The following is a 144,179-nucleotide window of genomic DNA, read 5'->3' on the forward strand; positions in this document are numbered from 1 at the left end:
ATTCTCTGCAAATCTGGATGGGTCTTTACTTAATGTCTTTTGCCATCAATTGAAAAGTTGATTTATTTATTAAAAATAAAATTATTTTTTATTTTAAAAACTATGGATTACATCTGTTTAAATCACATTGGTTTTCAGTTCAGCAGTGAAAGATAAGACAATCTAAAGAGTACAATTCCATAAATGTTTAGCAATAATGATTTAGATGAATGTTTTTAACATTCTACAGCACTGTATTTTGGCAGATTTTGACTGAGAAACCACAAATTGTCGGAATAACAATGGACTATTTGCTGTAGAATCATCAGAATTTAGCCTTTTGTATTAATATTTGAGCATGAAAGCTAATATTAAATATAGGTAGTTATATGGAAATCTGAAGAAACTGTTGTGATTTTTAAAACTTTTTCTTCCAAATTTGAGGCAATCCATAAGTAAATAATAAAACACTGTTTGGGGCTTGTTGGGGTTTTTTCTGTTTATATTTGGAGAATAGTGTATCACAGGTAAATATCATATATGAGGTTGAGTAGAGATAATATGTTACAAAGGGTTAGATTATACTTCTCTGGATATAGAAAAAAAAATCCTGGAAAAAGTGTTTGAAGTGCTACAGTAATTTAATGAAGTTATTCACAGCACCTGCAATCTACATGTCTGAGTGGTTCTCATTTAGCATAACACAAACCACATCCTACAACAATTGCTGAAGCATGTGTCCCTCATGGAATCCTATGTCACTTTAAATTTTGCTGATAGACGATCCTGCGCTTTTATATTGCTCCCAAAAAAATAAAGTTGTGGAACTGCAACCTTAAATGAAATATGCTATCCAGTAGATGAAGCCCTAAATTTAGTGTTTTACCTGAGACCAAATGAGATGGTAGGACAAGAAAAGATCCATGCAGCTTTTGTAACCCCTAAAGAGAATAATTCCTTGTCCTTGAGGATAAACACTGCTTCTGTGCTAATACAACAGGCATGGAGATTGTTGAAGCTTCAGACAAAAAGAAGCACAGAGCATTCTGGCAGATGCCTCATTACTTAGGGGTCTACTTGGGGGAGAGATGGAATCAATAAAATCCTTTCTCCCATGTGAGAGAGAGCACAAGGCTCAGGACTGCTGCTGTGTCCCCTCTGTTTAGTTCCGCCTAAACAGTCACTCTGCCAGCTGCTTTTCAAATCTCATCAGATCAACATACCCCACACTAAGGCAGGTATTTGGAAGAGTATTTTACTCTTAAAAATGGTGACAGCAGACAAAATCAGCCATCTGCATTCTGTAGGACTAGTACACCAGAAGAAGCCTAGAAAAGGAGGAAACAGATGGTTCAGAAAAATATATACAGGGTGGGAAAAAAAAGATGAAAGAACTATAATAGGAGGATGAGTGAAGAAATAGTGTCAGCTAGATATTGAGGTAATCAATTTTGATAGCAATGATGGAACTGAGGAATGGTACCATAAAGTGAATAAGCAAGGTAATGATACTTTAGAGTTGACTGACATCCTTCATGAACAATGAATAAGAAGGATAAGACAAAAAGGGTAGCACTAGAAAACAATAATTTAGCAAATCAGTTAATTAACCACATATTTTTGAGATAAGATTATTGTTTCTATTTTACTTACAATGAAGGAAAACAATTACAAAAAAAAAAGTTAAGTCACTTGGTCTTAAAAGTGTGGGAAAAGTGTTTGATAATGACTGAAGGGCAGCTCCCCATCCCATGACAACTTGTGAGCTATAATTTTTCCCCTTACATGATATTAAGGAATTAGCTTTTGAAAAAAAGTGTATGTAAGATGGAAAATTCTCTTTTATATTACTGGATCCAATTGATAACATCAACACAATTTTTTCTAAAAAAATTTCCAGAAAGAAAGAAATAGCTGTTTGTTTCAAAAAAGTGACCAACAATTTCAGATTTTGGTTGAGGAATTAATTATTTCTTATAGTAATAAAAGTGAATATAGAATAGATATGTTAAGAAGTCTTGTAATGGTAGTGATATAACAGTCTAGATGTGATATATCTAATATAACAGGCATAAAAGATTAAAGTGGAGCAATCTCAAATTCTATATGAAGATTTGTAAGAAAATAAGTATCACAATTACTGAACACCAGTAGCAGTGATCTAAACCTTGAACTTAAAAAAAATTGAATGGAATAATGTATGCCTTAGTATTCAGAATATACTAAATATGACAAAACATGTTGCATTTTTAACCCTGAAAACAGCTGATATTAATATTAGAGAAAAATTTTTTTAAATTATAGAAGTTAATACAGCAAAGATACTAAATATTAATAACAGGAAAGGCATAGCGGTAATTCAGAATGTTAAAAGTGATCATTAAGACACATCAAGAAGGCGTATTGCAAGGAGAAGGCAACTATTTTTTAAGGTAGAACTTTGCTAATACAGATTTTAATTTAAGTGTGTGTATCAGAATTATTATGCAATGTTTCAGTGAAGAAACAAAGGTTTAGCTAAGTCCAAGTATCTTTTCATGCTGCTATCCTATGCAGCTGGCAGTCAAGACTAGTTCAAATGCCAAGAGCTTGCCATAAATAAGGTAAAGATTTTCAAAGTTCAGATTTGGATTCACTTTCCCGTGTTTAATCAGGCAGGTAGTGCACATATGAGTTGACTTGGAGGGAACAGGCAAAAAATGTATTTTGTGAGGGGGTTCTAAGTTAGGAGAAACACTGCATGGGATGTAATTATCATGGAAACTGGGGGCAAACCCAGTAGTTTCACTTGAGGCAGTAGGTTAGAAATATTTGAATTTGGCATAGATATAAATTACATCTTTCAGTTACCAGGTTGGATGGTACTAACTTCCGACCTGGAAACTCAACCCACACTAACTGTTAGGGGAAATTGCTGAGTCTTCACACCACCTTGTTTTTCAGGATATTCTATTTCTGCACAAACTTTACTGAGTGAGTGAAGTTAAAGCTACCCTATGTTCTGTCACCAGAGATTTAATTTAGGTTAAGATTTATTGTTATCTTCTAGATGTGATCTAAGTGATCAAATGTAGTCACATTCGATGTGACTATTAACCTTGTCTCCGTATAGTTTCACATTTAAATATTGAAAAAAAGTCTTAATATTTTCACCCAAAAAAGAGAAATAAAGTATGTATTTAAGGTAGATACAAAACTCATGCTAATCCTATTCCTTCATTTCCCCCTGTGCTTTTTTCTGAGGACACCTTCATGAGAAGAAAAATGTGTTTGTGGATAAAATGGCAAAATTGCTAAACAGGCTTTTAGTTCATGACTCATGCAAAAGGATGAGGTTAAATGACTGCACAGTATTATTTTTCCTAATGGTTAATACAGCACCCCTTGGGATATGGTTTACCATGAATTAGGTTTTGATAAGGGAATTTTTATATTGTCTGAAGCAGGTTTTCAAGAGAAGCTGTGGATGTCCCATAGTTGGAAGTATTCAATGTGAGGTTAGATGGGTTTTAAGCAACCTGATCTGGTGCAAGAGGCCCCTGGCCATGGCAGGGGGGTTGGACTAGATGGTCTCTGAAAGTCTCTTCAATGATGTATGAGCTTACAACATCACACACTGGAAATATCCTGCTAGGTATAGCATTGAGGTGAACTGTTATTTTAGCAGATACCAGTATGGTTTCCTATGCAATTATAGATAATGAAATTACTGGCATTTTTACAGGCATCTCCAGTTAGCAGTGTTTTCTAAAACAAAAAATAAGTAGCTACATTTCAGAGTGTTTTTACAAGGGTTAGTACTATGGTTTTCATTAGTAAGTAGAACATCTGCCATGAAATTTGTTTTGTTATATTGAAATAAACAAAATATTTTATTTTAAGCCAGTGTGAAGTTACTAGATAGTCTCAGTTCAAGAGTTATGAGCTGAAGTTTGGTTATTATTTAAGAAATGTGCTTTTATTCAGAATAAATGGAACAAGTGGACCCTGTCTATGGAACAGATGTGTTCCATAGACACACAGAATTCATGACAAATAATCCAAGAAAACTACTTAAATTCATATGATACATCCTAAATGCAATGTTTGGCACAGAAGGAGAAAAAAATATCATTAAGACCTGAGAACATCTCGGAATAAAATTTTGTTCACTTCCTTGAAGTCTGTGTTAGTCTAAAGAAGGCATGATTCTTCCAATAACTATATATGTGTATATCACTTTGGACTTTCATTACATCATCTGGGGCATCTTTCATCTATGCAATAAAAATAAGATTACAGCATCATTAGAAATTTGGACATTAGCTTTCTTTGTGTTTAAGTCGAGAGAAATAGTGTGAAACCCTGAAAACATGTTTAAAGTTCCTATCTGTGTTTCTATACGTGCATATATAAGCCCAGAAAAATAGCCCTTTGTAAAAAACCTCTGTTTCTGTGACTCAGTTATGCACTACTGTATTTGTAGACATTATTCTGGGTTTGATGTTATAATCTTTTTTTTCCTCTGTTTAATGTTAGAAGAACCAGAAATCTTTGTCTCATATAAAGTATGATTTCCTATAGAGCAGTTTTATTGGGCAGCTAAAAAAAACCAGATCCATAAACATTAAACAACACGAGTAAGAAATGAATTATTTTTACTTAAGAATTGCTTTTATTCACATAGTTTACATGGTGGAATAATAGAGTTAATATTTCACTTTTAGTAACAGCTTTTCTTCAAAACTACTTGGGACCTTTCAGGCTTAAAAAGTGAATTTAACATATAGAAAATATTTGATCAAAATTCCATTAGAATTGCTAAAATAATATAGTCAGAATTATCTTGTAAAATTCTTGCTGTTATTTTGGTACAACTAGAGAAAAAAACTGCTTTGCAAAATCAAAATTTTATTTGGCTAAATGTCAAGAAGGATTGCATTCCTTATTGAATAAACCCAACATAGCCTATTGATTAATAAACTATTCAGTAGATGCTTAATCTGTAAATAGATGAGTAATAGTGTTTTAAATGAAGAATGATTTTGATATATGGAGTTTTTTTCCTTTGCAGAAGATGAAAAAAATATAATATAAATGAAAAAATCATCAAGGCCTCTGTAGTACAGGGTCTTCTCCAAAACAGAAGTAACGAAATTTAACACTGAGGAAATTTGTTCAGTTTAACTATATTTCACTCTAAATGAAATAAAATGTATTTGAAAGGTGTGGAATGGAGAGAATGTTAGCAGGAAGTGATAAATTTCATAATTTCCAGGTGAAAAAGTACTGCTGCTAATATAAGTCTCTGTGGAACAAAAAGAAATTAAGAGGTAGTGAAGAGGGAAAGAAAAAATATGGAGACTGTATTGTATCATCACATTTGTTTGGAATAGTAAAGGTTTAGAGAGTTACAAGTAGAATTTTAGAATAAATTTGTAAAATAAATAATCTATTCTATTTCCTTTATTTTAAAAATGTTCAAAAATTTATTTAAACACTCTCAAGGAAAATGATTCTATTTTTTTCACAATAAAAAACCTGAAAGCAAACTGAAAATCTTGTACTGCTCAGTTTTAATACCTACTAAATGAGTTAACAAGGTGTATACAAGCTTAGTACTGTTTCTGAAGTACTCTTCTATCTGATAGTATTCACTATGTGCTTTCATTTTACTCACTCTGAGATAGTCTTTGGCTGTTGGATTACTGCCGTTGGTCGTTGTGGCCTATTTTCTGGCTGTAGTAAATTCTAGAAGTAATTGCTGTTCTGTATGGAGCATTGGCTCGTAATTTTGCCAAAAACAGTTTTCAGCAATGTGTTCCAGAAAATCTTAAATTTATCTTGAGTAAAAAAACCCCAAAAAACAAACCCAGTGTTGTATGAACACTGAAGAAGGAAAATTAGATATTTCTCCTGAAAACTATGTATTTTTTTTTAAAATCAATGACAAACTAATGATCTTCTGGGAAAACAAACTAACAGAACTTGTTTCTGCATACCTCATATACATCATACATACACACAGATAGGAGGATCTTCAGCAGTAAAAAAAACCCCAGGGTCTGAATGACATTTCAAAAAAAAAATAGGGGCAGTCTACACACAGAAAGTGGGCGGACCTCTTCTATTTGAGCTTCACTTCAGCTTTATTGTTGAAAAAAATGTAATATTAGATGTACACAGGGGATGTTGAGACAGAGCCATTATTGTGTTCCAAATTTCAAATACCTATTTAGTGCAATTTAACCACAGAAGTAATCTGCAATAAGGATGCATATTTGTTATCTAACTGAAAGTAGTCCATCCAATCTTACTCCAAACTTTCTATATTGGAATTAAGGTTTATTTATTTGACTGCTAGTAAATTACTTAGTAAAGTAGGACACCACAACCCCTTGTTACATTTGTGTAGGTTTTGATATTGCTTTGCAAACAGACTAGTACATATTTTTTGGGGACAAAATAAAGGAGAACATTCTAAAATATTTCTGAAGTACCTGAATATTTTCTTACTGATAGAAAGTCCTTATTCCTTTAGAAAATTTTTGTGATAAATTTTAATCTTTAGATCAGAGGACTGAGACATGTACTTTGCATTGGCATTATATTGTTGGTATATAAGAAATAAATCTTAATTTGAACCTGAAATTCAAGCTTGGGAGAGAACAATACATTTTAATTGTCCACTCTTTTTCCCTTTCAGCTTTAATCAATTAGAGTGCATACAAATAAAAATAGTGGAAGTAATCCTAAATGTTTGGGGTTCATGGCATGTCAGAGGTTTGCTCAATACAAATCAGAACAGTATCTGACGTTTATGTGTTTGCTGTTCCATTTGCTTCAGATTCATTACTTCATTAGATTTAACAGAAAAGTAAACATCATACACAGGAAGTACTATGAAAGTAGAAGTTTACAGAATCACAGAATCTCTGATTTAGAAGGCACCCACAAGGATTACTGAGTCCATCTCTTAAGTGAATGGCCTGTGGAGGGGTTAAGCCCACAACTTTATTAGCACCCTGCTCTAACCAACTGAGCTATGAGATATTGTTAATAGGTACTCCTAATACCCTCTTAGATCAATGCTTAAAACATCTGTTCTGAAGTATTCACAAGGGCTGCAGCAAGCTACACTCACCCTGGAGCTAAGGATGAGATCACTTCTGTAATTCCTGTGATTCACTGCAAGGCTTATCCTCATTACACCAGCAAGGGGGAAAGCTTGTGGGAGCCATCATTATGGGATTAAAATGAGCCGTTTCTTAATGGTGTACATCAGTATTCAGGCAAACACTGGAACTTAGGGGAAGGGAAAAACCCTTTCCAAAACACCATTCTTCCACACTACAGCCCTCCCTTCGTCAAAACAAAGGAGCAGCATAGGCCTCATTTCAATAATAGAGTACTTAAAGTATCTGAAGCTATATTGGCAAAAAGAATTATACATCATCTTTTTCTCTTCCAGCTATTGCTAATAAGCAGAGGCTGGCTGAACAGCAGAAATCTTAGAATACACTCAGAAATCTTCTACATGTTTTCAAAGGAGTATAGCTTATGGTTAAATACCAAACCAATATATTCCTTCTCAAAAGATGAGTTTTTAGTTATATCTTTCCATATTAAGAACACAAAAATCTGCTAAAAACTCTACAGGATGGGATGTAGTGATCCAGATAAATAGTGTCACTCTTTTATGCCCTTACAACTCTCAAAATATGATCATTCTCGGTTTGAAATGAATTACTCAATAATTGGAGAAGTAAACAACAAAGGAATTATACAGGACATATTTCTTGCTACTTGTGATACCATGTCTGAAAATTTACTACTGCAAAAGAATTAATGCAAAGATGTTTCTATGAGACCAGCCCTACTCTTTTGACCCAGGGACCAGAAACTCAGGCATCATGCCTTTTATACAGACTACATAGGTAAAGGTAGTTCATCAGAAGACCTTCATGGGAGGACAGCACATCTGATGCCAGTCATTTCTCCTTCTTTGGAGATTTCTCTTCCATAACTATTCCGCTTTACCAGCTAATCTCATGGTGTTTTTCCCCTCTGGCTCCATCTCACTGAACTTGATGAATACCTTTTCATTAAGAACAGCTTAGTGTCTAAAATCTCCAAGAACTAGTGAGCAGGGGAGATTATCAAGAACTGGAAATTCAGCTGCAACAAGATTGAAAGTTACATGTTTTCGTCTAGATCAACCATATAAGTATTATTCCTGACCATATATCATTCCTTAAAATTCTGGTTTATGGCAAAATTTTTGCTGCTTTTTCATTTTATCTTTCTCTTGTTCCTTTATTTCTGATTTCCTCCTATGTTATTGACAGTAAACATAGTAAATGATGTTTTTCTTTTGATGGTTAGTTGGGTTTTTTTTTTTCTCTGAACAACTGGACAACTTATATTTTATGCTTGTAATTGTAGCTGGAGTAGAACACATTCTACCAGAAACTTTCATTTCTACAAAATGATTGAAGACTGTAACCATTTCCAAGTAAAAAGCAATTAGCCTTTGAGAGATTTATCGAAAGGTATGTACACAACTCACTGCAGAAATGAGAAAGTGGCACACACATACCTAGCAGATCAATGTCTGTTATCTTACATGAAGTATTGGGCTGCACTATTCCTTACCACGTTTGTTCTGAAAGTCAGTAAAATGTCTTAAAAGAAGGTATAAGTACTCCTCTCCTGCTTCTTAACTTTCTTGTGCCTCACATTATTAGCAACAGCTGCACTGGAATAGATGATATTATTTATGCCCTTCACACTAGACAGAAGAATGAGAACCAACTGCTTCCCCAAATGTAAAGGTAAAATCTGTTTTAATATGCACCAAGAAGCGGGTTTAACATCCAAAAAACTATGGTAAAATATATGCTTTTCCTACAAAGGTGGAGTTTTTCCTCTGAGTAAAAATATTGACATTTTTCATAACAGAATGTGCCATTAAAAAGTTACATTTAATCTTTAATTGTAGCTATAATCTATGAGGATGTAAAAATTATTTTCAAATATGCCTGGAAAACAATTTTCTGCTATTTCTGCATTATTCAGTAAAATGGGAAGATTGGTAGTCCTTACTCTAAGGAGACTATCAGTCTTTATATGCATGGAGTTGTAAAAGATATATATATATATATATATATATACCAACTGAGGAACAAAATGAGGTTTATTTTAATATCACCTGAATAACTGTAGAGCTCAAGGATAAGTTTAGGCTTTGCTACAAACAGAAATGTCATAATCGACTGATTTCTCTAGAGGGAATTAAAAATTATGCCAAAACAAGAAAATTATCTTCAAAAATAAATTCAAGGAAAGGTCAGCCCAGTAAACCAGAATTCAGTTTAATGACTGCTATACTTAGAAAAGCATCTGTTCTCCAATAGCACATATGGTGGAATGAAGGAGAGAAAATCTTTGCTTTTGCTTAGTGTTTTTAGTTATATAGGTGTGGTATGTTTATTCTCTTCTCCAGTCTAGACCTGTAAAGCATGTAAACTATTCTTGTTTCCAAGTTGAAATCTATAACAGGCTATGCTGGGAGATGAAGGTTACCTTTCTTGTTTTCCAGATGAAATAATTTAGCCACCACACTCTAGAGGCAATAATATCTGCTTTGCAACAGATACTGAGTTGCCAGATCACCTGAAAACATTACTTTATTGTAAGAAGCATCACAATTCAGAAGCAAACTTCTCAGGAAGCCTTCATGCCAAATAACATGAGATGGACTTTGAAGCTGTGTTTCTGTGATACCTGTTTTCAAAGAATGTGTATCCTTTTAAAAACAGCATGAAATTGTTCCTCTTCCATTAGATGTGTAGATTTCTTGGTGAAAAAATGCATTCTTTCTAAACACTAAACCATCAAAGGTTGAATTTGGTGACTCTAAATCAGATTTTGTTTTAATTGACACAGAAAACATAGAAACAAACAAATAGATGAACTACCAAGTAATTTGAGATAAAACTAAAAAAAAAAAAAGTGAATAAAACAAAACCATTGGTAAAATAAACAGGAAACAGGCACAGCTGGTACTTTTTCCCATATCACATGGTCATCATGGTCACACATGCTCAAGCCACCATATGCCCTCTCAAGCACCTACATAACCCCAAAGCATCACAGATTCACAGTCCCTGATTACAGGGTTACCTCTTCTCCCATGGGAGCCGCAATTACCCAGCAGTAAATGCTGACATTGTGTACTTGCCACAGCAAAGGGTACAAGGAAAGGCTGTTGACACTCAGCACAGTGAGTGTCTCTTCTGCATGACCTAAATTTCTCTTCTGGAAGAGCCTCAGAAGAGTGAGAAACGGAGCAGTTCTTTGTCACCCTCTACAATCCTTCCTTATCTGTCTAAATACACAGAAGTAGGCTGCAAAGAAAAAAAAAATAACCTCTTCAGCATTGCTTTAAATAAACATATTGACTGTTTGACTTGGTACTGATGTAGGTCCCATAGTTAGAAATGGAATTTTTTCTCATTCTAGTTTAAAGTATTCTAATCTGAAAATTATACTGTATGTAAAAGACATATGTAAAGCCTCTTTTCTTCACACTTTTCTGATGAAATTCTCAGTCACAGCAGGCATTTTAGAAATTAAGGACCTTCTGCAAGAAGAAAGACCTTTTTTTTTCTCTAGAAGAGCCTCATAATTTTCCATAATTCATTGATGATTTCACAATGGATGTGTCTTGCAGTGCCTGTTCTAAAGCCTATTGTAGTTATTGAGAGTTTCATAGATATAATTGTCTTGTATTTCAATGAGAGATATTTTCTCAGTTTAAGGCATTTAAATTAACTGAAATTTCCAAGGTCTTTATGAACAGGTTTTATACACTTGTCTCACAAGATCATGATACTACTGCCACTCCAATTCTCTGAAAAAAAACCCCAAACCATGTTGATGCTTTGGTGGTCATTTTCACAAGAACATTTGTGACTTTATTTTTCGATACCACTTTTCTAACCACTATTCATTTGATTTCTTCAGACCATTAGTCAAATATTTACTGATTCCTCAGTCTGTAAGTATAGTTCTGACATCTTATTGAATTCTAAATTGCAGGATCACCAGACTGTCATTCTTCCTTAAGTATTCCATATTTGGGCTTCTTCTGGTACAGAATTTTCCTTGAATTCAATAAACAAAAAAGCTGTCTGTCCAAATCAGGTATGTAGGAAGGAAAGTAATCTTTTTTGTACAGGCATTGAAAGCCAGACTTTTAGCACAGTTCAAGAGCTTTGATGTTCCTTGTCATAAGTCATTTGTATTTGTTCTTTTCCTCCAATACGCTTCCTCTTCATAGTTCAAACTTATTCCATGAAGCTGATGATTTAGGTAAAGTGAGAGTTGCAAAAAAAATAAAAAGTGAGCAACAGAACTTTAGACATTTGAATGAAGAAACAGTCGCATTAAATAAAACTCAAATTTTCTAAATATTTTCAAGGGTATTTAATGTGCTTGGTTTTTGACAATATTTTTTCAGACTTTTATAAAGGTTTGTGTCTACTCCTTGCACATCCTTAGCTTAGTCAGTATCTTCTTTCTTGAAGAAGGTTTGAGTCTTGAAACCAGTAATCTATCCAGAGAAACAGCAGTTTAAGGGACTACAGAGATCAGTTCTTTGCTGCTGTGTTTAATCCCCTTGTGAGCTGGCATGCATAGAAAACACCTTCATAGGAAACATCAATATCCCTTGGTAACCATGTGAGTATATACTGTGGGAACAGGACCTGCATCTTCTCACTCAGCTCTTCACCTTCAGAGTATCTTTTGTCCATGTATCTTAGTCTGTCGTAGTCTAAAGATAAATCATACACCCACCAGGATTTACACAGACACAAGCCCTCAGACTTTTCATAATCCCTCATGCATTCAGCCACATCTGCTCAGCTATTGTAGCTCCTGCATCTTCTGGGGTAGATTTTTACTAGCTCAAGGTGCAAGTTCTTCTGTGTACCGAAGGTACATCACGCAACTTTTTCTCTCCTTTTATAACTAGCTAGGGAATCAACCAAGCAAGCTGTTTCATTGTTAATTTGTTACAATATTTATCTGGTTCTAAGAACACTCTAATTTCACCTGGTCATCGTTTTTTTTCACATTGCTATTTTCAGGTGAAGAGCTGGAGTGCTGCTAGTGAAACCTGATTGATCTCCCTCTTTCCTTTATATCCATTGCTTGTAGCCAGAAGCAAATGTGAAGAACCAAAAAGTCCATCACATCGGCAGTTATAGTGTATTTGCATTCTAACATTTGGGAATAAAATATATCAAGCTAGGTACATTTAGAAGGAGGAAAAAAAATGATAGATTTTTAAAAAAAGTTGACTGGAAAATGTGATCATATTTTGATAATATTTGAAAAAATTAATTTTTTGTGTGCTCAACATGCAAATTCAGATGGAAATTAAATATTTCTCTTGTATTGTAAAATGACAATAGTTCACCACTAATTGTAGTTTAGATATTATTTGACAGCTCTTCTTTCATTGGAAATATGAGAGTGTTTTTTAATCACCAGGTGTTTTTAATTCCAGTCTAAATTAGTTGCTAATTTTATGTCTGTAAAGATATTATGCTAAGTAAATGTGTCATCATCATGTCTATTCTGTTTCCTGGATTGCTGGAAACAATCAAAGGGCATACACAGATTTTGAACAGTGAAAATTGTGTTACTGTTACTCAACATGAAATAAGGCAGATGCTTTCAGAAAAGACTGCATTTGAGAGATTTAAGTATTTTCTCCACTCATTTTGCTTCTACCCAAATCCAGGCTTCCATGAATGCATTTTTAACATTTGTCAAATTAATTTCTACATGTCTAATAGTGTTTCTCCTATTACACAAATTGAAGTTATTGCTTTCAGAAGCACAATCTGTCTTCCTCAGTGGCTGTTTTCTTTATGATTGTCTTTGGGCAATATTAGAAAAGGGCCCCCATCTTTATGAAGTGTCTTTGGAGGATGAGGATGACAATTAAGGGAAGTCTGGTGCAGGAGTTTCTACAGTGAATTTCAAGAGCTCCCAGAGAACCATTTTTTATGAATCAGCCTTTTATGCCTTGCTCCAAGTTGGCAAGAATCCTTCATTTTTCTTTTCACCCTAACGCTTCTTACATACATGGATGAAGTATTTCTTGCAGAGAAATGTTGTATTATATTTGGAAATACTATTTTTCTTTCAGGAAACCCTGGATTTAGTCAGGCTTAGGTGATGACTTTTTCCTTGTTAAACCAAATACTTTTGCAGCTTTTGAAGAGGGGATGGCAAAGAAATGAGATTATATTACACCTTTCGAGAAGGATAACTAGGAGTATTTGTAAGGCTTAGGTTCATAGTGTTGCTTTGAGATATAAAGTATATACTCTTTAAAATAAATCACTAATTTAGAAGGTTCCTATTTACAATTCCACATTTTTCCTGCTAATGCAAACAGAAACCTTCTGGTTTAAAACTGATTTCTCAAATTATTTCTAGAGAAGAGAATTTTATCTTGCAAATTCCTCATAATGAAAACTTCAAGGGGTTTTGACAATTACTAGGAATAGGGAAATAATTTATTCTTTGTTTAAATGGAATTTCTTTGTATTTTTATTAAATACAGGCAACAAAGAAATTCAAATGTCAAAATGCTACTTACTACTGCTACTTACAAAATAAACAGTGCTAAATGAAAAATACTGAAGAACTTGCTATAATTTATCCTTTAAAGTGCATAGTAGATATTTAATCTATATGGAATTTGTTTGACACACAGCAATTCAAATCTAATAAAAATCAGGCTCTTCTCTAAAATAGAAGAGGTTCCACCAGTGGTCACTGTATGGAACGAGCTTTGTGGAACTAAGTTACAGCTATTTCAGGACATAAAAGTGTTAAGTACTATTTTTTTGTGAATGTGCAAATCGTGAGTGAAAGTGATTTAGAACTAGGCACTTGGCAAAATACTTCCTTAATGAATATCAAATCTAGCTGATGTGTTTTGAGGTTTGAAACTGGTGTGATTTATCAGTCTTTAAACACAATATATAGAGCTATAAATATTTGTTTGCTGTGCTATATAAGAATTTATTCAACAGATGGATTTACAGCTGTAAAGAACAGCTTGGTTTCCAAAGTCCACTGTCAGGGCATAGTGCAGATGGTTCTCTCCTGGCAATGCTTGGACAGCAGAAGGACCTCACCAGCCATGGCCCATTCCACCTCATCCGCCATAAACCACAAGCTGCCACACCATTTGCTAAGATTTAACAAAAATAGATAAAAAATATGATAGAGAAATTGACACTGAAAAATAGGATATGTGACAGGAAACCAGAGTGTGGGGAAAAGGACATAATATTTAAGGCCAATTTGTGTCAGGGAATCTGCATGATTGAGCATCTGGGTCATGTCAAATAAAGCCTGTCCTACAAAGGGATGGGAAAAATTACACAAAGGGATCACTCTGTTACCTGTGGAAAAGGCATTTTTCCTTACTACAAACCCAGTAGGAGGCTTATTTGGTGTGTAAAAACATTTGAACAGTTCTAGTATTTCAGAACTCTCCCCTTTCAAGTACCAAGAAACTTGAATTTGAGAACAGGAAGTTGGAATATATTTGACTTCTTTTTTGTTTGCTTAAGGGTTTTAGAAATCAGTAAAAGTTACTATGGTGACTGATAGTATGAGAGAGTGAACATCCAGACCTTATAAGCTCACAGAAACACAGGTGCAGACATAGCTATTAGCATATACTTAGGGAAAACAGAATTTTCCTTAAGGCACTGGAATTATTCCTGTACTTAGCAAAATGTTTTGAGTTTTCATTAATTCTCAGTTTCTAACTTCTCTCATTTATGAGCTTGTGACTCTCTTGCAAACAGTATAATTTAGTTTCTAAGGCAATTGTATGCTCAAGCAAAATAAAATTGATATGATTTTTTTCAAAACCATGCTCTGCAGTAATTTTTAAGAATATATGTATATGATAGAATTTTTATCTTAAGAAAGTGTTTGCTTTGATCAAGCAATAACTTAAAAAATTCCCCCCAACTTATGTAGAACTAAAGCCAATAAACGTCCTAGATTATTAGTGCAAATCAAATAAAGTACACAACAATGAAGTAATTTATCACTTAAGCCATATAAAACCCCGTGGTTATAACTCAGATTATTTTTAAAGGTTGGTGGATTGGGTTAGATTCATTTGGTTTTCGCATGAGAACCAGCACTGCCCGCACATTAGAGTGCTCAGTGAAAGTGGCTCTTAAATTTTTTGAGTTACTGCTAACACAGATTGGTTTAATTGAGAGAGAGGCTATACAGGATTTTCAAAATCCTTATTTTGGGGCTGACTTTCCTGGAGAAAGCTTACTGAATCCTACTACCAGTAAGTAAATGAAGTATTTTTTCATAGCTCTTAACAAATCCACAATTTTCAACAAATTCTCTCAAAAATTTTTAATTTCCTGATTTTTGAATGTCACATATATTCCATTAAGAAACAACCCAGACTATTGTAAAAGTATGAACTACACTATTATATATTTTTGGAACAAAAAATTGATTTATACTAAGAAAATGGTAAATGTGTATGATCTGGGTTTTCCTGTCAAAAGCAGCATGGCCAACAGGTCAAGGGAGGTGATTCTGCCCCTCTGCCCTCCTCTGGTGAGAACACACTCAGAGTGTCCAGCTCTGGGGTCCCTGGGACAGAAAGGACATGGGCCTGTTAGAGGCCAAACGAAGGCTTTGAAGACAATCAGGTGGCACCTCTGCTATGATGACAGGCTGAGAGAGCTGGAGTTAGTCAGCCTGGAGAAGAGAAGGATCCATGGAGGCTTTGTAGCACCTTCCAGTACCCAAAGGGGGCCTGCAAGAAAGCTGCAGAGGGACTTTCTGCAAGAGTATGTAGTGATGAAACACACTCCCATTCCAAGGAGGAATGGCTTTAACCCGAGAGAGGTTAGGTTTAGACTGGATATTAGGAAAAAGTTTTTTCACTGGGAGGGTGGTGAGGCATTGGAACATGTTTTCCAGAGAAGTTGTGGATGCCCTGTCCCTGGAACTGAGCAACTTGGTCTGGTGGAAGGTGTCCCTGCCCATGGCAAGGGGAAAGGAATTAGACGGTTTTTAAGTCCCTTCTAACCCAAACCATTCTGTTATTCTGGGATTTCAAGTATTTTTATACATACATACATACATACATACATATATACATACATATATATATGTCTATATATATATATATATATATATATATATATGAGTATATGATTCTATAGAACTTCCTGAATTTTACGTTCCAAAAACGCAATGATTTTGAATTATGGTTTTGAAAAATAATGAGATTGGAGATGAGGGTCTCAGAAGTTAGAAAACACTTAGTGGTCTAGTAGTTGTAACAGTGTAAGTGTAATTTACTTCCCAAGGAATCCTATTTTATTGAGTGCCTGGAATAAATTAATCTAATTATGTTTTCTCTTTCTGCCTGTGTGTTTTCTCCTTTTCATTTTGGGTTATATTTTGCATGCTATCCAAACTATAGTTTGGATAGCAAATATTTATTTCGGCATAAGTATTTTAATATCTTCAAAGTAGTAACTCAGTTTCTTACAGATTTTAATAGTTGTTTTTCTTAGTACTTCCACACAAGTGAAGCATAGTCTTCATAACTCTCTGGTGGAGCAATGACATCCTACATTAGGGCATTGGTGGCAAATTTAGAAAATTGTTGAATTTTAATAAACCAAAAATATTATTTTTTCATGGTGTACTAGTTTTTACAGCATTAAGTATGGTCAAAGGTGTCTTCACTAAATCTCATTTGCAGTTGTGAATATTTCTATTTTTTTGAAAATATGGATGTCAAGCTTTTTAAGAGATCAGGAATGTCTCGATAGCTCTGAAGAGAGTTCTGGTTTCATCTTGTCCCACACTTCTTCCTTCTTGTCTGCCATTAACCCAGATGTCTGGAAAAAAGTTTTGGATTTTCTGGCCAACTGAATTACCAGGATCTAAGAGTACTCTGATGTTACAACCCCTAGAAGATGATACTTTTCTCAGGCAGAAACCTAGGACCTGTATGCACGCGACAACAATTGCAGAGATAATTTTCCTTTTATGATCTGGGTCTGACATGTAACTCTCTTTAGCACACCTCCTCTGGGAGCAACTAAGTGTGAGTAGCATGGTTATTAAATGAATCACTGAGGTTTCACCTTCCCAAGCTTCAAGAAAAATGAAACACAACCTAAACTATGCTCATTTTGATAGGTTCTAAGAGATGTAAGATTTTTGATGGATGATTCAAATATGTGTCTTTAGAAAATAATAAAAAATTAGATATTTATTTTAAAAAATTATTTAACAATAATTGGTATCATCTGATATTTACCACAGAATACATGAAGCGGGTGTTATTTATTTGGAAGCTTGTATCAGAGCTAATATTGACTTCTAGAAACTCTTCTAGGAAAGATAAAATCAAGTCATGAAAGGTCTTTTTTCATGTAACATGCAAAGCTATGCCTGCCCTTGCTGATAGGCATATGTCAAAAAAGTAAGGTATCATCAACTGGAAGGCTTTCCACTTTATTATATAGCCATATAAATATAGAGTTTAAAAAAGCCCAAACAAAACACTTTCTTGCCTAAGGCAACAAGGACATCGGAGACTAGTAGGTACATTGGAGATACAGTAGTTATGTGATTTGGACATTCTGCATGGACACCAGTAAGGACTTGAACTTGAAAACAAGTTTTATAAGTTTTTACACCGAAGTTCAACTCACTTTTCGCTGAGAAAACTCACATCTGTAAACCCAAATCTAACACATAAACAGACCAATGAGCTACAGGAAATTTTTCTAATTCCATTTTGGATAACTCCTTGACATTTTGTAGACTAAATTCAACAATAAAATTTTCTTTATTTTTCTTAACCTAATTTTTATGTGAGGAAAAGATAGTCACTAAACTTATGTGTAAAACTGCATAATATTGAGCATGTTTAAAGTCCAGATTCACCTGCCCCCAAGACATGTTCATGTGCATTCTCCATGTGAGGAAATTTCACCCAAAATGATAGCAGCTTTTCAGGCAGATTACAGCAATGTCACTAGAGTAGCTATAGTATATTTAAGGTTAAGAATGGGTGAACAGCAGCAACAGAACAGAAACTTTGAAGGTCAGAGATATAATTTAAAGGGCACTATAAGGCTGAGGGGAAAAAAGGAAAGAAAACTTCAGCACGTTTATAAATGAATATATTGGGAGAAGGGTTTGAAAAATAGCAGTCATATGACTAGTCTCATTCATTATACAGTTTACAAATTCTGACACAGTCAAACTGTGACTCCTAAAAGGGAAGTTTTCTTAGTAATATTGCTTGCACAGAAGACCATTCATTTTTGTGAACTGAAGTAGGGAAGTTAGGAAACATAAATTTTATGCTCATGTCTGTTTCACGGGCAGTAAACCTTCTGTGTACTACAACAGCATATCAACTATCTACTATGTTCTGTAGCTTGGTCTTCTCTGGGGAGATGGGATCTGGCTAAGATAATTCATTGTGTTTGTGACAAAGGCAGAAGGCAATACTTTTTGTCTGGATGACATGAAGGTAATAGGGCAGGTTGTTCAAAGATGCACAGTTTATATGCATTAGTTTAAATTAATATACATTTCTGCAGAATAATTTTATTTAATCATTGATTTCCTGTGCTGTACAACAGTAGTCAAAATTTTTTAATGCCTGGGAAAAACTGAGAATTCTTCAGTACAAACATTTTGTTAAGCTAACCTCACACTTGAAAATGACTCTGAATAAAGCACCACCATTATCTAGCCTTCCTTGAATCTGTGATATTTCAGTCGCTCAAAGGAATGTCAAAATCACTAACAGTATGAAGGCAGCAGTTGTTCTGACAGCTGAAGCATGAACTGAATCTGTCTAGTGAAATTAGCCTAATATGGTCAAATTGCTTTTGCTTTTTAACTGTATATGGGCAATAGAAAAGACACTTGTGTGGCTTCCACATAAATTAAGAAATGTATAATGGAATTACATAACAAATTGCTATGGTCATTAATAAACAAAAGGAAAAAAATACCTTTTATATCAAAGCTGGTTTTTATTTTAATCAAAGCTATCACTGAAAGCCTTCACAGTTTTTATTTTTCCTTTCACCAAGAGTAATTAACTTCTGCATGAAATTTTATTCCTTTAGTGATGTATAGGTTAAAAAAAATGCTATTATGCTTTGGTTTTGCTTATTGCACTATGGTAGTCTCAGGATTTAGCTTTGCTGGAAACCCCTCTGGTTGAGGAAATGAGTAATTTTTCTTTATTTAGCATGACACGGATCCATCTTGCACTTGTAAATGGAACAAGTAAATAACCAAAACATTTAGGAACTTGAACTAAATTCTTTCAGCTAGATTTAGACTCTTCAAAAAATCATGGAAATGTAAGAATTGGTTAATTTTTAATGCATATATGGCTCTCAATATCTTCAAATGCATTTTGCACAACAGGATTCTCTCAGTAATTTCCTTTTTTTTTCTGCTATGTGTGTTCTTCAGGTTTTTTTACCTTTTTTTTTTTTTTTTTTTTTTTTTTTTTTTTTTTTTTTTTCCAGAGAAAATCCAGGTCTTCATGCATAAATTTAAACATAAGAGAAAACTAAAAGAAAAGTAATTTGACAACACAGCTAAATTCCTAGATTTCAAATAAGGTTGTTGCATTAGGAATTGTAAACCTATCCTTTTTCATCATCTCAACATCCATGGAAGGATTTTCAACTATGTTTCTGATTATGGAATCATAGAATAGAACCACAGAATGGCTTGGATTGGAAGCAACCTTAAGGATCTCGTTTCAATCTCTCTTGCATGGGCAGGGACATATGCCACTAGACTAGGTTTCTCAGACTCCCATCTAGCCATCTAGTTGAAGGCATCTGCAGTGAGCAGTCATCTTCAGCAAGACCAGATTGATCAGGGATCCATTTAATCTGACCTTGAATGTTTGAAGGGATTGAGCATCTACCACCTCTCTGGGCAACCTGTTCCTGTGGTTTGATATCCACAATGGAAAATACTTCTTCCTTTTATCTAGTCTCTATCTATCTATCTATCTATCTATCTATCTAATGTGTCAACTACACCACTCACCTTGGTGTTACCTACAAAGCTGCTGAGGGTGCACTCAATCCCACTGCCCATGCAATTGATTAAAACATTAAATAATACCAGCCCCAGTACAGACCCCCAAGGGGCACCACCCATCACTGATCTCTGTTTGCACATTGAGTTGCTGACCATTACATCCCAGATGCAACCAGCCAGTCAATTCATTATCCACCAAATGATCGATAAATCATCAACTCCACACCTCTCCAATTTAGTTAGAAGGATGTTCTCACCACCTGTAAAGGCCTTACAGATGTGCAAGCACATCACATCTGTAGCTCTTTCTTTGTCCACAGATGTAGTCACCCATCATAGAAAGCTACTAAGTTGGTAAGGCAGGACTTGCCCTTGGTGAAGTCAGTGGTAGATACATTTCCAATTAGTCCAAAAAAGGATGTGTACTGAGTGTTTTAGCCCAGAAAATTGATTTTGTATGGCATATTTCCTGCAAATCAGCAGTCTATATCTTCATGGTTCTATTTTAACTGAGCTGTTTCCAGAGATCAATTACAGTAAAAAGGAAAGCACTTAAAATCAAGTGACACTGTACATGAGAAGTGAACTGCTTCTTTCAAAAGATTCATGTGAGTGCCCACATTTATCTAGGAGTTGACTGACCTTGGTTCTGAAGATCTCAGCATTCTTAAATGTGATCAATAGTTATTCCCCATTGACAAATGGCATAGAAATTTCAATTTAGCATTTAGTATACATCAGTGATGATGATTCCAAAATGAGTGATAAAATATAGCAGCCATGACCAAGACCAAGATGGTCATAATGCAGATGTATTAATTCTAGACTACTGAATTCTGTTAAATTTTGTAGGTAGCTGCCATTATGTCCTGTGAACCTGAGTAAATACTCAGGCCGTTAGGTTTGATTAATATTCATGATGTCATTATTACAGTGATGTCAACACATGACCCATTTAGTGCCAGTACATCTATTTACACTTTATCCTCTGTGGTGTAGACTCACTGAAAGAACACCATGCTGACTAAAGAACACTATCTTCAGCAACTGTCATAAAATCTCCAAGTATATTTTCTGTCCATAATGTTCAGAGATTAGAAGTCTCTGTCTATTTGCAAATATGAACTTATGTCAACTAAGTAATGGGACTAGATAATGGATTATAATTCATCATGACAAGCCCCAAAGTTCAGCAATTTTTTATCCTTTTTTCTTTTTTGAACACTTTCATTGCATATCAGGAGCACAGATGACATGTTCTACTTTTTCCAGATTTGATTATGTTTGACATAGATCAATAGGTAATTAATTTTCCTTCTAAAAGTGAAGAATTATCAGAGTAAAGAATTTTGAGTGGAGTAATCCCATGTCAACACTGTTGACACCCTAGACTTTTTAAAATTTGCAAGGCAGTGAGTATTCTCTTTAGTTACTCCAGATAAATAACACCTTGTATATGAGAGTCATGATAGCAAAAAAAAAATGTTTTTCAGAAGCATAATGCTTCAGAAAGAAAACTTAGATGAGAAATATGTATAGTCATGAACACCACAGAGAGGAAACAAAGCTGCAGTGAGAGTGACTGGACTGTGGGCTCAACAACCTTCGAATAGAAAATTGTCACTGTTTCCTTTGATTTCAGTTGCTTAATATCCCCAAATTTTACTTTTCCATAGTAGAGAAATATAATGAAGATTGCTGTTGATGAAGATGGCACTGTAATGATAATGTGACTTAAGCTGTGTTTATTAGACATCAAGAACTGGCAGCAGAAAATGCAAATGTTAGAAGCGCAAATGTTACTGTGGACTGCCAAGATGCTGTGAAAATTGGCAGATCAGTTGTGAGAATCTGCATCTTTGGAGATTTGCTGAGTAAGAAATACTTTACTATGCAACCAGCCTTCTGTTTTCTACTCCTGCATAAAGACCATGTAATTCTCATATGTTTTTATCTATATTGTCCCTTGGGGTTTTTATCACTCAGATGGTGAGAAGTACTCCAAGAAAAAAGTTGTCTGTCATTCCTTTAAGAATAAATTCCTGTCACTGCAACAAATTTCAGGGTATCTGTATGAAGAAGGTTTAATATTTCTATTAATATTTCTTTCTACCTAGAATCTTTGCTCCTACTGACTTGTCTGCTACAGCAATTTGTCAAGAGTACATCTACTAATGGGAATAAAAGACGTGTATAATAGCACATAAAGTCAATATTGAGCAAGCTAACCTAGACCATCAAAATCCTCATAGTTTTCTAGCTTTTCAGAGAAATTAAGCCACATTTTCTCCCTCTTTACTTCTTGACCAAATAAAGCAAGAATGTTGACTATGTAAAACATATATATATGGATGTGAGGAAAAACTATTTGTGATAGCTGAGACACAGCTTTTTATTATATCTCTTCTGGGCATTTGTTGAATGAAAATAAAGTTATCTTTTCCTATGCTTTTTATCAACATGAAATTATCATATACTGGACAAAACTTTTTTTATAGGGTTTACTTTGAAATTTCTTACTTAGGAATAGATGTTGAGGTAACAAAACAACTGCAGAAAAACAACTGGAAAATGTAGTAATGCAGCCCAGTACATTGTCATATTTGCTCACTTGGCTTATTAATTTCAAAAGTTGTGCTAAAAAAATGAATTATAAGTTTGTGAGCAAGGGCAAAGTTTTGTAATCTCTAGCAATAACTGTGTTTCTCACATTATCCATGAGCTGTGCTTTCAATGATTTACATTATTTCAGTTATCACATAGTGAAAGGCAACACCATAGTCTGTGGATGAGATCAGAATTTATAAAAACCTTTGTTGAAGCAGCTCTATTTATACGCTTCACATAAATCTGAGCAGTTTTAGATATAGTAACAATATGCCTCATTTTACACAATTTTCTTGTCACATTAATTTTGGAATTGTGCTTGCAGATAAAGATGATTATAGCATCAGTAGCATCAGTATCTCCCACGAGTAAAACTACTTACATAGGCTAGGTGTGATTTAAAGGTTAAGAAGACCTTCATTGTGTCTCCCCCTTTTACTTCTTTTTATTCTTCTAACTGACACAAATAATGGCTTCTGAAAGGAGAAGGAAAATAGGTTAACAATAAGCTCCCAGGCAGAAATTCTAATGAGATTCAAAATTGTCCCAGTCTCATCTTCATTTCCTTTCCTGGCAGGTCTGATTGCTTATATGTTTGATGTCTTTCATGAAATGTTTCTTCAGAAATTATTTTTTATAGGGCATGACGCACACAAAAGAAAGGAGAGAGGGAAACCTTAATAAAAATTTCTGTAGTTGTGTTCAGTTTGTGTTTTATACAGCTCAAGACTGATTTCTTCATGAGAATATCCTGGATAATTTTAATATTTTTGTTTCAAGGCTACTAGACTTAAAATCTGAAAATCTGCATTTTGGAATAATTTATTTTCTTTATAATGTCTCAGCTACCTTTTATACATTTAGTGGTCAAGTGTTCTGCATTACATCAATTACCTTGTATAGATTTATTCCTTTCTAGCTTCATTGCATTGAGTATACAATATCCTGTTACCTACTCATGCTGCACAGATGGAAGACTGAAAACAAACTCCACATTTGTAACCAGCTCTTGTAGCTGAAAAATCTGAAGTAAATGCTATTAAGAATAAAGAATTTCTTTTCCTAGACCAGGTTTTCATTTATTGCTGTCACTTTCTCTTTTTTTTTTTTTTTTTTTTTTTTTTTCTGAGTGAAGGTATTATCACAAGTAACTTTAATGATTAGTGGTATTCTTCATGTACTTGCTGGTTCTGACAAACATAGTCTAGGGCTGTAATAATATTATGCCTCAGTCAAATATAAGACAGAAGATATGACAGGTGATCTTTAAAAAGGTGACTGTTAAGTAATCAAAAATGTGCACTCAGAGGTTTTTTTCCCCTGCTTTTATTTCTGGCTTGTAGTCCACATCATAACAGGAGGCATTTGCTACCAAAGAACAACGCATTCTCACAACAAATTGAGACTGGTGACAAAACAAAGCCTCAGTTCTGAGGCCTCTAAATTTCACACAAAAACTGTGTCATCTCACTGGCAATGACAATAGTGGACTTGCTGCTCAATAGGGCTACAACTTTAGCCAAGAGAGAATTTGGAGTTCCCATCCCTGGAGGTGCTCAAGGCCATGCTGGATGGGTCTCTGAGCAATCTGGTCTAATGGAAAGTGTCTCTACCCACAGCAGAGGGGTTGGAACCAGATGATCTTTAAGGTCCTTTCCAACCCAAGCCATAATAGGATTCTAGGATTAGGAGCCACCTTCATTGTCCCACGGTATTAGCATTTCATATATCCTGTGCATTTCAGAAACATGGAATACATTCTGTATTTCTCCTGCCTGTCAACAAATTTCTTACTATCTCCTTGCCTCTGGCCTTCTGTTGAATAGGTTTGATTAATGGGCAGTCAAAATGCTTAAGGAACCATATATAATTCATATACATTTTTTAGATTTTTCTCAACAGAGATGAACTTTTTGCTCACAATTAACTCAAAGTAATAAGTTTTCTCATATTTCTCATCTGATACAAAATAGAATTTATATATCATAATTGATTAGATGATGACATAAGATATATAATATCCTACAAATTTATAGTAAATGAACCTGGGGAGTATCAATAGCTAGTCCTTGCAACTCCTTTCCTTGCTTTTTTAGTATTCTTATGGGAAAAAAGAATTTTTTTCTCTGAAAGGAGAACTGTTTCCTCCAAATGTTCAGAAACACATATTACAAGAAGAGATATCTGGCATTACTCTTATTTTCTTATAGTAGGATATGTCCATTCCTGTAGCTAGGAAGCAATCAATGCCCCACAGCTCTAAAACCAAAATCTCAAAACATTGTAATTGCTGTAAGCTTAGCCTGTTTACAAGCCTTCTTCAAATATCGTAAGTTTGAAATAGGAAAATTTAGAAGCTCAATACTTTTTTCTGAATAAATGTAGAGCTTTTCTAAAGCTCAGCCATTTTCTTCCATACCATGAAGAAGGAAGAGTTCATTGAATACGGATGTCTCAGTTCAGATAGGAAGAATTGGAGGCAATGACTGTTCTAAAAAGGCAGTGTATCTGAAAATAGTGGCTCAAGTGTACAAGTGTGTAATAGTGGTGTGAGTGACTTCAAGAAAACAAATAACAGAAGTAGTATTCTTCCTCACTTTGAATTTTTTCCTGGATCTTTACTAGTAAGTCGTTTTGTATCTGAGGAGATACTCCACCTCTTACAAAAAGTTCAAGTAGTGATTCTAATTTTTTTCCCCAGTCTGAAGAATTGCAAAATGCTTTTGATTTGCAGGAAAAGCCTTTAGTGTCTTATGACAGATAAGGTATCAGATAGACATGAATATCTGTAAATTACTAAGGTAGAGTCACACACATGTAATTTTTGGTGTATACCACAGGTAGCACAGACATTTGGCATGAGATTGAAAGACTCTCTTAACAGCTGGAGAAAATAAGAGGAATTAATAGGTATTCATTCCTCCTCCATGTACATACCCCCTCTCCTCTTGTCCTACTGCCTATTTTCCCTACGGGTACCACACAGCATGGGTCTGAAGCCAGTGGCTCACTTGGGAAGTCTTGTTACTCAAGAGTTTTATTAGGGAGATTATTTAATTTTTTGATAAAGACTTAGTTAATAAAGTATTGATTTTATTTGTAAGTGTGTGGAGAACTTATAACAAAGTTATAACTTATAACAAACTTATAACATTTATAACAAAATGACTTTAGGATACAGGCTGAAACAGCAGTCAACAGTAGAGACTTCATCAATCAAATTTTAACTTGCTCTTTTTATTTAAAAGATACGAGGAGTCTTTCTGTATGTTAGGCATCATGTTTTCCAATATTTGTGTCTCACAGAATTAAGCATGCTGGAATTGAATTTGTAGTTCTTAAGTGGACCACATATATGTCATACAGAGTGTTCAGCTCAGGAGCAGAAGGACACCATTGTGATCTAGGACTATTTAGGTGTCCTGGTGTGGAACTGTGAGTGATGGGGCCAGATCCCTGGGTCAGAACTTAAGACTAGAAAGGTTCCTGTAGTGGGGTGATGTAGCTGAGGAGTCACCATTTTCTCCAGTCATTCCTGGGAGTGGTTAGAATCCTCATAACCCCACACTGTAAATTCATGCCGTGATCAACTTTTCAAACAGCTCAGATGCTTTTGAAGAAAGTACAACTTTCAAGTATTTTGCCTTATGTATCTGTTGATTGTGGAAAGATTCCATCCATGGTTTTGCTAACATCTGTGTGATTTGACTGAGAGATCTGAAGAAAACACAGACTTTTTTGTTCCTTCTTGCTTGACAACTACTTGCACAGATGAGCACAGATCTATTATATAAATACAAGCATTGCAGTTCTATCCAATGGTATTATAGCCATGCCAAGCAAAAGGAGAATTTCCCTAGCTTCTTAGAAGAAGACACTGATAATTAATTCCATCCATAGCCCTTGTCTCCATACTTCTTCTCCACTTGAACTTTGCTAATTTTAATTTGTAACTGTTTCTATTCAAAAGTACATAAAATCAGCACTTAAGATCAGTTCATTCTAGTAAAAATATCTTTACTGCACTGCTGTCACTACTATATTTTTGGGGATACAATGCTGCCCTTCTCTTAACCGTGACAGGACAACTAATGACTCACTCAGAAACTGACTGTCTCTCAACACAGTAACATTCTCCCTCACAAATACTTACCAGCTGAAAATTTTGAAAAGAACTTTTCTTAAAAACAGCATTGTAGTGATATATATTGCTAAATGGAATATTTTCAGAAATATTTTATGCTAATCCATGAAGCTGTTTGCTTCCTATAAACAGTTAGAAGTCTTTCACATTTACAACAAATGAATGAAGAAAGTGATACTGATCTGACTAAATTAGAACCTCTTTCTCCTTGGGAGACATCCAAAGAATTCTGGGAAAAGCATAAAAATCTTTCAAGGGAAGCTTGAATTTATTTTTTTTCTTCATCATCACTTGCTAAAAGTTGGATTGACAGTAGAAGTGGTTAGAGTAACACAGAAGAGTGAGTCTAACTTAGACAAGTTGCAGCTTGTAGTTGGGTCCTGTCCATACATGAACCAGCACACATCCCAACTCTATATCAGATTAACAATTTTTACCTTGTGATATTCTCATATGCTTGGCTCTTTCTTGAAAGCATCTCTAAGCACATGCAAGGAGCAGAAGACCTAGCACACTCCAATAGGCTGATCAAGGATTTAGAATCATGGGTTGCAACATGAATACTTGTATACTCTTTTAAGTAGACACAGATCAGTTCATCCAGGTTTGCAGATCATCAGGTACATGCCTGAACAGGCATTTTTCTTCCTCTTGTTGGCAATGACAAAGTTTGAACACAGACTCCAGTCTTTCCCCATCTCCTCTTTAGATTTAGAAGAGGTAGAATTTCAGATGTACAAGGCACTGAAAAACTGTGTTGGGAATAATGGCCAATGTAACCCACGGAACGGGATAATGCTCTCTGTGTTATGGAAAGGTCATGTCAGAGTCCAGAGATCACAAAAAAATATGGAACACGTCATAGGTAAATGGCTTCTAAATAGGTCTGAGAATGGAGATAGAGTTAACAAATGTCACAGAAAGTGCTATAATTCTTTCACTGCTGGATTTCCAATGGAAAATTCTCAAACTCAAGAAGATTAAGTACATCATGTGAAAAGCTCTCATGCCAGGCAAGATCATGGGTTTAGTTTAACACAGAAATGAACTATTTAATAGAAACTCACTGCTTTGTGAGAGATAGCACAAGGAAACATGCTGTGATGAAACAGACACAGTGATTGCAATGGGAAAAATAAATGTTACAAATTTAGTATGCAGTAAGCAATTCTATCTTATCTAACTGCCTTGTAAATGCTAAGAACTTTTTCTTCAGTTTTTAATTTCACTATCCATGTGTGATAAACCAGCCTGTGAAAACAGCTATGGCTGCAAATTGATCACATGAGCTTTTGAAAACTAGAAAAATTATGTTGATTCCCTGTCTTTTTTATACAATTTTATGCCCTCAAACCTGACTGTATGAGTCAACCCAAGGGCAGCAGCACTAGCAGTCTTGTAAGAGTTTTGGCTTCAGAAGGTTTTTTTTTTTTGATAAGTGGCTTTTCCCAGCAATATAAATACTGAAGCATCAGTTTTATATAATTTACAAGTGTCTTTATATAATTTACAAGGTTTTGCTACAAGTAAGCTGATTGTAAGACTTACAAATCTTGTAAGACTTACAGATCTTACAATGCCTTGTTGAAAGTTCTGGTCCTGAGGAGGTGGCAATGTTTGCTCACTTCACTCATAGCTTTTAGCAAGTCCTGAAATGAAGGTTTGTGGGAACCAAATTTGGTATGTGGAAGATCTCCTCAATGTCTCCCTTGTTTTCAGTTTTGTATCCACCATCTTACTATACGCAGAAAAAACCCTCAGTTATATATAAATGTTAATTATGATTTTTCTCTTAATGGAATTATTTATTAATTTAGTTATCAGACAGATGTATTCACATGATCTCTAATGTGCCACTGGGACACTGCTCGCCACAATAAAATATCAAGTTAGGCTTTATTGAAAAATTGTCACCCTATTTTTCCTTTTGTGTTCTCTCTTTTAGTGTGTTTGCATGTATTTTTTTTAATTTGTAGCTGCATGCACATTCCCTAGCTATATAATTTTTAGTCTGGCCAATTCTGTTCTGAGAATTTGTTTTTCTTCTCCTACTCATCCACTACTAATAAAAAAATGAGCAAACATGTCATGTTCTTTTGCCTACAAAAAAAAAAGATATGAAATTGTCAAAGGAGTAAGCTGCTCTAGTCCAGCAAAATGTGATCATACTTTTTACTTGTAACTACAAAACAAAACCAAAAAACCAACCAAAAAAAAAAAGAGAGAGAGAGAGAGAGAGAAGAAAATCCACATGTATTTCTCTTTGTAATCTCATTTTACTGAGGCACAAGAGGGCAGTGTTTCATAAATGCTAACCTGTCACTTGCTCACCATTGCAACAAAGATGGGACTGACGTTCATCTAGTGTTGGAATAACATCTAAAAGATTGGTGTTTAGTACAAATATCTCACTGGCAAAGAATCCTAGTTATAAGAATTAGAAAGGCATCAAGACAGTACATTAATCTATACCAAACTGGAATTTTCTTAAAGACTGGTGATGTTACAAAGAAATAATAACAGTGAAAAATTAAATGAAAAATTAAATGAAAAATTATCTTCACAGAGAAAAGTAAGTATGATTAAATTTCTTTTGGTAAGAGAATATGAAAGGCTACACTAAGAAAGAGCCAGACAAAGGAAAAGACCAATGTGAGCTTTATAAAAAAAATTTTTTTAAAAAATCTGTATGTCTGTGTATGTGAGTTCTTGTGCATATGTTCTTCTGTGTACACCTACACTCAGGAAGAAATAGAGAGAATGGTATACATATAAGAACTGAAGAACATACAAATATACAAAAAGTAATGGCAGAGAAAATTTGGAGCTGTGCATTGCCCCCTACTTTAGTAATCTAATCTAAATCTTTCCTTTCTTTGGTCTCTCAGCTAGTTTATACAATTCCTTACTCAACTGTTTTTTGAAGACTTCTTTCATAATTGCCAGATGTTCCTCTGCATCTTACTGGAGTCTGTGATTTTGTAATCTGATCTGATTTCAGGCATTGACATCCACAAGAGGTAGTTTCAGATGTATTTCAGACATCCAGATCCTGCTTACAGAACTAAGTCCCCTGCTCAACACTCACTCTGATAAATGGTTTACTGAGCCATATTTTGACCTTGGAATCAGCAGCAACTGTCTCAGTTTGTCCTAAGGGCACTTCCTTGGCTTGAAACCATGCATTTATTCTGCCCAAAAATAGATATTGGTCAACTTCTTCTACTAGTCCATTTAACACCATAAAAGCAGCTTGTGTACTGCCCTTGAAGTATTCATTTTTTAAATTGGACATGTACGTCTTTTTTAATAATCCATTAGTGTCTTTGTTTTGGCATAGATAGGATGTAATATATTTCCTAGACCAAAAAAAAACATCTTCAGCTATGTCTTAATAGTCAACTATCTTGAAATAAAATTAGTTCAGTATTATAAATCATAGCTGAAAAAAGTGATAGTTTTTATAGTACAATAAAGTTAGCAATAGATTCTTCTTGTGCTGACCAGTTCTCTTTGCTCTAGCATAGCTAAAGGCTGAGGTAATATTTATCTGTATATGGTGTGAGTTGCCCAGCAAACCTTAGACCCTGGAATGTGACACGGCCCTAGACTTTGTCATGCAAAAACATAGTCTTGAGGCTATTTATGTACACTGGAGATAGAAAGGTCAGATATGTGTTCAATTTCTAAGTATCTGTAAAAGCTGCAAAGTGCATCCAAGTGCTTCTATCTCTGCAACTCACAGTTGTCAGTCTGTACTTCTTTCCAATGTCCACCTGCAAATTAAGAGTACTCTGAGGAAGCAAGGAAAATTTCTTGGCCAATCTCTCTATTTGCTATAAACTCTTTGATATCTTTTATTCCCCAAGACAATGAGAAAGACATTCTTTTCTATTTTGAATTACTGACATTGTACAAATCTTGTGAGTGTTCCCCCTCTGCATACAGACTGCCTCTGACAAGCAGTGTGTTTCCAAGCTGGACAGAACTACTTGGAGAAAGGAAAAGTACACAGTCCTACGTAAAGTAAACTAAGCAATTTTTGTCTAAGGTTGTCAAGCCTAAGCCAGGAAAGCATCCATATTTCCATACATTAATGGAAATTAATTGTCCATATGATTTTTGTCTACCATAGAAAAATGGATGATTGACTGAAGCTGCCCACACCTGACACTATGTATGCTCAGTTTCAAAGCACTGAGTTATAATGGTAACTCCTATAACTCCTTTACATTTTGTGGACAGGCTGCAAATGGTCAAAGGAAGAACCACAAAGATGATAAAAGAACTGGGAAACCTGCTATCCAAGGGATATAGGGTTGGGTTTTTTTTGTCCTGGTGAAGAGAAGTCTTAGGGAAGACCTTATAATTATGTTCCTGTATGTAAAGGGTGGCTGTAGAGAAGATGGAGACTTCATTTTTCCAAGGAGTGAAGACAAGGGGTAATGTGTACTAGCTCATCCTCGGGAAATGCCAATTGGACACAAGACAAAAATTTTCACAATGAGAACAATCAGCCACTGAAAAAATCTCCCAAGGGAAGTGGTGGGTTTTCCAGCATTGGACTTTTTTAAGATCCAGCTGTACAGAGTGTTGGGCCACCTTGTCTAGACCTGTTTTTGCCAAGCAAAGTTGGACCAGATGATCCTTGAAGTCCCCGCCAACCTGGTATTCTGTAATTATCTATATACTCACATAGTTCTCGTATCTCAGGGATTATTTTAGTAAATATTTCTAATACACTGAACCTAGTGAATTTTTTATTTTACCTCTTCTTTAAAAAGAAATGCTCATTTTGAAATCTACAGGTGGCTAAATTATTGCAAAAGATGCAGTAACAATATTTCCTTTCCTGTACTTCAGCATTTTTCATTTCATGGTTTCCTACCTTTGCCTGAGAGGAGAATGATCTACATTAGCTTTCTTTTCTGCCTAGTTTAAGATTTGGTATTATGAATCCATGAATACCAAAAACTGTATAGTTCAACAGAAGAACCTCTGAGATCTCAAAATGGAAAACTGACACAACTTTATTTTCAAGGTATTTCAGCCTCACTCTTGGTTCATAGAATCGTTTGGGCCAGCTAATTATTTTTTAGCATTGGACACTACACAATTTAAGAACATTTTAAATCAAATTAACTGCATCAGACCATTCAACTGTTCTTGTACTAGTCACTATGAAAATATGTCTAGACAGGTAATTGGTGACTCCTACCGCATTGTCAAGCACCTGATCTGCCTGTAAGCTACACCTTATCACACAATCCCCTTTGGTGGCAGAGAATCAGGTCAGAAAATATTTAAACAAATTGGGCTTATAAGCGCTGACAGAACTGGCAGGTGTCAATAATCAATAATCATGCCACTCTTGACTATCTCAAAAAAATCATGGCAATTGAAGGGGGTGACTGAGGGCTGGAGTAAAGAAAATGTCAGTCCTATTGTCTAAAAGGTCAAGAAGAAGAATCCAGAAAACTACAGACTTGTTAGTGTCACCTTGATTCCTGGTAGAGGAGGGAGCACCTAAACCCAGGAACAATTTCCAGGCACATGAAGACAAAGAAGCCATTGTGAGAAGTCAGCAGCAATTCACCAAAAGGAACAACTGGCAGAGCTGGGGCTGTCTGGCCTTGAGAACACTCAGGGGAGATCTCCATAAAGTGTGTAAATAGCTGGAGAAAGAGTGTAAAAGTTTTGAAGCCAGGCCCTTTCCAGTGGAGCTCAATAAAATAACTGGTAGCAATGAGCACAAACAGAAACACAGGAGTTTCTCTCTAAAAAAAAAAAAAAATCTTCTGTTGTGATGATAGCAAGTTGTTGTGCCCAGAGGACATGGACTTTCCATCCTTGGAGAAAATTGAAAGCCACCTAGACATGGGAAGTGACTGTTGGTGACCCTTGGACAGGGTATTTGGACCAGATAATCTTCAGAAGCACCTGCCAACCTCAACCGTTCTCTTATTCTGTGATTTAGTAAGACTATCACTGCATTTTATAAACCACAGATTTAAAGCAGATAAAAATTACCCTTTTTTTTTTTTTTTTGCCTATCATTGTACAGCTTTACCCTAACACTAATAATAATGAAAGACTATATTATTTGTTTATGCATAGAAGCAGTAGTTCGCTAGTTTCTGCGGTTCACCTTTCAGGCTGGTGCCACAGAGAATGATTGGCATAAGAGCATCATGACTCATAGAAGTAGCTGAATGCTTGTCTCATGCTGTGTTATGCTTCTGTATGAGTTTACTTACTGGCTGTAACGTCAGGGTGCCTCCTTTGATAGAATAATTCCAAATAACAGTATTTACCTAAATGTTATTTCAAAGAAATTGTGGTTCTCAGTAATTCAATCTGGTCTGCTACACAGAAAAATTTTAACATTTACAGAAAAAATTGTATGCAATCCCATGTGCTATCTTTAAATTATTATTTTTCTTTCTTATTGCAAAGAATTTGATTTTTAAAACTGGCTCACATATTTTAAAAGCTTGTTTTAAAAAATAGCTATATAATATACAAAATTAGGAGAGAAAAAGTTTGTTGGATTCTAAAACCCTTTTCATCCTGTGACTATGTTCCAAGACTACATCCTGCTCTGTAGTTAATATATTGTGATCACTAGTGGCACAGAACTACTGAGTCTATTTTTAATTAATCACTCATTCATTAATCAGTGCAACAATCTGAAAATTCAAATTTGGTTCAAATTCAATCCTAGACAATGAGAACAGACAAAATTATTTCCAGAGGAAATAATTTTTATTATATAGTTGTTATTATTCTACAGGCAGAACATAAAAAGATGTATCACTCACCCCTTCCTTTGATTACAGAAGGAAACTAAGAGTCCAGTTTCTTCCCTATACATAATTTTCAGACAGCTTATAAGTAGAAATTAATCCATCTCAAAATTTTTTGCAATATTTTAAAGGGTTAATTCGGTGAGCTTGTAGGAGGTGCAATCTCATGAGCTAATTTCCAGAACACAGGGTAAGAAAAAACCCATCTTAGAACAGCAAAAATCTCAGTAAGAACTAATTACCTGCTCAATAATTTAGTAGTAATTTTTTGCAACCTGCTCTGGACTCCTTGGTTAAAATGGCTACAGGCTGTAAAGGTAAAGGCAATTCACCCTGTGCTCTGTGTCTAGCAGCAGGACTATCTATCATATTCAGCATATGTCCCAAATATCTTCTACTGGCCAGCTCTGAAGTACTTTACTTTTTCATTGCTTCTGTTATTGTCCAGTTTATTTGACATATTTACCATAAATGCACAATAAAACCTTTCTTATCATTAGTTGCTTTTTTATTGTAAAGTGAGAATAAATTAGTATTCCACATATGTTTGTGGGGAGACATATTTTGCTTTGGGAAGGGATTCTTACTAGAGATGAGAAGACTGAAGAAACGCAGTGGCTCAACTAAAACCTAAGCATTTATTGGCAGACACTTAAGTGCAAAACTTTTCACATATATAAATGATTAGTATGAATAGTGCCCATTTCAAAAGTACGTGTTGTCCTTCAAGGTAAGGTGACTTCTGTGTGTCAGCAGTTTTTACCTATAGGAAAGTGATGTACTTCTGACGTGAATTCTCATTAGGCTACTTGTTTTGGTGTTCACAGTGTGTCTTGACCAAAGTTTGCTTGCTTTTTCTGTATGCAACATACATATTTTTTACAAGACTTAAGAAACAGAAGTAATCATGAAGATTAATTTTATTTGGAGGAGAGAAATTTCTTAAATATACATTTGAGACAATCTATATTGCTTTCTGATCTATGATTTTTTAGAATCATAGAATATGCTGACTTGGAAGGGAGCCATGAGGCTCTGTATTTCTCTTCCATAGAGTCCCATTCCTGGCCTTGCACAGGACATTGCAAGGATCACACTCTGTGCTTGAAAGCATTGTCCAAACACTTCTTGAATTCTATCAGGCTGGTGTTTTGATCACTTCCCTGGGAAGCCTGTCCCAGTGCCCAGCCACCCTCTAGGTGAAAAACCTTTTCCTGATATCTAACCTAACCTCCCTCAACACAGCCTCATGCCATCTCCTAGAGTCCTGTCATTGATCATAAGAGTGAATAGATCAGTTCCTGTGTCCAAGGCATTAAAGAAAATGCTGAAGAGAACTGGGCTGAGGATGGAGCCCTGCAGAACCCCAATAGTGACAGTTGCTAGACTGACATCAACGCATTCACTACAACTCTTTGTGCCTGACCTGTGAGCCAGTTACTCACTGATCAGGTAAGGTGATTATCCAGCTGTGTGCTGGATATTTTGTTACAGAAGGACTCAGTGTGAGACTATCCAAAGCTTTGCTGAAGTATACAACTATTACATCTACATGCTTTCCAACATCAAGTAGATGGGTTGATAACAGAAGTAAATCGATTCAACAAGAAGGAGGCTGCTCATGAAGCTGTGCTGACTGTGATCAGTGACTGTGTTGTCCTCCAGGTGTTTTTCAATTACCTTTTCCATGATTTTAGCAAGCCTGTAGCTTCCAGGGTCCTCCTTCTTACTGCTTTTAAAATGCAGACAACATTAGCCAACTCTGGGCTGCTGTGTCCTGACAGTTAACTGAGCAATGGATGAGTTTCTAAAGTATTCAAAGAAGAAGGAGAGAGGGAGTGATGGAAAGAAAGAACAAAACCAAAACAAGAGAGGAGAGGAGAGGAGAGGAGAGGAGAGGAGAGGAGAGGAGAGGAGAGGAGAGGAGAGGAGAGGAGAGGAGAGGAGAGGAGAGGAGAGGAGAGGAGAGGAGAGGAGAGGAGAGGAGAGGAGAGGAGAGGAGAGGAGAGGAGAGGAGAGGAGAGGAGAGGAGAGGAGAGGAGAGGAGAGGAGAGGAGAGGAGAGGAGAAGAGAAGAGAAGAGAAGAGAAGAGAAGAGAAGAGAAGAGAAGAGAAGAGAAGAGAAGAGAAGAGAAGAGAAGAGAAGAGAAGAGAAGAGAAGAGAAGAGAAGAGAAGAGAAGAGAAGAGAAGAGAAGAGAAGAGAAGAGAAGGAGTAACAGGCAGAAATTTAGTGACAAAAACATCATTAAACCAATGAGGACTTATTTGATGCCAGAACATTCAAGATTTCAGTATGAACCTTATACTGGCCGTAACTCAGTGACTGTTCCTAATTCCAACAGTCATGAAAAATAACTGAACAGTATTGTGAGAAGTATATTCATGGTTGTGAGCAGAGAGCCTTTCAGTCACATTGCCTTTCAGTAATCCTGTGGTGAGCTATGCAGTGCTAAGTACTAAATTCTGGACCAAAAGTTTTGAAATTATAATGAAATGGTAACAAATGGATATACTACACACTGTTGGCAGACATGACTAAGGGCTTATGGGATAATCATACCCTTCTGAGGGCCAGCTGTAGGCTTAGGATGTTTCAAATGCCACTGCATACCATATGTGTTTTGGAACTGCACTAAGCACTTAATGCCTCTGTTAAACAACGAACACAAATAAAATCTTTAATAGGCTATAGCTATAAAAAATGGAAATGAGGGTACAGTTAGTGTCTTTGAATTTCAGCACCTCAGGAGAAAAGTATTCATTTTCATTGTATGTAACAATAAATCTCATTTTAACACCTTTTTTTCAGTGCTCCAATGAAACTGTTTGTTTTCCAGCTGGTCTGGCACATAATACCACATCCTAGATGACTTTGAACAGTAAATGACACTGATTTTTCATGTCCTTTTAATCTGCTGGGAATTAGACACACCATATCCCCAGCTGAGGCCTATTTACTGTTTGTATTTCTCTTCAAGTACAGAGCAAAATTTTCAAACTAGACAATGGGTACCACTAGAAAAAAAAATTAAGTTGCCTGGGTTTTTTTCCCTTTTTTAAAATAACCTATGGCCTAAAGGAAATTACATGAGCACCTCTGAAAAACTGATGACAATATTGAACAAAAGCTGAAGATTGCTTATTCAACTCCTATGCTTTAAAAAGGTAGTGAGCAATAATTGGGAAGTTATAAATCATTTAGTGTGAGCTCAAAGCTGAATATCTAATGGGGTGTTTAACTTAAGATTCAAAATGTAAGATTAATTTGCACTAGTCATTAGAGGTTATTTGGAATTTCATCTCCTTAAACAAACTCCATGATGTTTTTAGACACTAGCTGTAAGTGATGATAGTTATGATTAAAGACACCGGGATTTCTTCAGAACTTTTGATATGCATTTTGATTAAAAAAACATACATAGGTGGAACTCATAAAATGACTGGATTAGAAATGCGATCATTGATAAATTTTGAATGTGACATATAGAAATAAATAAATTTATTAAAGTATAATTTTTAGACACTAATTCTTTATTTGTCCCTGCTTCGTTTCTTCATCAACTGTTGGGATGAGGTCATCAAAAATATCCTGGAGAAGTTTGTAGATGTCATACAGACTAGGAATTATGTTATATTTTACAGTCATATATGTATATATGATAAGTATATTTGATATGTATATCATGTATATTACATTATAGAGTCATGGAATAATTCAAATCTCTTAATTAAAAGATCACCAATGTATTTGCATACTACCAAGAGAAAAGAAAACAAATGTAACAGACTGAAGTTACTGAAATTCAAGTACAGAGAATTGTCTTAGTTCTCAGATTATTGTTTGTAGCCAAAATGTTATTATATTAATAAAAAGAAGAACATCACAGAGCAGAGGAAAACTGATGTTTGTATTTGCATGTTACACTGATGAATCAACTGCTAAAGATTGTTGTATCTCCTCCCGGGATCCATACATGGAGAAGTGTTGAAATAATGAAGACTTTTCAAAGTAGTACTCCAAAAGTTATATATAGCTAAAAAAAAAGTCCTTAATATGTTCATTTGATCAAGGAATTGTGTGAAATATTTATAAATCCCTATAGAAATCTGTCTATACAGGGGGAAAAAAAATCAGATAATGGAATGCTTTTCAATTTTGCTGATCAAAGTGTAACAGGATCTAATAGTTGGAAGTTGATGTTAGACAAAATCAGCCTTGAATTAGAAGCAATTTCCTGGATGTAAGAGCAACTGAAAAGTTTCCAGGAAAAATGGTAGACTAACCATTTCTTAGTGTGTTTTGGATGAGACCCATTTTTTTTCCCCTAAATATTATAGTTTGATATCATTTCTGGGAAAAATTCTAGGACCATATGAGTATTTGTGTTAGTTCACTAGGATTATTATTTTAAAGTAAAAAAAATTGTGAATTTACATGTTATTTATTGATTTCCTTCCTTGATAAACTGCAAGAAAATAATATTGCCCTGTGGCTTCATCTGCTCACCCACAGGGATTAGGAAGAACTGTATCCCTAAAGTCACAACTGATCAAATGTGGTTATGGTTGCAGTTGTTCCCTGAAACACCGAGTAGCCCTGACTTAATGTAAAAATAGGAAGACTCTTTTCCCAAAAAATGGGGGGTAAAGGGGGAGAGAGAGAAGGAGGAATAGGTCACTTGCTTTCAAACGTGGATACACACTTGACAATTCCATCTCCTTGTCTCATGCATAGGCATGCTTGTGGCAGCCGCCGAGTGCCCTGCCCTTGCAGAGACACGCTGATCTCTGCTCTCCCCTCTTTGTACAGAACGTGGCTCGGTGCTGCACTGAACCAGAGTCTGCATAGGTAACACAGGCATATTTGGAATGCTTATGTGGCTGCATATGGCTGCATTATACCAGAGATCTGAGCAGATGCTATAATGAGCCATTTTGCAGTAATTAATTTTATCTTGTTTGGTTTTCACCTCATAATTTGTCAGTTTACCAGTACGTGAAGAATACAGTCATGGTAATCATCTGATCTGTGCCACACTTAGAACCTAACTTTGCTTAGTTAGGATAGTTAACCACCGTTGCTTTATACTGCCTTTACTGCTGCAATTTTGCATTAACACTGAAACTGTGTCAAGAGCTGACCTTTGTACCAGTTTTGAAGTAATTAACTCACTGTTTTGCTTAAAAGTCTGGGCATAGTTTTGATGAAGTTCGCTCGTGAGTGAAGACCTAAGAACTCTAAAAAAGTGTGAGAAGCAGATCAACAAGAGAAGAACCAAGTGCCATACATTGTCTGCAATTTCTGCTTTGAGCATTCCACTCCTCAAGGCCATTACCAAAAGTAACAGCTTTTCATTTTATGACCTCACAGTCATTATAATTCACAGGAATAATTTATGACAACAGTGGGTTTTTGTTTTAGAAATACAAATTTTTGTTTGAAGCCATAATTTTCACTTCTAAGCTGGAGAAATATTCATTATGATTAGATTGTAGTTTAAAAATATGCTAAAACATAGCAAACAGACTTCAGAAAAACTATGTAAAATATGGTAAATGTATTTACATAAATTATTGCCTCTAAATAAATGTGAAAGTTTAAAAATTGACCACTGGAATACAAATTATGTTAGGAATACATTGTAATTTTTGACTGTTCATGAAAGACAATAATAACAGTCAAAAACTGTATCAGAAATAGTCAAAGGATTCAGATCACCACAAAGAAATTACTAAGAGCCAGTAAACCATAAGCATCTATATCTATAGACATGTATCTCTTAGCAAAGAAAAAGGAATCTCCTAGAAAGGGAGTTTCATTTTCTGCCACTTCAGCCCTTTCTATTCCTTTGTAGCTTTTTGATGTTTTCAAACATAGCCAGTACCATCCCTCATAGCATCTAATTTGCCTTTCTTTTCTCAAGGTTTTTTCCATCTTTGAGATAAGGCTGAAGGGAGCTAGCTAACCCCTGAAATGGAAAAAAAAAAGGTCTATAATAGAGGAACTAATTGCTAAACAAATGTAATGGACTGAAACTGAGATGGTGTACCAGCAAAGAGACAACGTGGGCAAATTGTTTCATGAAGGATTGTCAGCATGCACCAGAGCACTCATCTGAAGTGCTGTACTAGACAATACCTTCAGGAATAACACAAGAGATGCTTTCCCCCCTGAGATGTTGAACACTCGTAAAATCCATTGACCTGGTACAAAGCAGAAATAATCCCTCTGTGATCTGACTGGATGGTCCCGAGCATCTTTCAGGCAGCAGAAGAAAATTATGGGCTCAGAAAAATTTGATAGTAAAATTGCCTTTTTACTAAGATGGAATGATCTTTCTTAGCACAAATGCTTATTTCAAACTGTATCATAAACAATATCTTTTTTACTTAAGGTATTTTATGTATCTCCAGGCTACAATCCATGTTTTTGTCCACGTGATTGTTACCAGGGCAAGATCTTGAAGAGATTCACTGACTCTAAGGTTTCACAGGCTAGTCTGGCCATGTGTTGTTACTGAAGACTGTCAATTACAGATATAAGTTTTTTTTTTTAGGGACTTCTTTTCATAGTGAAATGGCAATTTTAAGATTTTTCTTTCTTCTGGAGACTACTAACTGAAGATGAAATTATACATGCTCCAAATACTTATCCTTTTCTTCTCCAAATAAAAACAATAACTGAGGGTTTCTAAATAAAACATAAACACTTGTAACTGCTTAAATAACTGCCAAACAGTAAAATCTGCTTTGCCCTTCAGGCCGAGTAAAAACTGCAACTTAACACACTTTAGCATCCACTAATCCCCACGAAAACATGTTATGTAAAATGGACTCTGCTATCATAATAAATGAAACAGAATTATTTTAAACTAAAATAATTGCTATCAACTTTGTTTTGCCACTTCTCTGTGTATTAAAGTTTTGGACTTTTTTTAAAATCTTGAGGGAAGGATAGAAGATGCATTGCATAAAACTAAATGCAATTTTTTTCAGCAGCTGCCAAGAGTTCAGTATTACCTTGAGCACACACTCTGCAGCTAGCATGAAAGGATCTGTGGCTGCATTTTTTTATGGGACTGAAAGATTTTATTGGATTATTTGCATTCTTCTTAATTCATTCTCTTTGAATATACCCAGAATTTTTCAGTTGTCCTCTACTTCCAGGTATCATAAGACAAAATAAGCAATTATCTGACCCTACTTCCTCAAATCACGCTAAATGTTAAGCTGTCTTGTTTTGAAGTTCTGCACACTCTCTAAGGAAAAAGTACTCAAGTTCTCTATTCAGTTTCCTCTAGACTTTGCACACTACAGTTTGCAGCAATCAGTCCTTTGAGTTAATAGAGATTCTACAGAATCATGCAGTGCAAGTGTATCCCAAGTCCCCAAGATAAATCAGTTGATACCTTGTTTCTAGAGGTCCTCCTTATCAAAAGTTCTGAGAGAGAAAAAAAAATTGGAATTCATTTTCAGCCAAAATTTGGGTAGCTCCTACATTTCTCAAGGAATTGTTTGCCAAGCACCAGACTTATAGGAGCTTAAGTTCCTATGCCTTCACTTCTTTGCTCAGAGAAATCTGATAGTGCATGAGGAAAAGAAAAAAAGTTCAAGGAACATTGAGCTGAGGAGCAATAATTTCACATGTCTAATGCAGTATCTCAAGAATGTGAATTTATATCACATCTGCTTCAAAGCAGAGAGCTTTGATTGTGTGACAAAACATACAAAATTCTTCTGGACCAATGAATTTTGGGAGGGATGGGGGATGCATAGAGAATTTTTGTAGTCATGTGGAAATAGATACCTTTTAAAATATAGAATTGCATTCAGTTGAATTAATGTAAATTTTGCTACAAGGTTTATAGTAAAACAATGTAATATCAAATCACATACTTAGGATGAAGGATGATGTTGTGTTTACTCAATTACAGATTCAACATGCCATGCTGTTCAGCGTGTGGGAGAGGTTGCAGGTACATCTCTGATGGGTGTGCTCAGTGACTGTGAGATATCTGAGCAGTTTCACCCAAAGTGCCTTCCATGCTGCTTTTCACAAGCAGGCCATCATGGCATCGTGAAAATTACATGCCTGGGAAAAGAGGTAATGAAACGCTGATGGAAACTTTCTCTGAACTCAGAATTGAGTCTCCATTCTGCAAATTAATTCCTTTTTAAGATTTCTAACTTGAAGATTTGCAACCTTTCCAATTAATATCTATGCAAATGCAGAACAAAAATATGTAATCACTCCTGGAAACAGAACCCTCAGTCTAGGTGGCCTTAAAAGAAAACTCCCATAAAAAACATAATAACCCTCCATCAAAATCTTTGACTTCAAGAAAAACATCCTAATGGCAATGTTTTGGTCAAAGGTGTTTATTTAATATTATAAAAATTATTTATGACCAGGGGCATTTAAAAAAAATAAATTTCACTTATGTGTATAATTATTAGATTTCATTTAGTGAACTGATGATAATGGAGTCAGTCATTCTAACTCTTCCAATGTTTCTAACACTTCATCTGTAAATATGCATAGCCCACTTCTGTGCATATATGTTAAGTATTTAAGAGTATGAAGTTGAGGTTGCTCATGGGTTAGTGAGTCCAGTCTCTCAGAATTACAGGAGAATCTAATCCCCTTGTAAATTATAAGATGTGTTTTCCTGTACAATTCCCCAGAGAAGAAGGAATGGCATTAAGAAGATTATTTTATATAACAATTTTAATTGTAATATTAATGAGCTTTTTCTGTATTCACCAGATAATTTGGACTATTAATTCTTTTAAAAATTCTCTAAATTAACACTAAATTACCAGTATAAATGGTGTAATAATCTTTGGATACAGGAACATTTTGACTGTTACTCTTGGAGATCTCCTCCTCTATAATTTGAAAGTTATTCTACACCTTTCCTAAAGCTTTCTTACTGTCATGGCTGAAAGTCTTCTCAAGAGTTCAAAGTATTATCATTGTTAGTTTATTTCCAGTTTTTCTGATGGTAGCATTACTCCATGGCTTTTATAATGTTTTGTCCCATGTTTCATTTATTTTTGCTGTCTTAAATTATCTTCCATTTAAAATCTATTCCTAATCTTGCAGGGTGCCAGCTGTGTGATATCAATCTGTATAAGGTCTGCTAAGAAAGAAAAGCAAGAAGAATCAGCAGTGGATGTCATCTCATGCAGAGCCATCCTTAAATGAATTTTCTTGTTATTGTGTTTGTTTTTTTTTAAATCAGTACTAGGGATAAATCTAACAGCACCTACTGGTGGATTTAAAACATTAGCAGAAAGTTCATACCAGAGGCAAATTATTATTCTTTTCCATTGTTCCTTGACATGTTACATAATGCCAATATTAAGCAATCAAAAGTTTCACGATTAATGTCAGAGATATTCAGTTGTGGGCCTCATACCATGAGGCAAGTGATTAAGATAATGTGAAGGCAAGTGAATAAGATAAATGCTAGTAACTTAACAAAACTTTAGAGCTGATAAAAGTAACCTAAAAAGCTCCACAGAAATTTAGGGAATGAATCTGTGTATGCTCTGCTGAGAAATTGTTATCTCACACATCAGTGATAATTTCAGATGCATGGTAAAAATTACAAAAGAGAAGAGATGAAGAAAAAAGCCAGTGGTAGGAAAATAGCAAGATACTATATTTTGAAGTAAAGTTAGCTTTCTTCACAAGGGAATCCCACTGTTTATCCCTTGTAGGGGATAAAAAAATAAAACTGCATGCAAAAACTTTTAAAATACTATAAAAATAGATAATTATTAGGAAAACAGTAGAATTTCAAGCATAGAAATATAAGAAGAACAGATGAAGACTGAAAACTGAAATCTTTCGAAGATTTCATCAACTTCACACCTTCTCCAAACAACTTGGAAATTAGCACAAACAGCAGCCGTTTAAAATACAATCAAGGTATTGAAAGTAATGTCAGAAACGTGGATTCCTTTTGAGGAACAGGAATGAAGTCTTGAAATCAGAGAACAAAGTCAAACAAATGCTCTGGAAAGGAAATATCATCAAATAAAGTGCAATTGGAAAAACCCAGAAAATTTGGAAATGGAATGATTAGAAACAAAGAGAGTGAGATGAAATGAGAAGTGAAAAGGAGAAAACTTGAAAAAATTACTGCAAGTAAAATCACAAAATCAGGGAAGAAAGGTACATAAAAAGAGAGGAGAAGAATTTTATAAAAAATCCTCAAATAAAAAGGGAAAATTCTGAAACCAAGTAAAACAATAAAAGTGAATGGGGTGACAAGAAGTGCAGGGAAATGGACCAAAGCTTGCCCAATTAACCCTCACTGAAATCACAAGATTTTTTTCCCTTTGCTGAAAGGAGACCAGAAATTTCCTATTTGTATGAATCGTATGAACTAACAAAATAGTGTGTTGAGAAAAAGTGACGGGGGCACTGCAGGCTAGAGAGGCCAAAAACAGACAAACCAATCCATACAAAGGCTTCTCTTCAACTTCTCTGACTTTCAGTGATTCCTTTTCTCACACTGAGACTGAAAGATGAGAGAAGCTGTTTGGTGTACAGAAAAGGCATTTAGATTGTTGCTTTTTTGATCATCAACCTTTCTCCAGCTGATTCTTCTGGCCAGCTTAATCTTTTTTGGCACTCTTTAATGTCTTGTGGGAGTTGGCCAAAATTACTTTAGTTAGCTTGATAGTCTGGGATAAACAGGTGTGCATTGTGTGTAAGTTCAGATTCTATTTTAGCAATAGAAAAAGCAGCTTTTGTGGAACAATATCCTGCATAATCAAGCACTGCTACTCCTCACTGATTAGAGCAGACCATGAGACTGCACATCTGTATGCATAACTTACAATGCTAGGAAACAAACAGAGCAACCTGATAAGAGTTGATAAGTTATCTATGAGATCAGCTATTCTGAGGGACAGCTACAGCAACAAAAATATGAGATAGAAACTTTCAAAGTTTTTTCTGCTTTAGGCATTCATTATCAATAGTTTTAACATTTCTCTGCTCACTGTTTTCTGTCTTCTGCTCCTCAAATTTTTTCAGGGCCATTCCCTTTAAAAATATCTAGTAATGGAATTTTAGTTACATAGACAGTTATATAAGGAAAAAGAATTTTTCTTTATGAATATCTTCATAGTGATGGAATTCTAGATTTTATCCACCAGTTCCCATACCTCTGACAGTCCATGAGTCTAAACTTCCCTGAAAATTGCACTAAAACCAGGGGAATAAATATAAATAAACAGCCGCAATTTTCAGTAGGTGAAAAATGGTCAAGCTAAACCAAAATATGGTCAGGTTCATGGACCAAAGCATTATATTGCATTTATATAAGAGAAAATATCAAAACTGTTTTCAAAAGATATCTGGAAGACTTCTGATTCACCACCACATTGCATTAAAAAAATCTCCTTATCTTTGGCACAAGAGAATTACAGGAAAAAATATTGGTTTAAAAAAAAAAAAAAAGGAACATCAAGAAGCAGGAGCACGTTGAAAACTTACAGCTATAGAATAATTTTGCAGGAAAAAAAAATCAAGCAGAAGGTTGCAAGTATTGCCTCAGTCTAAAAAGCTGCTAGGAAGAAAAAAAGACAGCTGAGAATTATTGGAAGTGCAAACAGAGTAACAAGGATATGTTTCCATGTCACGTCGTGACACCCCCAGGCACCTGAAAGGACAGAGCTACGTCTGACAATTTTGACTGCAGCATCACAGAGCAGAGTGCTGCTTATGTTACCCACAGGATGCATTATTGCAGGAAGGTGCTACTCTCTGATTAGCTCAAGTGGCTCCACACAGCCCTGTAACCCGCAGTGTCAGAACAGGAGCAAAACTCCAATTTGAAACTGATGACTGAACTAGGCTGCAGTCTCCTTCCGTGGTTTAGTGTTCCTTTGGAAAATCCTGATTATTATTCTTACCCCTCCTGACCAGATACATGTGTGTCAGTGTAAGACCTGCAATGTATAGTGGCTTGAGCTAGCTACTTTGCTGCTCTGTTCTGAAATGCTGATTGATCAAAACTAACAGTGTTTATAGATGAGAGTTGTGTGCCCACTTGCCCATTTTTTGTGAAAAGTAAAGAAATGCTTTATTTAATTTCAAAACTAATTATGCACAGACATAATTTAAAATACAAGGCAAAGTAGTCTCAAAACCAGTCAATATACAGGAGCCAAGAGAATTACTGATAGCATGATTTGCATTTAGCAATAGCTTCAAATTAAAACTCAGTGATCCCAATTCAAGCAAAACAAAAAAATCTTGTTTTAAATAAACCAAACTATAATGTTTTCATTAAAGTAGCTAAGAATTGCTAAGCAGCAATTCTTATTATGTTTTAACACAACTGTCTTTATATTTCTCGAGCTCCTATACATAATTTAATATCATATTTGTGTTCTGTGTATTTGCAGAGTGCTCTATAGCCCATGCACAGTAAGAGATCTGTGGGTTTCAGCTTATGAAATTATTATGTTAATAAGGCACAAATCCTGTAAAGTAACTTTACATCCCACACAGTCTACCAATAAATTAATGCTGGCACTTTGAGTCATCAGACTGGCAAGGTCTAAGATACAACACTGGAAATAATAAGAACTAGTACTCAAGGACTGATCAGCCCCAAAATGTTAAAGCAAGTGCATTGTCTGTACCCAACAGAAGCCTTTAAATTATGTCGCATATAATGTATGTTTCAGCTTGGAAAGGCTTAAAATTACATATTGAATAAAAAGCCAAAGGTTTCTAAAGATCAAATGAACAGTCTTACTCTGTAGGAGATATCACTTCATAGAAGAATTTAAATAGAAGTAGAAGAACAACTTCAACAGCTAACAAATGCAAGTTTCGTGGGATTCAAAATCCTGAGGATAATTACAGTTCAAATTTTAGTAGAGTTTACTGAAAAATAATGGTGCCTGGCTGCCACTGTAGTAAAAATTTAACTTCTTCAAACATTTAAAAATATTTTTGTGTCATTCCTGTTCATTTGCCTTCACAGCCTATAGTGGCACAATGACACTCTCATAATGCTGTTGTCAGGTATCAGTTGATTCACTTGTTGCTCATGTGCAGAATGTTAAAAACAAGCTCCCTTTTTTGACAGAAAATTGCATTTTTATATTGAATATATGGTGGCTAAATGCATACTTAGAGAAATTGTTAGGTTTAAAGACTTTTTGGGACCCTCAAAACATTTTTACACAGAAAACAGAAAACGAAAACGAAAAGGCACAAGCTGGAAGTGGGATTATACACACAACAATAGATTCTAGATGCCTCTACCAAAGCTTATGGTGACCCTTCTCTACAGCTGCGTCTCCCTGGATTCACCTTTCTCTGGGCAAGGTGCTCAACTTCAGACACTGCAGGCAACCAAAACTATTTCAGCAGTGCTTGGTAACAATGGCAATGTTATTTGTTTCCATTGCATTCAAAGAGAAACATTTCTGTGTAATTCATTTAGTTTCTCTGGCACTACGGGCTGCTGTAGAGAGGACATTCCAAGTTATGCTTATAACCTACTTTGGACTTTTTGGTTTCCTAACCTTCAAGCTGGTTGAGGCTACTAATAGCCACAGCTGCTCATTCAGATTCCTTACATCTGCTTCTGAACATATTTTCTTTCTCTGGCATGTAGGTTTAAAGGACGTGATTTAGTGAATGATGCCTTTCAACTCTAAGGTCTTTGTGCATAAGGAAGATATTTAAAGTATTTTACAGGCTACACGTCTAAACCAGCCTCTTCTTAACATATCTGTCCCCAAACAATGGCCCAACCTAGTGAGCGTGTCCTGTCGTGCTAACAGATGGCCATTGGTCTAGACAGCTGAGGGACATGAATTCACATTCAAGGGATGTGAATTCATTCATCCGGGTGTTAAGTATATGATACACAGCCAAAAATTTCAAACAGTTGGATTTCTTGAGGCTTTGTGCCTTTAGTTAAGTAAATGAGAAATTTTAATTTGTTTTTATTATTAGCAAGGCATCAACATTTAAGCATCTGTTGATTTGGTCTTCTAGATGTGCTCATGAGCTGAAATATGTAATAGAAAGTAGATCCATTAATTATTATTCTATAACACAAGAGCACATTAATTAATTATCTTTGAATTCAAGTTTTTATGCCTGCAGGAAAATTGACAAAATCGAAGATATTATGAAATGTTTCTGTTTAACTCAGTCCAACACCAAACCAACAGTGGTTGTGTATGATTTAGGATTTGTGAGTGTATTAAGCATATCAATGTACTGCACTAACTGTGGCAGGAAAATAGATGGGATTTACAACCTCAGTTACATACTGACATCCTCCAACAAGGATTGGCCTTGGATTAAAGAACATCTATGTGATATGTAACCTGCACAAAGTGTAAAATACCATAGCATTTTCTCTGTTAAGGGTCTGCGAGGAACTTTCTATTAAGAAAGTTAGAATTTTCTTTTTTGAGAAGAAAAAGTGTATGTTGGCATACCTTCTACCCCACTGAAAGAAAATCCACTTATTTCAACGTCATAAAATCAGCACTGTCTATGCTATCAAAACAGAAGTCATAAAACACAGTGCAGATAGGGCCTTGAAATAAAATTCACACTGATAAATAGTTGTCCAGATGTTTTATCTGCTGTAATTCCCAATATAAGAAATCACTTAGATATTGTCATGATGTTTCAGACTACTGTTCTAAGAAATTTATTCCCAACAATTAAGTATCAATGAAAGGAAATATTGAATTTCTAAGCAATGTCACTAATGCCAACAAAAATGTGGGCAGAATAAATAAATACTGATGACAATTAGTCTACAATGCTGTGTTGGGGATATATTTCAGAGCCCTATCTCAACTACCACTCCATTTTTTGTTACTATTAGTCTGTATTGTAACCATTATAAATCCTACCCAGAAATTACAAGATAAAATAGCTCCTGATATTTGATAAAGATACACTAGGAAAACACTTAAATCTTAATTATACAGCTCTTGTTATAAGCGTGGAGACTCGAGATTTACCTCAGAGGAGGATCACTATTGAAAGCTATTTGTACCTCACACACTTGGCCTGAATATGCAGCTCCAGAATGAGCCTAAGTCTGAGAAGAATGAGGAAATATGAATTCTTCTGCCTTTGTGATTAGGGATTGGGTCAAAATTAGGGATTGGATCAAATCTTTTTGGAGAAGGGAAACACCCATGAAAAGTCTAACTTTTATGCAGAACAGTGAAAGCTAATAAAAACAAACAAACAACCAAGCAATTAATCAGTTCACTAAAATTCCATTAAAAAAATTATTTATGACCCTAGACCTGTATCTCTGAGTTTTAAAAACCTTCTTAAAGTGTCTTTTTCCAAAAGAGAAGACAATTACAAGGATCATTTTACTAAAAAAAGACACACATGGGTATGACCATCTTAGGTGCGTACCAATGTGAGATTGCTGTTAGCTGGGAGAGCAGGAGTCTAAAATTTGTTTAATTTACTGCTAATAAAATATGAAATTCATGCAGTGCTTAATTTTTTCTTCAAGTTCCAAAAGGTATTATTCTGCTGAATTCTCAACATTTAGTGAATTTACATTAAGAGTTTAAAAATTTCTTGAGTAATCTTGAATATAATACATAATAATTTAGAAAACTATTAGAACATATTGCTACACTGAAAATCTATGGGATCCCTGAGAGTTTATGTGAATCTTGATCACTAAAAAATGTGAGATAGATGTTATCACAACAATTTTGTGAGATACAGAAAAGGAAAAGAACCCCATACTTTCTGTTAAACTGCATCAATGTATTCTGCCTTAGTGAAAATTAAGTTGCAGGTAGCATTGATTTCTTTTTATTGGTTTTATCTTCAGGCACTATCCAAACTACAGCGTGGAATATAGTTTGGATCTATGGAGCTATGACCATTTTCTGTTGTGAAAATGTCAGTTACATCTTTTACCAAAATCATACAGGGTAAAGACCATATTTCCCACTCTGTGAGGTGTTTCTAGCCATCCCCAACCTGTGGTTACTGGTCATATTTACTGATGACAGAGGCTTGTGTGATGGTAGTGGTAGCGACAGTGGGATGACAATTCTTGGATCAAATACCCCCTTTCAGAAAACAAGCAAGAAGCAAATTATAGGAATTTAAAAGAAGTATTGAGGAGGGAGGAATTGATATTTTTGGGTGGGTGCCTTCTGATTTTGCTGATTGTACAACTTCCCTGACCTTGGTGGAGAAATTATCTTCCAGTGGTTTCACATCATTGGAAGAGGAAGTACTCTTAAGGATCTAATGGAATTCCACTATATGATACAACAAGGACTGATTTAACAATTAAAGATCTAGGGAAGGTCTCAAAAGAGGAGGAATAATTTCATTACTGCTCCACAGATTCATCTTTTTTTTTTTTTTTTTCTTTTTAAACAGAATAACACCTGCTACTTCACTGGATAAAGCAGTACTGACAGTTTTCAGTATATATGTTTTCTACTTTTAAACACCACAGCTTTTCTAAACATGTAGTTGGGGTTTTTTGGTTTGAGACTTGTATATCATTATGTCTTACCTAGACATAAATACCTTATGCTTTAGTATTCTTTCCTGCCTCTAAGTGTGGTTTGATGTCTCATTGAAGTTTTTAGTATGCGAAATTATTTTTGTGATATGGGTCATATAATAAAAGTCATGTGAATGATAAGGATCTGTTTGCTACATCAAGTGATCCCCTCAAAACTAAGAATAACTGTAGGCCATCAGGGTCAGAAAACAAAGTTTCTAAAATATTTATAACGTGACATGTTCATTCTGGCCTAGACAAAAGAAATACACAAACTAAAGAGGAGTGTGGTCTTCATCACTGGTCAAGTCAAGGATGAACTGAAAATGAACTTTCCTGTTTTTAAATAAAACTAGACAATATTAAAGTCTTCAGAATAATTTTGAGAGCTTTTTATGGAAAGAGCCATACAAACATTGACTTCTATGTTTTTTGCTATCCTTTAGATATGTCCTTTTGTTAAGATCCAATTGGTGAGAGGTGCCCTTGCTCAAATTATGGTACAAAATAGACCATCAGCTGAAGTCAATAATAGGGATTTATTTAACAATAAAGGTGAGGTAGAGAGATAGATCAAGCAAGTACAATACACACACCTTTGGATCCAGTGGCTCTCCTTGGGTGGGTTGTTCAAAACCTTTCACTGTTTATACATCGTAACAAACACAGTAAGTAACGTTCATTGGCTACACAGCTCAGTTACTATATTGGTTAAAAAATTCCCTCACCTGTAATGGTAATTAGTCCACATGTTTTGTCGTTCCCATGGGCAAGTGTTCAGCCATCTCTGGGAGAGCAGGTCTCCATCACGTGTAAAGGCCTGGGAAGAAAAAAGCCATCTCTCCAGTTGTCCCCCACTTCCTTCTTCCCCAGCTGTATATACTGTCCATGATGTCACCTGTTACGGAATATCCCTTTGGTCAGTTAGGGTTAGCTGTCCCAGCTCTTCTCCCTCCCAGTGTCTTGGACATCCCCAGTCTCCTCCTTGGTGACGGAGGGTGAGAAACCGAAAAATCTTTGACTCTGTGCAAGTGCTGCTCAGCAGCAATACAAACTTCCTTGTTTTATCTACACTGTTTCCAGCAGCAGATCAAAACCTAGCCCCATATCAGATACTCTGAGAAAATTAACTCTGTGCCAGAAAAAGGCAGAACATGGATTTACTGCTGGGCAAAGAAGACTAATACCTTAGATATTACTAAAGTCTCCCCTGTCTGTTAAATTTATTAGGAATTAAAAGTTATTTCTTCACTTCAGGTCTTCTATGAGAAATTGATTGTTCCTACAAACTCCTGTCAGCACCTCTGTCCTAACATCTTTCTTTTTCTACAAAATAAGAGCAACATTGTCAATTATAGGACAACGCTTAGAAGGTACATGACTTTGCAATCTTTACTCTGATCCCACTCCTGAAGTCTTTCACTGCTGTCTGCTTTAATTTCTTTATTGCCTCTAGAACTTATTACTCTGTAACAGGTATGTGATCTCCAAGAATTACAGAATCAAAGAAAGAGCTCCTGAACTGAGTTCACAGATGGAGGAGAAAGCCATTACCCCAGATGTAACAAGTCAGACAGTATACTTCAAGGACATAGCTGAGTCCACAGAAAGAGGTGTAGGAATTCTTTTGTCTGCATGGAGACAGGCATACCTGAATGATGGTAGGCAAAATATCATTCTTCTATTTACTGTCTAGTTGGCCAGTGAGAGCTGCATCTGTGTTTCATACTTCCCCAAGCTTCTCTAGAAGACTGTAAATCACACTGATAAGGTACATCCAGTCCATCTGCAAAATAAAAGGGGGGGGGGGGGGGGGAAAGATAGCTCCCTCATACTTAGTTCTATATAGGGTAGGATTTCCAAGTTGTACAGATTTCCAGAGATTCTTCTTTTGGAGTCCCACAGATCATTCATCCTTGTGTTAGAAAGGTTGCTTGGTAGATCTAAGCACACCTATGGTAAATACAGGGCAGTAACTACCTGTAGCATAAGTAGGAGCACTTTGTAAATAAGTGTGTGAATCAACTGGTGTTAAAACTGTTGCTGTTCTTGAAAGAACTTGATAAGCTGTTACTTAGATCTAATTATTTCTCAGTTGTTGCTTCTGGGCTATGGAATATGTCTTCTACTCTTCTATCTATTTTAATATATCTTACAATCTTGTCTTTATGGCGAGTCACTGTTTCACTTCTAATTTGTGCAAAATTTTCATTGGGAAAACAGAGCACTCTAGAGACGTAGGCAATGTTACAGCTGAACAAATCATCAATATGGAGGTGGGTGGAAGAGGTAAAATTGTAACACCAGAATATATCTGAACAGCAAAGTCAGAAACCAGAAAAATCTGTGTCTGTATGAGGGAGTAAGTCTTTAAAAGTGGAAGACTTTCTACCAAAGAACTTAGAGCAACTAAAAGTGTTTGCAGTGCTATGAGTTGTTCATCAGTCATTTCAGAGAGGCAAGAAGATAAACCAGGGCTGTAAAAAGGAGGGTTCTTAATATTTCTTACATCCAGGAAGAAAGAAGAAGATTAAGTGGAAATTCCTTAGGGGAATAAACTACTCACAGAGAAAACTGATAGAAAAAATGTATGTACGCATGTATGTGTGTATGTATGTATGTATGCATGTATGTAGGGGCTGTGTTTTGTCTGACTTTTTGTTCTGAGACTGTCTAAAGAAAAATGTGCCTAATTCTGAAACTCTCTGAGTTCAGAACCAAACACACATCTATTTAGTTCAAATATGCATTCTGGAAGAGATGAATTGTTAATATCCAATGAGAGTATATCTATGCTTGTAGGAGGTTCTACATTGAATTGTGAAAGAGTAACAGAGACAGCACTCAAAACTGTGAAGAAAAAAAAACAAACTAAAAGCAGTGTTTCAACTCAGGCTTAGAGGAAAGACTGAGCTCTAAAGTCTTCTTTGACTGACACAAAAACTAGTCCTCTAGAAAAACAATTAGTGAAGCATGCAGTTTTCAGCTTGTTCAAATTATTTGTAAAATAATTCCATGGAATAGAAAGGATTCCATTGAGGAAAATAACAAAAAAATGCACTATTGGTGACACAATTTGAAAACAAAATGTCTATAGTTTTTATTTGAACCTTAGTTCCCTCTTTTATTTTTAAAATCAGTTATTCACATATATTTTGGTGTTATCTTTATGCAAACATAGCAGCTTTTCTGTAAGACGATTTTTCATGTGTCTATTTCTCAAAAGTATCATAGCCTAGACTATCTGGAACAATCATTTATACCATTCAGGTTTTTGTGCAGTCTGAAGTTAGAGGGTGACTGTACCTATGACAAAGCAGGGATATAAGTAATATTTTGAGTATGGAAACATGGCTACAAAGTGTTAACACACTGCACAACAAGTGTTTCATAATTATCACTGGGTTGACTAGAAAATTAGGACAGTATTTTAAATTTGTGTTGTCTAGTTAATTATGCTGCATTATAAACTGCAATATTTCGGAAGTAATATAAAAGAAAAAAAAAGAATGTCACAAAAAAAGAAATTTCAGGGTAAGATATAAAGAAAATCCAGTAATTACTTTTAAAGCTGGAGGCATTGATTCTGTTACATAATTCTTTATTAAAATTGCTTTATTCTACTGCAAGCATTTGATGGCAACATAATTTTCTTGTCTCATAGATGATGATGAAGTAGCACAGTAGTTTCTCAATGGGTCATTTTTATAAAGAATTTGAAAGGCTCTCCATGGAAATTTACTGTTTTATTTCTGCAAGGTATTTCTCCATCTTTTCTAGTGATGAAGCCCTAAATTAATTTACCCTTTAGCACTCATATCCATGACAAATCCCCTACCAGTAATCACCCTGATTGGACAGAAAAAATGTTATGTTTTTATTTAAAACTTATCTCCATTTTTTTTACCCCATAACCTCAAAATGACTATGTTAAGATTTTACAACGAGCAGTTGGTCAGTAATAGTTTTCAGAGAATTTCATCTCTAACTTTGCACAGGAGGAAAACTTTTTAAATACCATTACTTTCAAATAGCATTTGCTAGTTGTAAAATGCTCTCTTCTCACATGATTCAACTCTTTAATGATTCTGGTTAAGTGTTTGGGAAGGAGACTCATTCACACACCCTGAAAAGCAGAGTCACATAATATTAAATTACATGTTATTGCACTACATGATATTTCATACCATTACTTTTTTTATCAGTTCTCAGGCAATGCAAAAAGTGTGAGAGCTTCTCATGTGCTTCTACACAAATCCGACACAACGAACACAAACTTTTAAGTTATTAGAATTACATTACTTCAGAGTTTTAAGTTAACAGGGCGAGGTTTAGAGTGGAGTGAGTCAGCCCTTCATGCAATTTGTTCTGCTGACTTTAACGAAAAAGGAAGATAAAAACATCTGGGGTAGATCCCATATCAATTCTTCCCCTCCTGGTGAAGATGTTATTACTCTATGCTACATGCAGCAAGTACATCACTGCTGTTATCACAGCTGCATAAGCTCAAAGGTAAGCCCTTGTTCACTGTGAATGAGAAGATGAATCAAATTTTTTTGTTTCAGTACTGTCAGGAACATGCTGAAATTCGTGACTAAAAGAACTCTCTGAAGTAAATATTTCATTTCTGTTGCCAAAACTACATATGTTTAATAAATTATTTGATAGGAAATATCAAGAGCTCTGGATATTTAGATGAATATCTACAGTGCTGAATTAGATTTGCTGTAGTATGACATAATATATTTGAAATAATGTAATCAAAAGGAGCTAATTTTCTAGGTCTCTTCTGTGAAATCAATATTTCCTAAAATATTGAGTATAATGTTTGTTTCATCAGTAAGTGAAGACGGATATTTTATTATGTCCCAAGACAAACAAAATCAAATACAATGTCTCAGTTGAAACATTGCATCTAGAACTGTACCTGATAAGGCAACTCTTGAGTTAATTAATTATGGCCATGTTCTGCAAATTAAAAAGTTAATCTAATTAAAATGTGAGCTGCTCCACTTGATTGTGCTCTGGCAAAGGCAGCGCTGGGCACTGCAGACTAAATTTGGACAATATGCCTTTGTAACTCTCAATGTGTCTTTAATTTCCTATAGACTGTCTCTGTTGCTCTCAATATTCTGCGTCAGACAGCAAGTAATTGTACAAATAAAGACTTCAGTGTTAGTTAAACTGATTAAACTTGTGTTTCAAAGCTTTGCAAGAACCAAAATTCCTTTGTTGTGGGCCAACCATTTAAATTAGTTACTCAACAGTGCTGACAATTGCACAGGGACTGAATTACTCCAACTCTTTGCCTCAAATTGCAGAGATTATTTAAATGTTCATTGTAAACAATTTGTCTTCCTGTTTAGTTTTATGTTTATGAAGAAGATATTCTATATCTGATGTGAATGATTCTGTTCCTGAAAACTTTTACCTATCACACAAGGTTTCCAGCTATTTGGTTTGTATAGGTGTACCAGCTGTTCAAACAGAAAATAACACCAGTCCTCCTGATTTTATTTCTCACTTGATTCCTTTATATTTTTAATGCATCACTACAACGTGGTATGCTAGAATTCTGGGGAAATAATCTCACTGAAAAGAATGAAAGGTTTAGTGGAATTAACAAAATAAATATTATAACTAGATAATTTCTATAATCCAGCTAAGGCTGTTCCTGAGCTCCTGTACCATTAAATTCACTTTTATTTTATTCCACATGAGTTGTCTTACTGCAATTTAAGCTTTTTCAGTCATCCCAGTAGATGTCCTCTTGGACTGAATTTCCAATCTAAAAAATTCTTCCATTTGTCTAATTTTTTTTCCTTGCAATCAGTTCTAATTTACTTCAGTTGTATTCAATTCTCCTCCTTTGATACTGCTTTCTGAGCTAGACTCAAATTTCCAAATTGTTTTGTTTTGTCATTTCATATTAAGAATAAATTCCCTGACATATTCACCATGCTCTTTGACGATTTTCTCTGTCTTTTTCTGTAAACATAGAACAGTATCTAATCAGCTGTTAAATGCATGTTGGAATTTTATAGCCTCTATTTTTCTCTTTGCAGCAACTGGGTAATCAACAGTTCTTGTAAGCCTATATTAGTCAGTATAGGTGCTAAGGGATGATTTTAATTTGTAAAGTCTTCTCAGTTACTGTTAATATTGACAAGTACTGTTGACAAGATGAAAGAAAGTCTGAAAGTCACAAAACAGGTTTCTCAAAGAAACAAGAAAGTTTCTTCAAAAATAAAATTATTTAAAAGCTTGAAAAGGATTGTGCAAATGATGAAGGGCAAAAATGCAGTCCTTATTTTATTTTTCTTTTCTATGTTTCCATATTTTTAAGACCTAGAATGGCTTTGATTTTCTTTGAACAGAAGATGTTGCATAGGTCTTTTTCTTCTGAGTGGCCTGACAGGGGCTGTGCTCAGGGGAAAAACAGCTGAAGTTCTAAAACTATCATATAATTTTTTTAGTTCTTGGGTGAGACCAGTAACATAAACATAAACAAAGAAGAAGCTACACTCTTACTACACACAGCTTATAGCATTTCACACTAATAGCAATGAATGACAGTAACCACCAAAGTATGAAATAGATGTACATGTAATGACAGTAGGTAGGTAGTCTAAATCTCCAGTGGAGCTTTATGAATAATTTATGTAGGAGCTGGATTGGTTGACATAATTTAGGAAAGCGAGTATTGTGCATACATAGGCAATAATCACTGCTGACAAAAATGCCACGTGGCTTTTTAGTACACAGAAGTTCAGAACATTTGAGTTTTTGTAGTGCTCCATGGTTTTAGGTATAATAAACCATAATAGCCGCTTTTCAAGGAAAAAAATACCTATGTGGCAAACATTGTGATGGGGGAGGGAATTTTTTTGGTGGCATAATGTTGAGCAACACTAAAATCATCACTTCAAACAAGCCTGCTAATGTATTCCAGCTAACACAGTTATTTCATTTTCCAGACAAAATGAAATGGCTTCTCCAATTATAAAATAATATTTGTTAGTTACTTTTCAGGGTTTTCTCCCCTCAAGGGCTAGCTTGATAGGTAAACTTATTGGAGAAAAAGGAACAGCACAAACAAGAGCATGTAGGCCTAAGTTAATAAAGAAACACAATTTATAATGAAGAATACATATCAGGCCCTAAATTTTCTAAAGAACTTGCATCTGTATTTAAGTCCATCTCTACTCTATAGGAGAAACTTGTGGTTTGTGTTTGATGTTTATTTACATCTCCTTTTCAGAGAAGGTATTAAAAGTGTTTATGGGGGGTTTCAGAGCGGCAACACCTTCTTGAATGACAGTTAAGTGACCCTTTGGTGTGTACTCCTACCCTTGTTTGTAGTATGACTGTTTTTAGAATAGTCAAAATATAACTATACCACATAGACGACTCCTGGAAAATTACTGGCATCATTCTATATCCTCAGTTGGGTTTAAACAGGTCTGTTTCACTCAGTGTGAAACAGACCTGTTTAAACCACTACAAAAATGCTAAAGAAGAGTTATACCTTTTTTCCACTAAGTACCAGATCAACTAGGAATTTTGATACTAGTTTTAGTGGAATGAAGATGCATTTTTTACTGAATACTGAATATCATGCTGAGAGCTACTGTTGGGCAACAGAGACATTCTAGTTGTTCATGTGCTTTCAGTACAAATTGACTCCTTTACTGGCTTGTTTGGGTGCTTCTAAAGAATAGAGAAGCAGAGGAAAACTGAACAAAGGTAATAAAGAGTGAGCAGAAGCAGAAAAGCATGGTCTCTGAGCTAGAGCATCACGATGTGAGCATAAGCAGCTAAACACATCCACATCTAGGCTGTAAGCTGGGCTCTGCAGGAGCAAGGTTTCCCCTAGGAAGCAAAGTCTATTGATACAAAGCTACAGATTGGGAAAGAATAAAAATCACAATTTGGAGTAAGCATCTGTTAAATTTTCCTCCTAGGATTTTTCTTGTGCTTCTGTTAGCTGTGTAAGCTATTCCCTGGTAGAGCATCTAATTTCATGTTTCTGTATATCAGTCAACTGTCACTTAAAATGCTGCCTTGAGTCAAATCCTACAATTCCTTTCCAAAAGGCCTCCCAAAACAACAAAAAAAGGGATAGTTTTGATGGACAAGATAATACAAGATTTGAGCCTTGGTTTATATAATCTTCAGCCAAATTTATTTTTTTCCCTTGATGCCAGCCTAGGTTTTTATCATTATTTTGGTTTAAAGTATTTGGCTGAAAATGGGTTATACTTACAATTCAAAACCACCAAATCCTTAGTCATGCAGTCCTGCTCTTAACAGTTGAGATCATTACAAAAAACTGACTGTAGCAGTTATACTGCTTTTATTTCCTTTTGGCTTTGAAGTGTTTCAATTAAGTTTTTCTACTTCATTAATAAAAAACAACATTCCCTTAGTTTGCTCTAGGCAAACTGCACTATGTGAAATAGTAATGACATGGCTTAAGATTGAAAGTCGAATAAAATGTCTTCAGTTAAGTCTGAAGTATGCCTAAAAAAAAGCAAGAATGTGAATGTAGTAATCAGCACACCTCAGTAGGAGCTTGATTTCCATTAAAGCCTCTCTATGTTCAATCTTTATTCACCATTGAAGCAGGTTTAATTATTTTTACCATGTTTGAACAGTTTACGGCTGTTGCTCTAGGAATTGCACAAAGCAATTAACTGCTTTCTCTACTATTTAGGAACTTGAAAAGTGGTGGGAAAAATGGGTGCCAAGCATTCTGTTGCTTGGTTTCATAGAGAAAATCCTGCTTCCATATAGATCAATCTGACTTTTCAACAGCAACATGCAATCATGCAGAGGATTCAAATTAGCATCTTAAATTTCAACTGGTAGGAACAGAAACAAATACAGGGGGGAAAAAAAAAAAACAAATGCAGGAAAAGAGTGTCTATTGTTCAGTGATATTTGAAATCAAACCAAAAAACCCCACTAAAGCACTCTGGAACTGACTGACAAGTTATGCCGTAAAAGATACAGACAAGTAAAAATTCAAAAGATTATAACAATTTGAGAACTATTTTCTATTTCTTCGTTTTAGACTGAGAAGAGAGAACATACTGGGCAAAATATTCCTGATGTACATTTGGAGCAGACAAAACATTGTGTCATCATTTATGCTGGTTTTGGAAAGGCTGTACACACAAACATGCCATAAAAATGATTAATTGGTGTTTCTCAATGCTATTTTTAAGGCAACTTTCAGTCTCTTAGTAGAGGCAGAAGTAGATTGCACAAGAGCAGATACAAAAGCTTTTCAAATTAAAGCAGATCTCTACACATTGTTTGGTGCTGAGGCAAATTAAGACACAGAAAATCACCAAAGCTACATCTGTAAAATTTAAATCTGTTCTGAGCTAGCCTGAGACACAGTTTTTCAGTTGTGCTTTAAGAGATACAATAATTGGAGATTGAAGTAGATAGTCTTGACACACTATCATTAGAATGGATTTGTTCTCTGAGCAAAGTGCAAAGTGTTCCAGTGATACTTCATTGTACATACTGAAGTTTTCTACCTGAAGTTATTTCCAAAGGAAACCATAAAGTACTTATTGAAAGAGGTGGTTGCTCTAAAACCGTCAGTTTTTGGAACCTTGACTCTTTCTATTTCTAATTTTTCTGCAGCTATTCTAATGTTCAACTCTCCTACATGTACAGAGTTTCTCTAGGAATAGGAATGTATTTCCCCAGGAATGCAGGAACAAGTAGTTGCTCTTTCATGAGTTAGGTGCCACACTCACTTCCCATCATATAAGATGATTATATTTCCTAAGTGGAATCATATTATTGGGAAGGCCTCATATATCAAGATCACGAAATATAGGGACAAAGTATTGAGTAGGATACACCACACATAGATCCATGGACACACTTTCACACATTATAACATAGCTCTGAAGTAGTCAAACGCTATGGTGCTATGCAAACACTGAGATAGCTCATTTTTCACTGGTGGTGGTATGCAGGAGAGAGGATTAGTAACAGGAAAAGGGAAAGGCAAGAAAAGTTAAAGTCCTCTTGGAGATTTCCATAAAGCTGCAGCTGAAGCTATCCCTCCTAGAAGCAGAAATAGGAAAACAGGTGGGTTTATGTATTCTCTTCTTTTATGCAAAACAGGCTTTAAAAAGTTATCTAAGTCCTCTGACACAAAGTCGAATATATCCTTCATGGAATATAATCTCACTCAAATAAGATACAATTTCACAACCTTTGCAAACAGTTTGGCTTTGTGTGTGTCCAGCTGACTGAGATCAAAGACCAGAAGATAACAGAACCCCTGCTAATCACTGAAACAGGATGCTCAGAAACAATGACGATAATTTGGATTTCTGCTTGCATAACATGTTCTTTAGAAATTCACACTAAGAAGCCACTCATGCAGTCAATAAAAACCTACACCATCTTTTTTTTAGCTGAATTGAGTATTCTATTAATCAGCATTATAAGGAAATGAGAGACCAAAAAACAAAAAGAAGTGTTCAGTTACATTCAATCCCAGAGAACAGCCCCAAATAGGTCCCTTAGAACCTCAAAAGATCATCTGATCAAATCTTAATGGACAAGGGAGCCTAAGAGAGTTCCTTTAGCATCATGTCCAGTCATGTCTTGGAAACCTTCAGTGATAAGGATTCCATCATCTCCCTGGAGAGGTTTCTTTTTAAAATTTTCTTTTAAAATTTATTTTTTATACCACATAATGAAAGTGGCACCCGATGTCTCCTGTTCCTTGTATGGTTCCTTATGAAGAGATTGCCTTTCTTTCCTTTTCAGTCACCATTTTAAGTACTGAAAATCTGTTATGAGCCTCCTCCACCTGAGCATTCTCTTATCCAGGGTAAAAAGACCTAATTTCTTCATTCTTTCCTCAGAGTGCAGCTGCTCCAGTTCTTTGATGACCTTTGTGGTTCTCCTTTGGACCCTCTGAAGACTGTCTGATATTTAAAGTATCTTCTTGTTTTGACCACTTCTTGCATAAAAGATGCATGAGAAGCAGGCAAATGCAAGTTTATTCATGACTTATTCAAAGAAATTTTTCTTTATCCCTAAGGGTTAAATTCCATTTACAATAGGGTCAGGATTATTCCATTTACAATAGGATCAGGATTATTTTGCAAATTTAGGCTTTTAACTGTTACACCCAAATTGAAAGTGTCCAGTCTGTTAGGAGTCTCAAGGCAGGTGTAGCTGGAGACTAGGGGTGATAGCCATCCCAAAGCTTTAAATCAAGCAAGTCTCTCTGCTATAGAAGCTGCTGCCAGTAGTTGCACTATCTACACAAGAAGAGCTAACAGTGTCAAGAGAACGGGACAAAAAGAGTTGTTCTGCCAAAAGAGAGGAGGGCAGGTATTAGGTTCTATTTTGTCGGGCCATGGTTTTATGAGCCTTCAAAAGGGAACCTAATACACCCAAGGATAGCTTAGCTATTACCTTTGGAGGCAAATAATGAGCAGGATGGCTTCTGCTGCAGTGTTAGAAACAAAAAGGTTTAATAAAAGGCAAAATAACAAACAGAAAATCCGAGCCAGGTACAGAGGCCTGCTCCTGGTAGAAACACCTTCACAAAGGCAGTTTAGTTCTTTTTCTACCTTATGAGCCAGGTGGGACTTTTTGGCTTCTATCCAATTAGGTGACTCCAAGGTTTTAGTGATGTCTCAGGGGTCCTATAAGGTGGCTTTTCACCCGATCGTTGGGAGAAACTTCTGGGCTTCCTTCCTTTTTTGGGGGACAAAGGCTAGTTTGCCACTCTGTCATTAGGGGGCACTCTCCTACATTGCTACAGGCAGGGAAATTTATTAAGTGCTTTATAACTAATAGACCTTATTGTGGAAATGAAATTTGAATATCCTGATTAGGACACATGTGGAAATTAATACCCATTTAATTTGAATACTGTAGGGAGCAGAGTCTGAAACCATGAGATTTTGTGTTTTTCTAAGGAATATAATGCCATGTTGTAACAGAAACAAGAATTAATGCCGTGTCAAAGAGAGTTTGTTACAGCTTTCCAGACTCCAAAGCTGAATGAGACTGTCACTGAACTCCAGCTCTTTCTTTATAGGACATAATTAGCAGTAGTGTTCCAGACTGCAGCTGCTCTGACACTAATATATCCAGGGTTACAACTCTAAAACGCACTTTGCTATCAGACAATGGATACAGCTCCAGAAAACAGATAAAAAAAATATTTTTTAAAAGCATTCTTCTCATAGGCAAAGCCTTGTTTTAGAAAATCTCTCACTTCATGGGGGAAAAAAAGTAAAATATCTGACTGAATATTTCTTATTTATTTTGAGTTTTCCAAATATTAACTGGATTACTTCCTATACAAATGAAAAAGTTCATATTGTAAAAATTGTTTTGAGGTTGCTGAAGCATATTGTTTTGTATCAAAATACACTTTTGACTAGAAAAAAGGAAGATTAGCCTTTGAAAATTTTGAAACTTTGACTTTTCATTCCAATTGAGAATAAGGTTCTAACTTTCAATAGTTTTCCTATGGTGAAATATTGTTTGAGTACTGTTCAAATATGAGAAGAAATAGTGAGATTGACAGATTTTGTAAGAAAGTGCTTCACCAGTAGGTAGTAACCTACTGAAATTGATCATCACTGAATTACACTCATTGAGACTCAGTCCATCATTATCCAGTAAAGAGTTACATCATCTCTATCTCCAAAAATTGCAGAGAGAAAGGTTATACCATTTTTTACAGAAGTCAGTCAAAGTTTAATAGGAAAGTAATAGTATCATTGCACTGATGCCTACATTCATGATGAGCATCCTAAAATTCTCTGAGTGATCAAAATTATAAAACCTTTATGGTGCCAAGAGATGAAAACAGCTCAGTAGAATGTTTGAGCCATTTTGATTAAGCAAGTGCAGATAAGCTTCTGAAAATCATTAAACAAACCACTTGAGGAAGGTGAATAGGGATGAAGACAGTATGTTGATAAACACATACTGAAGAGTGAATAAATGGATTCAGTCTTTAACTTTGTAGGGTTATAAACTTTTGGTATTAATTCAGTAAAGGGCCTGAGCATTACTGCAGGCTGCTCAGTGGAAACTACAGCTCAGTGAGCAGTTTCAGTGAAATGAATAATCAGGTTGCATGAATGCAGGGTGTAGAAGGTGATTATGCCTTGAGAATACTGGAGATGATGCAGGTCTGCTTTCTCTCCCTCCAAGGAGAGTTTGAGTTTGGATTAGAGATTCAGAGAGGGCTAGTGAGAAAGAACAAGTGCTCAGAGCAATTTCCTGTGAAGAGAAACTGAAACTACTTTATTTGTTTACCCCAAAAAAGGGATAAATGAAAGTCTATGTGCTGAAAGTAGTTAACATTTCACACACAGTTTCTAGCAACAGAATTAAGATGACAAAATCAACCACTAGGAACTTGGAAAATGACAAAACTAATAACACTTGAACAGATGTGTATCAAAAGAGAGAGAAATAATACTAAGGAAAATGTTTTGTGTAGAGTTGCTTAGTTACTTTCTCAGAGATGAAAGATTTCATTCTTTGAAAATATATTTTATTTCAGGTTAATTTCTGTAATTTAGAATCTTCTTATGATATTCACATTAAGAAAACTCTTTTAATGATACTTGTTTTAATACACAACAGAGACTTATTTCTGTTGCATAATTGATAAATGGAACATCACCTGTCACAAAGACATGCACCCAACATTCATGTTCTTTCAGGTAATTAGCAGTTGGGACTATTTAAGATGAAATTTACCTCTAGATAATACTGGAAATGGAAATAGTTTTTTTCAAAACACTCACCTATAAAACCTTTTCTTTTTCTCCTTTTGATTGCATTATCAACAATTTTATTGGTTACAAAATTTTGACATATGCCTTCAAAATATCAATATTTTATTAGTTATACATCACATATAGAGACAGTTATATAAATACATGGAGGATGTATAAAGCATAAACATTTTTCATTAATGCAATCATCTTTGAGTCATAAAAATAGTTTCTCAGCATGTTAACCAAAGGTAAAGTAATCCAGTCCTGATTTGTAGCTTAATCTAGTAAGAGATGGAAACATTAATCTTTTGTCATACAGTCAATTTTGAACTGCCAATGACTATTCCTTACTTCAGATCTTTCAAATGAAAACAACATAATTCCCGTTGGGTGATTCCAATATTACTTTGAAAGGATTCTAAGATGTAATGTGTAGTAATTTCTGATTATTAGGCCAAGGAGAAAACATCTGGGGTGAATTTTCTCAAAAACAAAAACATGAACAAGATAATGGAGATAACTGATAAATGTGACTAAACTACGTATGATATGATAGATAATACAATATTTAGATAATATATAATTACATAATTATTTTACATAAACATATTTATATTTATGTCAAAGTTTACCAATATGATCACTATATGAATATTAAAATCTGAAATTGAAACATATCTTACCACTCTTTTGGTAGATACAATTTAGTTTTGGATAAGACCAACAAATTACATCATGTTTTACATATAACTTATAAAAATATTGCTTGTGGAAATAAATGACAGGGTGAAGGTCTTTTTATCGCACTCTGTGATCATTTGTTTTTTTACAGCAGCACTACAGAGGCAATCATCTTTACATCTTGCAGAATGACAATCTTTTGAAAACTGGTATCTTCCCCCTAGATTAGCATACAAAATATGTTTTCCTTACATATGCAATTCCCACCCTCACACTATCTCAATTATATACTTTTGGGTAATAAATTATCTACAGAACTGATTATGGTCTGTGTGTCCTACAACACACAGAGTCTATTTGCTGATTGTACACTGAATGCTCAATGATGATTGGGTCAAGCTGCATTCCATATTTTCTACTGTTGCATCTAACTACTCATTAAGGACTGAGTTTAACTTAATTCTATTTCAAGCATGGTCTGTTGGTAGAATAAATCCTGAAAGGGAAAAAACAGTGGTATGTGCAAAGTGCAATTTTCTCCTACATATGGTCTTCTTTTGACATAAATTTTCCAACAATCAAATCATATTTCCTCATCTAATTCCACAGGTCTTTTCAACAGACTAAATCTGTATGTTTTAATTTCAAAAGTAGTTATTAAAAATATTTCAATGGCAGCAGAGCATTCGATACTGCTTTGTTCATCTGAGTATTAGAAGTAAGAGATTAAACTGCATTCTTATTTGGCCTGAATTGTTGTTATTTTTATGTAAAATACATGGACTCCTAAAAGAACTAATTCCAGCTGCAGTAATAGAATATCATAATTAATAATAGGCAGGTAGGAATTTACTTCTTACCCTAATTAAAGATGGTCTTTACCTGTTTTCTTAAACAAGCATAACTCCAGAAACTCATTATATCTTTTTTATACAATGTAAAACTAGTAAAGTAGATAAGAGACTAAGTCTAATACTGTGTGTACTAAAATAAAAAATTGGATAGAGCAACTTGATATCTGCTACTGAATCCTAGAGTTCTCCTCAAAATATAGCTGTTTGTGTTTAAAATAGGTATCACAGTAAATAAAGTAAATAAATATTTACAATGCAGGAGAACACTTAACAGTAAAAACATTACTTGCTTGTTTTTTGTCCATGAATATGTCACAGCATCCATTAAATTACTTTGTCATAACCTTCACATCAAAAACACTAAGGAAAGACTGTGGATTAGTATGTATATTTCCAGTTTCTACTTAAAATTAAATTAGGTAAATTAGGAGTGCACTATCCCAAGAATCCTTCCCTAGCCATGAAGTTTCAGAAGCATGACTTATCTGAATGAGTAACTGAGCTGGGATCTGTAAACAAAAGAACTTATTCACTTTATTACATGTGAGAAGGGTGGCTACTGTCTATATCATATGCAAGAAAAAGTGATAAGGGAAAGGGAAAGGAAAGACATGGCCACCTTGACTGTATGCAAACTGATCCTTTTCCTAGAGACCAAATTGGATGCATTTTAATATCACAACTGTCATTAACTATCCCTTCTGAGTCCATTACTGGATATCAGCTTGCTGTCCTAGAGAATGACAGTTCTCTTTCTTCCATATTTCTTTGTCGTAGGTTGTTTCCCTGAATGTTGCTAAGCTTCATATAATATTTTGCTGGAAATCTATTATGATCCTCCTCTTTTCATCTTTTACTCTTTCACCATCATAATTTCTTCATTCACTGTTGTAGTAATAAAATTTTCCACTCCCATTTTGAAGTAAACTCAGGCCTCTTTCATGATCCTCCTTCTTTCTTAGTGACATCTGCTTCTTCCACCAAATGCCATTATCGTTTCTTGTCACCATGATATTTTATGAAAAATCCTCTACTAGGATTTTCCCCTCCTGAGGAGCTGAGGACCGCAGGGAAGAAATGTAAACAATAACTATCTGCTGCTGTGGAATGCAACAGGTGCATCTTCCATTGGTCCATGTGGATTGTTTTCAATTGATGAACAATCCCAGCCACCTGTGTCGAGGTTGTGAGCAGTCACAGGATTTTGTTATGCATTCTTGTTCTTTGTAGCCATCTGATCATTCTTTTCTCTCTGTTCTTTTAGTACAGTTTTCATGTAGTATTTTAATATAATATATATCATAAGATAATAAATCGGCCTTCTGAGAAAATGGAGTCAAGCCTCGTGTCTCCACACATGGGGAGTTACCAACAGTTTCTTTGGCTTTGAATATCACGTTTGCTCCTGTCTTCTCCACTTCTCCAAATTAAAGCAAAGTGAAAGTTTTCATTAACAAAAGTAATCTCAAAATATAGTTAGAAATTTAGAGAATTATAGCTTGTAGTCTTCTGTACATCCCTGAAAATCTGTTAGTAACAGATGACCTATGGATATTTGGATACCTAAGTTTCATGACAGTGCAACCTAGATAACAGTGAAAGTAGAACTGCCATGATCTGTGAGAAACAATACATAAATAAAAATAGCAAAGGCAGGAATAATACATCTCTAGTTCAGCAACATGGGTTAGAGCCCTGTGGTGGAGGGTTAAAAAGCTTGTAATTTGAATATGTAGTGTCTGTTCACAGACTAGATTTTCCATGGACAACCACTGATTTCACCCACATTATGTCACTGAGTTGGTATTTTGAAACAAGCCTAGAAAATTCAAAAAGTGATATGGATTTCAGCATGAAAAGTAACACCAATAATGTGTACCAAACTAAATGGCGTTTCTGTGACTTTCTGGTAAACTTGAAAGGCATATTCCATCCGAAAGAAACAGAAAAAAAAGGTAATATCACAGAAGCTTTTTAAATGTTTCCTGTTACTAGTAACACCAGTGAAGCAGCACTTCCAGCATCGATATGTATGACTGCCTTGGGAATAAAGAACAGAAGAAGCTATTTCAATAATACTTTTACAAATTTCTATCATGTTAAGTATAAATATGATCTGGAAAATATTCTGCTATTACTAAGTCAGCAGTATGCCAGTTTCTATTATCTCTGTTATGGTCATGTATAAAAGTTTTAATCAGGGATAAATTTTCTAATTCCCTAAAGCACTGTAAACCCATCCATACGTAAAAATCAACTGTTTGAGTAATAAGGTACCTGCAGGCATAACTACTGGCAAAGTTCAAGTAAAACAATATGTGATATTTTAATCACAATTAAATTTAATTTGTTCAATGCCATACAAACACACACAAATAATGGTTGTTTTTATTTACATAAAGAAATTCAGATTTCAGGCACTACTTGATGCAAGATACCTCAGCTAATTAATCTGTACTGATACATTCAATATTTTTAAACAGATTTATTTTTCTGTCTGTACATGCCTGTGGAAAATAATATTTGACGAGACATGTATGATGCCCTGAAAAACAGGCAAATCCACAAAGACACTAAAAGAGCAATGAATGGACCCTTGCATAACAAAGAAAGACTGAACAGTGGAAATTAGATAAGGCCAAAAAATATACATCAGACAGAATAGTGATTATGTTTAGCCTGAAGTGTCAAAGCTCAGGAGGGGAAAGACTGGAAAACAAGTCTGGTAAAGAAAAACGACCAAGTATAGATAGAGTAGAGACAGTAAAACAGCTTCAAGAGAAATTACCACATACAGATAAAACTTCTGAAAAGATTAAAAAACTTAATAATGGCTTTGAAAGCAATTGTAAGGTGTTAAAATAGAAATAGGATCATTGTATTGTTAAGGTTGGAAAATATTTAGATTTTAAGTCCAGTGATTAACCTAGCATCACCATGTTCACTGCTAAACCATATCTCCTAGTGCCACATCCCTTTTCAGGAATAGTGATTCCACCACTTCCATGGGCAGCTTGTTCCAATGTCCAACTCTCTCAATGAAGAATTTTTTTCCAAATATGTAATCTAAACCTCCTGTGGTGCATGTTGAGACCATTTCCTCTCATCCTGCCACTTTTTACCTGAGAGAAAAGACTGGTAACTGGAAGATATTGGAAGTCCTGTGATTTACATGCTCAATATCAGATCCTTTGTATACCTTAGTTTCATTGACGTGTTTGATAACTGAAAAGCCAAACACATAATTTTAGTGATGAAATACTATTTCTTTACAACTGGGAACAGAATTTATGTTAACATAATCCTATTACAGCATTAACCTTATCTAATTTATCTGAAAGTAGGAAGTAAACACAGAGTTTAGCAAGTTGCTAAATTGTCAGTGTGCATTCTACATTGTAGAATGAGATAAGACAGGAAAAATCTAAGGAGAAACTGAAAAGCTGCATCATCAGTTCAGAAACATTTTTAAAGCTTCTGGTGAAGAGAAGGAGAGCCAGATCTAAAGCTTTAATATAATTTGATTTTGTGCCATATTCATTTTCTGTATGACAAATACCCACACTCACATGTAAGTAGTGTAGAAGGATAAGACAATGACACAAGCCATGTAGAAAATCATGAACTCTAATTTTGAGGAGATTTGTGTATGAAAATAAAGGAATGTTAGTAAATATATGCAAATAATATTATAATTTTCTGACTTTAAAGATTTAACAAAGAAATTAATGAGGGTTGCCTTACCATTATGTCACAAAATACAATATAGTTCTTAGTCAGCTTTATTTTCTTTTTTTTATCGGAACCAGTTTTGCAAAACTCCTGATGTTTATAACTTGTAATAAAATTACTTTTTAAAGTTTTCTAAAAAAAAGTGAACTGTGGGAGTTGCAATTTTTATTGTTCTGTAAATAGCAGTACATAGTCTACAATGACTTGAATTTCTAACTGATCATACATTTTGTAGGCTTTGAAAAATTTAAATCGAAAATCCCTCTGAAAGCCAAAAAAACCATTCTGACATTGTGAACTTGAAAAACAAAAAGAAATTTTCAAATTTTCCAGTAAAAAATATGAACATATTCTGATTCAATGGTCTTGAAATATTTACGTCTGTATCATTTTATTGTTACTTTCAATAATTATGATATATCATATTATGTATCATTAAGATTGACTAGTAAAAATGTTAGTTAAATATTATGAAGATAATTATAGCTAATCAAAACAGCAATTATTCTGATTATTAACTGAAAACATATGTTTTAACTGTATTTAGAATATTTAATTTGAATATTTAATTTTAAATGCACTAGGTTACGTGAATGACAGCTAATCACAGGAACACACCTGTCCTGCCAGGACTGTGGGAAAAGCACAGGAAGATGGGCACTGAAGCCCTGATGAGTAAAGTGACATTGCAGAACCAGCTTTTCCAAAGGCCAGCAGAGAAGACTCACCAGACTACTGACCCCAGTGGAAACCCCACCAGGATTAGTCGGCTAAACTCTCTCTCTTCATCAGGACATCCATACTATCAGGGGTGCTTGCCTGATTGGGTATAGAACCTACTGCTGATGCAGGAGGAAGAGTATTTTGGGGTGCTAAAGCTTCTGATATGGCTTAAAGGGGCTATGGGAAAAAGCAAGACTTATTATGGGATGTTGTGCTGGCTGGACTGTGTTTAACTTCCTCCACAGTGGCCCATACAGTGCTGTGGTGTGTATTTGTGACAAATAAGAGCACTGATAAAACACAGGAGTTTTGGCTACTGCAGAACAGTGCTCTCACAGCATTAAGGTTCTCTCTTTTCTTTATCCACCAGCAGCCTTCATTACTGACCATCCAGAGAAACTGGATATTTCAAGTTCTTGCTGCTCAAGTTTATGTGAGTGCCGTGTCCAGGGGCATGGGTGCCCTCCAAGGCACAGTTTTCTCTCTGCGTTGATCTGTGCAGCAAGCTGTGTTAGCAGTGTGGGTGTGCTAACAGCAATGCTTGACACTGGCTGCACCTAGGGACATGGAGCCACATCAGCCACACGTCTATGAGGCTGGGACCTGAGGGGCACACTTGAGCCCTTAAGTCCACCAGACGTGGACTCTAATGACTTGAGATCCATGCTCTGAATTGACACACCCACACCAGGAGACAGTACTGAATTTTGGAAAATCTGGCAGTGCAACTGTTTACCTTGATGTCCTCGGTGCTCTTGGGTATTCTAGAAATGGAACACCATCCTTTTACAGTCTTCTCTCCTGAACCCGATTTAATTTCCTTATTTAGGTACCTCTTACAGATAATACAGTCTCCTCTCTGACCTGTACAGCAAGTTCCTCTCAGCTTCAGCTGATGCGGCAACTAAAGATTTCCTCTCTGCCAGGAAAAAATCCTTTGTCCCTGCCTTGAATTAACCTCCATTTTTAGAGGTCTTCAGCAGCCTTTTGTGTGCTTCTTCTTTGCCTTAAATATTTTTCCCTTTCTAGTCTTCTAAGTCTCTGAAGAGAGGCACTTTATTTCAGGTGCAAGATTTACACATTTATTTGTGGATGTTCATCATCCTATCTGACAACCTCTAGAGAAGGCAGCCACATCACTGTTAACTGACTTACTGCTGGAAGTCCAGTGCAGGAATCAAGGACAGTACCATTACAAAAACTTGAATGGGACTCTTAGTCACATTTAAAATAAATGGGAATTTGTCAACCTATAGAATAGGGTCCTGAATTTTATTGTATCCTGTACTTATATCATGCTGATTGCTGGAAAGATTTACAAGCAAAAAATACATTCTAAAAAGTATATGTATACTACAAGAGATCTGTGACTTTTTAGAAAAACTAATTAAATTCTTATGGCAGGAGTTATGATATCACCATTTTAAAGAAGACTGCAACTTCAGTCTAAAATGTGTATATCCTCAATGAAATTAATGATTTGCTACCCTATTTTTTGCTTTAAGAAAGAAAACCAGAAAAGAATATATTTAGAAGGCAGTAATAAATACCACTATGAGTTGTAAGTGTAATTTATGGCAAATTATGGCAAAGATTTCCTTTTCAAAAGGAAAACTACTGAAATATGTTCAAATATTTTTAATCTTTCTAAATGCTCTCCAGACTATACATCAAATATTCTACATTTAGAAGGACTACTTTTTGTGCTTGAAGATTTTCTTTTCCTGAACAACAAATGAGGATGAAAAAATTTGCTTTTTTCCTATTTTGTTTCAATTTATTCTATTTTATTGAAGCCCAGAGCTGTTTAATTAACAACTGGGTTTAGTAGCTAACTATCAGTAAAAACAATTCAGAAGGATAATACAGGGTATTAGGAAGTGATCTGAACTGATCTAAAAGGTCTTTTGCAATCTGTGGGTGCATTGCTTTTTGAAAGGTGAGTATCAACTGTGCTGTAGAGTAAGTGAACCTCATGAAGTCATGCTATTGCTGTGCTGAGTCTGATTCTCATCTAAAGCTATTTTTTGATGGATTTTTTATGACAAGAACAAACAAAGCCAGCTTGTCCAGTAGTGGAGCTGGAAGATACACACAGGTTTCTATTCATACTTTGTGACAGCTGATTGGCAAAGGTTGATTCTTTATGCAACACCAAAGTCTTATTGAAAAACTGTCAGGAAAGTTATACACTCTGTTCAAAAGCATCATTGAAGTTTTTTTGTCATATATTTTATTGTATATATCAAGAAAATTTTTGAATTATTTCAAAAATATTTCATTTAAGCTATTGACAGTGGTAATCAAATGGGATTTAGAATGCATGATCATAGGTCATAACTTTCATAACTTTTTCTTCTCCTCCTGTTCAGAAATAGTGTGAAGCAAATTAGAAGAAAAATAACATGCTTCTAATGAAAAAACCCCAAAATAATCTATGTATTGACTTCACAATATTGAATCAGAATGAATTTAGAGGAGAAATAAGTAAATTACAAAGAGGGAGCCATTCACTAATGTATTAAAAATGTTTTGGTCATTGGGATTATACATCAGTTAATATAATAAAAGAAAGTGCTCACAAAATATTCTAAAAGAGAAACTTCGAATGTTTATGTATCTGCTTCTCTCTTCAAACCAAATAGGTTTGAACTCATTCAGATTTCTATCAGCAGGGACCTACCTGCCTTTGCCAATCTGTAGCACCACTGTGATCATAGTGCAGCAAAAATATTCCCCACTAGATGGTAGTGGCACCACTAATTCCTGGTCCTTCATCTTAAAACTGTATTTTCCAATTGTGTTGATGCTTGTACCTTCAAAATCATAATTAAACCATGATGTTTTGTAACCCAATTATAAACCTACAACAGATAATGATAAATTTAACAAATACTGAAATTTCCACCCTGTTGGTACCCATTTTACTAGCACTTATTGTTGGGCTAAATGGAATGAAATATAAATATGGAAAAGGAGCTGCAAAATTCTGAAATCAATAAATGACACTAAATGAATATAAGAAAAAATAGCCCAAATCTTTCACTTTGATTCAATTCAAGATAATTTTCTACAACACCTTGACAATCATCATTTAGGGAATGGGTCTTCTGTTCCTTAAAGACTTCAGACCTTTACTGGATTATACTTTTCAAGTCTCACTATGGTTCTTTATCCAAAAATAAAACAAACCAAAAAACCAAAAAGCCATGTTACTGTGATTTAGAAGAAAAGGTCATCCTAAAAAGCTCATGAGAAAATTATTGTAAGCCACAATTTTCCAGAGACTCTTTGCCATCAAAGTGAGGAGCACTCTTTACAACTAAATGGTTTCAAACTGAAAATTTTTAATCAGTTCAATAAACTAAAATACTCGGCATCCATCTGTTTCCAGACAAAAAGGAGTGGTTCAGTAAAAATATATACAAATTTTTTTCCACACAAACAAATATTGCCTATCAGAGAATCATTTCAAACAACATTCCCAGACTGCTCTGGGGGATATCAGTCGTATGTTATGTACTTTGGCTTGTCTTAATGCTTTTCTGCCATTACCATTATATGCTGTATGTGTGCACTAGCTATCTTGCTTTGCCCTGTTTTAGGAAGGGTCTCTGAGCTACTCTAACCTCTAATACAGCTTTTATCAACTTTTTAAAAGTTGCTTTTTTTTCTTTCTGAAGTACTCCTATTCATAGCCCATTTTTTACAAAAAAAAAATCTATCTTAATCTGTATCTTTGTGCAATCATATTAGTCTGCTAATTTTAGAGAAGCTTTCAGTAACTCAGGGTTACTGCTTCTAGATTATTTGATGCTTGAGAAGCTAAAAAGAAAGGACCCCAGAAGTAATAGCAGCAAGCTAAGAATTAATACCAAGGAGGATACAAATAAAATTAAATATGTTGGTTTCATGCCTTGGGCACAATCTGAATATCCTAAGCTGAGTAATACTCTATTCACAAGTAAATCTAGTTCCCCAACACATCTACAGATTAAAAATGGCTTCTTCTAAAATATCCACTAATGGTTTCTTTAGGGAGGATATTGATGTTTATATATAAGCTGTTATGTCTGCAGGCAGACATTTTCTTTAGTGGAAGAGACTTCAAGGAAACAATTCTCTTTTCCTGGCTACAGCTATTGAATATCATAAAAACCAAGTCTGGTAATCTATCCTGCCAACTTTTGTTGTACTTAATGCTCATTTCAGACTCATTTATGCATTTTTCCCAGGTGCAACACAAGGACACAATGAATTTTCCACTAAACATCCAAGACAGTTTCACAGGGCTTTTTACCCTTGGAAAGCATACAAAACCTAGCCAGAAGAAGTGGAGTCTTCAGACTTCAGCAGAAATATCTGCAGTCTGTAATCACTAAACAATTTAGTTCCCCTGAAACAGTGAGAGATGTGGGTAGTTCCCTGCAACCTTGAGTGCGCTTTGCTGAGTTTCTCTTTTTGAGAAAAGGACACCCTATCATTATCAGCTCTTTTATATTTATGTTATTCTATTTGTTTTTCTGTGATTTAGACACCATCTCCCAGATGGTGTCTAAATATACAGCTACAAACTATCTACCAAAGGACAGTAGAACCAGTAGTTGCAGTAGCTGTTGGATGGAATGCAGTTCCTATGGAATTTAAAGGATTTATGCTAAACGATTGGCATCTCAGTAACTACAGCTCTCACTCAGGAGCACAAGACCAAGGTTCAGTTTTCCCCTTTCCCTAGGGATGGGACTTCAAATCACCTGCCTCCGTGATCAGAAAGTACACTCCTCCTGTTGAAGCCATTTAATCCAAAGAAAAGCCAGTTGTGCCAGGAGAACTGCTATGTGTTTTTTAATACCTATGACAGTGTCCTGGACTGTGTCATAAACCAAAGAAGGAAGCTCAAACCACACTAGCTTTAGCATGAGTGGTAAGTTCTCTGGTTCTTTTCTTTCTCTCAACCATGTCCTGGAAACAAGGAACAGCACATTTTATTTTTCAGAAAAAGTCACAGACCTTAGTCTTACGAAGAAGTTTCTGCAGACAGTCCTGCAAGGAAGTATTCAGCTTGGAGAAATAAAGCACCCCAGTTCTAAAGAGAAACTTGTAGAAGCTTATTTCATCTTTTCTGTCTCAAGATACTCAATACCTAGGCAGTCCAGTATTTAATTTTCTTCAGGCATCATGCTGAGGGGTTTTATCCCTAACACACTAGTCTGTGCTCTACTTGAAGAATCAGGAACTTCAAAATTACATATTTAAAGTCTCTACATTGAGGTACACATACCTTTTTAAAGACTATAGCCCTTTGATCTCTTATTATGTAGAGAATGTTCTAATTAGTCTGAGACATTAGTTAATTTGAATTTTTGGAGTGCACAAAGAAAAACATTCTATTCTATCCTATAGTGATCAGTTTGGAATTTCTCAAATTCCAGCTGCAGGTTTTAGATAATTCTACATATAGCTGAAAATCCTGCTGCCACAAAGAAAGGCTGATCATCTCAGGAATTTATTATGAATATTTTATAATCCAGGAAAATTAATAGGGAAATTAGACAGCTTCATGTAGCAATTTCTAACAAACAACATTACAATTTATCATGTGTTAAAGAGTCAGACAGAAAGTCAATTTTGTTTTAGTTTGTTTGGGGGTGGATGGGTTTTGTTTTGAGTTTGGTTTATTTTTCCTTAAAGGGTCTCTTCTTTCATACATAGGTTTATGGGCAATGTGTTCTGGAAGGGAAGATCTTTACAACAAATATTAGTATTTAAAATATTTTTATGTTTCCCGTTGAAAAACAATAACAAGTTTGAAATCTATAGGAAAAACAATTGCAAGTTTGAACTCTTTAAGATTTAATATTATCCTGGTTTATGATTAGTTAAAATACTTTATACAGAAATCAACCCCTCATTTTCCTGAGGATAGGAAAGTGTATCTCCCACACTCTTCCCACACACATCTTAATGTTTATACTAATCACTGACAGCAGGGTATGTGCCAACAACACTTTTTCAGATGGCTGTCATTTTAAGGTAAAATGAAAATATAGATCCCAGAAGCCACTAACACCCTCCATGATTATTCTTTAGAAAGTCATCTGTGACGACAGAGTAATCACTAAAAGAATAGCAAAGGGGACTCTGAGTGTCCTTGAGGACTCAATAGACTTCTGAGTTGTGATGACTTAAATAATTCCTACTGGATTTCTCATATTGCCACAGAAGAATCTATGCTCTTCTCCTCTCATATCAGAGTATTGGAGTTCTGGAAACATAATGTTTGCCAAAGACCTTACTGTATAAGAATCCAGTACTAGTTACTTTTTAGAAACAGCGTAGTAATGTGTGTGTATTAACGATGATGGGGTGATTGTAAACTTAAGAGCCATCATATGGACTGGAAATTCAGATTCTGTCTGTTTGGACAAATATTGTTTTTTCCTAAAAATATTCTTCACACTTCTCTGACATTTCTTTCACGTTTGAGATCTGAAATTACTGGAGTGTATAAATAAGATTATCCAGATTTTTACAGTCAGAGAAACTGGGGCACTATGTGGGTAAATGGCTTGCTTAGCTTATGGCAGAGTTGAGAATTAAAACAGCACTTTCTAACTGCTGGTTTCAGTTGCAAATATTATGACCTGTGTTTGTTACCTCTTTTGGAATTTGGGGAGTTAGGATTTTTTGACTCCATTAATGTTAATTCCATTTTCAGTAAAGCAATTTAGTAGCCTAGGGTCTAGTTTGTAGTCAGCTGAAAATTACTTATCCAATAGCCATTTATTGCAATTTTTTATGTGTAAAGAGTTAGCCCATGGCTATCTCATCTACAGAAGAAATAAGCAGACCTGAGAAGTTTCTGATTAGCAGCTGCTTACTAGGTTGTTTGACTGCTCACACATCCTTGAATTTAAAAGGCACTTGGAAAAGGCTTCAATTTTCATCTGCCTAGGCTAAAAGAGTTAACTTGTTTTAAATCATGGCTTGTGTAATCCTGTCCATAAAACAAATAAACCAATAAGACAAATAAGTCTACAAATCCCTTGGAAATTCAGCTCATGATAAAGGTTAGTGCTATTCTAGTTTGTGTTCTCAAAGCATACTTGCTGAAGAAAGAAAACAATAATAATTATTTTAAATGTTCTGAAAAACATAAGTTAAAGGATGTAACTGGTGTTATTAACAAAAATGCTTATGTTCTATAATATCTCACAGTGTTAGAAGACTGTAAAGTTTTCTTCAACAAAGATGTTAGAATGTACTATCAAAGCAGTTAAATAATTGTTAAACCTTAGAACAAAAGAACCATGAAACCAAGTGTGGAATTCAGAAGATATGCAGAGGGGAAAAAGAAAAAGGAATAGGGAGACTTGATATGTCAGTGCACATGAACAATTAAGAAAGTTAAAAAAAAATACTGACACATCAGCATATACAGATATATTATCAGCATGTATAGATAGAAAAAATACATAAGCCTATGTATTATTACTGTAAGACAGAGAATTTGGTTATTTTACTCTGCTCTTTTCCACCCTCAGTGTAGCTGCCACATTTAAATGACTCTATCACTTTTCTGGATCTGGGGGATTCACACCTCCACTGAAGTGTTTTCTCACTTATATTCTCTGACTCCAAAGGCTACCTTTTACTCAGATGGAAGCTGGAATACTTTGTCATTCCCTTGAAGTCTTCATTTTTTGTCCAGGACATCTGGTGTGTTAGGAGAAATAAAAAATAATTCTGTGTATAAAAAACTTTTGTGAATAATTTGCTTAAATATTGTCACAAGCTGGAGTCAACCTTTTCTCATTCATGACATAAATTTTGATTTTTATCAATTTCAAAATCCAAAATATGTAAATCTGATGTGTGATACAGACCTGTTCACCTGGCCAGCTTTATTTGATTGGACATTAGCCAGCATCGAGTGCTCACAGCCCAGAAGGACAATCATATTCAGGGCTGCATCAGCATAAATGTGACCAGCAAATCAAGAGAGGGGAAACCCCACCTGAAGCTCTGGGTTCCTCAGCACAAGAAAGGCATGGATCTGTTGGAGCACATTCAGAAGCGGGCCATGAAGATAATCATAGGATCATAGAAAGGTTTGTGTTGGAAAGGGCCTTAAAGGTCATCTAGTTTCCTAGTGACAAGAATTAAAAATCAAGAATTACTCAAAAATAGATAGGCAAGGGCTGTGGTCTACATTTTTAAACGAGAATATATTCTCACTTTAGTGATGTCTCCATTGCTGTTCAAGACACATTGAATTGATTTGATTTTTTGGTAAGTAGATTACTGCATTTTCAGTGCTACACACAACAATGCTAGACATAATTGATGAATGTAAAACCTGTAATTGCTTTTCAAAATTAAGGTTCCCATGCTGAAAATTAGGACAAAGAGGTTATGAATCTTCAAAATTTTCTCTGGCCATGCAAGACATAATCATACTAGGCAGATCTTGATCCTTGAGATTTACCTGCAGCTTGCTTTGGTTCTCTTAGAGTTCACACAAAGCACTTTTCTCACCAGGGAAAGGAATGTATGGATGGGAACTTTTGTGCATCTAATCTCATTCTGATATCAGATTAAAATATTCCTGGGGAATTTACATGGGCCTAGGTACTAAAATGTGCTCATGATTGTACTCTAAATATAGCTCATCTGTCCTAAAAGAAGCCACTTCACCACTTTGCAATTCCATCTGTTTGATGGTGCCTCATTGGAATTCTGACAAAATTTTCTGGGGACTTTCTCCCAGCTGAGTCTGATAAAATGTTGGCAGACATTGGTGAGAACTTAAGTCTGCAATGAGTTAATAAGAGATCCATGGTGTTTGAAATAAAAAGATCCTTTGGCCTCTATAAGAACACTGTTTCCTTGCCTGTAGTACTGCACCACTATATTTAATTAAAATTATATTAAATTTTCTCTGGTATATTGCTGGAGAGTCAGTTAAATAATCTCAAGTGTCCTTAAATGATAATTGATCAAGCTGCTTGGAAGTGACTTTTGTTGATTTAGCTGCATCATGTCTCTTTCAAGCTTATTTCTCTGAGCATGGGATAAAGATCTCATAGATGATATGCACTTGGTTTCATAGTGTGTTTGTCTTAAAAATATATTTTCGTACGCATATTTCACCAACTCAAATATTCATATGGCCTCTTTATTTAACAACATCCCTGACATTAGAGTAAATTATTCTCTAAAGAACGAGATAGAGACAGAATGCTGTAAATCAGTATTATGTGATTGAAAAAATTATATGGAGAGGAATACTCTATTAATTGGAAAGCCCATGGGAATATTCAGCCAATGAAATGCAGTGATTGACTGCATGTTGCTAACTTACTAGACTTAAATAGATGTTGACTCATCGCAACAGTGGTCATAGCAACAGATCATTCCATTTAGAGGGGAGAGGGATGTAGAGCAGTACTGCTTGAAATACTTAAACAGACACAGACATACAGAGACATATAGATATAAACATCTAAAACATGCTTTCCAAGAGCCATATAATCATTTTACAACCTGTTAGGAACTTTGCCCTAGGCAATACTTGCAGTCTACACACACAAATATATAAAAAGAGAATTGAACCATTTTGCTGCAGCATTTCATATCCTGACTTTGTTCTGCTTAATCTTTAAATCAATTGTAGATTAATCATCAAGAAAAGTATATAAGCAGAATTATATGAGAGTAGGTTAATACAGTTTATATTGATTTGAAATACATAATTTTTTAAAGAGTGAAATCTGAACTTGTAAACAGAAAATCACTTAATACTTATGTGCACTGTGAGTTTTATTGGTTTTTTTTTAAATCAAAAGGACTTGTAAGAATTGTAAAAGTAACATGCCAAAGTACCACCCACACAGTGATATTTTTAACATTCACTACCACAGGAACATAATGCCCTCATCATTGATGAGTTCCTGAGAAAAAATGATTCCAGATGCTTCATTTATAACAGAAACAATATTTTTGGAGAGAACGACACAGTAGTGGAACAACACTCTTGTTAGTGGAATAATCCTGCAAGAAACTTTTATGTTTCACCTAGTTCAGGTGTTTAGTCCCTTGTAGTATCTAAATAACGTAGTGTCTTTATTATAGTATTATTAATAACTTTAATAATTTATGATAGCACCATTTTACTTAGTGATGTAAGAGTACAGAAAAATGAATTGGTGGAAGACACAGTGAGCATTTTCCCCATCACAACACTTGAAAAGTTGGACTATTTTTCATCTGAACTGCTGCTGGAAAAATGTGAGTGTAAAATTTTTACAGGAATTTACTACCTTTTCCCACTCACTAAACAGGTTTTGCTTTAACTGGACTGGTCCTAGCATGTTCTTAAACTGCTGCCCAGAATCCTTGTTTCTTTTTATAGAAGAACTGCCACACCTTACTAAAATTAAGTAAAGAATATGTTAAATATATGCTCAGAATATTGATCTTTTTAGATAGAAAATTCATATTGTGGGCCAAATCTCTAACTTATGAGAGAAAAAAAAGGGAAAAAGAGAAGAAAAGTAGCTCTAGCTCTCTGTACAGAGTTTTCTTGTTAGTTATTCAGTATGGATAAGTACAGCTCACTGCAGGGGTTATGTCATTGACATATGGTAACAAATATTGCAGTGCTTTTTTCTTATTAATAGCCGAAGAGAGATACTTCCCTTCAAACTCAGAGACTTTATTACAGAATTCACTTACTCAGAGATAGAGTTCAAAAATTCTCCCAGAGGGAAAATGCCTACTGAATAAAAAGGTGTCACTTCTTATAATAGTTCCCTTAATGTTTCTAATGAAATTTGAGATTATATCACTTAGTCAAATACAGTTTAAATTTATATATATAAAACTATAACACATAGAGGGAATATAAATATCTAGAATGATAATTTATAGTGCACATATTAAAAACGTAAACAAATTTTGCTATTTTGTAAATTTTGAATATTGCTGTTAATCCCTAAACATTAATTTTTGCTTTTGTATTTTTTAGTATATATTCCTATACATTTTTATATCTGAGGTCAACTTATAATAATTTGTAAAATCTCTGTTAGTGAATCCTGATTACTTAAGATTAAAAACTTTTGGAAACAGGTCAAGTTTGACCTGTGTGAGACTAACTTTAAATCATTAGTTCGTAATATGAATATATTTGGCAAATGTCTATAATCTGATACTATTGATAGAAACAAGCACAACAGAAACCAGTTACCTTAATTTGTTGATTGATGTTCTATGATTAAACTGCAACTGTAAGTTGCAAGTGCAAGTTTGCAAGTGCAAACTTACACTAGAGGAACTGGGAAATGGAACAACATTACTCAAAGAAATCTCTAAAGTCCCCTTGACGTTCAGACCAAGAGCTTCCAGAGATTTCTGAAAAGGAACTTTGAAACCATGCTCACACGTGGGAGTTTAACGAATCTCTCTCTGTCCTTATATAGATCCTGTTCTCTTAAAGGTAAGCTTCAAACCAGGAATATCCAGGAGTATCCAGGAATAGGGTGCACTTCTAAAACAATTGAACCTCCTTTCCAATACTGCCAATATTGGAAACTAAAAAGCCGCTAGCTGCTGAGAACTATCTACACAGTTATACAGAATATTAGCAAGCAATAATGATTACTTCTTTTTCTAAATAATTTATTTTATAATATATCTTAATTGTTCTGTATTAATTATTTGCTAAAGCTATGTCTTCATGTAGAATAGCTCTATCCATTTTCAGTGATAGTATCTGAAAGGCAAAAAATGCTAAAATCATAAAGAGCTAAAATGATCAAATGACAAAATTAAGTGGAAAAATAACCTCTGGAGTTCTAAACACAGTAATAAATAAAGAATACAGTTGGTGGAACATGAGTTGTATCTTTCCACAGGGACAGTAATTTAGAAGAAACTCTGTTGAAGTAAATGGAATTTGAATAAAATAAAGAGTTTGAGAAACCAGAATTTGGTTAAATTCATGAAATGAAAATAGAAGAAAAGTCTCAGATTTGTCTTTCAAAGTCAGAGCAAAATACAGAATTAAGTTAGTGAATATGTTGTGTGGGACAATGGTATCAAGAGCTATGGTGGTTATAAGAAAATATATGGGTATGTGAAAAAATTATACAGTACTGTAAAGAAGATGTGCAGTGACTGAGGGACATGGACCATGCTGTACAAACCAAGCCAGTTTATTACTCTAATCACCAGTATTTATAGTTCTCTAATGTCTGTACAACATTTTCCACTCAGAACCCTTTGCCTCTGTTCCCTTAGCAACAAAACCTTTTCGGTTATCAAGTCCCTGTTACATTCTTTTGCGCCAGCAAGGTCCTTGTTACATCTTCTCTCGTCAGAGGGGTCAGAGTGACCAGACATGATGTCTTCACTTTTGTTCTTGCCTCGAGTTTATCTGTCCCACAGCTTCCACTGCCCTAGGGCCAGGAGGTCTGCGGCGCTATCCAGCTCAGCTTCTGTAGCTCCATGATCTTCCACAAAGGTGTATTCTTTTTCAAGCAATTGTTCAAGCAAGATAGGACACATAAAAATTGAGGATAGTCAAGAAAAGCCAGTCGGTAAATATTCCAAAGTACTATTTAATAGTAGTTTTTATTTGTGGATTTGTGTCAAAAGATACAAGGAACAGGATGTGTCACAGGACAGTAGCACAAAGACTTCTTTGTAAAGAAGTAAAAACTAAAAAACATCTATTGCTGAGTAACTGGTCTTCTGTTAATAGATGGCCAGTTAATTGGAAGTCAGACTATCTCATTATGAAATTACAAGATATAAATCTAATTTGAAAATGATACTGCATGGTGATAAGGATAGGGATGCATGTTTCTTCATTGAAATAAGGATTGCATATGTTTGAACAGAATACACCCCAAGTGAGGAGACCAAAGAGCATTGTAATCTCCATTATTCAGCATTGAAATCCTATGGTAGAGTTTGGATTGTTTTTCAGAAGTGTCTCTCCCTTCCACTGACTCTCACATAACTAGTTTGCATCAATCTTTTTATACTTTGTATAAAAAGACTGCACCAAAAGGTCTCATTGTTCAGTCATTTTGTCCAAGAAATTGCAGCAACAGTTCTGATAGCCTGAGACTAAACTTAAAAATATTTCTCTCTCAGCATAGATAGGTATCTGCCCAAAATTGTAGGCAAGCAGTTGAAACACACAGTCACAAAGGGCAATATATAATGCAGTACTAGGATATAGTTTCAGTAATGAGATTAAGCACTTTTTCTATTTGAAATTCTCACACATTCCTACAGCATGATGATGTACTAATGTCATCAAACATATGTCATTACACTGCAGTAATAAAGTAAGACATGCTCATACATCATAATGTAAAACACTGTCATCTGTAGAGGTATGATGATTTACATGGTTTGAGAATAAAGTCACATAAAACTTGATGTGAAAAGGTCTGAACCTATACTCCATCTAAGCAATTGCTCATTGTAGATTCAAAAACAATCTAGACACAGTCAATGAATGTAATTATCTTCCTAATCTAAATGCTACAGAAACTGCAGGACATTTCCAGATAAGACCAACTTTAATTTGTTAAAGCCTCCTAAATCTCCTTGGTTTTTATCAGTAGATTTAAAATATTATGTTTTCATTTTTAGAAATATTCAGAATTCAGAGAAAAGTACTTGATAAAGCATTAACAAACTAGAATAGAGAATAGACAGGAATGTAAATATCATGCTATTCTCTCCTTCATTAATGGATTAAGGTGAAGGCAACTAACTGATGTATGAACCAATCTAAGTCACTGGTTTTGTTTTTCCAGAACATCTGTAATCTGAAATTCCCTTAAAATAAAGCAGATATAACCAAGTCTCTCTGGAATTTTAACTTCTTTGTTGTTGTTGTTGTAGTCTCCAGCCTCTCTCCAGGTTCTTACGTGTATTATAACATCTAGAAACAAAAATTCAGATATGTTATGATTTTCCAGTAGAATACCTTAAGTATTTTTTCAAGTGCAAAAGCAGTAAAAGAAAATAAAAATAAATTTATTCTGTTAAATCAGAGTTATATAAGCTGTTCATCAGTCCTCAGTTTATACAATATAGAAAGCCCCTAGTCTTTTTCAAAGTTTATAAAAACAAAACCCAGAAATATTTTTATTCCATGTAGAAGGACAATGATACATCCAGGCTCTTTTTGATTCACAAAATCTTTGGAAGTCCTTTACTTCTGGAAATTATCCTACAAGCAATCCCTTAGCATCTGGTTTTAATGATCACAACCAGATATATTATCATAGATGTTTTAGATCTTTTTACCATAAACCAAATACCTGAAATTCTTGCCAGACACTCTCTCTGAGATAAGCACATGCTATGTCTGCTAGTTACTTTCCTTAAACCACTAACATTATGTAATTGTCAGATGATTAAAGTCACGTGCAACTATACTGTATAGGATAAATGGGATAACACAGAGGATTGGTGAATTTTATTAAATACTATAAGCAATGATAACACAGAATAATTGATAATATAGCATTCAGTATTTGCCACCATTAAATTTTATAACAACCTGCAATTGTACAAGTCAGAGATTACTTACATTCTCAAAATGGAAAATTTGCTTTTGTTCTTATGGTTTTGCTGAACTCAATATAGTAAATAATGACTTCACTTGTCATTGTTTACGTTGAAGTATGAGAAACTGAAGATCACAAAAGTTTTAGCCTTTAGATACTGCAAAGTCAGTGAAAGATATTTAAAATATTCTACATCTAGGTTAATCAAAATAACAATATTTAAACAGACTTGTTAGGAGACTGACTGTAGAATATTTTGCTTGTGTTCTCCAGGTTGTGACTTTTTTAATACAAAAAGAAAATTAATTAATGAATATGCTTAACAAAAAATGAGCAATTGTCTCAAAGATTGCTACAGTCTTCAATCAGTCATCAATCATTTAGTTTGTATGTTGAAGAGATGAATTTAAAAGCAGCTTCAAAACAAGTCTAATCAACAGTCCCCATGTAATAAACAAAGAGTAACCTCAGAGACTTGTTAAGTACTTAATTAGAATTGAAAATATCTATAACATACATTGAATTATAATAAATAATGGGAAAAAGTAGGTGATAAAAATGCAAGAAAATGGAAACAGCCTTGATGATGATTTAGAAAAGACTGAGGGAGGATAGAAAATTCTGTGACAGATATACTGTCCTGACGAGCAGAAAAGAGTTATTAGGTTGGAACTTGAACTATAGCTTCGGTAACCCTGTAGAGTATCCTGAACTAACTTAAAGAACACAAAGTGTTTCAGAATTGGCTTCCAAAAAAGTTAAATCATGTCTAGAAAAATTTAAAAGTAAGAATAAGCATTATGTTTTGAAAAGCTTATATAGCAAGATCTTCTGTACTGAAAAGTGGAAGCCCTTTCTGTGTCCCATATTCCCTGTTGGTAACATAACCAGTGTTTATCATAATGATTTTGTCTGTATATGACTTTAAAAATCTATATTAAAAAAGCCTATATATTTCTAGTAAAATTGAGTGGACAGCTTTCAAAACATGAAACATGAATGTTTTAAAAATGTTTGAAGAGAGGGATTTGCAGAGAAAGGAACTGTGGAAAGAAAACTAGATTTTTTTTTTCAGATTTCTTTTTCAGTAGGCTATAAAGAAGTAATGAATTAAAGAAATTCTGTTTCTCATAGACCCTGACATCCTTCAAAGTGTCTGATGGGTTCAAGTAACTTTTAAAGTAAAAAAAAAAAATCAAGCCAGTGAATTGTACATCCAAAGAGAGTAACAGAAGCTGAGGCTATCAACAGATTATTCCCTGTAAGTGAAAATATTACTCAATAGATTAGGAATGGATTATTAAAATTGTTTAGCCATAAAAAATAACTCCTTGGATTATTGATAGTAATAATTCCTTTGTCTCAAATCTCATATTAACATTTCTCTATTATTGGATCAAAGATGAAGTAGATAGGTGCTATGTAAATTTCAAGGAATTATCTGCATGTTTTTAGAACAATTATCAACAAAGCTACAGTAGGTGGGGCTCACAAGTCAGGATGAAATGAGGGGCAGTAGACCTAATGTTGAGGGTAAACAGTGTGAGACAGATGCAGCCAGGAACCAGGCAGCACAAGTTTAATGGTGGTAAATACTGAATGTTACATTAACAATTATTCTACGTTACCATTGATTACACCATTCATTAAAATTCACCAATTCACTGTGTTATGCCATTTTTCCTGTACAGTGCAATTGTATTGACTTATGCCAATTAACAACTCCTAACTGCCTGCTGAGTTTATGAGCTCTAATACCTGTTTTTTATGTTAGCTAATGAATGTAGCCAGCAAATTGCTAGGACAATTTTTGATGCAGGTTGGACACAACAACCTGGAAGGTTCTTTGCTCCTTAAAATCAAAGATGAACTTGCCAGATGCATAATAACTGATGAAAGCTTTTGCTTAAGGGACAATAGAGATTTAGCATCTGGGGATGTGAGACAAGAGACTTCAGCACAGAAGCTTTGGCATTGTCAGATAGGCAGGAAGCAATGGGATGCTGACAGGCCAGAGAAGGGGGTCCAGAAACAGTCGCTTCATTTTCTAGGACAACCTTCACAAAGAACTCTTTAATGGTCTATTCCAGTGTGCAAGAAGCTGAATAGGCATGGCAGGTGGCCCAACTGGTTAAATAAGGAATTGCTGACTGAACTAAAAAATAAAAATATCCTATATGGAAGGTAGAAAAGGGGACAGGCTATCAATGTGAAATGAAGAAACATCACCTAAATTTGCAGCAGTGGACTTGAGAATGGCAAGGTTGTGAAAGGCAACTGTAAATTTTCTTATATAGTTAATAAATTTTCATAAGCCTCAGATGTGCCCCCCCCACATCTTTACTCTAAATGTCGTGAAGCATTGTTAAAATTTGCACTAAGACCACTCTTCATCATATGAACAATTTTTGGGACACTGAGTGTTCAGAGGGAATCAATAGCATAGCAGCATAATCAAAGGCTCATGTCTACAACTCCAAGTGAGTTGTGTTGGTTGTATTTTCTGCAAAGTATAATGGGGAAAAAAACATGTACTGTGATCAAATTAAGACGAGTTACTGAATCACATCATAAGATTTAGAAAGATTAAGTGATTTGTTTGATACAACAAAAGCATGCATATTTTTGATATAGGCAATGATTGAATAGCAATTCAGATAAATTTAAATCTAAGAAAACTGCAGCTGAATCCATGAGGGAGGAAGGAAAATTGATAACTTGACAATCTGTGATGTGTTTTTCTTCTGAAAGTGCTTTAATACAGTGCTGCCCTAACCTATCTGGACTTATCTCTCTACCAGAGGTTTCCCTGTAGAGACAGCACAGAACAGGCTGCGTGTTCTTACAGCTTCTTTGGTTCACAGTCTGGCTGTGACACTCCAGCTCCTAATAAAAGGAACTATTTATTAATATGTCAAAGTGCAGCAGCTGACAAGCAATCTGTCCTACTGTAGCTACTGAGGTGGTGGTGATCTCTGGCACAAGGGCCAGGAAACATCTTCAGCTAAATCTGCAGTAGTGGATCTGACAGAACTTTAAATTGGTGTTTCCATTTCAAACTGGACAAAAATAATTTTTTTCTCTTTCAATTGTGCTCTAGACTTTTTTTCCACATTTGTCTGCAGGAAATTTTAAAGGAAAAGTGAAACATAATTGAGGGAATAATTTTTAACTACTACCAGCTTTTTATACATTTCCAATCTAATTGTTTGTGCCTGTCTTACACTTATGTAATGTTAAACTTGCTGTCTTTTTTAATGCTTCATCTCCAAGGTTGTTGATACAGGCTTTGAAATAGAAGTTAACTGCATTTTGGAATTTAAATGAGCTGTGATCTATTTTATTTTTTTTTCTCCCAATGCCAAAAGCAGTGTCTTTCAAAACAAGCTGTATCAAATCAAAGATCTGATGAAATTTATTAGGGAAAAGTGTTCACTTCTAATCCATCAATACAAGCACAGTACTGTAATGCATGATAATGAGCATGAAGAGATCATGGGAAACTAATTTATGAATTTGATGGATACTTTCCACACACAAACATGATCAACTTTATGGAACATTAGCTTATCACCCTCCCATTAATTTTAGAAGACTTCTTAACTGCTGCAGAGGAGCCCTCTTTGGTCAACAAATGTAGATTTTGTGGGCACTATGCAGCAATAAAAGTGATATTTTTGTTTGTTCACTTAAAACAACAAAAATCCATGGGTAATGCTTTCATTTGTAAGAAATCATTCCTAATTGGGCACTGCCTTTCAAGCAGAATAATTTGGTAATAATGATGGATTTACATAGTCATGCAGATCAGCAGGTATTACTGCATATTTTGAAACAGTTCTAGGGCTGCATTGTCTCACAGCCTGAATTAATGTACCAGTTGAAAGGAAGGCAGTAAGCACAACGGTATCCAGGAGATCAAGCTCTCCTCCAGGATTCCTACTGGCAATTTCTTGTAGCAAAATTTTTTCTGCATTGATTTGGTAGCTACAAAGATGAGATAATAACTGTTCTTTTATTCTCCCATCCTTTGTTCAGATTGTAAGCCCTTCAGGAGAGCAATATGCTCAGATTGATCTATTTCTCACTGTGAAATATCTTTATCTATATCACCTATACCTATACCTAAATCTAGTTACATCCATGTTTATCTGTCTACATCTATATCATTTATATCTAGATAGATAGATAGATAGATAGATAGACAGACAGACAAACACACACTGTGTCCAATAACTGTGCTTCTTTCAGAGCAGGTTCTTCATTTACACTTGAACTTCAAGAAAAAGGTGAGGAAATAAATTACTTTAAATTCTGGAAAAGTACAGGCATTTGATGTACTAAGTGCAACTGTAATACATTAAGAAATTTGAAATACAGTTATAAACACCTTCGGTATAAAATCATAATTTTCAACTGGAATTCCTAGTAAGAGAACATACTTTTGGTAAATATTTTTCCCCAAAACAGTGATCAAGAATAATAGAAACCAGAAGAAATAAACAAACTAACAAGATAACAAAATGGTACCTCAGTAAATTAAGTAAAAAAAAAAAGAAAAAAGAAAAAAATAGATTTTGCAGAGAAAAATTCCTTCAAATCCATTTTAAATGTCCAGTATAATTTTTTGTAAATTTGGAATTGAGATTTGTGCAAAAGGCTCTTAGAAAAAAAAAACAAACAAACAAGGAAAACAAGGGGACATGATATTTGTATTGAATAACAAATGGACCTTGTAATAGATTTTTAAAGTGAATTTATAAATACTTCAAAGATAAATATAATTTTCAGGTACTGATCTGAAGGGCTTTGTATTTCATTAACCAATTTCTTCTGCCCTTCCACTCTTTTTAAAGAACTTCTATTTAAGACGTAAATTTGATTTACTTTTCGGGCTGTTAATTGTGTCCAATTTATAACTGTAGGCTGTAAACTTTCAAGTACTTGCAAGCATACACACAAAAATCTTTCTGCATCTCAATGAAAATATTGTTTTTAAATAATAGCAATGAAATTTATTATTATAAAACTTTCTGATTTTCTGATTCCTGAGAATTTTGTTCCATACCACAGCAGATATGTATACAAGGAACATATTTGAATGTGTATTTTTGAATACAGTCAGTTGCATAGCCATATGGAGCTTGTTACAAACATGTAGTTTGCACATACATTTACTTACACTTGAACTCAAAGAAAAAGAGGAAGAAATAAGTTTAAATTCCATTTGTGGTCATCCACCAACAACAGCAGATAAAATCTGTCCAGATGTTCAGCCAATTAAAAGCTTTGGGGTTCATATTAAAGATACTCTGCAATAGTCTGTGGGAACCTTAATATCTTGTAGCAAGGAAAGTTCATACTGCCACAAAATGGTATGAAGTAAATACCCTGGAAATTTGTATTATTACCTGTTCATGAAAGAACACTAAACTCACAAAAGCACACAAAAGAAGGCAGACATCTAGGTAGCACAGGAATGGATCTCCACAGGAAATAATACAGATTATACACAGATTGTGATCAAAGTAGAAAAATATTTAAAACAGACATTTATGACCTTTTTTGAGATAAGCAAGGAAAGCATCAGTTCTGTCACTTCAAAATACATGAGCTCCACACTTGGAACTACAGCTTTTTTGACAAGTATTTTTGTTATTATTCTATCTACATTGATCAGAAAATTGCGTGACTTAAACTGTTATTTCATAATTAAAGACTGTTATAAAAGCATAGGAAAATTATGTTTGTTTTGTGAAGCTGATGAATCTGTCTTTAATAAATCGAGGACAAATCTTCCTGTTAAAATTTTAGAGCAAGGATTCAGATCATTAGCCAAATTTTTAAACATAACAGTAGATAACTCTATAAATTCAATAGACATCTTCTGAATGTACATTTTGTTGGACTGGAAACTGTAATGAACTGTTGAGGAAGTTAAGCTTTAGTCTGTGTAATATACCTTCTTAATATCTGCAATAACTACTTCTGTAAAGAATTAATGTTTCTACCTCTGATGAATATTCTGTAAGAATAATGTCAAAGACTTAATTATTTTGCAGGATCAATTAACCATCAGTCTGCTTTTCAATATCTTAATGAAAACTTAAGAGAGATCTAAACTCTAGGGGAAGAAAATGAAAAAATATCACTTCTTTAGTAATTTTTTGTAGTAATATCTTCTAAACTTGCCAACTAAAATAAGTAAGAGTTTAAGGAGGTTCATGTTCTTTTTACTGATCATCAGCATCACTATGTGACTCTCAATTCTGCTTTTAAAAGTTCTTGGCACACTTGAGCTTTGTACCTCTTTGGTAAGGAAATTGACAAACTGGTGAATTCTCCTGTGAATGCCATTGTGAAGTAGAGTGGGAAAGGAACTAGAAGAACTATTTTCCTGAAGGATTTTTCACTTCCTAGTACTGTTTTCAATTACATCAGCTTCTACCATCAGAATAAAATGTCACTGCAGAAATGCACATATCAGGAGAAAGGCAAAAACAGTTCTCACAAGTTGATAAAACCACTTGTAAAACGTCTATGTTCTCTCTCAAGAGAAACTCAGGAAAAACATGAAGATGTTTCTTTTTCTCCTCCTGTGTAGCGTCCCTGTATTATCTGCATTGGGACACACTCATTTACATTGTCACAAAAGCTAAAAAGGAGCAGCAGAAGGGCTAAATGTTTCTCACAAAGGCCCTCCCTTTCTCTCAGAAGCTGATTTGTCTCTGATCTCAGCAGTCAAGAATACCACAATCACCCAGTAATTGAAAAAGACATTTTTTACATGATTACTGCATCTCTATGATTTCAGACATTACAACTAGTTACTCTGTTTCCAGAGACTTTAAGAGTATAAAGGTTTTATAGTTGCCAAAATATTGTATCTTGTGATAAGATCTTTGAAAGTCATTTAACCCCCTCATAAGATGCGGCCTCCATGTGCCATATAAGATTATTATTGAAAAATAAATGTTGAGGTTCAAGATCAATCACACATCTGACTCTGGCCAGCAAGGAAACACTACCAAAATCCCTGGGGAAAATTTGAGGCCCTCATTTGCCCTCCAAGGTTGTTGAATGCCAACACAACTTTTCTGAGGATGTTGCTCTACATTCCAGTAACCTTACTGAGGCCAAACCTAACAGGATTTGATCCATTTTCAGCAAAAAAAGGGTGAGCAAAAACCTCTGGAAAAGGCTGTGAGGACAAACTGAATCTTAGCACTTCATAACACATTTGAGTAATGGCTGCACCTGAATTTAAATACAAACTTCAAGAAAGAAAGGAACACACAAAATAGCAACATGTGTTTATATATTGCAGTGATCTGTTTCTTGATTTTTAGCTACATGTATCTCAGGGAGGTTGACCAACCTTCAGTAATGACATACAAGAAAAAACATTCAGAAAAAATATATCTGTAATAAATATTAATCCTCCTGCTAGAAAATGCTACCACTCATTAAGATTAAAAAAGAAAAATACACAGGCTTTCACTTTCATTGCTAGCAATCAATGTATTTTACCAGGATAGTTAAGATGCCCCATTTTTTATGCCTCTAGATTTTCATAATTTCCAATATCTGTTAAATGAGCTGCAAGATTTTTGTATTGGTTTGGTGAAAGCAGTAATCCTAGCCAAAACACAGTTATCCAGAACTGATGGGTGGCTGGAATTCCCAGGTCCTTAGTTATATGTTTTCTCATCTTGTGTTTGCTGTATATAGTTCCATTACACTCCATTGATAAACTTTTACCAGACCTGCTTGCTGCCACAAATTATGTTTTGTGCTAGATAATCAGATACTACCACATGTTATATCTAAATTGCCTCTTCTCACTAAAAAACAATCCTATGAGAACAACTCCATATTTCCATAAAAAAACATTGTAACAGAACACACATTATACAGAATAAACTTCACAGCTTCTGAAATAATTTTAGCATATTTGACATCAGTATTGCATAGTAAAAATACAGCTATGACCATCCAAGAATGAAACATATTCATCAGAACAGTTTAATTTTTAATTCAAAGAATAATAATAAACAATTATATCTGGTTCAAGTCCATATGTGTTCCATAAGACCTGCAGCAGTAATCAAAAGAGATGAAAAATATCCATTCAAAATGGTTTTCATAAAAAATGTGTGTTTTAGAAGTTTCTATTCTATTCCAGGTAACTCAGAGCAGACCCTCAAATATGAGAATTTTAAAAACAGAAATGTAAACAATATTTTAGTCAATATTATATTTTCTTGCTTCCTATCCATACTCCCTCCTCCTTCTGAAACCTTTCCTAACGTTCCACACCAAATTTTTATCTGCTTACTGGACATATTAACTTCAGATAAATCTTGTAATGGGACACTAGAATGCAATGTGTATGCATTTGCTTTGCACATTAAACCACGACTGGTCTATTTATTTACATTTTCAGAGCTTTGAACTAAAATATATCTTGTGTTTGTTTTCCATAAAGAAATTAAACAACTTAGTTTTCAAAAACTTAATTTTATGACCCTAATAAATTTTATATCATTCAAATCCTCACAGTTCCTCTTCTGCTTTCTTCCTTCCCTTTCTCCTCACTCAAAAAAAAGTGAAGGAAGAGAAACAATATGATTGTTTTAGGAGGTTATTATTTTTTATACGTTTTATAAGTTTTTGAATTCTTTCCTGTATTTTAGTAAACTATACAATTAAAAGCAAAAGCAGTTTCCGTTTAACTTCAATTTCACAGTCTGAAAGATCTGAAAGTTTCAATCTCATGTCTTTCGTCACCAGATAATAAAGACACTTTTTAGTGCACAAAATAAAGTCCAGTCTCAGAACATGAAGGGAAGGATATGTGTTCTAGGGACAATATCTATTCCCATGACAGCACGGAGAAACTGAAAACTGTCCTAGGAACTTTTTATCCTATAAAGACCTATAAATGTGAATCTGTCCAAGACAGGGAAAAAAAAAATCTGTCAGCCTAACACTAGTTGGCTCTTGTTGTAAATAGGATTGAGGGGTTCACCAAAGTAAGAGATATTAGTAGTAATCATACTACTTTATTAGTATGCCCTTAGGCATACTAATATATACTACCAAAAAAAAAAAAAGACTCAATGAATAATTTATAACAAGAGATTTAATTAACTAACTTCCTTGCTCCTTTCTGTCTTAGATTTGTCTAGGAACAGATTGCCATTTTCACACATTTGTTTCTTACTCAGAATAATTTTTCTTAATTAATCTTTGGGTGAGTACTTGTTTGTTAAAAATTCATCATGAATATCCACTATTCCTCATGAATTCAAATTAGCTTGGCTTGTTTTTTTATAGCAAGAGCATTTGGTTTCCCTTCTGGAGAGTAATTTTAGAGTATTTGTACCAATGTATTAGGTAAGATTTTCTATTTGGCACCAGCCTTTACAGTATCTGCATTAGACATACTTCTATAAGTAATACAGTAACTGCATAGAAATGGGTGCCTAAATATCTAAACACCAATGATGTAAAATGAGCAAAGTCAGAGGAAGTTTCTTTGACCACAATTGCATCCGAAAGACTGACCACGAGTGCCCCTCTGTGCATTGTTTGCCTGCAATGGGTGGACACAGGTTCAGAGGCAGCCCCACTGGTGGCCTCTGTGCTTATGTGTCACCATATTCCCTGGGAGCAGCTGGGGAGATGTGACAGGGAGGGACCTGGCTGGGCTCCGAGCACAGAAGGCAGCTTAGCATGACTAGCCCTGCACGTTCCAGACATATTGGCACTCTCAAACAATCTGGCTGTGATGGTCTAACTCACCCAAAATCGCACTGCCTTGCTTAGGTAATAATGTGAGATGGCAAGACCAGCCTCTTGGGGGCATATGGATGCAGGTTTGCTCCATGGTTCCTGGGCTGGACTCAGTGTAAATATCAGAATTTCCTAGCTGATTACCCAGACATTTCTCTGCTGGGAACTCAAATTCTATGTTAAGCTGGGATGTACCCTTGTCACACAGTGATCCATAGTACAGAATAAATATTAATTAGGTTGCAACAGACACAACTCCAGCATCCTTAGTCTGAGGTCCCGCAATTACATATAAGTAAACTTGATTAAGTTGTCAAGAATATGACTGTAAGCACTGTGAGATCTATATAAACATATACACATGATCCAACACATACCCTGGAAAACTAGGTTAGTCCAATTAAAAGTCCTAGAAATCATGTAAGTATAAAATAGGCCATTTACATTTTCATCTTATACAGTAATCTTACACTGAGCTTACTAAAGATTCTACTTTTGTATGTGAATTTGACATAGGATTACTTCCTTATTTTTTAAATAAAAATATTTTTCCTGAAATACAGTCACAAAAGAACCAAAATTTTTCCATGATGCAAGAGAGTGGATGAGTGCTACTGTATTTATTTGCAAGTCATAACATTTTAAAAGTGGCCTTTCTCTTCCAGTTAGTCCTTCCCTTCTTATTTATTTTAAAATTGTTGCTTAGACCTGTTCAGTGTCCTGCCAGTTATGAGAACAAGACAGCTTTATGAAGTATTTTGGTCTTGATAGATGAAGGAATTTTACATGGCCTCCTAAGTCTAGAAAATCAATTTATAAATTATGTAGTAAAAAATAAAAGCATGAGATTTGGTGTAGGCAATAGATACTATATTTTACTACTGTGCTCTCTTTCTTACATAGCACAGACACCAAAAATACATGCTGTGCAGATTTAATTCCTGAATCATATACAACAGAAAGAGGGACAACAGAGAAAAATGCTATGCATTTTTCTGTAAAATAATAAACCTTAAAATTTAGTGCAACATAAATCAACAAGAATGCTTCTACATTGCAAAAGTACCATATGCCACTAACTCTCCTCCAAAAAACAGAGGCATATTTAAATTACAATGTAGAACCAAATTGCCTTGAATGTTGCATCCAACTGAAAGACAAAGTAGACAATCTCTATTTTCTGAAGTTTCAGAATGCAACATCTCACATCTCACTCTTGCAAAGCCCTCCCTTGCACAGCACCTAATATGCAATAAGGGCTACATCAAATGATTCTTGGTACAGCAAGTTTCTGGCTGATCTCAGTGTGGACTCTGACTGACGGACCATCAAAAGTGGCAGAGAAAAAAAAAGGAGAGAAAAAAGAAAAGAAGAAATAACTGCTAAAACAGAACGGTACAGTGACAGTGCTGAGACCACAGGTCCAATTAAGACTGCTACCAAAATATTCCTCAGGAGGTTGGATAATTTCCTAGAACCATTGGCGCCCTTGTTAGCAAGATCAGTTCAATCTTCTTTTACTATCCAAAACAAAGCACATCCACACACAGTATAAATTTGTATTATGTGTGCAATTCCCATCAATAAAAAAATTAAGTGAACTGACGTGCAATGACTGAGAAATAATTAGCTTTATGGACAGGCTTCTCTTTATTTCTAGTTTGCCTAGTTTAGGCCTCACACACACTTCAGAACCACAGTGATCAAAAGCTCCATTTTAAATCCCTCTTCTACTTCTCTGAAAGAGAATCTTCTTGTCTTCAAATACCAGATGCTAGCATACGCATTACTGAGCAGAATAACATTTAAAGCAATCAAAAAAAACCCAAACACCTAAAATATCCAAAAGAATGCATCATTCATTTTAACCCCTCCAACAACACTTTGTCTACAGATCACAAATATAAGAAACATCTGCCTAACTGTGTAATTTAAGGATCAAAACAACATTTTGGTAGTCCTGTCATCCTCTTTCCTTTTTTTTTAATAGCTGCACCATTTAATTAACTCCATCCTGATTGGCTATGACTTTTTTTAAATCTTCAGAGTAATAGTCTTTGAACTCCTTTTCTTCACATTCTGTCCAGTTGAAAGTTCTCTGTGCATGGTTAATAACTTCCTCCATTGCCAGAAAGACAACTTTATTAGCCTTTTTTTGAGGCAGAAATTTTTGTGACAGAAAATTAGCCTTTTTTTTGTGACAGAAATTTTAAAATAGTCTCCATAAGCAAGTTCTTATACCTTCAGAAATTTTCAGGATTACACAATCCAAAGTCTAGCAGCAAGATATTTGTGAAGGCTGTGATTAAATGTCTTTGTAAAAGCAAGCAACACACCAGATACTGTGGTTGCAAAATATTTCTACATTTTAGAAATTAAATGCTTTACAGCAAAGTTTCTACTTCAGTGTTAATTTCAGAACTGTGAAAACAATATTATTTTACAAGGCGCTTAGTGACAGGTTCAAAAAAATTATCCAGCTGAGTCTGGCATTGTTTGAATTAGTTTTCTCTCAATACTCTCACCTATTTAGACTTTTACACATAAGGCTTAGGAAAATTTGGCCCCAATTTGCATAATTATAAGGACATTATAGAATTATAGCTTATGCAGAGGTGGAAGACACCAACAAGGATCATTAAGTCCAACTCCTGGCCCTGCACAGGACAGTCCCAAGAACCACACCATGTGCCTGAGAGCATTGTTCAAACACTTCCTGACTTCTCTCAAGTTGGTGCTGTGATCACTTCCCTGGGAGCCTGTTCCAGTTTCACCCTCTGGGTGAAAAACTTTTTCCTGAACCTTCCTTTTCATAACTGTCCCCTAACTCAGCTTTGGTTTTTTTTCCCTCTGGCACTGGTCACAAGGGTGAAAGGATTGCTACCTGCCCCTCTGCTTCCCCTTGTGAGGGTGTTGAAGCAATGACTGCAACAAGGTCTCTCCTCAGTCTTCTCCAGACTAGATATAAATGGAGAACAATTCCATGTCTACCAAGTCAACACATTGTGTATAGGACAGCTGAAACCTTTGCTTCCTTTACAATGTGTTTGCACATATTTCTCTAGATGTCAGGCTCTGAGACTCGACACACTACTTTCAGCTTGTTTGCTAGTTGTTTGCAACCTACTGAAAGCCTCAGAGAATAAACCATACCCTTGTGATTGCAGAAGTAGTGTGGAATTTTTTTCACCTCTCAAATCTGTGCAAAATCTCATCCAGCTCCATTTTCTTTGTGGTAGCAGGAATATGCAGGGCAGACTGCAGCCTACACTTTTCTCGTGGCACCAAACCTGCCCTCCTGAAAGCCAGCTCTGTGTGCAAAGGGCATCTCTTTGTATCTGCTTTCTGTACAGGGAATCTTATATATAGACAAAATCTGTTTAGTTCATTTCTTTAGTAGACATTTCCATCTTAATAATACACATTCCCTTAGCTTCAAGGGTCTAATTGCAGGCCTGTGCTCCAGACAGGAACCTGTTTCTTTCTGACTGAGGCTGATGCCTAACATAAGTGACCAAATAAGCTCCAGAAGTCCCCTTCAGTCTCACCCATTCTGTAATTCTCTGATAAGGACTATATTTTGCAACTCTGATTAAGAATATTCTGAATTATGATGTTAAAGTACCACCACACAGGAAAACAGGATATTGTGCAAGATATCAGAGTATTTAACAAACACTGTGTATCAACATCCCCCTGGTGTCTGTCACAGCCATGCTGATACAAAAGTGCTTTTGCCATTTTAGGTTATGTTATGCAGGGTAGGTAGTGTTGCTATGACAGCTGAAAAGGTTCTCCTGTCAGCCTGTGCTGCCTCTCTAGCAGGAGCTCTGCCAGTGTGGCTGTGCTAGAATTGGCCTTGTAATGTAGATGTGCTCTGAAATATCAATGGAGCATGATGCCTGGGAACAGAAAAGCTCTGGAAGCTGGTACTATTGTTAGCAGAAAAGGGATGTTTTGTATTGTAAATAAAATTATTTTTTTCCCAGAAAATGTGAAGTTATGAAAATGTGGTTGCATGACAGATGATTGAAGCCATGTGAGGAACTCGGGGCAGTATAATTCTATCCAGATAACATGCCTTGCTGCAGGACAAGCCCATTTTAGATAGCACTCATAGAGGTATATATGCATTTAAGTGCCTACTGCTTTGAACTGCAAGGCAGAGGTATTTGTACTAGAGGCCCTCCTTCCAAAGTCCTTGACAAGAATGAAATTTTAAATATTCTGTAATTGTCAAATGTGATTTGACATTTCCATCTATTTTACATCTCCAGATCTCTTGAGAAACTGGAAAGGAAACTCAAAATATATTTTCAAGTTGTGACAAAAAAAACCAAAACAGAATAAGGAAGGAACTGCACTTCATCATGTTATGCCATAGGCATGGGGAAACCATGTCTGAAAGGTTGTTCACTAAAAGGTTCAAAATATAATTGGTAAATTCCATATGCATGGATGCTGAAAATACTGATAAAAATCAAACAAATCTTTGGTCCCAGTACAAAGCAAAAGGCATAAAACCTTTACAGCTGCAATATAAAACACACATAATGGAAAGATAGATTTGAATTACAGTACTTGTGAAGTTGCATACTCAGTCATACAAGAGAAAGTCCCGAAGTTCAGCAGATATGTAGGTGCATTCCAAAGTTTTTGAGTCTTTTACAAAAGAGGGAATATGAAAGTTCACCTGAAACTTAAATAATGACAAGTAAACATTAAAATTTCAGACAAGGTGGATTATGCAAAGAAGGCATTCAGTAACTCTACATCCTCTGTTACCAGGGCCCCTCCCCATTTAGTAATGAGCCCATATTATCCATAGTTTTCCTTTTGTTGTTGATGTATTAAAAGAAGCCCTTTTCATTCCCCCTAACATCCTTGGCCAGATACATTTCCAGATGGGCCTCAGCCTTTCTTGTCTTGTTTCTACTTACTCTGGCAATCTGTCTATATTCTTTCCAGGTGGCCAGACCCTGCTTCCACCTCCTGTGTATTTCCTGCTTACACTTGAGCAATGAAGTTTCTTGTTCATCCATGAAGATCTCTTGCCCTCTTTGCCTGATTACTTGACTACTAGGATGCATTGTTCTTGACCTTGGGAAAAGTGATCCTTGAATACCAACAAGCTCTCTTTGATCCTTTTTACCTGCAGGGCCCATTCCCACAGGATCCAAGATCCCTGAGAAGATTTACTTAGGTCTCCTGAAATCCATGGTTGCAGTCTTACATGCTGCCCTGCTTTCTCCTCATCTGATACTGAGCTATATAATTTGATGGTGACCACAGCCAAGGCTGCCCTCATCCTTTGCATCTCCAACAAGACCTTCCCTGTTTGTTATAATGAGGTCAAGCAGCACACCATTCCTTGTGGGACTGTCCACTGTCTGTGTCAGGAAGTTGTCTTCAACACTTTCTAGGAACATCCTGGACTGTGTGGTTTCTTGTGTTGCTTCTCCAGCAGATGTCAGAGAAGATAAAGTCACACATAAGAATGAGGGTCTCTGCCTGTGAGGCTGCTTCCAGCTGCCTGTAGAAGTTCTCATTCACTTCCTCATCTTGATCAGGCAACCTGTAGCAAACCCCCACAACAGAGTCACCTTCACTAGTCTGATCTGTTACCCTAACTCATAAGCTCTCGACATGCTCATCATCCACTTCAAGACAGAGCTCAATACACTCCAAGTGCTGCCTCATGCAGAGGACAACTCCACCACAGTGCCCTCCTGGTCTGTCTTCCCTGAACAGTGGGTGGTGATTCACGACAACGTTCCATTCACAGGAGCTATCTCACCTCGTTTCTGTAGTTGCAATGAGGTCAAAGCCCTGTGATTGCATGGAGGTCTACAGTTCCTCCTGTTTGTTTCCCATAGTGCATGCATTGGTATACAGGCACTTTATAGAAGTATTTGACTACATCAATATCCATATAAGAGTGCAAAGGGATGCCCCATAGTCCTGTCTTGTAGTTACATTTTTGGCTGCTTGCATGTGCTGGAGGTATCTCCTCTTAAGCCATTTGGGCTGCCACTAAGCTCTCACCTTCGCCCACCTTTCCTAGTGTAAAGCTCACTTTACCAAACTGGCCATTTTACTGATAAAAACATGTAAACTGAAACGCCTCAACTAAGTGAGATGGATCCCACCTCTTCCAAACAGCTGTCAATCTCAGCAAACAGGGACCCAAAGTTAAAAAAAACCAAACACTGTTGACAGCACCAAAGACATACCTAGTTATTTATTTGGTAAGTCCATTTAATTATTCTCTTTTAATTTTCCCTAACTGGCAATATTAAGGAGAAAACTATCTGTGCACCCAGACTGAGTTCCCCAGAAACCAGAAAACTGTTTTATTGTTTTCAATTTACCTTTGGTATCATTAGCGCTCACAAGAAAGACCAGCAGGGAGTAATAGCCAGATGTGTTGACAAGCTTTGGTAGTCTTTCCATGACATCCCTGATTCAAGTCCCTGGCAGCCCAAAAACTTCTTTGGACAACTGCTGAGGTCAAAAAATGCGTGTCGGTCTGTTGTGTTAGGGAGTCACCCATCTCAATCTCTTACTGCTTCTTCAGGTCTGATGACTCAATTGCCTTCCTGAAGCCTTAATTACCTCACCGTGGTTTGGAGAGCACTAAACTTGTTTGATAATGCCAAGTCTTCCCCCCTCTATGAAGAGTGAGCAGTTTCTAGTCTTCATCTTTTGTTGACATCATTTACTTCCCTGTGTAACTCTTGACCTGGTGAGCTAGGTTCTTGACAGGGACACACTTTCTGCAGAGGAGATAACTGTCAGCCCTAACTTCCTGTACAGGCACCAGGCACTCCTTACAAGCAGAGGCCTGCAGAGCTACACCTACAGTCAGGTCTGTTTGGGTGAACAGACATTGCTGCTGCAGCAACTTCAGCACTGCTGGCTAATGAGCTCCACGGCACATGATAACCATAACTTTGGAAGTTCAGACTAAGGCTGGAGAGAAGAAGCCTGTTCTTCCCCACCCCCCCCCCCCCCCCCCCCAACCCTCAGCATTAACTGCTGCTCCTATTTGCTGCTCTCTGGATCTGCTACTCTGTTGGCTTTCCTAAGGAGGGGAGCCTTTCCTGCACCCTCCCTGAGCATCCTTCCTTGCAAACTGCTGCACAAATCGCAGCACTCATTCTAGTGCTCATCCCCACAGAGTTTGCCATAGGCACTGCTGCTGTCACCACCTGACTGAAGCTTTCAGTCTCACCAAAGTGAGGATTTCAGTTTCAGCTCATTGGAATCTGCCACTGCAACACCTATTGCCAGGTCAGTCCTGCTTGCAGGGGCTGCCTGTGGTTTCCTGGCAGGTTCCTGGTCAGTCTCTCAGCTCTTGCTCAGGCTTCCCTGGCTCTGGAAACCTTCTGCAGTGCTTTTTCTACTGCTCAGCCCCACAGAAGTTATCATAGCCACCCACCTCTTTAAATCATATACAAAAATGATCCAATAAGCAAAGTACCATGAGTCATACCAAAGCTGTTACAACCTACATGCCTTACCTTGTAAAGAATATACAGGGTGCAACAGCAAATGAATTATTTTTTAAACTTGTGCTTTAATTGGCTCTGCCATTATGTTTCTGACTATTTTTACTATCATATATTTAGTATAGTATATAGTATATTCCTAAAGTACGTGTGATGCAATTTGATGTGGTTGGGAGCAGGGGTGGAAGGCAGGTGACATAACATCAGAGTGGAGACAATCAAGAGCACCAAGATCTCAGGAACCCAAAGAGAAAGCAATTGAACTTGAAAAGTCATTGAATTCCCTGTCTGGTAAAATGCCCATTTCTTTCAATCAATCAATCAATCAATCAATCAATCACATAATACATTTAAACGAAAGAATAATTAAAACATAACTTAAAAATGCTCCCTATTCAACATAAGATGTGAAATAAAAATAAACTATTTCACTCATTTCTCCACTGCCAACTAATACACCACATTTTTAATGAGCATATGAAATTTGTATCCCACACATTGCTTTTAAGTTCATTTTGCTGGAGCCTGCTTCCAGAGCTGCAGAAGCCCAAGAGAAACACCACACCACAGAATATAGCTGTAAGGAGATAAGCTTTTCTAAAACTATTTATGATACTCTATTGGATAAATTTTATTTGCTTGTATACCTAATATTTACCGCTTTATAACAGTGGTAAATACACACACACAGCTCAAAACAGAAGACTTTTCTATTCACTGTCCCAACCCAGAATATTTATCACTTTCTTTTTGAGTCTGCTGGTATTGCAGCTGACAGCTTTTCACACCTTATGATTTTATAGGTAAGGGAGAAACTAAAAGGATAACTGATACCTTATTAGGCCCTGTCTATGCACAAGGATAACATGTTTTTTTCTTCATTAATATCACATCATGGCTAGTTATAAAGAAACATATGGTTTAAAGTGTCCTTGAACCACAACAAATTCTTGCATTTTTATGATCCACTATAAGAGCAATTTAGTAGTCATTGCCAAAATTCCTGAAATCCTGTGTACTCTAGCTGGTGGTCTGTGAGCCGTCATCCTCAAGGCACTACTAGCAGTCCATGGTCCACTTTTATTAGGCAATGATTTCTTGCCTTAACCAGACTGTATAACAAACTGGAAAAGATTATCAGTTCCATTAAGAAACAAAACTTAAAGATAGGTGAAAACTACATTATATATATATCAATTAAAGGCACTGGAAATGTTAATGTGCTCTATGAGTTTATAGAGGATTTAATACTAAATCTGCTTAAATGAAATATTGAAGTTTTTCATACAAGAACTACAGGGACCCAAGGGAAGGAGAGAAAAGCACTAATAATGTCATTATTTTCTGACATGCAAGACAAGTTGGAGAAACTATAAAGAAATCTTTTTTTTTTTTTTTTCTTTCAGGCCAAAGACCTGTGATCAAGGCAACAGAATACTTTGTTTCTCTTAAAAAGGGCTTTTGTGTAGAGATACACAAGTCATGTAATTTAAAACAATAAAGCTGCATTTTACATGTAGGGAATATAATTAAGCTAAACCCTCATTAGAAAAAGAAAAATCTCAGAAGGAATTCTCTAGGTGATGTCGTATGGCACTGAAGATGATGATGAATAAGTGATGGCGTTTCCACAGAGATGACACTGCCATTCTAGTTGCTTAGTTTTTGTTGCTATTTCCCTGCTGGATCCATTAAAGTGGTATACTGTGAAGAAAATAAAATATCATCCTAATGAGACCAGGTACTCTTTATGTAGTACTAGCAATATGCCTAGTTTTTGTTCCTTTTGTTCCTTAGTTATTGTAAGTTCTCATTTTTTTTTCACAAATGCTAAAAAAAATGTTTTAAAATTGTGACTAAAGATGTGATGCTAAATGTTCCAGATCTCCTTGGCTTTTCTGGTTTCCTATGGAGCTGTTCATTTTCCTCTTCCTCTAAATTTATGAAGGAACTGTATTTAAAAAGAGTAATTTAGTTGGAGGGATTAAATGTGAGGAATTATTTTACCTACGTCCCATGTCTTGTTATGCATCTAAATATTTGTTATGATGAACAGTCCTTAATGAAATTATTTGTAATATCCAGGCTATATATTTTCTTGCTATTAGTGACCACTTTGAGGAGTACAGTATGACTAACCAGTGCTCATTCATTTAAGCTGTATTATACATTTTTTAAGTAAAATAAAAAAGAATATATCAATATAAAGTATTTCTATAGGGTGTATAAATTGTTTCCCTCTGCACTGCACTGCAGGCGTTTCCATCCCCAGTGGGGATGAATAATGACAGGCAATGATGAAAGCTGACAGACAAAATAAGATCATGACAATCATCAGGCTGCTGCTTTCACTGGTAGTGGAGGACACTGGACTCTGAGGGATGGGACTGAGTCTTGAGATGATGTGGTGGGGAAATATTTCATGGCTGTAAGTCACTCTAAGCAACATGATTCCAGAACAACATCTGTAAGGTTTCAGAACATTTTATACCATCTTTGAATAGAATCCATCAGTGTCAGCAGACTCAAAGCTTGCACAACAAGGGAATTGTATTGATAGCTCTGAGACTCTCCGCCACCAAAGACAGGCCTTTGAATTGCTTGTGATTGATAAAAGTCTTAACTCAATCTCTCTGGTTCTTTATTCCTGGGTCACAGGACAAACCTGTAAAGCAGGTTCTTTAGATTAGGTGCTAAAAACAAATGGCAGAGCAGACAGGGTGCTGCCAAGTTACTGCTGTCCTTATGGCACCCTATACACCACAGTATACCCTTTGGGAATCACTGGCACTTGGGCTGCATTTACCTTTGGAGATTTTGCACTTGCTCCTGCAAAACTACAGCTTTAACCAGGGGCATTGGAAGATACCAAATTCTAAATATAAAACTATAATAAATTATAGACTAAATCTAGGTATACATATCAGCAAGATTCTTGCAAATGGAAACTGACATGATTTAATATCCACAGATCTATGAAATAAAGAGAAACAATGGCATATCTGAATCAAATTGTAATATTGATTTTTGTTTTAAAACAAACACAGATCTATTTTCTTAGTATTACATCAGCTACAGACTTTACACTTACATTTAAAGTTAATAGAATACACTTTACTGAAAAAAAGTAAAAAAAAAATACTGTGTGGCCTTCAAAATGACAATAGTTTTTTTCTAATTATCTTTGTTGGGGTTTTTACTAAGCATAAAGTATCTGGATTAAAAGATGACTTAGCAGTCCTTCAAGGCATGGTGGTCATAGATAATGTTTTTTTCTATTTCAACTAAAGTAACAGTTTTGGAATTATAGGGAAGCTGATTAATAGAAGCCTTGGAAAACAGGCAATCAGTTCATGTGCATAGACTTAAACTGAGAGGGGCCAGGTCCCTTGATCTGGCACATTTAGGACTTAGTAATTGCCCAGGTTCCTATTTGGCACTGAACATTGAAAGATCTAATGCAGAAAAAACAGGAGCTCGCCAAATGAGGCAAAATGGGTCTGTTGAACCATACTTGTCAGCAGAGAAATCAGGTGGAACAAACTTCAGATCAGCAGTAATGACAGCATTTGTAAAATTGTAGAACTAATAAGGCTGGTATCTCTGATGAAGGACTAGTGTCCCCCTAGTGTCAGGTGAAATCTTTTCAAGACTAGAAAGAAATGCAGTTTATCTGTTGACACAAACCTTGATTTAGGCAGATCTGTCCCCATGGCAGCTAAGGAGAATGAAATTTGGTGGCAGAAGCAGTCTAATTAAATTTATAGAGGAGTCCTGTGTGAGTGAACACTATATGTGAAGAAATCGAGCCAGCACAAGCTGTACAGACTTGTCACCCATTTTTTGAAACGTTACTGATTTCTGAGAAGAGTTTTCATGTCCCAGTCCGCAGTGTGGTGTTCATCTTTCCAGGAACTACTAACTAGTTTGAAAGTAAGAACAATACATTCAAACTTTGGATTAAAAATTGAAGTTCCAAGCACCTGAGAGTTTCTGTTTTAGGATTAAAACTCAACTGTTTTGTTTTATTAAAAAAAAAAGGAACTGCTAGACGTAATACTTGGATGGCTTCTTATGACACCTAGTGACATCTAATAAAAAAAGAGTATACAATGTGGTTTGCTTGATTTCTTCTGACCTGTGTTGTGATTTAACCCAAATCTGCAGCTAAGCACCACACATTCACTCACTCCTCCACAGTGGGTTTGAAGAGAGAACTCAAAGGCTAAAAGTGTGAATACTCATGGGTTGAGATAAACACAGGTGAAGGTGAAGCAAATGCTGCACATACAAACAAAGCAAAACAATTCAGTGGTTCACATGGCAGGCAGGTGCTCACCCTTCCCCAGGAGAGCAGGGCCCCATCACATGTAATGGTGACGTGCGAAGTCAAGCCCCATCACTCTGAATGCTCCCCCTTTCCTCCTTCTTCCCCCAGCTTTGTATGCTGAGCCTGGTGCCCTGTGCTCAGTTGTGGTCAGCTGTGCCCCCTTAAGGCTCACAGTGCACCTCCAGCCTCCTCACTGGAGGGGCAAGGTGGGTAACAGAAAAGGCCTTGGCTTTGTGTAAGCACTGCTCAGCAAGAACAAAAATATCCCTATGTTAGCTACACTATTTCCAGCATAAATCCAAAACACTGCCCATACTACCAACGATGAGGAAAATTAACTTAATACCAGACAAAGCCACCAGGAGGAGACTGCCAAACTCACTTCCCATTTGCACAGGAAACAGTTTCACTAGTGTGATTCTGGCAATCTGTTTTGGAAACTATCAGTAGGTCTGTCTTAACTGAAACTGACAGAAGTTGCTTAGAAGCATTTCCAGACCATTAATTTGATAGGGAAAATTGGCATTTTGCAAATCACTTTCCCATATATCTGTTAATCCTCTTGAATATAGACTCTTGTGTATAGGCTCTCCTCATATATATTTTCATGGATTTTACATTTTCATACATCTAAAATGTGTGTTTCAAAGAGAAAGAGAGATAGAGAGAACAGTTTTTATATACCTCCTTCAGTTTTACTTAGATAAGACTGAAGAAAGCATTATTAGGGGGAAAAAGTTCAGGTTCTGGAGCCATGCATTCTTGTGTAAGTTATATCATTCATTACTTTAATGTAGTGATACAGAGATGGTTCTTTCTCATCATCATAATTTTTTCCATCTCTTACATTCCACACCTTCAATAACTATCATGCTGGTGTATGGATCCTAAGGCATGATAACTCCGTAGTTAAACTGAAACATTAATTCCAGTGAAAGTTGGTGTTACACATAGACACAACTGGTATTCATCGCAAATTATTGAGCAGACAAAGAGCACAAAACCTAAGAAGCAAGGTTGCCTCAAGGTCTACCTAATGAGGCAACTGTTATTTATTTTCTTCCAGAGACTTGTTGCAGTGGTCATTTGACACATGGAAACAGAACCTGAGTTAACTTAGTTGAGGTAAAATGCAGAACGCACACAAGTGCAAGTCACCATTGCTTCTGTAATATTTGGGAAAGCTTCTGGGAATTAGACCAGGAAGGCAAAGGCCAAATGTGTTCCTGTCACACTGCAGGTGTAGAGAAGGTTAAAATCTAATGTGATGACGAGGAAAGATGAGGCAAGGTGAAAACAACCTTCTAGATCCTGAGAGAGAAGATGGAAAACACTTTTGAAGAGGTCAAGGACATGAAAATAAAATCTTGCTTTGAATAAAATTCCTTTTTTGCACGGGAAATGGATGATCAATTAACACTGTGTGTTTGTATTTGGTTTCTGTTGCCTGATTTGTAAATCATGCTTGCAATGTGATTCTCTTCCTTTTGGTGGAGAAATCAAAGCCTCTTTCATAACTCTGGGAGAGAACATAGTGTTTCTCTTAAAGCAGACTCACTGCTGTAAGCTGTCTAAAGAACCTGTCATAATACTCTGTAACAAAGACATGGCTGAATCACTAAACATAATAAAGAGCAAGAGCAAACTTATCATTCCTGGAAACGAATGATCTATTTTCTATTAATTCTATTTCTCATTAACTCTAGTATGTGATAGATAAACAGCCTTTACTTTTTCTTTAAGACAAGAAAGGCTACTCTAAGTAGCTTTTCATTTTGAAACTATGACAGACAGAAAACATCCTACTGGGTATTGATTTTATTGGATGGCACGACTAAAACCTACTTTCAGATGGAAGGAAGGAATGTGAGCTTGGAGTCACATGCAGGGGCTGTTTGACAGAATGACGCGATGGATACGTCCTTTTGTTGCCATGGTGATGGCTCATCTGCTTATATGTCCAAGAAATAGGGCTTTTCATTTTTTCCTCTAAGAAGAAAAACTGCTAACTCATAATAACAAAGTGATTTGTTTCTGCACTAAGACATAGCTAATGCAAATATCATTGCCCAGTTTTAATTTTTACATGAAATTAATATCCTAGAGCAAATAATATGAACAAATAAATTTCCCATCCTCTACCTACTTACTCCCATAGAATTTTTCAGCACAGCAACTGTTTACCTCTTTTGTGAACCTCCAATATATCTACAACAAATTGGATTTCTGGAACAACTGACACAAGCTCCCAGAATGCTGTGGTAACTTTAATAAATTTGTTTCAAAGTGGCATTTAATTTTATTTTTTTTTTTACTCAAGCCATCCAGATGTTAGAGCTGAACAGATTTTACTAGCATTTTCTATCAATTGTTTCCTGAATATTTAAGTGAATTCTGTTCAGCTGCGATCATATTCTATTTCTCTTTATTTCCTCAAGTGCCCTCTGACCAGTCTCTATTAGTGGGAACGTTTACAAGAAGCTCATACAGAAATGCACATACAGGAGCTGAAACTCCTGAAAATAACTTTTTTTTTTTTTAATGTACACAGGGAATATTTTTGTTAGCATTGCTTGCATTCACAATCCAGGATGAGCAACACCAAGATGTAACTAATCAGATCAATTTCATGTGTCAACTAAAAGTAGCTATTTGATAATACTTGATATCTTAACTATGTGATTTGAGATACAGCACTATTTTTCCTTTAGCAGTAAAAAACCAGTAGAGTATTAAACAAAAAAAAAGGCAAAGGAAATCATGTTCTGTCTGCAACAGTTCCAAATGAAAAATTAAATTCTCAGTTAAGATTAATTGCAGATACATCAGTCATGCCTTAATCAATGTAGCTTTCATTTCATTGTAGTAATCCTCATGCTGTGTCAGAAACCCAAATAAAATAAATATCAAGAGCAACCTGATATGGAAAGCATTACAGAAATTACAGATGTATCTGTGAGGCATTGAAGTCATCCTCTCATTCAACTCATTCAAAATCAGAATGCATGACCATGTTATTTTATCAAATGCAGTAGGGGCTCAATGGCCTCCAGAAAGTATTGTTGTAGGTTACAATAACAGTAATTGCAGTGTGACACTTATTTCCATGTGATACTTATTTCCAGATGTCCCCTTGATAAGTTTGCCAGATAGAAAAGCCAAAAAATCTAAAAATACATTTTAGTTGGCATGCAGCACAGATCTGCAGGTACCTGTTGAAGAATAAGCCTGTTTGCTTTGAATTAATTGTGATATTTGTTTTGAATGGTTTTCCTCCCAGGTATATTGCATTACAGAGTATATTATAAATTCCTTAGTTAGAGCAGTGCAGAGCTGTATATTTTGAATAGCAATAGTCTTTCCTGATATAAGAGGAATTACTTTTTTTTCAAAGAAAAATAGAATGCATGAGTTTTCACAAATGCCTGTGAGCACAAACTTACAAATAATCATCTAAAGTCCAGAGATGCATCCTTATGTGTCTTCTACAGATGGTCCATTTTATTACAATGATGGTTTTGAGGTTGCAAAAAATACAACAATTTTCTGCAAGTAGTAATGGTGATAATCTACACAAGGAAGCAAGGACTAAAACTCGTAGAAGTAATCACTGATATTCTACCAGAGCCATTCCCACTACAAAATATTTGTACAAATTCTGTGATGTGGCAAGTTCTCCAAGGTGTTAGATAGGATCTCAGCCTCTCTTCCTACTTTATAAATTATGTTTATGCTAATTAAAAATTCCTGTTTTTAAACAGGGAAAAAATTAAAATAAATTTGGGGTTTGTTTTCATGCAAATTTTTTCACCACATATTTTTAAATATTAGTATAAGATTGATAATACAAGTAGGCTAATAATAAAAGTATGCTGAATGCATGCTTCCTTTTTTTTTTTTTTTCCCAGTAATAAAACAAATTAGCCACAGGTAAACTAACCATCTGCTTTATGCCTGGGCAACTATTTCCTACACTGCAGCTCCTATAAACTCATCCATGTTAACTCCACACTAGCAAATAGCCAAATTGAAGTAAACAAATTTTAAGGCTTAAAGGTCCCTTGCTATCCAAACTGTCTGTCTCACACAGGTCTAGGACCTTGCCAATACTTTTCTGCAGTCCATATCCAGTCACCCTTGCGTGCCATCACTGTCTGGCTAAATTTCAGCTGTTAATCTGAAAGCCAAGCCTCTGATCTGGCGAGGAAGCTCTGCTAAGCACACAAAACACTGACACCCTCACCTTGGCACTGACGTTAGCAGACGCGCACCAGGGACACTCTCTATGGTATCGCTTCCCAGTGCTGAGAGATCTGTGCCTGGCTCCCAGCAGTGACATTTCTGTTTCTAATCTAGCCTCAGATCCTGCTTTAGCCAAGGTGACGTCGGTCACAGCTGGCTCATCAGAGTGCCTCTGGGCTGCAGCAGCAGGTGCTCTGCTCGGCCTGCCATGTTTTGCCTGAAAGAATATGCTGAACCTTAATTGAAAATTACCTTCCTGTAACAGACAGAACTTGCCCATTTTTCTGTGATCCTCATTCTCTTAAGTACACACACACACCCTGCCCCCACAGAAAATATTAGTAATTAAGATATGCCTGGCCAGTGTCTTTGATCAGTCTGAAACCCACTTCTCCTTGGACCATGTTCCACACTTGCTGCTTCTCTTCAGCAAGTGCTTCTGGATGTGCTCTGTCCTTTGCTTTTTGGGTAATGTGCACCTGCTACAGCACTCTGCAAAAGAACCAATTGGTCAATGATTTGTCAATGATTGGCTAATGATTTTAGCTTCCTGATAGTCTCCCACTGCATGCAGGTAGGGAATGTACCAGGCACCACACACGAGCCTTTTGCAGCTGTCTTGCTGAAGAAGGGCGAAGACCTGGTGCAGAATCATGGCATTGCTAGCTGAAGCCCAGGTGTTTGGCTGGACAGGGGAACCAGGCACCTGGGAATGGGGAGGTGCTGTTTAAGGACAGCTGCCTGGCAGCTGGATGCCAAAGAAGGCCTGGCCCTAAGTCCTTAGAGGGGATATTTTGCTGTTCTTCTAATTGCCACAGTGGCAGGAGATCCTGGCAGGCGGGACACTTCACCTAATGGTGACCATGTGCTTCTGGCTTGGGTTGTGCAGGGACAACTTGGAGCCACACAGCCAAGGCATCAACTGCTGTCTGTAGAGGTGATGACACAAAGTGGTAGGAAACTTACATAGATAATAGCAAAAATGTATATTCTATTTTATATAGAAAGTGTCATTAATCACCTGCACTGTGACTGAATTTGACCTCTTCTGCTACCTCAGTGTTGCTTTGATATTAAAGCAAGGGATGTTTCAAAATAAAACAATTGCAGAGCATTCCTTCCTACTGTGTTTTATTACATTGTTTCCTGCAGTTTCTTTGTGTTTCACCTTATGACTGAAAATATATTAGCTATAAATAAGTTTTTGTGAGATCTTATCAACGTTTGGTTCCTTGAGAGGGGCAAACTCATCAAACCTTACTATTGTCGTAAGTATCACAAATCTGGAAGCAAATATATGCAGTTACAGGCAGACTGATGGTGGCAACATTTTCTATGGCCTCTGAAAAGAGCTCTAGCAATTTAGATAGCTGGGATCTTTCCAGCGCTCCTTTGAAATTAGCTTCCTGGAATTAAAAACTATTATACAATATAATTGCTATCCATTAGATAAAAGTGCATTCTGAAATCAAAATAACTCATCCCTGGACTGAAACAGAGAGAGCTGCATGATTAATTCTGAGAAGCACATTTCATTTTTAAAGTAACTTCTAGAAAACACAAACGGAACTATTTAAACTTTTTTTAAATTATTTTTTTCCATATAACTTTAAGGAAAAGAAAAAAAAAAGTCATTCCTATGTTTATTACTTGAATTTAGCTAGTTTTCTTAGGGAATTAAAAGCAGAAAATTTTGAATCTTGTATTTAAAATTAGCCAAGTAATTTATCACTAAACATTTTTAGTATAACTCAAATAATCTTATATGACAACATTTCTTGTGTTACATTAAAAACTAGAATTAAATACCAATCCAAATTGCATGCACATTGCCCTCTTTGTTCTAGTCTATATATCACACTATGCTGGAAATGTGGGCTACAAGTTTTATAATTGCACACTGGCCTAATACATTAAAACAACAAAAATCACTTGAATTAAAATAGGGAACAGAATGCAACTTATATGACAAGTTTATTAGAATTGAGTTTCAAATGTAAATTTACAGAAAATTTCTCAAGTCCAGTAAACAAAGTTGCTCTCAGAGATATGTCTCTACCCTTTTCTAGATTAGGAATACTCAATTTATGCAGAGTCTATAAAATCCAAGAAGCTTTTAAAAAATCATGTGTTTTCATGTAATCACAGTGGTGTTCCAGTAAGCCAGAATTTTTCACTACTCAAGAATTTGACAAACCTATACCTCAGTTTTCACATGAAACAGCTTAGAATCCTGTATATTATTCTAAGGATTCAGAAAATAAATAAAAAATCATAGCTGATCTTGTGACCTGTTACAGTGTGACAGGAAGATGGATGGTCAATTATGTGCAAGAGCAACTAGGATTTCAAAAATTAAAATTTTAGGCTAATGTTAAAGTTTTAAATTTTAGTTTATTTTGTAAAGTTCTGAGTAAGTTTTGGATAGCTTATATGATATCTTTTGTGACATATATTAACATTTTTTAATGATCTATTAACATCTTTTGGATACTTACAGTTAAATGGATATTTTCAAATGTATGCTTTAGAGAAAAACTATGGGACAATGATATGCACCTTTGTTTAAGTACGCTGCAGAATTCATTGGTATGGAACAAAAAGAAAAAACAAAGAAAAAAAAGCTTTTCATTTAATACCAATAGGTCTAAGATCCATTCTGTTTGTGGGGTTGGCTTAGAAAAGTTTAAACTTCCAAATTCCTTATACTTTGCATGTCTGCAGCCTTGATTAAGTCAATTTACAGTGCAAGAATCTGAGTTTAATGCTTACTGCATTGTGTGAGTAGATACACATTTGTCAGGTAAAAGAATGACTGCCCATGAGTCACATCATAATTTCATGTGCAGTTCCATACCGGAGAGGCTGCACTTGTGGGCATTTGCCAGAACAACTGACTCAGCACGTGGCTTACTCCCCTGTTATTTCTGTAAAGGTCCTACGCAAGAGCTTGGAGGCTTCTCGTCTGCAAGAGGCACTGGACACAATTATCCATGGGAATTTGAGTGGATGAAAGTAGTGTGGAGTGCTTCCCGTAAAGGAAAAATAAAAGGGCTTAGAAAATTATCTGAGAGTTTGCTTAAGGCTAGGAAAAAATTATGCTGCCTCATGAATACAGGTAGCTGGATCTTAGTTCTCAAGAATTAACCCAAAATTGTATATCTTAAGAAGGTTACACTGCCCCCATAACAGAATTAAACTTTGTCAAAACCAGACTGAACAAAATGCTAATTTTTTATTCATTAAGGCATCCTGACTCTGGTTTATTTTGTTTTTAATGATTTCTTCAGTTCCTCTGTTTTTAAATCTATTTCTTTTAAATGTGGGGTTTTTAGGATTGCAAAAGTTTAGCCAATGTTTTTTATGCATATTTGACATGACTGTGCATTATTAGGTTAATTTGGTTTAAATTTTCAGAACAATAATTTGGGGACAATTTAAAAGCAATCAAAATACTGAAACTTTTCGAAACAATTCCTAATCCTGAAATGGTTATGTAAGTACAGATAGAATTGTCCGGTGTTGTATGCTGCTGTAAAATTCTGAATGATGTTATTAAACCAAATCCACAAGATTAGCTTATTCTACTGGCACATCCATTTTCTCTGCTGGTTGCCACTAAAGACACTTGCCATGTGGAGTCCTGAAGTACCCTCATGCTTCTGCAGTCAGACTTCTGGGTTTGACTTGCAATAAATCCTTCCTAAAAAAGGAATTTAGCCAGCTGTCCCTAGTTGCTGTTCTAGATTTGTACAAAAAGTTGTACAGATATGTACAAAAGGAGTGCATGTAGTCATCAGTGTATGCTTATCCACGTGTTGGAAGTGATGTATGAGCCAGCTGAACCGAAGCCTTTCCTCCAGGTCTTCCAGCTGGCATGCACTCACGATGCCCTAAAAGCCTTAGAGAATCTATAGGGTCAACAATCAAAATGAGTAAATTTTGTTGTACAATTGTCTCTATTTTAAGTATTAAAAACATTTAGGGTGGGAAAAAATAAGATTAGAAAATTATCTAATGGGAAAAAAGCCCTGCTCACTTGGAAAAATTAGCTTCTGTGTTTATTTTTATGAAAATATGTTTTTGGAATATGTGACCTTATTCTTAGGTCACCATTTCAGTGGTAGTATTTTTTTTAGTGGATTTTAATAGACAAATTATCCTCAGTACTAATAGAAATAAAAATATCAGTAAAAATATTATACCTGCAGTTCATTTACTGTACTTTCTTCACACTACCTGATCCTACCTAGGATTACTTGCAAATAATAGAGGAAAAGACTGACAGAGTGGAGGTGTTAAATAATAGTTGGGTGATTTATCCTCCCAACTATTCACATGCTATTTTTGCATTCAAGTGATAGAGGAATACTGAAGCTTATTGAAGATTCTTGTGCTGTTGAGCATGAGAGAAGTACATGGAGACTGCTTTTGCTGGTTTTCAAATATGTGCTTGACTATTCACCTAATTTCCTCTTGATTATGGTATTTGGTGATTTTCATTTAGACTTACAGGAGAATATCTGTCTTATTTGGAAAAGTCTTTATTTTAAAGATAATCAAAAATATGAATATAAATATTGCATGAAAATGGAAGGCAAATTAAAGTACTTTATTATTATTATTTGAAATCACATTTTTATTTAATGCCATTCTCAGCTTTTTCTGTGCTTGATTCATGGCTTGTGAAGGATTAAGGCTGGCAATACCAACTTTCAAAGTAATCCAGGGAAACAACTCCAGTCTATTTCTTTTAATTCTGAATAAGTCACACTCTTGTTCCAGGAAGAAAATCAAATTCATGGTGTGGACTTGAGTGGGAAAAATTTATCCTATATTATTTGCAAGTAAAGCATACATGTGTTTGATGGCTGGTTAAAGGAACGGTTTGTGCTGCTTCTGTCATTTATTACAGAGGTATAACCACGCTGGGAGTATAATTCCTGTTGCCATGGAGTAGCAATGCATATCAATGTTAGACAAATTTTAGGATATGAAATGAAAAATATACTTGGCTAGCTCTAAAACAGAGAAGGGGCATTTAAGCAGAAAGAACATAATAACTCAGTCTTGAATTTGCACAAAACTTACCTTTCATTCAGAGTGCATCCTTAAAAAAAAACAAACAGTGATGTCCTGATGATGCATTTCATCTAAATGAGATCACAATGTCCTCTAATTTTCTATAATAAAATTGAACTAATATTGACTATCACAAGTGCATAAAATTCACTGGTAACACTTGAAAAGTTCAGATGTCCAGTTCAAACACCAACCAATTCACACTGTCTTTACCAGCAAGATATGCTGACATAAATGTGAGAGAAAAATTTTTAACAGAAGGAGTGATGTTGTTTTAGTATAAATTACTTACATTCTATTTCATTTTATCACCAGAGTTAAAAATACTTTTTTTTTTAGAAGCAGCAAACTCAGAAAATTCTAGATTTCAATGTCTGAAAGTTTAAAAAAATTACTGCCAATTCAATTCATTTTCTGTTGCTGCAAGCTTTGAAAATAAGAAAAAACTTCACAGAACCTACCGTCACAACTCAGTTGAAATCCATTAATACCTTGATCCCTGGTATTAGCAACTGTGCTTTCTGTTGCCTAGGGAAGAAAAATTAAGGACTAGTGGGCAGTAAAATGAAGCAGTAATGGCTTTTATCACTGCGGTCCATTCCCACCAGATCTTCCTAAACACCAGCAAAACCTTCCAGAGACGTTTCCCTCTTGCAGTACTTGTGTGTGGTGCTGCTGCCAGCACCAATGCCAGCACAGCTAAGCATCACATCAGGAGGGGAGTGGGAAGTTTGCCCTGGAGTGGGAAGCTTGCTCTGCCTGCAGAGTAGCCCCTGTGTTGGTCTAGAGCTAGCAGAGAGAAATATACAGAAAATCAGGCTAAGAGAAAAGGAAGACCCCACTGCAGGGTGATTTAGAAGATAGTAGCCATTCATTCTCACACATACAGACACAAATTTTCTGTTAGCATCTCCACCACCTAGAAAACATGATGGTTAAATGAAATTTTAAAAAAAGTAGGATAACAAGGGAAACGCAAATCCAATGGTTCGGTATAGCTCACTTTGTTGACATTTGGTGTTGACAAAACAAATATAATTCATATGATTTTCAAAGGCTTTAGTCATTCCCTATGACTGTTACATTCCTTACTGAATGCAAACTTAATTTTCATAGCTGCCTACAATTATGTATGTGCAGCTGTATCCAAACATATTTGGAATGTATTATTAGGATTCTCCTCTAATGTTTTTGGGTTTTTTTCCAAAATAGAAGAAGAACTGAAACCAAGAATGTCATAAAAAGCTGATAAACAGTTTTTCTCAGCATTATGGACCACTGTCCAAAGGTTGTAGTGCTGAAGAATGAAACCAAAAAATAAAGTGATGAGGCTGAAACTGAACCCCATTTTTAAGAATGCTTTCATGTGGCTACATCCACTACTCCTAATTTCCTTATTTGTGTATTTTTGCAATGAATGGAATGTTTTTCAATCCATCTGTCCACACTGGCATCATCCTGCCTTTAATGATGATTAGATGGTGAGTTGGCACTACCTAATATTCATCTTTTGATGTGACCCTGCACTGCAGTTATTCAGGAGAACATTCAACAGTCTCTTGGCTTGTCTTCCTGAATAGACATACTTATCTATAAAAAACAGTGAGTTTGTTTTGGTTTTTTTGTTGTTGTTGTTGTTTTTGCTTCTTTTTTTTTTTTAGTTAGGGTATTGGTTTTGACCAGTAGGATATTGCCAGCAATATCCTAAATAAGAAGAGCATGAAAAAATATTTTTTGAAAGCTATACTGGAGATTTCATCATATTTTATTTCATGTTTAAATAGAAATGTTGTATAAGATTGATTGTGTCTCTTGATTACTGCTTTCCTGGGCATCAGCATTCTAGGAGTATGTGAATCAAATGCAAGTTCTGCCTAGAAGACATAATCCAGAAACAATTTAAGAAGGAAGTAGGAGTCCTGTTTAGGACCAGTCTGACTGCCTGGCCCAGCTAACTGCAGACATCTGTCTAACAGACATTCAGGTCTGTTTGGGATGACAAAACACCTGTCCTCTGCGTCCATGTTTCATGGACCTTCCATGACAAAAAATATCCCAATGAACATAAGATTTTCTGCTATGGGCTGCTGTGTTTCACATGCTGTTTCCCATAGGATGAGGGAGCAACAGTTCCACTACTGCTGTCAGATATGCTGTTAAGGATCAAAAGAGAAGAATGTTATAAACAAATTTAAACAAACAGAAACTGCACCCATGTTGGTCCTTTGCTTCCGTCTTGGAGATTTTTGGTGGCTTTATAGCTTTACAACTTTACAGTTTCTTTATGGCTTTGTCATCTCAACAAATAGGAGCATAACTGTAATTCAGAAGTATTGAGAAAGGATGAGTGTTAAAAGACAAAGAAGGACTAGATTGTAGATTCTTCACATGTAGCCACATAAATGACTTGAATCTTGTAATAAATAAGTATTTTCTACAATACTTAAATGGTTTGTACTTCAAGTGTTAATTTAATTGTAACTGAATTAGGAATAACTTGCACTTTTAAAATAGGCCAATAAAACAGTAGTTAGGCTAAAAGTAAAATCTTGATTTATTTATAAGACAGGCTCCTTTTTTCCCCTAACAGTCTTTTGATGGTAACATCAGGGGTGATTTCTTACTAACTATTCTTTTTTTGCTGAGCTCCTCTTGAAACAAGGTCTATTTTCTTTCTTTAAAATATTTGGGAACAGACAGTTATTGTCAGATGCTTCAATACTTAGTGTTGCCTATTCTGAATTTGATTTCCATTCCTGACACAGCCCATAGGAGACTTCAAGTGCAACCCTTATTCTAGCTGCTGTTTAATTCCTCCCTCAGCACAGAAGCTGGGTTCTTGACATGTGTGGAAAAAGATAAGGGATAAATGGGATTAATGAGGACTTAAAAGAAAAATAATTACTATAAAGGTTATAAATCAAAATTTATATTTAAAGAATAGAACCCCTTGGGAGGTTCATGCTGTAAAATTGTATGCTTGTATTAAGTCGGAGATATTTCAGAATGACTAGTACTAAAACTATTATATTTCATTTGTCTGTAAAATGGTATTTAATTGATAACAAACTACTATTTAAAAATAAAAGTGGTTATAATAGATGACAATAGGACAGGGACATTTCAGAGTCAAGAGCACTATGGCATATGTTCACTGGTATGAACAGGTAGAAAAGGGACAGCCAGGCTGATAGCATGGTCAGAGACAAGGAAGGAAAACATGTTACCTGGGATTGAGAAGAGAAGGGATTGTTTTTGGAGGGAGACATTTTTCTAACAGTTATTCTGAAAAAATTGCATCAACATCAAAATTGGTTGGGAGAGATGACAATTTTGAACATAAATATTAATGAAACAGTTAATATTTCTTCTTTCAAGCAAGGTGAAGTTTATGGTAAGAGAGATATTGCATGTTAATAAACTATTAGGAAATGCTAGAATAGAGTGAGAAAATTATTTGCATATTAGCTATTCAGCCAGTCTGAAACAGAAGTTTGGGGGTCTAAGTGATCTGTAGTTGTTTAATGTGCCTATAGTAGCTGTGTTTCTTTATTCTGGATGTGAACATCTTGAAACTTGAATATAATACATGGGGGAAATGTATTTTTACATGAGTTGAGATTTGTAAAGCATGTATATGTAGTCCACAGGTCTACACAATATTTTTATGTAACTGTATCACAAAGGGCTTAATGAGGTTTTTCCATGTTAATTTTTAAGCATCTGATATTGTATGACTAAAAAGTAAACAGAATCTTCTTTCTGTGAATCAGTGCAATTACTTCTTTGGGTTCATGTAGGCAGTGCTCTGTGGCAGAACATTTCACAGCCTAGATTGTATGGAAAAATACTTTGGTCTGAGACACACCTGATAATACCATTGTATTTCTCTGACTTTTATAAGGTAGCTGAATATTTGTATATATTGAAGAAGAGTATATACTTTAGTATAAAAACTTCTAGAATCTGGAAACAAACATGCAAAGTAAAATTCTTGGTGCAATTAAATGAAATCCGTGAGCACACATGCAATACAAGCAGAAAGAATAAAGGCAAGTAGACTTCATGTCTCTAAATCTCTTAAATTTGGTACAATTTTCTGCTAAATAATTGTTAATACTGAAGCTACATAAAAGACTTCTGAATTTTTTGTATTTGTTTATAAAAATGACAAAGCACAGAAAGAGGTTAGCTGGATAAGGTTAATTTTGCAGATCATTAGCAGGCAGATTGACATTCTCCAACAACCTGGACATCTGACAGTCAGGGAATTTCGCAGAAACAAAGTATATATCGCTTGTGTAATAGTGTAAAATGGCTAATTTTTAGATACATGAACTCTAATATACCAAAATCCTCAGCTGACATGAATCAGTGAAGTTGTACTGGTTTATGTGAGATCAAACAGACACAGTATCTCAAAGGCTATTTGGGTATAACTTTTGGAATAATCTTTTGGAATAATGTATGTACTTTTATGAATAACATGGTTCTCAAAATGTGTATACTTTGGTCAGTGTTTGGTAGCTGGGGTAGTTTGAGTGATGAGTATTTCATTCAATTGGGAAAATATTTTCTATAACCATTATTAATATATGTACTTCTTTGCTGGATTTACTTTTGCTTCTGTTAAAAACTATAAAGGCTATTGAATTATACTGTAAATCTTTTCTACCATATACACATTGCAATCTCTCAGACACGTATTTGAGGTAGGAATAATGTTTTTAATAAGTAAATTCATAAAACCACATAATGAAATTCTTATTACAGGCAAAAATTTATGAAACAGTACATGGGCTATAAGCCAGGCCACTACTTGAATATTTTGCTGCTAAGAAAGTCAGCTTTAGCATGTGTGATTTCCCAAGCCTCAGTGACAAAATGACAGACATTTGTAGCTCTTAATTATTCATAAACCACTTTAATTATGCTTAGAAAGTGCATTTATTATAAAATATTTGAAGAATAACATTACTACATTTTATGAACAAATTGTTCAAACAAAAGGAGTTTTTGAAATTATATTTCAAATTGGATGATCACATATATGTATGTAATTGTGTATTACATTTTAAGGATTTTTTTTATGATTATTTTTTCAGTACCATGTAAGGGAATTACAGTTCCCCTCATAATTAATACAGTTCCCTTCAGTAATCATAATTAATCATAAAATATCATAATTAATGATAACATTTCAAAAGTGGTCAAAAAGAAGAAAAAGATGTGACGATTATATAAGGATGCACTGTACACTGATACAGATTGTTCATGACAGTCTCTTTATTATGGAGGATTCATATACCTGTCTTCTAAAACAAATTAGAAGAAAGAGAAGTAAAATCATTGCTACATATTGTGTCTATTGAAATAACATATGCTTTTTCATATCTATGCATTTGCACTAGCCTAGTGGTAGAAGAAAATGTGCAAAGAGGAAATGTGCACAGCTACTCCAAATGAAACTACATTGTTGCATACAGTTACAGTTTAAATACAATAATTACCCTGTTTGATATTAATATATTCATTAAGATTTTCTTTGCTGGTAAATATGTAATAATGCCAAGCTTCCTTGTAAATGTGAAGTTTGCAATGTAGATGACTACCAATAAAAGTATCTATCTGTAAGGGTTCAAGGTGTGTTGATAAGATCATATTCAGATTGTCAACGTAATCAAGATTGTGATAGAGGAAAGAAATTCTTGCAGGATTAGGTAACATTCAATAAGGCTGTGTGCTGCATACAGGGAGGGGGACAGAGGGGTTTCACTGCTCCTTCACAGAGGTCCTTTGGCTTCACTGGGGCTCAGATCAGACATGGATGGCAATTAGGAAAGGGATGGGCATTTTCAGATGCTACAGAGCAAGACTCGCGTTTTAGGAATAAATCTGTCCAGGGCTGATGACTACTATAGGACAAGTACACTAGCTAAACCACCCAGATAGAACTCTTAATAATGCAGTTGTGCTATGCTAACCTTTCATACAGGAGAAAACTTAATGACTTGGAATATAAAAGCATACCATGGTTCATCCACTTTCACAGAAGCAAGTAATCTCAGATGCTTCAAACTGCATCTCCTTTGAAGGGACAGAAATCATTATTGTTTTCACCAGTCATCTTTATGTTGACCATAAAGAGTCAGATCTTGTGAGGGGCTGACTTACATGGTCATGTCAGTGAGCAGTTGGCAAGGCTGCTGATTGTCTTGCATGAATCATTTTGACTCTTTTGAAGCAATAGACTGGAATTAAAAGTAACCATTACTGCAGAGTTAAGCATCATTCATTATTCTTCTACTTTTGCAATGAGTAGTTTTGGAATCCTTACCTAAAACATACTTCAGAATGGCAGTAAATGCAAAAGTAATTTCAAGAGGGCAGCAGATATTATCCAAAGTTTTCATCTATAGTAATTTAAACAAAATTATAAACTCTCCCCCCAAAGAAGAACAAAAGATACATTTCTTAAAATTATTGCTATATTTAGCAGCTCATAACATCAGCAACATGCACATTTCTGTGATTTAGATTTAATACAAATATTTCAAAATACAGATCTGAAAAATGCTCTCCATTTTTATTACAGGCCTATTCAATAAAATATATACCTTTGGTATAATATATTCTGTTGTATATAGCAAACCATTTTCATTGTCATCAAAAATATATTTTAGCACTTGCGAATTACAGGGGACTTTAATTCCTCAGAAAACCCACATATTGGATACAGTATCTTGAACCAGCTCATAAATATGTAGACATGACACAGATGTACATTTTCTGTAGGAAATGAAAAGTGAAAGGTCTTTGAGAATTCTAAACTTACTAATGATTAAGCTACTTTAACTGTCTTTATGCTACTTTCATAGATATATAATAAGACATTATTTTCATTGAAAATATGCTTTAAATAAGGCAATTTTTGTAAGAATTTAAATAGCATTTTTTCTTGCATTAAAAACTCATTTATTTGTAAGGTGGTCATGCCTCCCTTGCTATTCTAAAATCACTACACATAAAGCAATAAAATTACAGAGCTAAGCATCCTCCAAGGATGAAATCACAGTGATGAAAGCTGTGATATACTTTATGCTGTAAATCATGTTGTATCATATCATATGATGATACCACAATAGAAGAGAGCTGGTTATTTACACAGTGGTTCTGACTGGAAAATGTAAACAAAGATGAGTCAAGCACCTCAGCAATGCATTGACTTGCTAGTTCATATCCAAGGTTTTACAATGTTGTTCATTTAGTTCCATTGATAACTTGACATGAGGCACCTGTTTTTAAGGTAAGAAACTGGTCAGATGATGAAGTGTCAGTGGGGCTTTCAAGTAAACATGAATCGATTCCCTTTAGCTCTTTAGTAAACCCAGGGTATGCTAATCTATGATCCAAGAAAGATGGACTGCTGTTAGGTTTATATGCAGTTTAAGGAGCTCTATGACAGAATGACAGTTGTTTTCTGAGACATACAAGCCCAAGAAAATCTCCAGTAAAGTAAATAATATCTTAAAATAACTGTTTAAGTAAAAGTCACATTTTAACATAGATTAACAAAAGTCTGATGGCTATTGAGAATCTCTTTGTCCCACTGACATTGTTGGAATTGGCCTGGAAAAGCTGAAGTGTACTTCAACACCACTGTAGGTATAAACAATTGAGCATTAAAAGGTATGACAGTTGAAGCTTCTTTCCAGAACTAAATGCTCTTTCTTTTTAAGGTCAATTTGAAGGTGAATCCTATTGTTGTGAATTACTTTTCTCTGCCAGAGGACTTCATTATAAAGAGAGATTCATTGTTGCAGGAGACAGCCTGTCTTGCTATTCTTCCTCACTTCACACTGTACTTCCCCTTACTGAAGAGGTCCCTGCTGTCTGTGGAAAGTCCTGAGAATCACATGTTCCTCTTTGTACCACTGTTATAAGTAGTATCTTCTCTTTTCTGTTATCTAAAGGTGTCTAATTCCTCTAGGTTATTACACTATGTTCATCATTTTGGTAAATACCTTATTATTAATTTGAAAATTTTATCTGTGGCAGATTAAAAAATAATTGCTAGCCTCAAGTGGTTCTCAGGAGATCAATTTCAGAAAGATGTTAAATACTCATCCTGTATACATGTCTTATTTCCCAGCATTTCTTGGGCTTAAGATTCCACTAACCAGCCAAAACTGCCATACCCAACTATCACTCCTAATAAATGCATTAATCTTCTCATAGAGATCTAGAACTTCTGCCTTGTACACAAGTGAGATATAACAGTTCTTCCTCACTTATGTTCTAGAAGGTGTTTCCCCAGAAACTCCTCTGGGGCACTTCCTGATTTCATGAGTTACCGTCTCTTTAGAAATAATGGTAATTTAAATTTCTCTTCCCAACCCTCCTACACCTCTTTTTCATGCTGAAACGACTTGAGCTGATGAATCATGGCTCTTTTCCTTCCTTGCTGTTTATCCTCCTGCCCTTGGAGCTTTGAAGATAATCATTCAGGCATGTTTCTCCTCCTAAAAGCTATTTTAAAATTGAGAAATCAATTGAGAATGTCATTCCTAGGAGGGCTGGTGAGGTTTAATATCCAAGAATTTATATTAGTGTCTATGTTAGTAGCAAAGAAATATAGACATAGGTACTTCTTAAAAATCCTAATGAATTTTCAGTTACCTAGATTTTTCACTTCACATCTCGTAGTATATTTCATAAAAGTTCAAATTTCATTTTTTTAAAAGAAATTTTCAGATATTTTAGAATCAGGACTGTAACATGGACAGAAAGAGCATGTGGAAAGGGGCAGGAATAGTTTTATGATTTGTTTTACTGAACCAGGCAATATGGATACTTCTGGTTCAATCTTTTTCTAGGTGCTTATCAACATCTAAGAAAAAAAGTAGTCATTCATAACTTTTTATTCCCTCAAGGATATCATTATGTCATTATACAAGGGATATACCCTTGTATAATAGGATCTGTATGTCAAGGCTCTGTAATGAGCTTCCAAACATCATGCGAGGAATTTGATCAAAGTGCTTTCAGTGTAGAAAGTATATTTCACTATAACATTTAACAGGAGGTCTAATAAAACGGACACTTTTTTTGGATGCTGTTGAGTGATAATAGTAAGATTCCCATTTTCAGACAGAGTCCACCTTCACTTGATTGTTGTTTGTAATCAGTGGAGAAGGTTTGCTTCTCATTCTGTCTCCTGCATCATTAGAACTATCCTGGAAAAAAACTTTTGCTGTACAAAAACTGACAATAATTCTCTTGTATTCTCTTCTGAAGTTCTGGTTCAGGAGTCCATATACTATAGCATTAAGGCAGCTGTTGAAATATGCCATGTAATAACTAGACACAAACAACCACTCTGGAATCCTAGGGATTACAGTTTTTGGGTTGACAGCCACTGCAATGCCTATAAAGTTCAAAGGAGCCCAGCAGACTGCAAACAGTACAAATACCACAAACATGGTTACGAAGTTTCTGAAGTCATGGGGTTTCAGCCTAGGGTTGTTATCCGGTTTAACCCTTCTCCTTACCTGGATAACGAGGATCCATATTCGCAAGTAACAGAAAGTAACTACAGCTATGGGAAGCAGGAAGTGGAAAAACACAACTGCTATAGTATATGCTGAGCTCACAGACTGGGCAAATGTGCAGGAGTAAATCCTGGGGTCGTACTGTAGCGATCCCACAAACAGGTTGGGCACGATAGCAACAAATGTTAGGACCCATATGAGAACAATATAGCACAATGAATTCCTGTCGCTGTACAGCTTGTCATATTTGAGGCTGTGGCAGATATAGCAGTACCGATTGATAGCGATGCCTGTAATATTGAAGATTGATCCAATGACACTTAGGCCCATCAAGAAGCCACTAATCTGGCAGTGTAGGTATCCCAGTTTCCATCCGTTGTGAAACACAGATGTGAGGACCAGTGGATAAGGGTAGATAGCTACTATCAAGTCTGCAACTGCCAGGCTTACAACAAACACATTTCCTGTAAAATAAATATAAAAAGGCAAGTATTAGTTTTTCTTTTGCTCTTTTCTGTCATTTCTGCTCTCATTATATTAATGAGCAGCCTCAGTGGAACACTTTAAATTTAATTAGTTTCTACTTCCTAGCTCAAAATTCATTGTCATATATCAGAAATAAGAGACTCAGTTTAAAAAGGTAGCTTAACTTAAAGATGAACCTTTTGAAAGTAAACTGTCTTTAAGCTTATCTAGCATGACCTATTATTTTTATCATGCTATTTATTTGGATTCTTTCAATCACACAGACTTAGAATTCATATAAAATCAAAATATTCATAACTTTAAGGTTTGCTTTGGTTTTAAATAGTATCTCTTGAAAAATCAGCAAAAATAATATTTCTAATAAATTTCCAAACTCAAATTTACCTTCTATATTTAACTTCCTTTCATTATATTAACTAGCCCTTAACTTGTCCAGTCCTGAAACAAAGATCTCTTTTCTCCCATTTATATTTCAAGCTTCCATGACTTTAGTATGACTTTTACATTATTCTCTTTGAATCTGCTGACAAGTACTTAAATAATCTTAACTTCTAAGAGTCTTGTTGAACACAGACTCAGTTGTCTTTCCTAAAGACATACTCTTCAGTAAAAAAAGAGATGCTGGCCAGTAGCCTAGACAGTTCCCAGACAGTACTGATGCCCCATTTTTCTCTGCCTCCAAACTGGAAAATTAAGCATTCTGCTGACTCATTTTTAAACAAAAGGAGATGATATTCTTCAAAGACAATAGAATCCATCATGTTTTTCATTCATTTTTTGAGCAGAGATTCTATTTTCTTTTTTTAGTTGCTTAAATGATAACCCATCGGAACACCTCTCAACCATTCTAATTGCTAAGAAGAGACTCGCAAGAAACATTGATATCACTTTTATTAATTTCTTTAAAATAACTATTACATGTAAATCTCTAGTTTTCATATTCATGTCCATAAGTACAGAAAGCTTTCAATTTTATCTTTACATGTGTGTTTGTAGGTATATAAATGCATATATACATAACATTTGATATTCTACTTTGTAGTTCTGAGATTATTCATGGCAGATGAAATATGAGCTTCTATTTCAACCTGTAATAAAATATATTATTAGTTTCAGATAATGTACAATTTCAGTGCTAATCCAAGATGGGCTTGGTGAATTGTTCTTTGCATTTATTCTGAGCATACAAAATAGAAACAAATAGTGGCAGGTTAATAGGACTTTCTAAATATATTATTTCAAATATCTTCAAATGTATGGTCCTTTACCAATCTCAGACTTTAAGTGTCCAGTTAGAAATGTTCAGTCTGCAAACACTGTAAGAGAAAAATAGAAATTCTCTTTCTCTGGGTGCTACCTACACTGTTGTGTTTAAATTTTGATACATGCACAAAGTACCACATTTGATATTTATACCAATGGCACCTGGAACAAATGGCCTCCATTAAAAGACTGCCGCACTAGTTTTCCTTGATTTAGTATCTGGATTTATAAATAACTTTCTTGTGATGTTGTCTGTAGCTGTTTCGTCTTTGACTGGGGATTCACTGCCAGACTGAAATATGCTTATCCTGAAGCCTTTGGCAGAATTCCAGATGATTTCAGCACAAACATCAGAGCTTCTTTAAGCAGAAGATGACACAGGAAAAAAAAGCACTGCTTTCAGAATTTATCTTTGACATAGTGGCAACTGATACAAGAACAAGAGACTGTATGGAACCGAGAGCTCTTTGTTTATCTGATGAATCAAGAAGTGGAAAGTAAATGAAAAGGTGCTGTTGGCACGTTTTTTCCCCCTGTCCAGAATATTGCACAACTGATGAAGGGGTAACATATAAACCCCAGTTACTCATTAAAATGCAATATTTGAAAGAATTCTATTTATATAGAATCTGCTTATTAACTATCACTTAGCTGGAGAGTGCCCATCCTGAACTTTTTTCTCTGCCATCCATTAAAACTTCTGTTGCTGCTCACCATTGTTATTGCTAACATTGCCATTATTTACTCACTTTAGCCAAATAATAATGACAAAATTAAAGGGTTTTTTCCCTTTAAAATGTGTTGTATTCAAAGGTGACAGTATACATTTCTCTGAATAGTTGTAGCTTTGGAAACAAATGAGTTTAGGAAGAGTAGGCACTCTGTCTCTGAATCAGCCAAATTTCAGGCTTCCATAAACTCATGTACTATGGTTGTTCCAGGTTTTTTCAGCTGGCTGCTGTAGAATGACAAACTGAAAATCTTGGAAACACAAGCTGTTTCATGTGGAAATTGGAGGCCAGCAGGAAGATAGGAGGATATCGTAGTAGTTTATCTTAAAGGAAAAAAGAGAAAGAAATCATGAGTTTGGAAATCAAGCCCCAAGCTGCCAGCTCATGGTTAGCATGTCAGCTGAATGAGTAAAGCGTTGGGGGTAGAAAATGCTTGGAAACCAGATACCTGTTTCCAGACAGGACTTTTAATTTGCCTTTCAGGAACGGTTATTTTAAAACTTGAGTTCACATAAATTTTTGTTATGAGCATGGAAATTGTTTTGCTAAGACAGAAAATTTAAGTTAAAAAAAATTGGCATTAGTATGATTGTCGAATATTTTGGGGTTTGTTGTTTCAGACCCTGAAGCTGGATCTGAAAGGAAGTTGAGCTTTCATATGTTATATAATAAACAATTTAAAAACCTGATCTTAGCTTTATGTACCACAATCACTGGAAAATATTGCTAATTTAGAAAAATCTCATATTGTAATAGCAGAGTGTGAAATTAAACTCTTATGTTTGATGCATAATTGGTATTTTAGAGGTGAGTGCCATAAAAAATGTATATACGAAAGAGCTAATTTTTATCTTCAGAGTTAGGTTTGACTAAAACACTCTAAATGAAGCCTGAAGCTCTATCATGAACCCTTCAAAAAGGCCACAAAATAAAAATCTTGAATAACTCTTCCTTGAAGAAAAATATTCATTCTCTTTAGACAGTAAGGTCACGTAACTGTGAAAAAATGTGATTTCTGTACCTAAAGAATATATTATTATGCATTAACACCAGCTGGCTGAACTGAGAAGGCAGAGGTTGAATTTCTTGACTTTGACATAAGCCAAATAAGCTTTAATAAATTTAAGCAAATGTTGCGCAGTGGATGTATGTGGGAAGAAAGACAATCTACTGGTAACCAGCTTGAGCAGGTTATGTTTTTTGATGCTGTCTAAAGCAATGTTCCACTAAATATTTTCACTACCCTTACTGAAAAAGAAGCCTTTCTGCTCAGCAAACACATAGCAACATCAGATCTACCTGCTGAATATAAAGCTGCATTAACGCAAAGAAAACAAACAAGTGTTTTCCTAGACATTTTCACTGTTCCAAGAGCACAATACAACATTAACTGAGTGTAAAAATTGTGACCCTGACGGATTCTAAGAAAAAATACTTATGGGATTGCCAAGATATCAAAAATGAATATAAGAGCCTCAATAAGAACCACATGGTGTTGTTGTATCAGTAGCAACTTGTGTTTGCAGAACATATACAAATTACTGTGTGGGTTGTTAATCCCTAGATTTAGTGCTAAGTATGTCCTGAATGATAATGAGAAGCTTCCAGAAATTTCTAGCAACTTAAACATGTACAGGATATTAATGGAAAAAGATTAAAGTTACACAGATTAGGTGGTGCTGAATGCCTGCTCTAGAGTTAGAATGGAGGGCTGAATACTTTTCCAGCAGGTCAGAAATGACTTTGGCAATTTTAGGAAAACTGAGGGTGATGTGGTCTGCAGAGCAATTGATCCTCAAGTGTTAGGACTGTGAAGTATTCTTACTCTTCTAAAATATTTAGTCTGGGGAAAATAACCTACTGTAAAAAAAGGAAACAGCTTATGTATGATAAAAACCAACAGTGTTTTAAAGCATTAGGGGCATTCCAGCTAGAATATTTGGTACTCAGAAAATCTGAGTGAATTTTAGAAAATATCTCATATTGTTGGCATCATCAGTATGGCTACTTTTTCTTCTTCTTTTCACAAGTATTTCCATACATTTTAATATTGGTTGCCAAGTCTCTATTCTATTTACTTTTCTCAAAATTTTTTCTATATAAATGATGCTTTGGCTTCTTACAACAAATACTTTCCACAAGACCTCATGTTTTCATCCTGCAATTGTATTTTGAAACACATACCACCACGTTTCCATGAGTTCTTCAGGTTAGACCAATTTTAGGTGAGGGTTTTAGCCTTTAGGCCAACTGGAGTTGCTTTATCTTTTAGGTAAGAATAAACAGTACATGCAGCAGTCATTGAAGTCACAAAAAAGGATTTTTTTCCAGTGGCCACTGTCTCAGACCTCTGATGTTTACTTGCTAAGTATATCTTTAAGAAAAGTGGATAGTATAATTGGTCCAACACTGTTAATTTTTAGAAGATCAAACTTAGTTTCTAAAGATCAGATTCATGTCATTCTTATTTACTGTCTTTTCACCACTTGTAAGATATTGCCAGATATGTTAACAGTAATTTCCAATTGTTTCATAACTAGCTTCATTAAAGGGATGCTTTCCTATAAATTTTGATCATGTTTTGTAGACATTAAACAGTATTTTAATATCACACAAGTATCATATCATACAAACATCATACAAGTTTGTTATGTGCACATTTTTTACACATCTGTTGACACAAATAATTTTATTTACATATTTAAGCACTGGTTTCTGATAATTCTAATACTTCTACGAATTTTCCTCAAGGATAGCTTACAGATTTTTTTTGGCATCATGAAATCTTTCTGATTAATCTATCCCTTGCTCAAGATGTTAATTTGAGAGTTTATGCTCCTAGCTGAAAACAAGACTATGATAGACGCTCACCAGTGAATGCCTGCAGCATCAGAATCTTTAAATGTGATACCTCATAACTGGCTACAAAATCACCTTAGAGAGGCATTTTGTCAGGTCTGTGCTTATTTAATGATGCTCCCATGCACAAAATGGTGTCCCATTGACAAATATTAAATCTAGATTGTCTCATATCCCATGAACATTTTTGCCTAGAATGTTTTTCCATTAGCACCAATATTTCACTTGTAAAACATCATAAACAACTAAAAAATCAAGGAGTGAAAGCTGGTTTTGTGAATACGTAATACAAATATAATAAATTTTTTGTACATGTATCCAAAAAGATATCTTAGCTGTACTCAGTGTTGCTTCTACCTGTGAGATCAACCACTCAGAATGTTTAAGAAAAAGATCAGTTCATAATCTTTCTATCATTAAATGAGTACTGGAGAGTTGTTGTACCTGGCAGCACAGGTTTTCACAGAGACCATGCACAACAAAAATCAGTAAATTAAAATAGTTGTAAGTGGGGACAATGACCATGGTTGCTTAGGAAAAATCCCAAAGTCAAGTAAGGTTACCTAGACAAGCAAGTGTGCAGTCCTAGCTTCACTGAAGAAAGATTTTAAATATCTAAGAAACCAACAGTCCTTGCAGCTCAGCATCAAAATGGCACAAAACAGCTGAGCAAAAATGTAGGAATAAATATTACATAAGCTCTAGTTACTCCTGGGAGCTTCATTCACTTTACAGATCATAATATCAACTCCCCTAGATCTGAAAAGCCTATTTTTAAACTAAAGGCACTATTTATAAACCTGTCCTGAATCAAGAAGTCCACGTGCACATTAAATTTGAATAGCGTGATGGGCCTGTGGGTTTTTCTTCTCATTAGCAATTTAACCCTGATGTTGCAGGAGGTGATGCAGGGAAATGTGAAATGCTTAAACCCATAGTCAACCTTGCAGCCTTAAACAGATGTAAGAAAACCTCTCTCTTTCCTTTTAAGCTGAGAAAAGACCTTGTATTACTTTGTCATTTTCATCAAACCTCATTCCAATGTACACCTCTGTCACATCATAGAAGGGACTTTCAGACCTTCTATCATCTCCTTGGGATGGTCATGAAACCCACAGGACAATTAAAGACATTGCCACTGCCTATAGAAGTAATGATGATAGGCAGGTAACTTGTTACCACTCAGGAGAGTATTAAATATTTGAGGTTCAAACTAACTTACATTCTTACTAAAGTAGAAACACTTAGTGTCAGGTACATTCAGATACTGAAATGGCCTACGTAACCTCAACATCTAACTCCAGTTAATAGAAATTCAGGGTTCTGAGTCTTACAGGTCTGGACAACTGGAGAACTACATAACAGTATATTAGAGAAATATTGAAGAATAGATTTATTAAAGAGCTATCAGAATAATCCATATTGTAATGTTTTGTTTCACTGTGTTGAAAGTTAAAGAAAAATTTACATAATCAGCACAGCATAAATGAAAGATTACTGATGCTTTCAGAAAAGAAAATGCTATACTGTATTTAGATTAATTATCACACAGTATCTTCCAGCGAAGCTGCAGCAACAATTAAATTTGAAATGCCTATGCCATCTTCTGGCCAAGAAAATCAGATGCATGAAAGCGCAATTGGCAGAAAATGGTAGTGACAAATTATGTAGTATTCAGACCAAAGGAATGGTTGTGTATCAGGTCCAAGTTGACTGTAATCAAAGAGTATGCAGATGATATTAAATGTTTTTACAGATATGCCAAATAACATACAGTTTTCTGTGGTTTTATCACCTACCATCTTTGTCTGCAGTCCCATGGTACACATGTGAATGAGAAAAATCCTGCTCTCCTTCTCACAGTCTAAAAATATTTGTTGCTGCTATTTTTGGTGGTTCAGTCATGAGAGGAAAGTGATGTGAGTTTACTCTCAGGCACAGAAGGGAACTGAATCCATATGCTGGATGAGTGTTACAGACTTGGGGATTTTCCCTGCCTCTGGCAGTTTTGTATGACATGCCAGGGCTGTTTTGAAAATATCTCTTATATTGGACCTCTCACATTAGAAGCATATTTAGTTTGCACAATGTGGCAGACTTAGGAGGTGCATGGGATATTGAATACCTCAGTACTGATAAGACTGAGATATTTCTGGGTATGCCAAGAAGGGCAGCACTATCTTCTGGATGAATTTACCTGACATGAAATATAAAGCACCTAAGGAAAGCAGCACTAAAGAAAAGGCCAAGACAACCATTGCCTATTTAGGCACCTAACACAGGACTAAACAGGAGCTGGCATTGACTGAAGACCTCTTGTGAAACTGAACTCAAAAAAATCTAAAAGTGGTCAGGGTCTGGGTCTTTTTTAACAACTTTTAAGAAATGCCATTTTCAAAAGCACTTTAGATAGCTCTCAGAGCTACAGTGCACCTCAGGATACACTCATCTTTCTGTCACATTATGCAATAGCCCAAAATATTTTGCTTTGAGATTCTGCATAGTGGGTTCATGTCCAAGATATTTTGCTTTAGAAGCAGCAGCAAACTGAACAAGATTTCTATTCTTTTACAGAAATTTCTAAAATTTTATCACAGCTGTCTATTTACCTTGGTAACAAGATTGTATTAAACTGGTACTATCGTAGGGTTTTATCCTTTTAAAACATAGAAATAAAATATAAGAGTGACTCTTTTCACCCAGCCAAGAGTGAACTAAGACCTAACATAAAATATCAAGAAGGCTTGTAATGACACTGATGTGAATCAACAAATCCTGCTGTCTTACAGGTGAAAGTTAGAAACCAGGGTAGGCAGACATACTGGTGAACGTCTCAAGTTCTGTGACCCTGGTTTTGGCTCTGGTATCTGTCTGGCCTGTTCTTTCTACAGTTCACTGGGTGGGTGTGTTTTCAAGGTCAGAACATCTATCCCCTTTAAACATCTGCTTCTTCTATCATGATGGCAATATTTCAGAGATCAAATAGATTTGCCTGAATAACTTATCCACTTTTACAGAAGGGAATTATATTACCACTTCTGACTTGATCTTTTCTATCTCTAATTTCCATGATTCATTTGGGAGGAAAAAAATCCTTTGGACAGCCTGTTCTCCAACAAGGTATTGCCTAGATGTCACAGAACACTGAGGTTCAGCAAGCTGTATGAAACCGATTAGAATAACAATACTGCTGATGTCAGAGGATCACGGCAACTGAACTGCATCACAGTAGAGTCAGTGTGAGACTACTTTTTCCCCTTCAACTGTATTTGCACTAGAGATTGGAAATATGCGGAAAGACAAAGATTATACTGTTCACAGTAATATCAGCTCAGATAAATAAAACTAATAATACAGTTCGAACATAGGAACAGGCAGAGATGGATGCTTATGAAATATAATTGCATTTTGTGTCTGTACAAAATCTCACAGATCTGTCAGGACTAGATGATGTGAAGATGTAGTCTATTCCCTTCCAAATTCTAATATGTATTTTGAGAAAACAAGTTGGAGAAAACAGAGGAGTGAAGTTGCAACCACATAACTGACAGGAGAGCCTGACAGGAAAGGCTTCTATACTGCATAAAACATTGCAAACACAAAATCACTTTCCTGAATCTCTTTGAAAGTCACACTTTTATGTAACAGGATTTTGTGGTTGAATTTGTCCAGAATTTTTCATGGGATGGAAAAGAAGTTTAAAAATTCTCAAGAGGACAAAACAATCCATTTTCTTTCTGTTATGAATAATAACTGTATAGCTGATCATTCAGTTAATGTAGACAGTAGACAGCAAAGCTAGTAAAATGAAATAGTCTTCCCAGTTCTTTCTCTTAAAATCAGCAGTGGTAAGATACCTGCCAAGAAAGTCGAAAATGGCATTATAGAAAAAATCACTTATATAGAGTTACACACGTGTGTTTACTCTCCCCTCCTCTATCTGTTCTCTATGTCTCTATTCCTTTTCTTCCTTTTCATACTTATTCCATCACCATGTTTTTTCTCTCCTCACTGACTTACAACCCAAAATTTTTGTTACTGATAGAAGCCTTTTTCCTCCACATTTTCCCCTCTTTTCCTCTCCTCTTTGTTGCCCCAGTTTCTTAGAGAAGGAGAGAAGACACAGATAATTTTCATACTCATTTCCACCTTTTCAGTTTGATGATTTTTAGAGTGTATTCCACTGTACCACTATCACAGACTCAGGTGACTTCAATTCCCCCTCCTTTATCATCATTTTTTCATTTTCTCTATTATGCTACAGCAAAAGTCAAGTTGAATGGTGCCACACCAGAGTGGAGCAAGTGAAATGCTATCAAGTATCATGGGGAATTCCCCATGAATGCCCTGATTCATTAATCATAATTTTTAGCTCCTGCACAGCATAATTGACTCAGAAGCAATGTTTGTTTTCTTGTATTAGATGTGGACTTTAAAATACGTTGTTGTTGAAACATAGTTGAAATTTTGTTTTAGAGGAGAAAGAATGAAGATGTTGCACTACCTTAAGTAAAATCTGCATTTTTATTTGTATAAAAAAAGTTGAAGGAAGCATACACTTTATCTGCATCCAAACCCCATTGTTTTTGTTTTTGTTTTTGTTTTTTTTTTTTTTACCTAAAGATCTAACTTCTAGTCTCTCATAGAACTAAAATAGATATGAATAAATAAAATTCTAAGTTTTCTAATGTTATCCTCATTGCTAGTAGCAACAGTCTATCAAGAATTAAGATAAAGCTTAACACTTATGACATTTGATTGACGATAAATTATTTTCATTTATTCTAATGCTCCCCAGCATTCTTATCTTTGTACAATTTAGTTTCTTCATTACAAAAGCAACTGTCAGAATAGACAAAACAACAGGAACAACCTGACTACAGATTTCACAGAACTTTAAAAATAGTCTTAGGTAATTTTTCCTGTAATTCTTCAGAAAAATAACGATATGAAATTTTTTTCAGTATTTCTTCTAGATGGCCTAAATTAGACACTGTGATTTCACTGCAGGCAAAAAGACTAAGCTATCCTAAATTCATGCCAATACCTTTACAGTATACAATTATTTGAGAAGTACTGATGTTCATGTACATCACCTAGTTATTCTGCAACTGGATGCTCTATTATACTTGTAGGTAGCTAACATATCTCAAATTAAATTTTACTGAATTATCTATTTTTTGCTATTGGTCTGAATGATGAAACTTTCATAGAAGTTGGCTCTGGGTTGACCAGATCTCTGGAAGTAATAATAAGGAGACCTCATTTATTGCTTGCTCCTTTGGGTTTTTTGTTTGTTTGTTTGTTTGTTTTTGGTGTTTTGTTTTGTTTGGGGTTTTTTTTTTCTTTTTCCCTTTATAATGGGAGTTTTGATACAGAACAGAATAAAATTTTCAAGCAGTAATAATTTTAGAGAAAACTTGTTAGACAAATAGTGAGGTATGATTACCCTTTGACATCATAGAAGATTTCAGGTATTTCCACACTGTGCCTTATATAAGTGAGGTCAACTTGAAGGATTGTTCTTCTCTTTAGGAACTACTGATATGGACGTGCAAAATTTTTCAATATTCTCTTGATTATTTAATTAGAAAATACATGACTTTTACATTTAATGCTTATTAGAAATAAAATGGAATTTGGATTTGTGCCTTTTATCTTAACAGTATTAAATGAAGTTCTTTATTGAGAGCTCCCTTACATCTAATTCAGCATACAGATGAATTTGCCAAACCATTGAATCCTTAGAAGTAGGTTTTTGAACAAAAAAAAAAAAAAGGCTAAAATAATGATTCAGCTAACTCAACTGACAAGTTGAAGTACTGTAAATGAGCAAATAAGTGGGTCACTGCATTATTGAATTGTTATTCCCCTCCATCTTGTTTTAGTTATTTGCCTTTTCTCTAGGTTTTACTTTCATGAAGAGTGGTGTAGAATTTCTCAGGAAGCATTTTTTTATTGCTTAAGACCAAACTGCTTGTTTATCAGTGAATGCAGTCAAAAAACGAAGAGTCTATGGCACTAGCTAATATGAAAGAAATAGACAAATGGTGTTGACTTTCAGTACTTACATATGTCTTCAGAACTCATCACTCAGTGCTCTTACTTAACATGTTGCACAAGACTGTCCAGCACAATAACACAAAACTGCTGAAACCTACACTTGCTGTCAAAAGTATTGGATTTTGCATTACAGTAATTTCAGTGTGGGTGCATTTAAAAGCTGTGTTATGATATCTCATCTGAATTATTTCTACCCATTGATTTTTTTTTTGTTATGACTCAGAAATATCCTAACTGAGCACTTTGAGAAACCAAACACAATTTGTAAAATTAGGTTCAATACCTCCAGTGTAAAAATGTGAGCCCTTTCACTGTGTGAAAATAAAACAAATCTGGAAAATGATACCACCATTATAATCTCAATCTCTTAATGTTATGTATATAATATCTTAGCTGTGGAGCTTCTTTCCTTTTATAATGCCTACTTTTTTCTCTTATACTCCTTTTTATCTTTGTTTAAATGTTAGCAAGAATCTTACAGAAAAAAAAAGCTTTTAAGCAAGCTGAAAAGCTATATATAGATAGCTAAAGATAGTATCCTTTTAAATATTCAGTAAAAACATTTCCAGTTCTCCCTCTGAACCTCACTGCTCAGTTCTTCATCTTTTTTTAGGCACAAGCTTTCTGTGTGCCAACAGAATTCATTATTTAACAAAATTTAGCAATTCAGAAGTCAACACTACTACTTATGAAACCAAAAATAAGAAACCCAAAGAAATAGGGTTTCTAAGAAAAGGGATAACTATCTCAATGAATATTAATAAAAAGTATTTCTATGTTGAAAGGATGCCAAAAGAGTAGAAGTTCTGTACAATTAGTGTATGTCAAAGATGCCATATACTTACATTGTGTTACAAAACCTGACTCAAAGTTTATTGTGAAGAAGAATGGGTGGTAAGGAAGCCTTAGCTTCAAACAGCACTGAACAGTAGCTTCACATTTCTTTACTTTGTTCTATTAGGGAATAACTTCATTTTTAAAACAATGTCTTTGTTAAGTGTTCTACAGGTGACTGAATGCCAAAAAAAGCTGGGAGGGGGGGAAGTGTCTTTCACAACTCATCTAAAACTGACTAGATTTTCTTACTTTAATTTCAGAAAGGTTGGTATTTAGCTTTGTAGGTGAAAATATTTGTTCAAAATTTTTAAAAGACAGCTTGAGCTCCTCAGAGAATCACTTTAGCCTTTTCCATGATTGAGCACAGAAATATCTGCTTTAGCACATTAATGTATTTTTTTAACTAATAGCAGAAAAGCTTCCCCTAAATATCTGAATAACTGCTTTCATTTTTGTTGTGTAAAACTGGTCAGTTCATCAATCAGAAGTTAATTATTTTTATAACAGGTAAAAAAATCTCCTTCTAAATCTTTTATTGACATTGTGTGTGTCAGTTGAAACCATTGATAGGAATAGTAGAATTTCTTGGCATTGTAGTCGCTTCCTGATAGACTTGAATTCACATTTTAGGAAAGTCAAATTGGATTTTTTTGTTCATAAATTCCAGTATCTGGAATAGGACTGTGTCAGTTCTTTACAGTATTTTTAGATATATTTTATTAACAAGCTTGCTTCCTGTAAGTTTATTGTGGAAGGATGTTGATCTGGTCAAAGCTTTAAAACAGATCAATCAACCTTCTTACAGTGAGCTCAGTGAAGAAAACCATGTAAGACAGCGAAAAATAAAAACAAACCCATTTCTCTCTGTATTTCTAAGGCACCTCCTTTTTTCCAGAATTCTTTTTTATCAGTTCCATACTTTGATGGTCTCCTGTGTCCTCTTCTCATTTCTTAGGCCTGAAGTGTTTTCCATTCTTCTCAGCCATCCCACTTCCTTCTGTAGCTGCACTCAATACCTTCCTGTTGGCTGGTGCTTGCTTTTATTGACCCTGCTCAGCTGCTTCTGAGGAAGAGTAATTTCCCCTTTATTCTGGGAGATAAACCTCACCCACATATCCCTTTACTAACAATATGTGGCAAGCAGAGTGAGGAAAAAGGTAAAAAATACCCTTATTCAGACTTAAGGGAAAGAAGAATAGTAGTTAAACTTTTCATTCTAAAGGCAGTCCCTGAAAATGTCTCTTGCAAGTCTTCAAGGAATTAAAAATCTATGCCAAACCACTAAGTCAAACAAATGAACAAACACATTCAACTTTATTCTTCCAGCATAAGAAAGTACTTAGTTATGTGAGATTTTCAGTAGAGGTGTAAAAATGAGAAGATGTAAAAAGCAGAACCAGTATCAAAGGAACAAACCAAGGTATTGTTTAGCATATCCACCAGTGATTTGGATGAAGAGGCAGATGCCTCCTCACAAGCTCAGTGAGCGCAAAGCTGGGAAGAGTGACTGACAACCCAGAGTGCTGTGCAGCCCTCCAGAAGGACCTTGACAGCCTTCAGAGATGGGCAGAGAAATGGGGAGAGACTTCCTACACTTTCCTTCTGCCCCAGGGAACTGCATTTTGGAAAATCTCTTCAGAGGTGAAGCATGGGAGCAGCCAGGTTCACTGTGAAATGTATCTTCTCATGCCTGGATTCTACCATATCTTAACAGTAAAATGGTTGTTAAATAAATGCTTATGCAATTAGTTAGTATTGCAATTGTGATTTTTACCATAAACAGCAGAATTATAACTCCAGTGTCCCTTAATAACAGCAAAAAATTAATATTATTTTGGGGTAATTATTATCCTGTCCATTTTAGCCTATTTTTGCTAACCCAGATCACAGAATCATCAAGGCTGGAAGAAACCTTCAAATTCAACTAGTCCAGTCATCAACCCAACATTCCATAATAACCCCTAAACTCTCTCCCCAGGTACCACATTCAGATGTCTCTTGAATATTTCCAGAGATGGTGAACCCACTACCTCCCTGGGCAACTTATTCCAATGCCCAATCTCTCTATCAGTGGCTTCATTTGGTGGGGATTTTTTTCAAAAATATAATCTGAATCTCCCTTGCACAGCTTAAGACCGGTTGCTCCCATCCTTTCACTTGAGACATGGCAGAAGAAATCAACCCCCACTTCACCACAAGCTCCTTCTGGGTGCTTGCAGGGAGCAGTGAAGCTGTCTCTGAGCCTCCTTTTCTCCAGACTGAACAATTCCAGCTCCTTCAGCCTCTCCTGTAGGACTTGCACCTCAGCCCTTCTCCAGCTCTGTTGCCCTTCTCTGGACTGGCTCCAGCCCCACCATGTGTTTCTTGCAGTGTGCGGCCCAAAACTGAACACAGGATTGAAGGAGCAGACTCGCCAGTGCTCAGTACAGGGGGACAATCCCTTTTCTCGTCCTGCTGGCCAAGCTGTGGCTGGCACAGGCCAGGATACCACTGGCCATGGCCACCTGGGCACATGGGTAGCTCCTGTTCAGCTGGCTCATATCCAGCACCACCAGTGGGGCACCTCCACTGCCTGGGTCGCTTACCAGCTGTGTCAGGCTGTTCTGTACTCTCCAGGAACCTTCTAGATTGCCTCTTCTCTGCTGTGCTGTATTTCCAGCAGACACCCAGCAAGTTGAAGTCCCCAAAAATAACAAATATAGGCTATACAAGGATAGAAAAAATCTTGGCTATATGGTGGAAAAAAAGTAGGAACTGCCATGGATTTGTGTTTCTATAAATAGGGAAGATTATTTGAAATCACTGTTGCCCCTAGTTCATAATAAAAATGTAGATGTTGATGTAAATTTGATTACAGCCCATTCATGATTTAAGTTTTAAAAATCATGCTATACATGGCTCCAAATTACAAATCAACCTCACATCTATTTCAGTTAATTGCACAAATATAGAGTATTAGGACTAGGGTTTATAGTATTAAATGACTGCATTAGTATTTTATCATTTATAAGCACATTGTTCATACATAAAATGATTCACTGAGAACACATTATTATTTAGTGACCTTTTAGTGCTCCCTACAGAACCTTGCTCACTGAGATTATTGAACTTCATAGAAATGAGAAGAAATCCAAATCCCCAAAAGAAGCAATGACTGAAATCTAGAATTATCAAATCACCATAAATACATCCTCTATTGTATATTATTCACACTTATTATTATTGGGCACAATCAAGCCCTTCAAGGAACACGTGAAAATTTCCAGTAGCAGCTATTACTGCATTTTATTTTTTTAGTCATTTCATTCTTCCCCCCAAAAAACCCTAGAGTGTAGTGATGCCAAAGCAATGATTTTCTAGAAGAAAATTCCAAGAATCAATAAAAATATTTTTTTAATCAAATCCAGAAAAAGTAGCATCATTAGAAAAAAAAGTGTAATGGGAGCTTAGTAGATTGGGTTTTTATTTTCACATAGTATCTCTTTATATTTCTATTTACTAATTCATTATTATTCAATTTCCAAAATTTAAAAACCAGGCATAACCTATTTTCTTTGTAAAATTAACTATTCTGAAGACTGAATTAATTTGTTTGCACTCAAGTATGTTTAAAATAAAAGTTCTCCAATAGATTCATTCATATAAGGTTCTGAATAATCCTTTGAAGTAAATTCAAGGGTAAAAAAACAGATATCTCAATGCTTTGGTTTTCGTGACAAAGATTAAAGAAAAGAAAATAATGCTTTTTACCGAAAGCAGAAATATTTCACTGTCTGGACTGAACTTTGTGTATAGAAATAAGTTGAAATTCTGTGTATAAAACTCTCGTACAACATACCAGAGAAATTAATTATGGAGACATGTCCCTCAGTCTGCAAGATGTTTTAGAAAAAAAAAAAAAACGTTAAGTTCTTAAGTGTCTTTTAGGCTGATGAGTGATGCTTTGCCTTGCTCTGCAGTGTTTGCTGTAGAGCCTTACCTTCATTTTCTGAAGCAAAGGGATTATTTTCTAAAAATCTCGCAGTTATGAGGCTGAATCAAGAGTTTGATTTTAAAAACCCTAGCACCTAGTACAGACCACTTTGTGCGTTATAGATTTTGCTAAAAGGTCAGAAAAGTAAAATTTTTATTTTCAAAAGAATGGCTGCCTTCATTAGGACAGGGCTGTAGCTAATTCTGGGCTTCCAGTAATCTTAAGAGAGCTGCAGTGTTGTCATGTCCAGCCTGACCTGAGCCAGCAGAAGATATTGAAGATATGTCACTTCTATAGACAGTAAATTGATGGATCACTTCCAAAATTACACTGGCTATTATTATTTTTATTATTCTGCTTCCTTCTCTGTTCTTTGATTTTTTTTCTCCCCTTCTTCTACCCACAGTTTGAGGCACAAATAGTGGAGGACATGAAAGCTTGAAATGACAAGCTCTGCTTTCAGTGCATGGATGCTCCAAAAACAAAAAGAATGAGGCATTTGAACATAATTTAATCACATTAGGACCAATCCTTTTGCCTTTTTTTCACATAAAGATATATTGATGTTGGATGGCATATGGGGAAAGACAGCCTCAGAAGAAAAATGTTTCATATTCTGTAGTCTAGTAGATACACAAAAGGATATCACAGTGTCCATCACTAGGTGATGGATAGATTTTTGTCCTGAAGTTCTTTATGCCATGAAGTTAATAAAAAAATTGGTGCTTTTGGCGGTGGCAACTGTAAACTAAAGTGAACTTGAATGTGTTTCTTATCTAGCTACTGGAAATCTTCAGAAATTATAATAAAAATACCCTGCCCTGGTGATCTTGACATTATAAGCACATAGCAATGTCTCATGGAGGATGTACTAGAATTTCTACAAAAACTATCAGAACCATTAAATATTTGAAAGAATGGAAAAAATTGCTTATGTCCTTTATCAAAACTTTACTAGTAAACCTGCTTTGAATCTTTCAGGTAATTTTTTGTTCTAACTGGCAAATACTTTTTGTGTCATTAAATGTTGGTGCAGTCACTGAAGTTAACAAATCTATCAAGTCTGACATTTTCTCCTGCAAAGTTAACTGTTCTGGGAGTCTTATTTGCTCTTAGTTGTGTTGTGTTTAAGAATGAATGCAAGTTACACATTAGATTTAGTAGCCTGAATGAATCTTCCAGTTACAGGCCTGTATTCCTTTGGCAAATGCCAGCTATAAAAAAACCATAAAAAGTGACAGGGTCAGTGTTTGTGCTAATATGCATTCATCTTACCATCTCTATAAAGGGTTCTGTGTTTGAGAGAAATTGCAACTGCAATGACCATTGTAGGAAAAATACTGCTGTGGGATATTTGTTCACCTTCTGGCAGATGAAAGGCAAAGGGCAATGACTGCTATGTGTAATTTCTCTGTATTTTCTTCTCATTGTATTGGAGGGAAACTTTCAGGTCCAAATATGTTTGCTTAAGTTAATCAACATAATCACAGCAACTTTGAGGAAACCGTACACGGATGCAGGCACTGAGAATAAATCCATTTAGTGGTTTCCCAATTTTAAAGTCATACATTTGACAATGTGTCTTTATCAAGGCCTAATTTCAATCATTACTATTCAGTGGGATAGTAAATAACCCCAATTTTATTATATTGAAATCTATCCAATAATTCCAGCATACACCTTGGTAAAAATAGAAACTCTTACTAAAAATGATGATCATATGCTTAACAAGGTTAGTTTTTAAATTTTATTTAATAAAAAAAATCAGTTTTAACATCACGTAGCGGGAGCATTTTGAGATCTGTGCATGTTGCATTTTCAGAAAGCTGACGGAATATAAATAAACCACTGGTTCTATGGCCTGTTTCTCATCTGTGCTGCTCTTTGTATGTGAAAACTGGGTGAGAATGTTCTTTAAAGCAACTCATCCATCATGATGCAAGATACCCACATTTCTGGCTTTCAGATCATTTGCACAATATGCACAAACAAAAAAAAGACTAAAAAATGAAGCATGTGTAATTCTCAATTCATAATGCCATATACTATCTACTGTAATAACTTCAGAGGTTACAATGTTTGCCACAGGAACAAATTTCTGTTCCATAACCTGAACAGATATACATTTTATGAGACATTGAGCTTTTAGATGTCTATTTATTTCTCCTATTCACAAATCCCATGCTATTGGGGAACAGAGCAGTTCAGCATATATGAAATTTCTGGCCAGTTGTTTGAGCAACAGGTCTGTGAAAAAATAATTTTAGTTATTTCCCATACATATTAAAAATACTATAGTATTTCAGGGGATACTGTAATTGTCACCAACTGGAATTCTGTTTGCTAGCAACAGTTTATTTTGGTTCAGGTCTTACTCTGTACATTTGAATGAAAATAATTATAATTTAGAAAAAAAAAATATTTATTTTCTCAGCTATTATTGCTAATTGTCAATATTTTTCTTGGTAGATGACTGTGAATTTGAACAGAGTTAAACACTGAAAATAACAGACAACTCTTGTAGTCAGATAAATCAGAATCACTGGATGTAAGAAGATCTGCATAGAAGGAAAAGGTAAGTTCTTCAGAGTCCTGAAACATGTCTATGAGCCAATATGCCCAAATATTTGATATAGACAGGATCAGACTTGGAGGAAATTTACTTAAGCTTCCATTAAGCTAGAAAGTGCACAGATAAAAGCTTTGGCTCAGGTCCAGATCATATCAGTATGCAAAGGATGGCTCTGGAATCAGTCACATCTAAGGAGAGTAACTTCTCAAGATCCTCAGT

The 144,179-nt window shown here is 35.3% G+C and overlaps 1 protein-coding gene and 3 long non-coding RNA genes across 4 annotated transcripts; 1 reads left to right on the top strand and 3 right to left on the bottom strand.

The window, feature by feature from the left end:
• Window positions 1-11,169: 11,169 nt before the first annotated feature.
• On the bottom strand, window positions 11,170-116,266 carry LOC135300007 (uncharacterized). Its single transcript, XR_010361866.1, has 5 exons — window positions 116,087-116,266; window positions 51,928-52,062; window positions 51,005-51,174; window positions 23,141-23,234; window positions 11,170-11,322 (listed from the first exon to the last, which is right to left on the bottom strand). It is a non-coding gene; the product is annotated as an uncharacterized LOC135300007 (long non-coding RNA).
• Window positions 51,060-51,863, top strand: LOC135300008 (uncharacterized). Its single transcript, XR_010361867.1, has 3 exons — window positions 51,060-51,264; window positions 51,534-51,649; window positions 51,753-51,863. It is a non-coding gene; the product is annotated as an uncharacterized LOC135300008 (long non-coding RNA).
• A 6,870-nt stretch (window positions 116,267-123,136) lies between the features above and the next one.
• Window positions 123,137-133,621, bottom strand: LOC135299237 (uncharacterized). Its single transcript, XR_010361261.1, has 3 exons — window positions 133,549-133,621; window positions 133,125-133,171; window positions 123,137-124,154 (listed from the first exon to the last, which is right to left on the bottom strand). It is a non-coding gene; the product is annotated as an uncharacterized LOC135299237 (long non-coding RNA).
• Window positions 124,681-125,623, bottom strand: MTNR1A (melatonin receptor 1A). The gene has a single exon (XM_064417967.1). It carries the CDS (start codon window positions 125,504-125,506, stop codon window positions 124,772-124,774), a length of 735 nt encoding a protein of 244 aa, XP_064274037.1. The 5' UTR covers window positions 125,507-125,623; the 3' UTR covers window positions 124,681-124,771.
• Window positions 133,622-144,179: the final 10,558 nt, after the last annotated feature.

This window comes from Passer domesticus, chromosome 4 (genome assembly GCF_036417665.1).
Source record: "Passer domesticus isolate bPasDom1 chromosome 4, bPasDom1.hap1, whole genome shotgun sequence".
Taxonomy (NCBI): Eukaryota; Metazoa; Chordata; class Aves; order Passeriformes; family Passeridae; genus Passer; species Passer domesticus.

Coding starts and splice junctions, on each gene's coding strand:
- MTNR1A (XM_064417967.1), bottom strand. CDS start 125,506: ATGGGCCTAAGTGTCATTGGATCAATCTTCAATATTACAGGCATCGCT.